The sequence below is a fragment of the Saccostrea cucullata genome, unplaced genomic scaffold, assembly GCF_032062105.1.
Source record: "Saccostrea cucullata isolate Sc308-1 unplaced genomic scaffold, CSIRO_AGI_Scuc_v1 ctg774, whole genome shotgun sequence".
NCBI lineage: Eukaryota > Metazoa > Mollusca > Bivalvia > Ostreida > Ostreidae > Saccostrea > Saccostrea cuccullata.
The window spans coordinates 141,549-246,387 of NW_026929681.1; the positions used below are offsets into that span (position 1 = coordinate 141,549).

Genomic DNA, 104,839 nt, shown 5'->3' on the forward strand with positions numbered 1-104,839 from the left:
CTGAGTCCTCGACTACCTGGTTAATATTTCGACCGTTCATTTAAAAAATACCTTAAAATATTTTGCAAATAACCCATCATAGTTCACAGTGACACATCTATTTTATGAATGAAGATGCATTTTTCATATACTAGTATATACTCGATTCTTATTATATCGCGGGTTCCATTGTATCGCGATATACTAGTATTCAAAAAAATGAGATACATAGCTCACATCAATTTTGTGGATAAGACTGTCTGATTGTCGTCTGAATGTAAATTTTTGTGATGATTAAAAAAAATTGGAACATGAGTCGGACAATTAATAAAACGTAATTTTACAGTTTATCATTCCCATTATTATATTTAGACCACTGAATTTTAATATCTATAGTAAAATCAATAATAAAGTTCATGTTTTAAAAGTCATTAGTTTGTATAATTGAAAAAAGTTAATTGGAATTACCTTTTTTTATGCAAAAATTTTTAAGTATTGCGATATAATGAGACACCAGTATACAAATTATTGTCGTTAATAATAGGCGAAATGTATTTTTTTACTTGAACATTACATTTTAGAAGAGACTTTATCACCCAAAATATAACAGAGGTTTTTTTTTTAAAACAATTCTGAAAAACCTCTGAAAATATCTTGTAATTAAATATACAAGAAGACAATCGGTGGATATTCCCTACGTGAAATTTATCAACTATTTTTGATTTTGCAACTTAAATTCATACCTATTTTAATTTATAGTATTTAGTATTTACAAATAAAATGTATACCAACTGAACAGAAATCGGCCAATATTACCAATGCATGAATACGGCGTCAGCTAGTCAGTCACTCGGTTCGACCTATGGAAATCACTCAATCTTTTACCATTTAAAAATCATGACCACTGTCCATATAAAAATTATAAGGATAAGTATTATGGAGAACAAGAATATATCCGTAGAAACTAGTTTAAAAATTTCAAAAGTTTAAATAATCGGTCGAAATTACACCACATTACCCTAAAGCGTATCTGTCATACATGTATAAAACGTATAAAAACAAACGTTGCAATATTTAATTTTTCAATATTCAGAATTTCTTTGTGTATTATTGTGCTTCGTTTATATCATACTGCTGAAAACGAAACTGCACGTTAAGCGAGTATGTTTCATATTTTGTTTCGATGGTAGCGGTGGACATAAATGTGTAGGTCAGTGAATGGAATCTAAAAGAAAACACTTTATTGAGTAACATAAGAGTTACATACAAATATCAAGTTGACTAGCATCTTTGCTAAAATAACAATGATTCGAAACGATTTCTAAGATACACAAAGGACGGAGATACACAAACATTCTTCTTTCTCAAGAGTAAAAGTTAAATAAAAATTATTGAATGTTTTATTATTGATTATTAATTTTTGGAACATTATTTTTAATCTGATCCGAAATTTCCAAAAATAACTAGAATATTGTAAGTTACAAACTAAATTCATATCTTATAGGCTTCTGTGTAAAGGAAGTAAGCATCAAGGGGAAATAGTAGATGGCGGAAGTCAATGCTGCTGTATCGCTATGGCATACCTGTGCTCGGACATACCGAACACATCGGCCGATGTTGATCATATTTTAGATCTGGGGACATCACTTTATCGACGACGTTGTCATCATGGAGGTTATATGCTCATTCAAGAGCTAGAGGGAGAAATGGAGATCAGAGGAAGAAAGTTGCTGGTATCTTTGGGAAACCCTAAGTACGGCACTATTATGCAGAAACAAGACAATAATGATGCGCTTGCTTTTACGTTAGAAACAGCTCTAGAACAAATTTTACGCGAATCAAGCACATTCTTTTTAACCATCGGAAATGCACCAGGGTCAACTATCGGGGTGAAACATCAGATGACAAATTTTACAGTTCTCGATTCACATAGCAGAGATGACAAAGGAATGTGTTGCCCAAATGGAAAAGCCGTCGTAATTAAGCTTGAACATATTTCCAACTTCATTAAATATATCCGTGAGATGGCCCAGTCTTTGTCTGCAAATGACATGCAGTTCGAAATAACAGCTGCATTCTTCCATAACACGTCCAATGACTCTTCAGCACAAACACGAGCAGCAACATCAACAAATCTACATGTTGATGATCCACCTACGAATCTACATGTTGATGATTCACCAACAAATGTACATGTTGATGATCCACCTACAAATCTACATGTTGATGATCCACCAACAAATCTACATGTTGATGATCCACCTACAAATCTACATGTTGATGATCCACCTACAAATCTACATGTTGATGATCCACCTACAAATCTACATGTTGATGATCCATCTACAAATCTACATGTTGATGATCCATCAACAAATGATCCATCAAGAAATATGCATGTTGATGATCAGCCTCGGGAATTAAATGAACCAAGTCTGTCATTTCAAAATTGTTCTGCTACTGACATTTCAAGATACTTGAATGATTCAAATCTGCTGACTGATGAAATAAAGTATTCCCTCGTACAAAACAGAAAACCAGTTGCAGGTTACTTATTTCCATCGCGCATTTACAAGGATAAACGTAGACGCAGTGGCATCATTCACAGACGATGTAACATGCTGCTCTTTGATACCTTTGATTTTATTACATACTCTGAATCGAAAGACGGATTATTTTGTCTCGGTTGCGTACTTTTTCCGAACATGTCTCATAGAAGACCCAAGAAGCTAATTACAGAACCATATTTTGATTGGAAAGATGCACGTGAAGATTTAAAACAGCATGCTGTCTGTGAATATCATTTATCAGCAATGGCCCAATTACACGCTTTTATGAAAACACACACAGAACCAAGACAAAGAATCGACTTGACAATACGATCCACTGCAGCAGAAAGAATCGAAAAAAACAGAAAAATCATATGGTCAATCGTAGAGTCTCTCATATTTTGTGGCAGACAAGGCATACCTTTACGTGGTCACAGAGATGATGACACTTGCAAAGAAAAGTCTTTAAACATGGGGAATTTCAAAGAACTACTCGCTTTTCGTGCATCTTGTGGAGACAAACTGCTAGATGAACATATAAAGACATGTAAAAAGAATGCTACATACATATCCAAAACATCACAAAATGAACTACTTTTCTGCATTAAAAAGTTCATTCAAGATGAAATTGTGCAGGAGGTTCAACGTCAGCCAATAGGCCCATATTTTGGCTATCAGTGTGATGAGGTGACAGACGCCAGTAATTGGGAACAGCTCGGTGTGGTTATACGATATGTTAAACATGGGAAACCTATTGAACGGCTTATTGAATTTATAGAGTGTGAGTAGATCACTGGGATGGCCATTTGTGAATCCATTATCTCGTGTATGAATGCAGTTGGACTGGATTCGAGCTATTGTCGTTCACAAACAATGGATGGTGCTGGAAATATGGCCGGTAAACATTCTGGTTGTGCATCACGATTTAAAAGCCAGTATCCTCTAGCTGTATATCATTACTGTAGCTGTCATGATCTGAATCTCGCAAATCAGTAAAAGTTGTTCGTTGAAAGAGGTGCAAATATGCTTAGACACACTAAAGAAGCTGGGTATATTCTTTAAATATTCACCAAAGCGCACACGAAGGCTGGAAAAGGCTGTCGATGAAGTCAACGACGAGAGAACTGAAAACAAAATTGACAGGAAGAAGTTTAAAGTGTTTTCAGAGACCAGATGGGTTGAGAAACACAACACCCTGCAGACATTTCAAGATATGTATAAGCCAATTTTGCTCTGTTTAGAAGCGATTTCGTTAAGAGAAAGAAACTGGGATGCCAAGGCGGTTGTGGAAGCAAATGGTCTTCTAGCGAAATTGTCAGATCCACAATTTATTGCCTCATTTCAAACCATCCGGAATTTCTTTGGATACATGTCTGGACTCAGCAAAAAATTACAGGGAAGCACCTTGGATGTGTTGGAGGGATATAGAATGGTGGCACACGTGCGCGAAGTTATAGCAGGCTTGAGGTCGAACGATGAGGAGTATGACAGTGTATATGAAAGAATGGAGGAGATGGCTCGATTAGCAGATGGTGCCATGACTGTCCCTCGTCAATGCTCGAGGCAAACTCAAAGAAGCAACGTTCCTGCATCATCAGCAAAAGAGTACTTCAAGCGAAATACATACATTCCCTATTTGGATTCTTTAATCCAGCAGCTCGAGCTTCGGTTTTCATCCTTGGCTCAACAAAGTGCACAAGCAGTGTGTCTGGTGCCTTCAAATCTCTCTCGCCTAAACCAGGAAGTTTTGCATGCTATAGAAACCAGCTTTGGACAAGACATGCCAGACCGATCTTCATTTCCACAAGAGCTGAACTTATGGAAGCTAATGTGGAGTCGTCAAACTGATCCCCCAGACACACTTTCGGGCACACTACTGGACGACAGAACATGCCGGACAATGTTCCCGAATATCACCAAAGTCATCCATCTGTTACTTTTGACGTCTGTAACATCAAGTTCTGTGGAGCGTGCCAATTCGTCTTTACGCTTCATAAAGAGCTATTTACGCTCCACGATGGGTGGGGAGCGATTCAACGCCCTTATGCTTTTATTTATACATAGGGACATCAATATTAACATTAGTAGAGTCATTGATATTTTTGTGTCACGAAATCCAAGACGTATGCTGCTTGAAAACCCCACTGATGATTAAGGTGTCCGACCCATAATATTAGGACATAATTTTCTATCCTTAAATACCAATCTTGTTTGAAGTCGTATTATATTATTTCAATGCACTTAAGAACACTGAATGAAAAAGGATTTTCCAAGAGAAATTTTCAAAAAAAAAAAAAATACGTATACACTGATCGAAAGATGAATTTGATCATAAAAAATAGAAAAACCATTAAAAACTTTTTTTTTCACTGGACAGATTTTTCAAATTGATTTTTATTAAACAAAAGGTAAAAAGAAAATAAGGCAAGTTCCGCCATTACATACTGATTCTAAAACATGAGAATTATGTTTATATACACTGAGTACTCAGTCCATATATTCCATTGAATCTGAGGCTAATATGAGTGGCTGGGGGCCAACAAATGAACCATCGTAATTATATAACTTAATTTCTTAAATATATCTTACACTGTCAACTATCATTTGACAAAAAATAATCCATACACTTAAATTTCAAACTTTGATCATTTTTTATTTGTATCTTTGTATGGAGCTCTTCAAATGATTTCAATATAGTCTGAAAATAACCACTACCACCTATATATCATAGTATACAAAACTCATTAATAATACTATTTTTGCGCCTGGTTTTGCTCTTAAAATTCATAAAAACCCAGGAGCTTCCGGGGGCTTTGCCCCCGGGGCCCAAACCAGGGCTTCGCCCTGGACCCACTGGGGGCCTTACGGCGGCCCCCAGACCCCCTGCCTCAACATAATTATCCACGCCCCCCCTAACCCAAAATCCTGTATCCGCCCCTGTTAACTGTCCATTTACTGATATTACATACTAGTTCAAGAACAAATACTAGTATCTGTGACAAAAAATGATATGCCGTTAATTATCGCCGGTTAAGAATCTTTACCAAACCATCACTGAAAATAAAGTATTTTGATGCTCGTTCCTGATGTCCGAAATTTACGGTGACATCTGATTGTTTACAACATGAATCACGCGACTTTTCCTGAATTGCATTGAGAGAAAATAAATTCTAAATTCTGAAAAATTTATGAGTACATCGTACATACATGTATAAGGTTGTTGAAGAGAAATTTGTACCTTCAACAAATTAATTCCAAACACTTAATACTGTATACTTGATATAACATGAAAGGCAATTATAAAAGAACATACAAGCCTCGTGTCCTTTTCTACTTCTCTTTTCTTTTTCTTTTTTTTCATTTTTGGTAACATATTAAATCTTTTAATTAGTTTTTCTTTCTGATTAGTTTGGTTTATTTCTTTATTTTGAAAGGGGTCTTGGGATAATGAATTATAATGTCTATCGCTTACAGAAACGTCTAATTAATTACGAACACTGTAATTTTAGATATTTGTTTATAACAGATCTGATTAGTAGAGATAAAAATACATGTTGTATCAAAAATAAAATAAATAAATATAGTTTTGAAACCCAGTTGGATTATATAGAAAATAATTATAAATGCATCGCAAATTTAATCTAATAAAAATTTAATTTTCTGTGTTTTTAATTAGATTTCTTTAAAGTGTGTGAGAAAGAATGAAAAAGAGTGGCCCGGCTGATCTGAGGGTGTCCTCTGAGTCTACATGTTGGGTCCAACATTGCGTAACTGACTGCTAGTGATATCCGACAGGTGCCCGTCTGTATATATATTGAAGTGACACCTATTGTCTTGTTTCTCGCTACTGCATTGCGCAATTCACAGAGCTTCCATTTGTGTAGTACTTCACAGAGGTTCCGTTACCAACCAGCGCCAGTGTAGTACTTCAAAGCGCTGCCGTTTGTGTACAATATTCATATTAATATTCATGAATACGGTGCTGTGTTTGAATAAAAGTCTTCTATTAATTAAAAAATACATTGCATGTACACAATTATTTACTAAATAATTGTTTCCGATTAATTCTTCTTAATAAATAAAATAAAAAAAGAGTTCACAGTATGGCTTATCAAGTTTTTTATATATATATATATATATATATAAATCTAATGGTAGTAGTTATTTTTCAAAATGAAAGGAAGATAAAAGTCATAATTCATTTGAGTAATTCATTTTCCTGTAAACGGGTATCAATATTTTAAAAAAGGAAGGGAGTCTACTGAATCATTTGTGACAATTATTATTGCTGTACACTAACCGATCGGCAGTAGGACTTTATCACAGCGAATAAATACTGCATCGTAATTAGAACCAGTAAAAATAAATAAAAGATAGATTTGTTTTAAACGGAGTTCAAATTTATTTTCATTTAATGCATTTGATGTCTTTAAGAAAACATATGACAACGATAAATTCCTGGTACATGTGAATTAAGCGATGAACATAATTATGATTTAAGTGAACTTGCTATCAGTCTGATTGACAGACAACTGCCCCCCCCCCCCCCCAAAAAAAATGACAATTGCATTATTAGATATTATATTATAATTCTCAGTAACTACATGACTGTTATCAAATTTTAGCGCCACGTGTTTAACCAGGGACCTATATTAGTATATAGGTTCCTGGTTTAACATAGAGCTCCCCTTATTATTCTAACTACTTTCTTGTTTAAATTTATGAGTATTCAATCTTTACAGATGATTTTCTATAATCATGTGCGCGTGTGCTAAATAAATAGTCAATGAAACTTCTTTGAAATAAAACTCGGACTTAAAGCAAAATAAACCGCTATTATTTTCCGCTGTCGGTGTCCATTTTATTATGAAAGCACATAGAAATATTAAAATTTTCAGTAATCCCCATGTTCATTTTCAAATTATATGTTAATTAAACATTAAAGACATCTTTATTTGCACAACAAATACGTAATCTATAAATTTTCAGGTGTGGATCGATATTTATTAGACGGAAACTACTATTTATCATGATGTTTAACATTGGTTGGATAAATTTTGAAAAACTATACTGTATTCAAAAATACTTTTATTTCTATCATTAATTGGTTGATATCGAAGACAAATAAATCAGATATCAAATTTCTTAATAAAATATGCATAGAAAACTTAATCCTTTTGAAAATTCCAAACAAAGTACGCAAATAATTTAATTAATTAAATGAACAAGAGGCGAATTTCAGTTTTATTGTCGACGGGGGGTTTCAAGATACTTGAACTTACACATTTTGATTTGAAAAGGTTTTAAGAATAAAGAAATTTAAACATTAGATTACAATAAAATTCATAAAAAATTGCAAGTTTTTGAAAAAAAAAGCGTCAGTGTCACTCATGATTACCTCAGTAGCAACAGTATTAAACCTCAGAGCTACTCAGTACCAGCTCAGTGGCCTCAGAATGACCTCAGTACCCCTCAGTACTTCCACAGTAGCAACAGTGCTAACCTCAGTGCTCCTCTGTAGCACAACAGAATGCACAGTGAAAACCTCAGTGCTACTCAGGATCTCCCCAGTTTCTCAGTACCGGGCTCAGTACCACTCAGTACTTGCTCAGGGTTTTGTTGGATTCTCAGTGCTTTTTAGTTACAGTAGTGTTAATTAATTTAAGGGAAATTTCGCTATTAAAAGAAGTCACTTGATGCCGTGGTGGTGGTGTATGTCTTAGATACTCGTTTATCTGTTTGCCATAGTTAATAATAGTTTATCTTTATCAGCGGTTTTTGGTATTTTATCAAACTTAATTTTCTTTAAAAAGTCTAAATTTCCCGAGAAATGACTTATATGCTTCCTTAACATACCTGCAAACAAACATCGTGTATTTTATAAGGGAAAAAAATGATTCAAATATATATGCATTCACATTGTCAAGAGACTTCTGTTTTACAGATATGTTAGCCCAACTTTAGAATTTCTTTTTAACAAATAATTATACAAACACTCACTATGCATCGGTTTTGATATCTACCGCTTTGTATCCTCCAGAGTTTTATCAGAATTTAATGTGGATGTTTGTAGTCTTAACAATCTGATTAAAATCAGATCGTTTGATCCTTGTGTATCGATCTATGTGACCGGAGTAAAGGATCGGATTTTTAAAAAGATTGTGGTCTTAATTTCCAAGTTTAGTCTTCTTTCCTCTCTTGTAATCAAGGCAAAAGGAAGCATTTAGCATTGTATCAATTCTTATTATTGAATTGAAGACCCTGTTGGAAATAAATGAGTTATCCTGGCACCTACTGATCACTCAGGAATTCTTTTTTTTAAATACAATTCAGGTTGAAATTTATCGGTTTATAAATATAATTTCTGGATTGCCAATTGCAAACATTGTTTTTGGAATTTTTTCGAATTATTACATATAATTATGTGTATTTGTTTAATGTATGATGACACGATACCAAATAAATTACGATGTTAATATCTTATGGACACTTTTTGTGTATGTGAGAATTATGAAAAAAGAGACACTTTTTTCTTTTCTTTTTGAACACTTATAAAATATTCTTGTTTACTTTGATTTATGTCTAATATTTCTAAATATATATAAAACAATACAGGAGTAGACAAAAATATAGTGTCACTTATCCATGTGATCAACAAAACATAATAAGATCGATTATTGTTAGTTTTTTTAAAGTAAAATTATTTTTGTATTGTTAAAATTCCACAATGAAGGAAAACCCACCACTTAAGTATGGATCCGCTCATTAATCGGTACAAATTTTTTTGCCAGAATAAGATGGTACTAAAGAATATAATCTCTGATATTAAAAAAAAAATGGAGTATTATTCTGCATGGGTACAGAGTTATCGTAAGCCAAACCTTTCTTGGCAAGCCTTAGGAGTATTAATATCAAAATGCTGGAGAAATATACCATCAAATTTGGATTTTTTTTCTATTTGGTTTAATATCATCCTTTTTGTTCAATAAAAATATGAAATCCTCACTTTCAGGCTTTTAAAACATTTCCATGGCTTTTTTCGTCTGCGTTACCGGATTTGTTCATTTCATATGAAAGTAAAACAAGATATTTCCATTGGGACAGAAGACGTATTGTTACAGGGAAATCAAAGCAGTCATGTTACCTCAGCCAATCCGATTCTATTTTAGTAGTGATTACTTATATGAGATATGATAATAATAATAGTCTAGCCGGGAAGTCAAATACCTTGTTGACAGTTGAGAAACAGTGAACTTCACAAATGAACTCTTCCAGTTTTTTCGTCCATTATTTAAACACTAAATTGACAAGCGGATTTTCTCCCTTTTTCCTGATCTATTCTATTTTGTATTTTTTTTTTATTGATTTTTTATCTTGAATGCGGTTCGTTATCTTTATATCTTTCATTTTAAATTTAAATATGTTTAAACTAATTAATAAAATTGTTCATTGTTATGGAACTACCCGGATTTTTTGTGTAAAGTTGACTTAAAATACGAATAAAATGAGATAAAGACCTTTTTTATGAAAATGTACAATGTATTTTTTTTAATTAAAATTAATTATGAACTTCTTAGTCGTATATGATATAGTTGAGACGGTAACATGAATCTGTCTCTCTGAAGTAAAACTAATCATTTAAGATATCAGCTTACATCTACAGTATACTTATAAATATGCTTTTACGTCAGAGCCACATGTTTGTGATGGCATGTCTTTATATTATGAGTGAATTTTTATTACATGACTTTGTGAAATATTGTATGAGTATAAGATGTTCAGATCCGATCATAATCTGAAGGTAGGGCCAGTTCTCCCAGCTCTTGGTACCCGTTCTTGTCGTCTTCGTCAATTTTACTGGAGACAATGTCCATGTTAAATGATGCTGCCTTAGTCTCATTTTCTTCAATATACGCCAGGTTCTTTGTTTTTTCTTTCCCTTTCCATCTACAAGGATGTACAAAATACAAAAAAGTAATTGCTTTTTTCACACGAAACTAAGGATTACAAAATATCAATTTCATTTTATTTAAAATTGACATACAGTCATTTTTTTTCTGTATGAGGCATTAGTTAGAGAGAGAGAGAGAGAGAGAGAGAGAGAGAGAGAGAGAGAGAGAGAGAGAGAGAGAGAGAGAGAGAGAGAGAGAGAGAGAGAGAGAGAGAGAGAGAGAGAGAGAGAGAGAGAGAGAGAGAGAGAGAGAGAGAGAGAGAGAGAGAGAGAGAGAGAGAGAGAGAGAGAGAGAGAGAGAGAGAGAGAGAGAGAGAGAGAGAGAGAGAGAGAGAGAGAGAGAGAGAGAGAGAGAGAGAGAGAGAAGGAGAGAGAGAGAGATGTTTGCCCCAAATATTTATCAGAGACATCTCACCTATAGATACATATATAAGCAACCAAAATGGCATTTGTCATTAGACAAACACAGAGAGCGGCAAGAACACCATAAAATCTTGACTGGCAATCAACATCATCCTTTTTCTCTGCAACTGCATAAAGAAAATCAATTTATTTTTTTCTAATGTATAGCAAAATATCTTTTTATTGCAAAGCTGTGTTAACATTAAGTATCCTATTAAAAAGTATAAACCTTTTAAACACATAGCACCCTGCCATCCGCCAATACATCCTTCATTACAATTTCCAGTCACGTGGTTGCAGTCACGTGATGACTTGCAGAAAAGACTGCATTTTTTCTTGCAATTCTCTCCATAAAATCCTGCCTCACATACTGTCATTAAAGGATACATGTTCATTTTAACTTTGAAAAATCAAAAATGTTGACTCCTGTCTTAAAACAATGAAATGAATAATTTTGCTCATTTTAAAGTAATGCATCAAAAGGATAACACTTTCATTAAAAGGATTAAATTCTTGCGATCATAATTATTTTTTCTACATTAATTAAGAAATTTGAATTACTGTCATTGCATAAAGTTCCTTGATATCCATCCAAACATTTTCCTGGACAAGATCCATTTACATGATGACAGTTTGAGTCCTGACAGAATCCACACGAATTAGAGCAGTTTTCACCGTACTTATTTTGCTTACAAACTAAAAACAATACACTTGACTACTTTTTATTCATACATGAAAACCATCAGAAAAAAATAAAAGCACTATACCCATTGCCTATTTGTGAAGGAAGATCTTTGTACCTTGTTCACATCGAGCTCCCTCCCAGCCTGGTTGACATCCTCCCTGACATTCTCCTGTTGTTCTGTTACATTGATATGGTACACCACAGTTTACGTTACAATTCTGCTCACAGTTGAAACCAAACTTTCCGGATGAACAACCTAAAATATTTTTCTAATGCATATTAGACTCCTTTAGTGTGAACGTATTGTTAAATGACATGATAGATGATAAGAAAAAAAAATCTTGCCTAAAAACTTTGATTGAAGTCGTTAAATTGTTACCCGTTTCACAAAGATCTCCTTTAAATCCTGGGTCACATCCTTCTAGACAAGAACCATTGATGTGGTGACATTGTTTATATCCCAGACAGGCTCCACATCTCTGTCCACAGGCCTGACCATACCCACCATTGCTGCATTCTATTTAAGCCAATTAGTATACTTATTCATTTAAATGTTGTAGAAAATGTGTTGAATAATAAAAATAACTAGTTGAGATCCCATTGCAAGCAACGAGTAGTTTTTCCGTTTGATTTCTGATAAGATCTTGATTCATTTCGAATAGTTTGATTTATAAAAGAAAGTAAAACAACTTCACCATTTTAGACATTTTTTTTTCTTAATGTACAACGCCATTGAATACGTTTTATGTAAAAATAGGCGTTTAATTAAATAAACAAGTTTCAAGTGTAAATAAAATACATATTTGTATTCTGAATACACAAGAACACAGATAAATATACCAATTTCAAACAACTTCCTGTCTTTTTATTCACTTCTACTAAGACCGAAAGTACTCAAAATGACCTATTATTCCTTTCTTAGTATGAAGTATCATCTTTGATAATTTCTAGGAAAAATGCTCTAGGATGAAATAACTTCATGTTGACATAAAATGAATCTATTTGCCATGATAAGAAACATTTTGGGAAGGAAAAAATAAAATTTTGCATATTTTTTCTTTCTACTTCCGGTGCACAACGGAAGTGACGGATACAAAATTTTTCTTAGACTATGTCTCAATTGTACGAGTCACAATTTATCATTCCTGAAAGTTTCAGGACTCATTTTTCACCATTTTAGACATCTCTGGCGGACAAAATAAAACTACAAAGCAGCAAATTGGCCCTATCTCGCATCCAGATGTGACGATTGCAAAGTTTAAAAAAAAATACATATCCTGAAAATTTAATATTATACACATAGTACCACTAATAGCCCTTCATTCCTGAAAAATTCATGAAAATCTTTTGAGGTGTCCTCGAGATATCGTGTGCACAAATTCGGTAAGGAAAAAAATATTATAGGGGAAAAGAAACAACAGAATCTGTGATTTGATTTAATAAAAAGACAATTCCCACTTTTTCGACACCCTAGTTCAAACGTGTCCAATAAGTCGCAGATGCACTATAAAACCCCCTACAAACCAACATTTATAGCCCTGAATACTGATTTAAGGTCAAAATTGAAAGAGCTTCAGTTATAATATCTCAAACAAAATCTATTTATGAAAGCTTTATACACTATAATTCTATATCAACTTCGTTTGTTGATGGTGTCGGTCAGAGGTTTAAGTTTTGATATGTTGGCAATCCCACTGTACCCTAATTACCAAAACAGCTTGGTTAGTGTTTTCATTCATAAGATAATTCTAGAGGAGCAAAATAATATAGTTTATACAATATTCATTTTTGGCTTGATAGATAGAATAATATATATATAAAAGAATAAAATATAGTACCAGATCAATAATAGCAGTCTGACTTTGAAATACCTATCCTTGTGGAAACTATCATTATGAGTAATGCAAAAATGACAGCTTTGGGGATCCGGGTTAGAATAGGCCCTCAGTACCCCCTTGCTTGTCGTAAAAGGCGACTAAATGGGGTGGTCCTTCGGATGACACCGTATAAACCGAGACCCCGTGTCACAGCAGGTGTGGCACGATAAAGATCCCTCCCTGCTCAAAGGCCAAAAGTGCAGAGCATAGGCCTAAATTTGCAGCCCTTCAACGACAATGGTGACGTCTCCATATCAGTGAAATATTCCGGAGATGGACGTCTTACAGTATTCAATCAATCAAAAAATGACATATTAACAATATACTTCTTTTGCAATATAAAAATCAATACATGGTTAATAAGGTTAACGAACAAATTATCAAAATAAGCATTCTTAAAAATTAAGGTAGGTCGTGGGTTTGCTTTTGTCATCAATTTTGGTACACAATTTCGACGATTCGAGCGGCTGTTTTGTGCACATTTGATTATGATGTCAGTTACGTCACAAAGGCAACGTTGCGCTGTTTCCCATTTTATCTCTGGATATGACTTCAAGTCTGTACGAATCAAATAGATTGTGCATGTTATTGTACGTAAACCTCATATATGTTTTATAATTAAATTATAGTCTGAATTCTGATGTAATTATAAGTAATGTCTTAGGACAAATTAAATACAATACCAGATGAAAGGAATAATTTATTTTGTAAGCGTCATTAAACTGCTAAAGTCAATCAGAATAAGTCAGTTTAAAAGTTATAGTATGCAGAAAGAAAGTTATCATAAATTAAAAAAAAATGTTTAGCGAAAAACTTGGGGGGTTGTATTTTCGCACGTTTTTTGCAATTTGGGGGAAGATGCTTATTGCAGCATAACTGCCTATCAAAGCCGGGGCGAAAATATGCGTTTTATTTCAGGAAGGAATCAATCCTCAAAATTAAAAAAGCGATTACATTTAATAACATGTATTTTCCTGGGTTTTATTTTCTTATTATCGTCATCATTTTTATTATATGGTTATTATGTATTTAAATCTATTGGTGTCGCCTTTTTTTCGTTGAAAATAATAAATTGTGAACTGCAAAACCAAATGTATACAAACAGCTTGACCATAAGATCTATATGACACTGTAAAAAAAATTACAAATATTTTTTTTTCTATAAACAATTAAAACAAAAGCTCAAAGTGTGAAAGCTAAATGCAACTGCTTTGCGTATGGAAATTTGAAATTAACAAATGCTTCAGAGTTAGACCCATATACTAGCTTGAGACTACCCCCTCCCCCTTTAATTTCCCCAGTATCTGGATGTTTTATCGTCATCATTTTCGAATAAAGTGATCAAATTTATGTGTTATGCCTGAAATCCTGTTGACCATGAATTTCCTAAAAATACAGAAACTTACATTTTATCACTCGCGCTGTTGTCGCTGCAAGTTAATTCTCATGCATGCGGAATGTTTATACGGTTAACTCTGACTTGTGAGCAGAATATGAGATCACAATACTAGTGAAAAGAGTAAGTTGCTACTCTTCCTAATAGCTCTCCGCAGTTAGTTAAATGATGAATAAAATTAAAATTTGCATTTATGTCACCTTTTACATCTCTATTATTCAAAATGTCAAGATATTTATACTCGTACTGTAAACGTGAACTACGATCAACAAATGACGTTATAGACATAAATAACGCCATCAAGGCAACATTTTAGCAATATAAAAGCAAACTTTGAAATTATTAACCAAAAAATATATCGAGAAAACATATATATTTTTTTTATATCAATTGTTTTGATTTCACCTCATCTTGACATTTTGAAATTCCTGACTAATTCGCCTATGTCTTGTAAAAGTTATCTAGCCTTTTTAAAAGAAACTTTTTTTCACAAAATTGGATTAAAAAGGTCATTTTTTCCATACATTTCAATAGTAAAGCTTAAAAAAAGTACTAACAACAATATCGCGTTTAAAGTAATATTGCATTAAAACTACGTAGGCAAATTTTATAAAAATTGTAGATATGCTTAAATTCTAAGGAACATTATATAATATTAAATTTTCAGGATATGTTTTTTCGTAAGAATTTTTATGCAGTAAAACCGCGACCTACCTTAAGGATGCTGATTAATCAATATTATTTTCTTTTTGCTTTATTGACACATCTTTATCAACAGTATAATTTGATTGATTGATTGATTGATTGTATATTGTTTTTAGGTTCCTGTCAAGAATTTTTCAATCATATGGAGACGTCACCATATGCCGGTGAAAGGCTTCAAATTAAGACCTATACTCGGTACTCAGGGCTATTAAACAGTGAGGGTCCTTAACCGTGCCAGAGTTTACCGTTTTTAAGGTCATATCTGCAAGACCCGTGACTTTTACATCAAGCTGCTTTTGCTGCTCATGATGGTCTTGCTCGCGGTAATAAAATGCAGTGCGCTTGGCAAAGGAAAAGTAATTATCTATTTTTAAGTCTTAGGTTTGACGTGGCACTGCGAAGGAGAATCGGACCCGGGCCTCCCGATCACGAAGCAAACGCTTTACCACTAGGCTACCGTAAACGGTTGTACAATATGAAATTTTATTCATTTTCTTTAAGTATTTCTGTACTGGTAATAAAAAGAAAGTTTAAGCACATACGTTAAATTACAATTATTTTAATTTTTTAATCTCAAGATTTACAAGAAGCAGAGATTAAAAAACAACAACCACCACCACAAAAAAAAAAAAAAAAAATGAATATTTTTTTTGAACTTTTGAAATTTACACATTTTTGATTTGACACCCCATTACCAGCCATTCAATTACCGCGAGCAAGACCATCATGTGCAGCAAAAGCAGCTTGATGTAATAGATTATGAATCAAAAGATCTAAGCAAAAAATACTTCTTTTTAGTTAAATCCCTGTTCTATAAACAAAGACATTGACTTCTCTCTTTCCTGTCACATTGTAGTGATCCTGGACTTCCAATTAAGGACTATCATTCATTCTGAGATAAGTTATTTCAATTCTTATGTCGACATGTTATATCCTTGTCCGTTTGAAAAAAAATACATGTGCAACAGCGGTTGACACATCTGTTTCATGCTTGGAAATTTTGACATTTTAATCAGCAACCCTCCTTACTCCTGCAATATAATTTCTTGCAAAACATCTCAAATATTTCTGTGCAACAAGTCCACGTAATTTTCGAACGGCCCTCGTACATTATATATTTTAATTTTCCAGGTAGAAAGATACATTTTTATCAACTTATGTATTTTCTTTAGTTTTCATTATTATATTTAAAGTCTATTGATAAATATAAATTTGGCTTCTATATAAGTCAATGAATAAAAGGAAAAGAAGAAAACTTTTATTGGTTTTACAATTTTTACTGAAAAAAGAGAAAAAAAACTGGTTCTCTTTGACAAATTGCATAATTTCATTATCTCAATATATAGTAAAATAATTTGCACACCCTCATTCAATAATATCATCTCCATCATCTAAATTTACATGTTCCTTTAAATTATCAATGTTAATTACGTATTTTGACTATTCACAAATATTTTTGCTAAAAATAATTTATTTTTCATAAATATGTGTATGTGAAGAAGGGGGGAGGGGTGGATATATTAAAGGGGAGACATATCGGGAGAACAATTATTAATTATCATTTTATTTTTTTTATTTTGATAAAGATCATACTCGTTCCATGATTTTAAGCGTACATGTGTAATCAAGATATGATATCTTTATTTTTAGAAAATGTCCGTTAAATATATATTATGAAGTTTCAATTTCGAAACTGGTATAAATGAAATCTTAACATATACGTGTACAATAGGTTCATTATTATAGATGAGATTACACATCATAATTCACTTGTTTGTCAAAAATTTAAACTAGGATTTAGGAAAACATAAGACATTAAACATATTATTTAAAACTATATAACGCATGAAATTGATAGATATTTTGTTGTGGTTGGTTGATTGATTGTATGTAGTTTAACGTAGCTCTTGAGAATTTTTCACTCATATGGAGACGTCACCGTATCCAGGTGATGGGCTTCAAATTTTAACCTTTACTCGGAACTTAGGGCCATTGAGCAGTGAGGGTTCTTTATCGTGCCAAGGCCTGCCGTAACATCGGTTTTTAAGGTCTCATCCGAAGGACACGCAACTCTCACTTCACATGCCGAGCGCATGGTGAAGGAACAACTGCTATTTTTATCAACTTATGTCGGGCGCAGCCGAGATACGAATTTACGACCTCCCGAACACGGAGCGAGGGCTCTGCTGACTGAGCTACCGAGAAATGTATATTTTGTTTAGATGTTTTCCTAAGTTTCACTTGTTCACTATTCGATACACTGAAAATCAATTCAACACCTTTTCTTCCTCTTCAGTTTTTTTTCTGTTTATTGATTAAGAAAAATAAATGCCTTATAGCCGGTAATTTAAAAACTTGGAATTGGTCGGGACCGAAATTCCATAAGCGGAGAAATCAAGGAAATCAATTATAAATCAATGTGCAGTTGAAATTTAATATAATAAAAACAATCTTCTCCAGAATGTCATTGTATACATTTACAGTATATATGCATCGATCGACCCAAAAACAACAACGATAAATTCCATAACTACATTACTGTATTGGAATAAACAAGGCTCTGGGCTTATTCTCGGCGAGATTATATTGGGTCGCTTCACACATGAGTGCGTATAGCGTTCTCAGAAAGAGAACACCAGGTTCGCTCGAGAAGACTCAGAGCTGATGACTCCGAGCGAATGCGGAGCGAACTATTAGTGCACCAATGGCGTACATGTACCAAGAGCGGTCCCAAATCTCTGAAATAGAACCTGAATCAGACCTCGAGCGCACAAGGGATCCGCTTCGTAATCGTTCTGGTGTAAGGTTGCGTTCAATCAGTTCTGAATGTGTTATGCTTACAATAATTCATGGATTGTATTTTCAATTTGCATTATAATTAACATCGCATTGAAATATTCTTCAATTAAAATTACCGTCTGTACAAAAGGGTCCTTTCCATCCAGGTTTACAGGGAGATGTACAGTGTCCAGAGAATCTGTCACATTCATCACAATTACTACACATCTCAGAACATTTACCATACCAACCATCAGGGCATGCTAGAATAATTGAATATTAAGAATTTTTTTACAAATCAGACTTCAAAATGTTACTGAAAAAAATGCACTGATTGGAAAAACAAATCTTGCAACTTGCGATAGTCCTTACGTGTTTGACATTTATCTCCATAAACTCCGGCGTCACATCCGTTCATACAGCTTCCATTGACATGGTTACAAGTCACGCCGTCACTACAGTTACCGCATGTCTTAGAACAGCGTTCTCCATAAAACTGTTCACTACAACCTGGTTTAACATTTGTTTTTGTTATTTTGTTTTTTTAATTAAGATTCCATCATAATGAATAGTTTATATGTGTATATAACTAATATCAAGGAAGTCTTTTCTTGAAATATGCTATAGTTTTCGATTCTACAAAGTTTTTTATTAGGTCATTCATAATCTAGCACATGCAATATTTTACAATGATATTGACAGCTATAATATATGATAAGTCGCATATAAGCTATTAAAAATTTCTAACGTTTCAAAGTTGGAAAAACGTTTTCTGTAGCTCGTACAAAACAGTATTCTCAAAAATTTTCTGGACTAAATAATGAATCGTTTAAACGTCCACATTTGGCCCCCCGATAATTTACAAAAAATAAGTTTAAAGAATTTCTACATATTTTTGTCGTAATCTTTTCATCAAACATTGTAGTTTATCAATTTCATTTTCAATTTTCACTTACTTGCACTGTAATTGGGTATTTATCTGATTAATATAGCAGGGGTACGTTGTTTACATCGATTTCCCATAGACTTTAGGCCACACCACCATCTTGAAAGCCCAATTTTATATGAGCGCATTCATGTTTCAAGTTGTAGTAAATAGGGTCAATGTAAAGAGTTAAACTTGTCATTTTAATTCATGAAAGAAATTGAAACAGTCGTGCGCTCACATGTTATTTTCCAAAAAGGTGCAAAATCACGGGTACCTGTCTCTATAGTAAAGGCACCTTGTTTACAAATTTCAACCCGCTTTTGACCTCATGAATAACAAAGCATTGAACACGTGACTCAAATCTATTCACTTTCATGCTTTGAGCAGATCAATGAGACATCGCGTCCAGTGTTGTGAGCTATCGATGGTCAAATCCTTTTCAAAAAGGTAATTACTAATTAGAATTTAAAGTACCATGGGACAAAATTTCTTTAGAACGGTATATTTAAGACTTGTTCACATTTTTGATTTACTTGTTATTTCAGTCAATTTTGTTTGATTTTTTTCCGGTATTTTTCAATATATTTTAGAGGCTTGTAGCATAAAGCTTGCACTTACTGCTTATATCTCATTAATACAGAATTTGAAAAAAAAAATACCGAAGGTATATATATTATCAATTTGCATGCATGTACATGTACATCACATCAGCGTTACGTTCATTGACTCTTGGAAGATAAAAAAAAAAAAAATTACGATATTTATTTGAAAAAACACCAATTTATCATATCTTTAGAAAATAAACCGTTTGTTACAAATGCGTAATTCCTTAAAGAATCCTTACGGAAAAGAAATTGATGGGTGGGGCAATAAAGATTTATATATCGGATCAAACACATTACACATGTTTTAATTATAAATAAAGGGAAACTCCGGGTTTCATCTGACGACACTACAAATGTTATAACGTTTTAATTACATCGGCACAAAATCTACCAACAATGAAAGATTTAAATATAGATAATAGTATGTAACAATAAATCGAATGAAAAAGGGCGTAATTTTTTTTTGAAATGGTTCATTGTTTATCTCACTAGTAGCTGCAGCTCTCTGCTTGAGAAAATTCGGACAGATAAAGCAGAGAGCTACAGATCCAAGCATAGTAAAAACCTTCGATTTATGCCGACGATTTTTTGTCGCTACATAAGTTATTTATTTCGTGTAGTTTATGCTTCTATGGCTTTTAGAATGGTACCTTATTATAATTCATGTATTTTACTCTTATATTTGATACTTTGTTTACCTTTTAGCCGTCCGAAACAGTCCTGTATATAGTTTTGTAATGTCGGTTTAAAAGAGTTCCATTTCGACGTCCGTAACCACAAACAGCCATTTGTTAGCGTTGAGAGGTAAGGAAATGATCAGGAATTGAAGTTGAATGTATGATTAATTATTAAATACCATTTAAAATTATTATCATAGCCGAGGAAAGTAAAAAATACATGGAAAAGTGCCCATAGTGAGCGACAAAAAAATCGTCGGCGTAAATCGAAGGTTTTTACTATGCTTGGATCTGTAGCTCTCTGCTTTATCTGTCCGAATTTTCTCAAGCAGAGAGCTACAGTTCTGCAGCTATCTCACTAGAGGACGAGAATTTTTTTAATAATGCAATCTGGAATGTACAAAGTACACTTGTCTAACACTGAAGGTTTTTTATATCTAGCAACGATAATATTGACGTTAAACTGACGTTTAATTTTCACTTTCTTGCGAATTTATTTTTTATACACAGAGTGAAGTTTTATATCACAATTCAACCGCATTTGTTGTAGCACACCAACTTCACAAAATTATATATATGTACATGATATGAAATAATTATTCGCGGGAATGTAAAAAGCAAATGAATTATAAGCTTTAATGGATTGATTATTATCTCAATTAAAATAAAGTTTTAAGTATGAAAAAGAGTGAATCCTGCATTATGCGTTCTATTCACAAATTCCATTGTGTGTATTTATATATAAATAATTTGACGAATTTCTAATAAATAATTTCAAATATAAATCGTAATTTAAGCAGAAAAAAATTAAGCCTGACAAATTAAAAAAAGGATGCTTATATGAGTTCAGTCTCTTGCACTAAAAAAGGGGCTTTTAGGTGTCACTTTATCATAAAATGTAGTACACTTCGAACACACGCTAATGTATTCATACTAATCGCACGAATGATAGACACCACGCCTTCCCATTCAAATGCTAATACTACAATGGCCTATATATAGCGAATGGCGAAGTTTTACTGTGAAATATGCGACTTTATTTAACCGATATCATGTATATATTAAAAGGCTCTTTCCTAAAAAATCCTTAATTAGTAACTATACAGATTATACTTGAAGACTTCATCTATAAGATAACAATGTTCCTATTTAAAAGGGTAAAATTCTGCATTTAAAAAGGGGCGAGATTGCAGTGTTAAGAGGATTCATTCTTTACAAGCGTTACTATACATATTTTTACCAATACAAAACCTGTGTAAATTGAAATATTTATGAATCGTGTACTTTATTGGCGATTCATCAATGTCAAATTTCACCCTGATTTTGTCCATTCGTTTACTTAACTTTCTCTGCAAGTATATAGCCCTTTCCTTTTTTTTTGGCGGGGGGCTACAACTCCTTAAGATCTCCGTAATAGTGCAACTGCGGAAGCAATTCACTCCCGCATGGATTTCGGCTCAAATTGTCAGTAAATGACTTTTTAAAAAACATTTCTTACCTTGACTCCAAAGATATAGTTATCCTAGACATGATAAAAATAATGATAAAAATATACAGGGCAATCCATATATCAGTCTTTTTCGTGATGTTAACATCACACCTTAAATTTATCCGCCATGTTTACTGACCTTGACATATTTTATTTTGGGACAGCCAATGAGATTAAGGATCTATAGGGAGCAAATTGCTTTGGAATTGCCTTATTGCAGCCCGAGGACCGGGAAGCTCTATACATATAAGTTTAAGTGTTGGTGTATGGGGATTAGGGTGGGAGTAGTTATTCAGAATTCAAGGTTTTCTAAACATTGAAAAGATTATTCATCAGAATGTTCTTTCCCTTTATAAATTACGAAAGATATAATATATTTACTTTAAAAAAAACCGTTCACGGTAGCTCAGTCGGTAGAGCGCTCGCATCGTGAACGGGAGGTCGTGAGTTCGTATCTCGGCCGCGACTGACCTAAGTCGATAAAAAATGGGTAGCAAGTGTTCCTTCGCCATGCGCTCGGCACTTTGAAGTGAAAGTTGCGGGTCCTTCGGATGAGACCTTAAAAACCGACGCCCCGTGTCAGCAGTAGGTGTTGGCACGATAAAGATCCCTCACTGCTCAATGGCCCTGAGTGCCGAGTAAAGGTCAAAATTTGAAGCCCTTCACCGGCATACGGTGACGTCTCCATATGAGTGAAAAATTCTCAAGAGGGACGTGAAATAACATACATACAATCAATCAATACTTCCAAAAAATGAATATGTAAATATATATATATATATATATATATATATATATATATATATATATATATATATATATATATATATATATATATATATATTTTTTTCATAGTTAATACATGAAGTTGCTTATCATTTACTATCGAAAAAATGACAGATCCCTTTTTTTAGAACATCGAATTTTATTTCTCGCATAAAAACGTACTCTGCACAGTTCGTGTTTTATATTCTAAAATTGAAAAAATATACATTTTTGAAAACAAATGATGTATGTGTCCAACTTCAATTTACATTCTATGCAGCCACATTTACTTGAGGAACTGATCAAGTTTAAAAAAGTATCGTTTTTGTTTGATTTTTATCCGACTATAAGTTTTCAAAATATTCGCGACTATCGTCTCATCAATTAGACGCATACATTTTAACACATATCGAAGCGGTTTGATGATCAAGACTCTTTCATTGTTTACTTAGTATATTTCCCGGGCGACAATTGATGGTTACATCAATGTTTTCTTGTTTTAAGCTTAAATAACGCTGTTAACGGAAAAATAACAGATTTTATAATTTTATTTATCGATGTTTAATGATACTAGTCATCACAATTAATTATAAACAACGACACCTGTTTACTTTAGTTATTTTATATTTCAAGAGCAAGTCTTTGTACGTCATGCGTGAACTGTCATGGCTGTTAAAGACAACACGAAGATTTATTGAACATGGTTTTCGCATTTAACGGGCTATGTTGTCGACATGAATAAAAATCTCGTCTTATTAAAAGTAAGTTGAATGTAAAAACTATACGCATTTTTTTTCTGCCTGCAGTCGCCCGTATTTAAAAAAAATATATATATATATTTTACACCATTTCAGAGATGCTGTGGAATTGTAGCCCTCTCCGGATAAAATCAAATAAAAAATTAGAGGCTGCAGTTTTGCAGCTAACATAATTTATGACTATCCTTTTCCTTTATTCTATTTTGGAACTTTTCATGAAAAAAAAACATCTCTTTTAATAGGAAAAGGTCAACCTAATTTTTCATATTTTGTAGATACTTATTTATGTTCATTTGATTTAATTTTTTTACCATAAAGGTTTCTCAACATATCAATTTTAACTCAGATAAATACAACTTTGTTCCCCTGTGTCTTAAAACTAAAGTGAGATAAAACTACAATGGCAAGACAACCTGAATAGTGAATGTGCAAAGAAGTTCATGAGCTATAAAAAAAACTAAATGAATACATATAAAATGAAAAAGAAAACATGTAAAAAGAGAAAACAACCACCTTCTCGACAAATGGGTCCCTTCCATCCAGTGTAACAAGGTGATGTACATTGTCCAGAGAATCTGTCACACTCATCACAATTACTACAAATCTCAGAACAGTTATGTCCGTGCCAACCATCAGGGCATGCTAAAGACAAGCAATACGTTTAAAAGTAAAATCAAGATGTGTTTGCTAAACACAATATGCCCGGCGGCACACAAAATTTGAAGAAAAAAATTAGCATAAAGATCAGTCATTGCACAATATCATTGATCTTGTTTTCATTTGAAGGAACTAAAGTAGTGAAATATTCATACAAAATATGAATTCTCTATCTCCCATGGTTCAAATGTGACGGCTAAAGTTCTGAAAAGCAATTTCTAGCATGTAGGTCACTGTCAAGGACACAAGGTCTTTGACCTTGGTGTTAATAATATTTATCTCATTCTGCATTTTATCACATGCTCTTTAAAAAGGCAGGGTCTCTCAAAAATGCTTATTGGTTATTCCATGAAAGCTCTTACGAGTTTGGCATTTATCACCATAAACACCGACGTCACATCCGTTTGTACAGCTTCCGTTGACATGGTGACATGCTCTGCCCTCACTACAGTTACCACATCTCAGAGAGCAGATTTCTCCGTAGAATTGAGCACTACAAGCTTAATAATACAAGGATATATTAAGACTATGTCAGGCTTAACCTTTTTACCTTGTCAGTATCAGTTAATAGAACATCTGTTTTGACTAGTTATTGTCCTCATTTTGTAAAGTCCAAATATTTTTATATTTCTATGAAACAGCAAAATTACCATTCATTAACAAACGGCATTTTGATTTGAAAATAGCACAAAGACAAACAAAAGTTGTATCTTTTATTGTAATTTGAACTAATTATTGTACGTATTTATTCTCTGTACATTAAAAATGTTTTACTTTGTTTTACAGCACATTGTAATTATGACGTTTAACATTTCTTATCGGCCTTCCCTTTTCACAAGAGTTTTTTTTTTTCTTTAAGACCACTTTTTCTTAAGAAAAAAATATAAAGGGAACGTGTCGTACATTATAATCAGATCAATTAAGTAGACACGAATTCGCTAACTTTATGGACAAATTGCCACAAGAGATTGATTTTAAAGCTTACGTAATTCACATTGAGATTCCTTATATCCGGGTTTACACCACTCACATACGCCTGTTTCTATGTGACAATAACAACAGTTGTCAGGACAGGAGAGAGAACAATCTGGTCCATACACGCCTGTTTCGTTACAACCTAAAAATGTTAATTTTACTTTAAAGAAATGTTTTAATTACAATTTTATGAAATGGAAAATGTTATTTCTTACAACATCGTAAAATTAACTAGTTATGAGTGGAGATAATAGTAGCCTTAAAAACAAGATGTGAAATACTGACGCTCCTTATGAAGGAGTTTACAAAAGGTGATACCTCTGAAATTCAGGTCAAACTTCGAAGAAAGAAAATGTAATCAATAAATTTACCTTTGAAATCTGAAAGCCATACCTCTAATCTGGACCGTAAGGGAGCATCATAAAACCATTATTGTCATGATTAAAGATTTTGAAATGTTAGAAAATTCCAAGGTCATAAAGGTAAAAAAAAAAAACCTTAATGTACCTAGGATAAGTTCCTTTCATAAAAATACATATGTGATCTATTTAAGATATAACACTTTTTTAAATTATAGCCTATGTTAATTTAAACAAAAGGCCCAGGGGCCACATCGCTCACCTTTGCAATTTGCCAGGAGAAAGCACATATCAGATCGGAATTAAAAGTTTACTGAGTCGGGGGGGGGGGGCTTGAATTTTAACCCCCAGGGGTTTATGGTTTGAACAAACTAGAATCTACACTACCTGAGGATGATTCAATATAAATATCACTAAGCATGGATTTGAAGTACGTGAAAAGTGGATTTTAAAAGGTTTCCCTATATATTCTTATGTAAAACTTTGATTGTTCATTTTGGCCCCATCCTATCCCCGGGGGTCATGCTTTGAACAAACTTAAATTTACACAACCTGAGGATAATTTCACATGAGTTTCATCTTTCCTCTCTCAATGGTTCTTGAGTAGAAGATTTTTATAGATTTTTCCTATATATTCCTATGTAAAACTTTGATCGGCCATTTTGACCCTGCCCTAGCCCCGGGGATCATGATTTGAACAAACTTGAAATTACACTACCTGAGGATGATTCCACGTGAGTTTCATCTTTCCTGGCCCAGCGGTTCTTGAGAAGAAGATTTTTAAAGAATTTTCCTATATATTCCTATGTAAAACTTTGATCGACCATTTTGGCCCTTCCTTTCCCCAGGGGGTCATGATTTTTACAAACTTGAATCTACACTACCTGAGGATGATTCCACATGAGATTCATCTTTCCTGGCCCAATGGTTCTTGAGAAGATTTTTTTTTAAAAATGCCATTATTTTTTCTCTTATTCATAATTATCTCCCCTTGGAAAAGGGCTTGGCCCTTCATTTGAACAAACTTGAATTCCCTTTACCCAAGGATACTTTGTAGCAAGTTTGGTTGAAATTGGCCCAGTGGTTCTTGAGAAGAAGATGAAAATGTGAAAAGTTTACAACGACGCCAAGAACGACAACGACGAGGACAACAACAACAGACAACGGAAAAATTTTGATAAGAAAAGCTCACTTGAGCCTTTGGCTCAGGTGAGCTAAATATATATTTTTAGGTCAAGGGTTTATTGTTTGTTAAGGAAGGAATGGAAAAGACTTTAGAAGTAAGAAGCATTTTTAAATTGTTGGTGTGGACAAAAAGATAAAGAGACAAATAGAGGAACGGACAGTGCAAACACTATATACACCAAAATTCCCCTTCATGGGAGCCCTTATCATAAACAAAAAAAATAATTTTTCAAAAACATCCTTAACTTCATTTGAAAGACTATAAAAAAAAATGAAGTTAGGTATTGAATTTTTGTTTAAAAAATAAAAGAAAACGAAAAATGAAAAGCCTGCATCTCATTTTTTGAAATATGCTGAAGATGACCTAATGAAAATACTAACGTTAACAAAAATTTACTTTAGTTAAGTATACGTACATGAAACTATGTGATAACTTTGACACTATTAAAACTTTTATATACTATGGTGATATCTTTCACACTTTGATTTATAAAGAGACAAACATGAAGACTTTTATTTACCATAGTAATCACTATGGAAAAATTCTTTAATTTGATTTACTATGGTGATAACTTTGACTCTATAGTTATCATTTGAAACCTAGAATTGATTATAGGGATAACTTTGCCACTTTGATTTTATTAGGTTAAACATAGTTAACAATAGTATTTCTATTAAGGTATTTCCTCTGAAATATATATCGAACAAATGAACATACCATATACTTCAACTTCACAAAGTTCGTTGAATGCATATTTGCTAAATTCCGCAGCACGTTCTGCATCCTGTGGTCTGATGTTGTAGTAGATGAGATATTGACCGTGAACAGGACAAGTAATGTTGGCAATTGACGGTATTGTTGCCCTGGTGTAATTTGTATCATGAAAACAAAGATGACCATCAAATATGTTTGTCGTATTAGATACATAAACATAAAATCCTAAAAATCTAGCAGTGTAGCCATTCGAAGCATCTGAAACAAAATTCAAAATACTGACTACATGCAGAAAAAAAAAGTGGGGGCCTAAAGAATAAAAAAAAACAGTAAACCCTAAAGAAAGTTAATAAATGAAATGCACAGTATTAAAATATTTGACTGAGATTGAAATATATTCAAAAATCAAAGAGTGCTTTATAATATAAAAACACGATCAATCATGTCTACGTAATCCCTGTTGAGATTCTGCTAGGCTAGATATTTGGACTGACGCCGTCGCAGAATCCCTGGACAATCATTAATAATTCATGTCTGGAGATTAAGTCCCAACTTCGGTCGACTATAGCAAGAATTATTCACCTAGACCACACTGCCGTTCGCTTCAATTAAGTCATTTAGTTGTTTATTTGACTCTCTGTCACTATTATTTCTACATAGCTTACCGTTTAGGCATGTAAATCCAAACATAAAAATATTCACTGAAATCTGCTTTCAAAATATGGCTCCCGTGACGACATTGTTTACCTCCTTCAATAAAAGAGTGTCCTATAGTCTGGTTTTACCCTATGTGATGTTCAATAGCCACAGTAGATTTGGTTAAGAGTCACATAGGGTAAAAACAGACTAAAGGAACTCTTTTATCCATAAAAGAAAAAATACGGTTCACCAACTTTTATTCCCGTGCGAGAAATTTTTGCAAAGTTTGCAAGAGACTCTTCATCGCAAATATTCCTCGCCTTGAACCGGACTTTAAAGTGAATATATCTATTAACAACATATCTAAAAAGGCTTGATCGTGAAAATCAATCGTCGCAAACTAGTTTATCCCTTTTAAATCGCAAAATAAAGTCGTCGCAAATAAAAGTTGGTTAACAACATTATGTTTCAATGTTAATTATATTTAAAATTGGTCCTCTCTGATTTTAATGAATATCTGCCACTGTTCAAATTCGCGAATCATGAGTTTTTTGCGGTCATGTGACTTGCTCTGTTGCTTAAGGTCTGTCACAAAAGCAGAGAGAATTTAATTGATATTTTTATTTCATATTTCTTTCCATAAAAGACCCCGTGGGGATCCGGGTTAGAATAGGTCCTCAGTACCCCCTTGCTTCTCGTAAAAGGCGACTAAATTGGGCGGTCCTTCGGATGAGACCGTGCAAACCGAGGCCCCGTGTCGCAGCACCCCTCCCTGCTCAATGGCCCTGAGTGCCGAGCATAGGCCCAAATTTGCAGCCCTTCACCGGCAATGGTGACGTCTCCATATCAGTGAAATATTCTGGAGAGGGACGTTAAACAGTATACAATCAATCAACTTTCCATAAAAGTTTTATTATAACAAAAACAGTGAATTTGTCTGAAATTGCCAATTCTCGGCAAAAAAAAAAGTGATTGGAAAAGACTTTTTTTCCCATAATGAGCATGGCAACCATCAAAACCAAAATCCGGGGGAGTCATTCATTCAAGGTGGATACAGTGTGGATGTTTTCTTTTTATCATATTCAAAATGTTTAAAATCTGAAGTAAACGATATATTATTAATTTTATATTCATATTATTGTCAAGCTATGCAACTATTTTAAACGGTTAATTGGAGATCATTTGTAATAAATTTATTAATTAAAAGCACTTTTCTTTTCAAATATGCTTTCACTGGGCAATAGAACATAATTTTTAAGTATCTCCCTTTCTTCACTAAAATTATCGATCAAATCATTGAATTTATTTCTAGCAAGTCTTTTCTCTTAATTTACTGTGTATAAATCATTATACGCTATTGCAAAGTAATCTAAATTCCGGAAAACAAAGTTTACAACATATAAGATACACACATTCATAATATTAAAATACTAGATGAAATCAACACAGTTTTATATTCAGAACTACGTGCTTGAAAGCCTGAATTATCATACATATGTAGAATATGAAACGTGTAAGATTGCAAGTTTGAATTTACCAACGAACAAGTCTGGACTTTTGAATAAGATTAACCCCACCCCCAACCCCAAAAGACCAATGTTTATTTTTTTTTTTTTAAATGTAACAAAACGTGTCTACTCACTCCATAGTGCATTGTCCGTCCTGTAATATATCTTTATGTCATGAATACTGTGGATTGACGTCAAGTTTACCCACCAGGTGGCGGTTCTGTATCCATTAGCTGATATAACACATTGTCCTCCATTGGCAGAGAGGTTTGTCTTCAGACCATCAACAGCATTACTGGAGTCGAATGTAGCAGCTGGATAAATTGTACTGATATACGGCTGTGATTGTTGTGTGGGTTTGTTTAAAGCTATGTTTTCTAAAAGGAATGCCATCTACATGTTACACTGCTCAGTTCAATAATATACTATCTTCGGGGTAATAAAATCATACATTCGTTTATGAGTGAGAGAGTAGGCGCTTAAGGAAACGGTTGTGGAGGAATTTGCTCAAGGATTGATGCCTAATGCTGTTTTGATTTATGGATATGCTCTTTGAAAGAAGATAATCCCCTTTCCAGTGTCCTTTTCCATTTGTTATGGTATATTAATTGTTTTAATTAACACATCTTTTAAATTAAGTCCTATTTACATTTACTCTAAATATTTTTATGAACTTTATATATACTACATCATTGTATAGTATAATGCATGGAAACAATCTTGCACTTTGTTATAACATGAAATTCCTTCAAATGGTCTTATATTTTCTTTTTTCTTCTATCATAAAAAATAATGTTTAGATTAAACTAAAATCATTAAAATAGCTGTGCAGACACGCCATTGTATACATTTAAAGACATATGATACAACCATGCATTTTTTTTTTTCTTTACATGAGACATAATATCATGTCATGTTTAGAAAAATTGATAATTCTTTGGTTTTTTCTCATGATAAAATGCATATTCATAAAAACCAGAAACTCACCATAAGCAAGAGTGTCATCATTTCTTAATACCATGAAATATATTATAATGTTAGCTAACGTCATGTCTTAGCAATGTTACACTAGACTAAATGTGGTGTTAAATAAATTCTTCCGGTTTAAAATTATGTTTTTTTTTATCATTTGAATATCCTAGTCTCAACTCAATAGATTGTCTGCTGCTAAACGTCCTAGTTATGATAAAATAATAAATAAGAGGAAGAATAACGAATCTAGGTAAACAAATTGTATAATACATAGAAAGAAGGAACGATAATTAATATTTATGTTATTGACTTCATATGAGATAAGTAAATGAATGAGCTAGAAAACATGTCCCAAATGTGCGGTTTGGGACATAAATCCAGACGGTATGCATGTAAGAAATTTCTTGCCAAAAAACATAACAAAACAATGCTGAATAAATTGTTTTTAAGACAGCCATTTTCCAAAAAAAAAAATGGATATTAACAGCAGTTGTACTCGGAAAGTTAAGCAGTTTTATATTTATGCATACGTTGTGTAAAATCATGGGGCTTTCAAAGTATAAGTGTATTACTAATGCACAATACTTAGATCAAGAGATACTTTACTGCATGTTAAAATTTGACATATAGTTACGCTTTATACAAATATGGTTACCCATTTTTGTCTCTAACAAACAATGCAATTGAAAAATCACAAAAAGGAAATGATTGCTTTTGCTTAAATGATAAATATTTAAATAGTGAGTTAGGTAAAAATAAATTTCGTCATTATGCAGGGATAAAACAAACAAATTAATGTGTGTTCTTGACTTCTGTTTTTTTTTATCAGTACGAAATCAAGGCGACTGAAGTTTGTGTTGATGAAGTATAATGAAATAACAGCAGCATTGAAAGATTAAATTTAAAAAAATCATTTATTCAAGTAAAAAGAAAACGGAGAACAAAAGACAATTACACATCATTATGGGGACAAAGGAGTCCAGAAAAAAAATATAGAACATATGAAATTCTCATTATCATTTATGACCTTTATTTATCTAGATCCATTGATTATTTTACAAATTGAGGGGAGAAAAACACCTCTAAGGCAAGTGTTCCCACGTATGCTAAATCCAAGGCCCCTTGTTTTCTGTTTTTTAACGCTTTTTTTACAGAAATTAATGCATACATTAAATTTCATAACCATCGCCCTTTTCCGCGTAAACATAATTAAAAAAAAAAAATCAAGGATCTTATATTACAAGTTAAACTGTGAACTTGTGAACTGAAATATATCTTTTTGGTAGCTTCATATTAAAGGCCGGTCGTTTTTGTTTTTATTTCCTTCAGCAGCCCCCGAAAGACACGCCTCGGTAATAAAAACGAAGGAGAAAAAAATTAAGAAACATGTTTTAGTATTTACGTGCACAAAAATAACTTTCTGTTCATCAAAAAAAAAAAATTCAAAATCGAAAACTAGTTATATAGAAATCGAAATATCGGTTTTATTTTTCTTTTTCCTTTTCATATCTATTTTGTTGATTTTGTTATAAGTTTTGTCGATATTCTTTGTATACAATTAAGAATTTTAAAAATGCATAGTCGTGTGAAAAATTAAATCATCAAAGATTATATCCCTTGCCCAGCACACCATTTCAGATTTGGATATTGTTGAAAATTTCACACCATACATTTTCACCAACTACATGTACAAAAGAAGAGCAACGTCCGAAGACTGTAAAATACGTCAACCTTGTTTGTTGAAGACTAGTAATAATGATTTTTACAAATACATTTCGCTTCATTTTTGCGTGGAAGGGGAGAGGGGGGCGGGCAATCTAATTTACTAATATACCCTCCAAAACAAGAAACCCTATTTTAATTTTTAGTGACACATCAAAAGTAAAGATTATTTAAAAGATGACTAATTAAGGACGCGGTGATCAATTGGTCAACAGTCCAAATGTAATAATGACTAGAGAATTTAAGAACTGTAACAAATTCAATGTCATTAAAGATCACTACCCGGTATTCCCCTGCGTACACCAATGATATCTTGATAATGCAATAAGATGGTAGTGTTTGTGGCGTTTCATGCTCATCCATTTTGTCCAATTTATACTCAATAGGGAAGAAATCTGGCGATTTAATTGTTCAAGAGATGCAGAAGAGGGTGCAGCAGGTTTGAAAGAATTGGCTATCAAAGAATGGATGCATTGTCAGTTTAAAATACGGCTCAGGGGTGCTGCAATATATTGAAACACTTGTGCAGTTATCGCATCGGTAGAGTACACTATTCCATCATTTGGATATGAAGCAAATCAGACCTACATGTACATGTATCTAACACTGTTTAAATACCATTACACAACTACAATCAATTCTATCAACCTCACTAAGACAGATTTTTATAAAATGTTAATTAAGAAGTCTTTGCATTCTGAATCTTACATCAGGTTTTGCATTAAACATATTGGACTAATAACTAAACCAAACTGTTCAAATTATAGTTTAGTGTCCACTAAAATTATCAATGTTGACTTTGGCTTAGCTTCGGTCAATAAACAAACTTTTTTATCCTTATCTGTGATTTGTAATGGCATGTGCAATAAGATAAAAAAAAACTGAAAGAAATAATAATTTTAGTTCTCATCTCAAGTCTGCAAGAATATCCCAAAGTCTATTGCTGACGCTTATCATTTGATAACGTCATACGTTGAGGGTTCTTTAATGTCACTTAGCTCTTGGTATTCACTTTTAATATTTTCAGTGGACATTACATCTACGTAACCAGTATTGCATTGAGGATTTTTACTCTCCTTCAAAGTTTTCTGTGCTTTCCTTACGATAATGCGACGTCTGAAAATGGAAGAAAAAATATACTCAATTAGATTATAGCTTCGGAAATATTTTTCTTCCTTTACAAAATAAATAGATTGAGAAATTTAGATTTCGAATGGTTAAATTCAGACGAATACGTGAAGTACCGTTGCAGGAACACCACCACTAACAAAACAACTATGACTGCTACACATACACAAAAAGCAGCAAGAAGACCATAAAATCGAGACGGCCAGTCATTCTCCTCTTTTTCTTGGACTGAAACAATTTAATAATCTTATTTTTTTTTTTCTATAAATTCATTGTTGATTTTTTTTTAATGATGAAAACTTCGATTTGCTTGCGAAATGCTACTTCTCTAAAACATTGAGTGTTGGCTCTATATCTCTTTGTCAGTTATCTTAAATGATGTGTTTAATTCAATATCTTTTTTTTAAATAGGCGTTCAATCTGTATCATACAATTAAAATGAATATAATGTCTCCCCTCATGCAAGATATATGTTCATGTACAACAAGCATAACATTTCATTTAGGCATAGAATTAAATGTTTAACGAAAAGAAAATAATAATAATGATAGCAAAATAATAAAATAAATAAATAATAAATGATATCAAAAGGAGAATGTTTATTCCAATTTTACAAAATAGTGACAATAAATGAATGATGTATAATTTTATTGTTATAATTACTTTGGAAGCAATCGTGTCCTTGCCAGCCTGATTTACAGCCCTCGGTACATGAACCTGTCTCGTAATGACAGTCGCGTGTTGTCTTACAAAATGCACTACATTCCTCTTTGCAGTCGGATCCAAAATAACCAAAACTACAAACTGAAAACAGAAAATCTTACATATTTGTTTAGTTAAAATAAAAATTTAACAAGTTATATTGCACCAAAACATGCTAAATATTACAATCAAATTAAATTTTTTTCTGCAATAATTTTATACTGAAAGTAGCAGAGAAAAATATCAATCAAATGTAATGGTACAAAAAATTAATTCATATATATTATATTTTTTTTCAGTTAAAATAGATATCAATTTATCACTTGTAAGAAATAAAATTAATTTATGATAAAACAACATCACGCTGATAGGAAATTATTCGACACAAAAATGCAAAATACTGGTGCATATCTAGGTGTACACGAATACACATTAATAAATGTTTACACTGGTTTATTTTTTTGTATGGAAATTCTGAAAAATTACATATTTTAATTAAATCATTTAATAATTAAAAAAAAAGTCTTTGAGAAAACAAACACATATATGCCTTATCTTTGAAAACAATGTTTATAAGTTTTAAACCATGATTAAATGTAAAACCATGTAGCCTTTATAACTATTCTTCTAATTTACATTAAATCTATCATTTTCTCTTTCTAGAATGAAGACACCTTCATTTCGTTTTCTGATTCTTACCCATCCCAAAAAAGTAGCATAAAAATTGTATAAAGTTCGCTTTGTGTTATTATTTCGTGCTTTTATGAATTAAAGCAAACCATATATGTCTACTGTCTCCGTTTAAAGAATCTTTATTAATATTGACACATGTATGTCATATCTTTTATTAATCATTTAAACGTTTTAAATCCCAATTACACATGTAGTAATGGACCTTTGTTACCTTTATTGCACTTCTCCCCTTGGTATCCTGGATTACACCCGTCCTCGCAAGAACCATTCACATGATGACACTGGCGTAGATATCGACAACTGCCACAGGTTTTCCCGCAATTAGGGCCATATTGGTTTCCGTCGCATTCTTATAAAGTTAGGAATTTATACAATATATCTAATGAGAGCAATAAAATATGTATTGATACAAAAAATCTATGAAATCATTCAATACTTAGTCAAGCTTATTAGTGTGTTCCACCATATTTAATTCGGAAATTTTAATTTCAATTATGTATATTTATATATATGTGATGAAATTATCAATCCAAATGTGTTTTTAATATTTTAAAATAAAAATTCTAAAAGCTTGGAAAACTGTAACATATAAATAATAACTGTTAAAACAGAACAAAAAACGTCTGTTAAAGTTATACATGAACTTTGTGTTTGTTTCTATCTAACAAATTCAATCAGTGTAAAATAGCACATATTTTAAGGTCTATTGTTGTTATTTTTACTGCATTGCCGACCATCATGTAGCATAGTCGGTAGAGGTCTAATTCCGTGTTTGATTCACAACCACAACTGACGTAAGTCGATTAATATTGAGAAAAAAATGTAAATTCGCAAAATGATTTAACCATTGACATGAACGCTGTTGGTCCCTCGGACGAAATTCAAAAACCAATGCACCGTGTCACGCAATGCGTATGCAAATAAAAACTCTCAATGCGAAGGGGCACTGAGTCTTGGAAAAAAAGGTCAAAATTTGGAGCCCTCCATCGGTATATAGCGCCATCCCTATGTGAATGAAAAACTCTCAAACCGAACTTAAAACACGATACAGACATCCAGTCAATAATGTCTTACATTTAAAAGGTATCAACTGCATATTTTTTACATGTCAAATATACTTTCATTACCATACCTTGATATTATATCTTTTATTCATATAGGTCATGATCGATGGAGAATATATTGCGTGTCGTCAGTATATTGAAAGGATAAAGCAAGAATAACTCCATGCACATAAGTATTGAAAGGACATTTGCTACATATATACCCATTTTTCAAAATATTAATTCACAGGACAATCTTATATCATTGTACATAATATGTTGTCTACTAAATGAAAAATAAAGTATACATGTATTTACAATTTCAAAACAATTATATGAATGGAAATATACTTTCCCGTGCACATTTAATGTGCGTCTTTGTGTGTGTCTAGAGCAGGTTACTCAACATATTTTTTTCATAATGATCAGAGATGATACAAGATTTTATACAATGAAAATATGCAGCGATATTTATTTTGAAAGATTAGTTGGTCATTTTATATTTCATACAGATACCATTTGCAGAGTCTCGAACAAAATTCAAATAAGACCTATTCGAGTACATTATTTAAATATATGTTTTACCCTTATCACATAATAGTCCTTTCCATCCTGATTTGCATCCTCCCTGGCATTCCCCTGTGGTATGGTTACATCTCCTCGGTACTGAGCAGTTCTCGCTACATGTATCTTTACAGTTTGCACCATACCTTCCAGGAGAGCATCCTTAATTCATACAAAGAGAATTAATATTTTCATCAGCTCTCTAAATAAATAAATAATTTCACGCAGCTATTGTCTCAATGCACTTGCATCTTCACTTGATGACGTTTACAGTTATACCTCTATATGAGAGGTCTTTTTTAATCATTCAAATGTAAAATACAGTTACTTTTTATTTTGTAAAGTCGGAAAAAAGGGATAATTAAGAATGATCTGATTAGAGTCATGCTTATTAATTTTTGTTATTATTATTATTATTATTATTATTATCATTGTTATTATTATAAGTAGTAGTAGTAGTAGTAGTAGTAGTAGTAGTAGTAGTAGTAGTAGTAGTAGAAGTAGTAGTAGTAGTAGTATTATTGCGTAGTCCTATTATTGTTTTTTTTTCAATATTATTAAATGTTTCTGGCCTGCACAATAGCAAATGATGAAATCGTATTCGTTTAGTTTTTTGTATGTTAAAGTTGTATAACATTGATGTGTATTATGATTTTTTTTCGGGGGTGGGGGGTGGGGGTCGTAGTGGGATGAGCATGTATGAGTATGAGTCGTTGTCGCTGCTAAATCTAACGTCAGGCAATTGGTTATTCTCATGATGTATGATAAGAATGAAATAGAAAATCAAAATCCTGAGTGAAACTACATGTAGTCTAATTACAATACCATAAGCATATTATTAAGCAGTACACTAACATTTATTTTTAAATCTTGATTCAACATAAGTGATTATTACCTTTGATGCAGAGTTGACCATAGTAACCTCTATCACATCCTTCTAGACATGTTCCATTGATGTGATGACACTGTTCGTAATCCAAACAGACGCCACAGTCCTGACGGCAGTCTTCTCCATATTTACTCATATTGCATTCTAATAAGTACATCATTACTTGGTTATTCTTATATAATTTATTAATAAAACAAGGACATTGATTCTGTTTATATAAATTGTTTTACTATTATTAAAAGACTGGTCCATGATGATATGCTTGAAATGAACTCTTTTTCACCAAAGAAAAAATATTGAAGATCATGAAGGGGAAAAGAATGAAGTTTTTAAAATGGGTATTGATATTGAGCATAATTTTTAAAATTATGAAGAAATCTCACTCTGTTCACAGTGTTCACCCTTGTAGCCTGGACTGCATTGAAAACAATTTCCTGATTGTATTTGGCAATATTGCCTGCAATTTACAGGACATAGAAGGGAACAATTTGAGCCATATCGCATTGGATTAACACAACCTATATAAAGTATAATATAGCATTGTTTAACAGTCAATAATAAACAAGCAATGCGCCTCTTTAAAAAAAACGGAAAAATTCTCTTCCCTTTTTGGTAAAAAATTCACAAATTATTTCCATATTTACAGAACCACAGTTTGAATCAGAATGAAACTGGACACAAATATAGTGACACAAATGTTTTATAAAAAGCAGATGTTATATAATAATTTGCCTCATGTCTGTGACCTCACAACGCGAAAATGACATATATACGTTGGTGAATCGTTAGAAAAAACGTTGACTCTGTCATTCTCGTGCAACGAACGGCTGAAAAGTTTAATGCTTATCTTTGAAATCGCGTTGCAGTTGTACAATAATTTGTACAAAGTTTATGAATACCCAAGACTTGCCAACAGTCCAGTCATTAATTTGATTGAATGTTTAAGTAACTAAAGGGAGATGGTAAAATTGATATTTGTTCTGTTGTCTAGTGAAAGCAAATGGAGAAGATATATGTCCTTAGTTGAGCAATAAAAGTTATAAAAGATACCAAAGCTAAAGTTAGAAAAAAAGTTGAATTTCCTAGCCGTAATATAATTATTAAATCTCTAAAATATCGTTTACTGTTGTCTTGCTATCATATCAGCTATGATAAAATAAAACATCCACACTTTATACAAATTGGATAAATGACGCTTACAAGACAAAGGACCAGGGTTGATGATGATCTCTGTGCTCATTCTTGGAAAAAAATATTCTTATCCACGGATCCTAAATCTGAAATTTGGCAATTTCTGACAGATGTATTGTTCTTGTTATACAAACAATACGCATGGTTATATACAAGACTTGGAAAAATCTTTTAGCTTTTTTGAACAGAACGCTGCTTAACATGTCACGTGATTGCCTAGATCACTATTCGTGCTTTGGCAGGAAGGTGGCAGATATCACTGCAATCGGAGTGGACTACTTGAAACACTAATAAAAATGGAACCCTAATTTCATTTTTTTATGAAAGTAACTCAATTTATTCGCAAACTTTTTGATCACCCCTTGTATATGTTCTTACCATACACCTCAACTTCACAGAAATCAGTAAATGCATACTGAGAATATCCAGTCGGATAATTAACATTTTGAAGTCTTTCATTATAGTAGATGACGTATTGGCCGTGTACAGGACAGGTTATGTTGACCACAGCTGGTATTGTGGACCTGTTGTAGATTGTGTCGTGGAAACAGAGGTGACCATCAAGTCTGTCTGTTGTGTTAGATATATAAACAGAGAATCCAAGAAATCTTGATGTGTAAGGATTTGAAGCACCTGAAAAAAATACATTTAGTTTCAGGGTTTCTAAGTAGGGCGACAACTTTATATGAGAAGAAAATTGACAAATCATATGTGATGGGGATTTTTTTCTCTATTTTTTACTAATCTGCTTTATATATGTAATTAGATATCTTAAAATGTTTGTTGAAAAAGATAATGAATTAAGGTTGTGTATAGTTTTAGAAAATATATTTGAAAGATTGTGGGGGTTTTTTTCTTTTTGGAAAGTAAGCTTTAATTTAATATTCTTTCAAGAAATTACAGTATTTTCAATCCAAGAATTATGCTAATCATATATTTTTATTTAAAAGATTTTTACTGGAACCCATCACAAAGATATTTAAAATCTTAAGACATCTATGTTTATCTGAAAATAAATTAAAATATCTTATAAAAAGAAGTTGTCCGCATGGTGAAGTTTATCTAGCGTCTGTTTGGAATCGTGAAATTAGGAGTTGATCCATATGTCGCAGGATTCGAATCCCACTGTGGATTGTGGAGAGCGGTCCTTTGTATAAAGCTATATAAACCGACGGCCCATGTCGTAGTGGATGCTGGCATGAAAAAGATCCCTCATGCTCAATGGGCCTGCGTGCTTAGTAAAAGACAACATTTGCAGGTCTCGGGTGAGTGGTGGCGTCTCCATATCAGTGAACAATTCTCGATGGAGAGGTTAAACAATATACAATCAATAAAATGGCAGAAAAATTATAATAATCTTCAAACTATAAATTTTGTCAAACACTGAGTTTCTGATTCGTCAGTATGAAAGCAAGGCTTTATTGTGAAGACTGAGAGACCAGTTGAATGCAGAGAGAGAGAGAGAGAGAGAGGACGTCAAGCTACATGTATGTATCAAGTGTGATTACAGAGGTTTTTTATTGCATCTTTCTTTTCTTGGTTATCCTTTTCTTTCATTATTTAAATTTCTTTTTGAGATACCCCATTCACATTCGAAACCATTTCTACAAATCTGCTTCAGATAATTGGAAATATTTACAGTAAAACTTATCCTAAGTTTTAGAAAAGCTCAAGACGAACGAAAACACTCAAAATATATCCTTCATTTCTTATTTTCAATTTACATGATTTTTTTTTTCTGTTAGTTTACCTTCCTTTGAAAATACTCAACTGATACACAATGCATACTCGATATGCACTTATTGTTTGAAAGGGCTGAAAACTTAGAAACTTGGATAATAAAAGAATACAAACTTTTTTGCGGCACTGTCTACTTTATAAGTATCATAATAAAAATTGCAGTGAATATAAGAATGAAACAAATTTTATGAGTTTGCAGTTTTAGTCTGACAAAAGATAACGAACGCGAGATCTAAAGATAAAAGTAATTAAAGAGGCTGGTCAATAGGAATTAAACTTTTAAATCGGACGGTCCCACGAAATAGATCATGGGAATGCAGCTGCTACTTGCTTGTTTATGAAAAAATGTATTTGGTTAGGGTGAATAAGGAACCAATAGTATTGAAGTGACCAGGGGTTAGATATTTGAATAAATTAGCTACAACAAATAATATTTAAAGATTTTGCAAAAGATTTAAATATTATTTGTTGTAGCTAATTTATTCAAATATCTGACCCCTGGTCACTTCAATACTATTGGTTCCTTATTCACCCTAACCAAATACATTTTTTCATAAACAAGCAAGTAGCAGCTGCATTCCCATGATCTATTTCGTGGGACCGTCCGATTTAAAAGTTTAATTCCTATTGATCAGCCTCTTTAATTACTTTTATCTTTAGATCTCGCGTTCGTTATCTTTTGTCAGACTAAAACTGCAAACTCATAAAATTTGTTTCATTCTTATATTCACTGCAATTTTTATTATGATATAAGTATAAAAAAATTTTGTTCATGATGTATCGACTCAGCATAAGGTCAAATGTGTTGTATCAATTGAGTCTTAAATGCTGTACAGTTGAATTGCTTTAGATTTATGTATTTTTCTTTGCGTGTGGTGTTAAAAAAACGAATAATTTGTATTTTTAGAGTATGTGATGTAATAATGTGGTTTTCCTCAATAATCTTATACAATAGAAAACATGACAAAATATGCAGGGCTTGTACAATGTTCAAATGTTACAATGTTATGTGGAAAATAATATCCAATTTGTTTAAATCTAATACATTCTACACATTAATATTTAAAGTGATCTATGTAATTAACTAACCCCATTTTTCATTTTCAGTTCTGTAATATATTAAGATGTGATGTATACTGACGACGGAAGTCAAATTTAGCCACCAGATGGCAGTTCTCTGTTTATCAGCTGATATCACACATTGTCCTCCCCATGCTCCGAGATCAGTTTTTAGTCCATCAACAGCGTTACTGGAGTGGAAAATATCATTTCCTAAGTTATATTGGTTTGATTGCCATGTCGGTTTAAACAAGGCAATATTTTCTGCAAATAAAAAAGAACATAGTCTAAGCTTATTTCTCATAATTATTGCAATTAGAAAATTAACTTCTCATCAGTTTAAGGTTTATTATGTATATTTTTCAGAGCAAGTCTTTAATAATAATAATTTATACGAGAGTTGTTGGAAAAAAATCTTAATGATAGCATTTTATACGTCGTCCGTCCGTCTTTCTGTCCGTCCGTCTATACGTCTGTAAACTTTTCACATTTTTCCAATTATCTGTTCGTCCATACGTCTGCAAACTTTTCACATTTTCTTAGTCTTCTCAAGACCTTTGGGGCCAATTTCAATCAAATTTGAATCAAAGCATCCTTTGGTGAGGGGGGGGGGGGTTAAATTCTTAAAATGAAGGGTCAAGTCTATGAGATTTTTTTTAACTGACAATTGATAAACATCAAAGGATATTAATCAGAAAATATATTTATGCATGTATCTTTTGGGTTTTTTAAAAATGTTTATCAAATTTATTATTACTTAGTGAAAATTCCAATTAAAGCCGCAGACGTGGAGAAAGTTGATTTGATTTTATAGGTAAAAAAGATAAAGAGCATAAATAACTTTCTATGTTCATACCTCAGTTTTTTTTTCTGTGGAGAACAAAATAGATCTATAGCAATTTAATGTATGGAACAGACACATGTTTGTATGTTCTAGTGATAAGGGCCAAACAAATTCAAACCAGTACATTTGTGTATGTTGATAAGTGATTTGTGAATTTTTCTTCTAGCTACTTAAAAAAATCAAGATAAGCAAAGATTGTGCTTTATACGTACATTTATAAGTAGTTAATCAACACTATGACATTAATATGCATAGAAGACAGGAACTTACCGTAGCAAAATACAAAATCCGTTGCAAATATCAGGGCAGCGATTGTTACTGCAGTCATGTCGAAAACAAATCTCCTTTACGCCTTACAAGGAAGTAAAATATACTGTTGACTAAACATACTTATTGTCGACACATTTAAGTGTCTACCGATTAAACTAATTTTAAAATCCAGCACACAATTTAAATATCCCCCAATAGAGAAATATGTGCACTGATCCGAAACTTTCGTGTTGCATTAATAATACGATTGTCCTTCATCTAACAGAAGAAAACAATAAAAAAAGAAAAAGAAACCGTTGGGTAACCAAACATAGTTCTTCTCTAGAAAAACTACTAGCTAAAACATTCGGGGGTAGTGTAAATTCCAAATTGTTTAAATAATGCGTAGGGAGGAACTGAAATTGGGAATCCAACTTTATCATTAAAATCAATATGAAAAAGGACTACTTGTCAAAAAAGGATTAAACTTATGTGCAGAACTCTGGTTAAGTAGATTCTTAATTGTGTTAATTGTGACACTTACCCCTACTATCTTGGAGAAATATATAATCGAAGTTTAACAATGATATATATAGTGACTTTCTATAAAAAGCCTTCTTTTCAATAGGCACGAAACAGAAGAGCGTAAACTTGTATGGATGCATTTTTGATTGGTGTAGATTCTTAATTGTTCAAGTCATGTTCTCAGGGAAGGGCTTGGCCAAAGAAAATAAGTTTACATTATAAGAAATATAAAACATCTTTATTTTTTTTTTATTTTTTTAAAGAAACACTTGGCAAGAAAAGCCTAAACCCAAGAGGAAGCATTCTGGTATAATATAACTTCAACGTTCAAAATAGGAAACCCAAGATTAACATTGAAAAAGGTTAAAACCCAGGATGACTTAGTTCTTGTTAATATCCATTTAATGATTAATTACATTAAAGGAAAAAGAAGATATTTGCATCTTCTTGAATAGCATGTTTATTCATATTTGCATGAAATCATACTCGGATAGTTTGGATTAAATTGTGTGCAATTCATAGCGTTGGTTAATTTGTAGGATTGGGACACACAAAACAGATTAAGGAAATTTAAGAAATACCCATCTGAAGGGGAGAAAATGCTGATGAAGGAATTAAGTGCTAACATAATTTAGGTTAGCATTCACCAGTTTGGGACCATGGACATATTGTTTAACATTGCCCTACTTAAATGTGGGTGAATTAAAAAAAATACTGTAACAAACCAAATTTAATCCCTTAAGATGCCACTATTGTGTAAGTGTAAATACTGTTCTTTATACTGTGGGGAACCCCTTGATTTTTATTTATAACTACCTGAGAGCTCGTGTTCGGGTAGTACCCAGAAAGTCACAACCGAGATAAGACCTGTTTGGCTTGTTGTGTTGAAGTAGCCGGGATGGGTACTTAAAGCTGGACACATCTCGTAAATAGGCATAGTCCGCCATATTTCCCATTCTTGAACGATCTCCCTACAACCCATATATATGGAGCATATCGCTAATCAGTTCAATGTATTTAACTGTGGAGATCCGACGAATGTAGACGTACATCTTACACTGCGTGTTACTCAATCTCGATGAAATTATCAAATTTTACGTATGTTCTCCAAAACAGGACAAAAGTATCATGAAAAAAACAGGTTAATACATTATTTAGAAACAGAAAATGCACATATAAACAAGAAATAAACGCAAAAAATCTAAGAACTCGAAAGGAGTACTACATGTCGGCCACGAGTTTCGAATGTGCAATCGGGTGAAAGGGAATTCAACGGTTTATATACCCGTCTGACTGTGCCTATTTATGAGAAGTGTTCAGCTTTAAACTACATCAGGTATTTGAAAAGGCAATTTGTAATATATGTTTTCTTGTTTCAGTCTACACGTTTAGTATGGTTGTTTTATTATATTTTTTCCCCAGGGTCTTTTTTCCTCGGGCTTTCGTTCCGTTTCGTAATTAACAGGTCTTGGGTGGGGTAATACAGCTAATTACATTAACAATCATAGTCAGTCGTCCAGGGTGAGAGGGAGAGGCTTACATTAGTTTTGCAGTTTTGCAGTTACAACCGCAAATATGAGGGATGGACACCTCGGGACCAGCAATTTAAAGTTATGTGTTGATATTGAATAAAGAATTCACCTTTTGAAAATTTATCAATTCAAGCCAAAGGTAATGCAGAAAATATTGCGCAAGCTTAAACACACTCAAATATGTGTTATTTGTGAAATTTTATTCAATTTGATTTGTGAAAGAAAAAATACGTTTTCAAGAGGAAATTCAAAACCAGAACTCAAGTCGAATATCACGTGTTTTTCTTGAGAATGTAACATTTTTTATGTGAGCCAATTTTTACTATGGGTGGCCTTAACCTAGCTGCGATCAAACAAAGTTTTCAAATTAGGAGTGAAATATTGACTGCTGTACATTTTATGTTCTGTAGAAAGTGCAATAATAACCTTGAACCCAAAATGCAATGACATAAGATAAAATCATGAATTGAAACAACTTCTTATATGGGCAGATCGAATGGAGCATTGATGTAAAAAGTATTTTTTTTTCAAATATATAGTTTGACATGACAAGAATAATAACAATGACTTTTATCAAATTTACAAAAAAAACATGTTCATCCTATATTAAGGACTGCAAACGTTACAATATAACACGTAGATATCTTATTGATTTTTTTTTGCTCAAAACTAAGCCCTATAACAGCAACATTATAACTTAGGATCCTTTAAGCATACAAAAAATATAATGTATAAAACAAAATGTACAATGTTTTTCGTCAATGTAGTATAAGAATGGTGATTGACGTTTGTAGTTAATCATTATTATTTCCAAATCCCTTACTGATGGTTTTCTATTGATTAGAGTATATGTTTTCAGAGCCTCGCTGAATGTGATCATTCACGGACTTGATGACAAGCCTATATTCCTCCTGTAAGAAAACACATGTATTGATAAATATTAAACATACCTATATAACTAAAATTGGCATGAGGTGTATTTATGTTATTTTGTTCATTTTGATAGGGAAAAAATCCAATTTTATTGTTAATTGAATAAAATAATTTCTCAAAATATCGCCAAAAATATTTCAACCACACAACACGTAAATAAAAGTTGCTGCAAGTATCGATGTAAAGAGTATTGATCCACCAGTCCTCCAGTCAAAAGTATTGATCCACCAAACATGCAAAGAAACATTTTTATGAAGAATTGACACTCTGGAGAAAACTGCTAAGGATAACAAATTGGCCTTTGTTAACATTTGAGTAATTACCTTATTATACCATTAGCCTTAATGTAATGAGATGCATTTTATATTTGTTAGGACTTACGAGACTGGAACAGAATTCAGGTCTTCGTACTTGAAGCTGTCTGACTGCTGTAAAAACATCCACGTTTGCGTCCATGTTAATTTGTTGAATAGCGTTGTGTACAGCACAAAATGCACCACAAAGGGCAGCCCCATCGCTACAGGGTAAATGATATTTTATTGAAAAAGTAAACCATTGAATTATTAAATTTCTTATCCATGCAAAAGTTTATTACATAATGACAGACCTGGATTAAAAAAGAAACTAGGTTAATAATATAGATTATGCTTTAACAAACTTGGGAAAAATTCTTCAAGCATTCTATACATATAGGTATTTCCATCCTTCTATGATGTCATAGATATTTGCAAAAAGTGTTAGCAATTTAAATGTATGTCAAGTAGAACACATTTTTTTCATAAGAATTCTTTTTAATAGGTGTATTGATAAATGTTGTTAGTAAAATAATTTTAAAAATGTGTATTTTCTTTTTTAATCAATAATTCAATCTTTATAAAATGATGACAAAGGCAATAACTCAGGTATCTTCATTCAGGCATTTTGTTTATAGCACTTCTTTTGTAAATTAGTTTCCCTGGTATTCACAATTCAAAATTATCTTATAAGTACCAAGTATATCGGAACTTTTAGTATCAGAATAATGCATTTGAACCTGTTTTTACATAATATTCATCATAATAATAACAAAAAAATGTACAATTTTTTTTTTTTCATGTTGACATATACTTTTGTTTATGTATGTCTCCTATCCTAAATAATATGGCGACCCATATATTTCTTTGCAATAACTAATAAATTTAAACTATATTAAATGAGAATAAATGCAGTTTTTGAACTTTTTACCATAACAATTATGAAGGTGGAAAAACCCATGTAATGATGATTGATCGCCATTTCTCATGTTATTATATTTTCATTTAACTATATTAAGATGCCGGTCAGCAGGATGTTATCGGTCATCCATGGCACCTGATCCCACCTTTAATGCTGTGAAGATCTGTGTTTGCTCTGGTTCTGTTTTTTATTGTGTCGTGGATTTCTGAGCTTGAATAATGTTTGTTTTCTCCATATTTCGTTTATAGAATTAATACATAACCTGCTGACAATGATGACAGGGTTTTCTGTTTCCACGCTTAGTGCAACAGAAACCAGACTTCGAAGCTGGGAAGTATCCAAATGTGTTCCAGAAGTCTTGATGCTAGACCTTGGCTCAATTATCGTCACTGTCTGAGGCTTCTTACTCTGTTAAACAAAGCTAACGTGTTAAATATTATGGTTGTTGTTTTTTCGTAGAGAGAGAGAGAGAGAGAGAGAGAGACGGCATAACCTGTGAACGTACATTTTTCTGCCGGATGTGAACAATTGAGCTGCTGACGTCAGTCTCAGTTTTTGATTGAAACTGGATGGTGAAAGGAGGCACCGAATTGGAGGAGGAGGTTTGACTTGGTAGCCACGCCTTACTCTAGAGAAAAACAAGAAATATGGATGTCATTGATAAAAAGACAACAAATGCTCTGTTTAACCACGAAGTCTCCATATGCGAATATTTTTAACGCATCTCCAATTAATTTAGAAACAACGCAACGCAGATAGTTTTTTTTCTTTAAATTGTAATTGTATTGATTTTTAAAACATAAATTATGAAGGAAAAAAATTCAAATTATAAAAGAAATAGACTTGATTAAAAAACACAATTTAGTGGTAAAAATGGAAAATTCTTTAAGACACATTATTGTAATTAAACAATAACAACATCAGCAGCAACAAACACATAATGTCATAACATATGGCTAACCAGCCTAAAATTGAGTAATTAGTTTACCTAAAATGTCTGTGAAATAAACAAAACTACCGTACATTTCCAAGAAAGCTTGAAGATGCATACCGATTCAATCTCACGCATGGGATCCATAAAAATAACAGTACTGGACTCTTGTTCACATAGCAGGCGCAGGATATCAACAGCGTCCCCTTCCGATGGATATTGCGTTACAATAAATTGTTGGTGAATGACTTAAAAAATTATTAGAAAAGGTGAACTATTTGAAAACCTTTATAATGATTTGTGATTAATGAAAACAAAGATATGATAAGACACTGTACGATGTTCCTTTATTTAATATTGACTATTTGCTGTCACAATTTTTACAAATTCACCTCACAAATTTCACTTTGTAGACTTGCTAAATATAAAAAATGTAGTATTTACTTTGCTGTAATCCGTTCGACATTTCTTACCGGTACGTATATCGCATTGATAAAACTTCCTCGATTCGTGACAGGTGTTGAAAGATAAATTATATATTTATCCACTAATTAAACAAAATAGAAAGAAAGAAATTAACCGACAATAACCAAAAGCAAATTCATTAGTTACCATTTTTAAACAGTTTATTGAAATTATGTTTTTTTTTAATCATGCACGAAATGTGAAGAGAAAATGGCATGTACACAGTTTGCAATCTAAATAGAGAAATTTAATTTATTTCTGTACAAATATGTTTCAAAACTTATTGCTAATGGTATACTCACATGGCAATACTTCCGTGGCATTTGCATCCCTACAATGCTCTTTAGCAATCTTAAAGTCGTCATCAGTGTAAATAGGCCGTATCTTCATCAAAAGCTAAGTGTCAGAACAAATAATAAAAGACTAGTATATGAATGTTTAAATTTACAATTAACTTTCATATTTTTCCCAGATAGAGATCAATAAAGAAAAACATGCAAAAAATTAGTATTTATTTAAGAAAAAAGCTAATTAAGTTTGTTAGTTGCATTGGAGAAGCATTCAAAAATTAGTACTTTTTTTAATATACAACATTTCAAGTCTTTACTCTGAATACAATAGATAGAAAAGAAGGAAAACTGGGGAAAATTTCACTAGAAGGTTTTAAAGCTTTCAATCTTATTTTTTTTTCTGTTTTGTTTTAGGCAATGAAAAATGGGTAATAAGTTTAATGATCAAAATTAGCAAGAACTGATGACAATAAAATGCGTAAATTATTCTCCTAATTTGAATGTTTAATAAATATATTGCAAACAAGAACCGTTTAAATATGATCAGCTGTTTAATCTAGGTATTAAATGTTAATATACAAGGTACTTGTGTATGCATATGTTTCACCTAATGTACATTTCTCTGCAAAACAGAGAATTTGCCATTAAAAAGATATTGCAGTGCAAACATAATTATATTAATAGCAATAAATAAATAAATAAATAAATAAATAAATAAATAAAAGATAAACATAGAAACAAACGTGTAAGAATTAATGAAATAGTGAAAAATCCTTATTTATATGTCGAAATTTTAGGAAACTATCTTTGATTCCTCTAATGTTGATTTAAAGAAAATACGAATCAATATACCCGGTATACCATGTATTATTAAATAGCAGAAAAAACTTAATTCACCGAGATTTTTGAATAAGAAAGAGGTTTTAAACTACTTCTTTTTCTTGTTTCGAGAACCCATGTTCACATACACATTTCATGATTGATCCTGTTGGATCGAAATGTTTAAGGTAACAAACAATAACCCTTATATCATTAGAATCTTTTCATTTTTTTCTTGCAATTTCTTTCTAAAATATACGAGGGTCATTCAAAAAGTTCGTAGACTTTTGTCATATCTTTTTTATTTAACGTCATATTATAACCAAATTTTGTACACATATTTAAACAACAGATTCAAATAATTTGAGCCAAAAAATTGGAAAATATCTTGATAATTATGAAAATTATCAAAGATTTAGGGCAGAAAAAATGGGGTCACGGAGCAGGGTCAAAATTGACCTGTTTTCTAATCATATACTTTATAATGTCCAGAGTCTTACCTCTAATAAATGACTCTTAAACGAAATAAAATTGAATTGTTTAAATTAAGTATTGTTCAATTACTTCAGATGCTAAAATTTAATGTAATACATTGCTTCGTTTAAAAGTTATCGATCTTAAAAGGCATATAGACTTCATGTAATAAAGCAAAAAATTATGACGTCGAAGGACGTCACGGAGCAGGAAGTACCGATTAAATTTTGTTTTGCATTCGGGAAACCTTTAAAACGAACTCTGAGAATGCTTGAAGAACTAGGAAATAAATACAAAATGTGTTATGCTTTGCTTATAGTGGGAATGACTATTTTTTTGAGTGTTAGAGACTTGGAATCGGACCATGAACGGTTTGCAAAGAAACAAATTATAGTTAAAAAATCTTGTCAAAGAGTTAGTAACGTCATAAAATGTCATGTGCGCTTCACTTTTGCGGAACTTGTGCATGCAAACAAGAGTTATGCTATAAAGAATTTGAAAAAATTAATATTTCAACTTAAGGTACTTAAACAATTGCTAGCAAACTAGGTGTAAAGGGATATAGATTCATGAATTCAGAAGAAGCAACAAACCGTGGATGAAATGAAAAGGCAAAGTAGTTTTAAGAACATTTCTCCACGTTGTTTTTGACGTCACAGTGTTATTGACCGTGCTCCGTGGTAACAAAACATGCTACTTTTAAAATTGTCTAACAGGAGTTCCATTAAATCAAATGGAATGAAACTTTACACACTGACAAAATAAATGTTTTTACATATAAAATGTGTTGATCTAAAATTTTGTTAGAATAATATGATGATGGAGGACATTGTCTACGTATTTTTTGAATGACCCTCGTATATCTTTTTCCCGCAACTCTAATTTTAATTCCATTACATTTATACTTTTTGAAGCCAAATTATATTTTCGCACTTCTTATTTTTCTATTGATTACCTGAAACTCTTTTCGTAAAATACTATGATTGGCGGGTTCGTCAATCGTCATGGTTCCAGCCCTTTTGGTAAAGTCTTCAATAGTACTGCTGTTTATTGGCGCATTAAATATTTCATTCAATGCCAGAAAAACTGTCATGTACTGTTCCTAAAGTATAAAAAAAATGATAAATTTGCATTAAAAAAAAAACAATATTTTTTCTTGTCTTTGCTAATAAATTATAATTATTTTCAAAATTCTTCCGGTTAGGAAAATGTACATGAATACTTTTCGAACAATATGATACATATATCAAAAGTAATAATAATTACAAAAATATAGAAAAAAGAATGAAATAGGAAAAATATTTATTTCCCCAAGTAGTAAAGCACCAGGTGATTTTTAAAAATTTCCCTTTTGTCTTGCATATTTTGCATATGGAATGAATAACAATTTTCTGCCTATGTAAAGTATTCGCAGGGGTGATAAGGAAGCATACAAAATATTCTACCTTGACTAAATCAGTGCTACATTATGACGTCATAGTAAGCAAGATGACGTCAATTTTAAAACACAAGTTTTCGTAATATTGGTATTTAGAGATGTTATATAACTCTAGAAAATGAATATTTACATTTGCAAATGTTTTCCTTTATATAATACTACTGAAGGCAAGCGTTTTTATAACTGTATAAATACAGCTACGGGGTCAAGAGGTCATAGATATGCGTTTGGATAAATGTTCGACGTAATCTCTTTGTGACGTCATAAAGGGTCGACGCGCGTAAATGTAAAACGGGTTGGCACATGATCAAATCTTCCATAAAGCCCTTTGGGCTTTATGGGATTTGATCACGCGACCAACCCGTTTTACATCTCAATAAAACTAAAAAAATGACACCTTATTTCTTAAATAGAAACGTGTAAACACTAACAAAAATAAAATGATTTTATTTTGTTATGCTGTATCTGTCATTTCTTTTAAAATCTACCAACGATGACGTCATATGTGTACATCAAGTAAATTGGGAATTGATCATGTCGTGTAAAGAGAATTTGGCTACGACGGCTTGTACAAAGATACGTGAAATGGAGTTTAAAAGCAAATATCATTAATATTATGTAAAATGTATATGGATTTCAGTAAATAAAACAGGTATGCTAATTTATTTACTTGGAAAGTGCTGCTAGAATCCCTAGTTAAGCATGATTTTACGAAAAATCTCGGTTGATAAGTATAAAATTCAAAACACAGGGTAAGGTTTTGTGCGAATATGTGGAATAATTATTTTAATGACAGGACAGTGGGATTCTAGCAGCACCTTTTAGGCAAAATAGATGTTTTTCAACTATATTATTTATTCAAAGAAATTAGTAAACTCCGGGGTATTGTTCTTCTGTTAGCCTTTTTATTAAGGAAAATTTCGCTATATATAGAAGTCACGTGATCCTGTAGCAGTGGTGCACGTCTTTGTTTTAGACACTCTTTTATATGTATTCAGTAGTTAATAACAATCGACATTTATCAGCGGTTTTGGTACTTTATCAAACTAAATTTTCTTTAAAAAGTCTAAATTTTCCGAGAAATGACTTATATGCTTCCTTAACATACCCGCGTTTAAAGAAACCCATGAGGCTTAATAACAAATTGATCATCAGCAAACTATTTTTTACCTAATCGATGAATCAGTATAAATACATTAAAAGAAATAAAAACGTAGGAAAATAAAATATTGTTTACATGAACAAAGAAGAAAAACAAAACAAACAAAGAAGCAATATCAGGAAGTCAATTTGCATTGTTTGTTTGAAAATAAATCATACGTAGGTTTGGACCATATTCATCCTGTTTTCTCTCATCTTCTTGACATATTCTGCTACGTTCACTTTCTTTCTTTTCTGTCCTATTCGCTTCAAAGCATCCAACGCTATATATGTCCCCGTCCTTCCTATCCCTGCGCTAGAATAATATTAGAAGTATAATAATCAAGTAATATTCGCTCATTTAATTTTGAAAAAAATATTTATTTCTTAATCCACCCGTGTTTTTTTTTTTATGTCAGAAGCATCTATCCACTATTAAATGTAAAATTTGATTGCCGAAATGTACCTGCAGTGAACAATTGTTGGGGAGTTTTTCTGATTGGTTCCTGTTCTTGTCACGTGATCAAGAAAAACAATAAGACAGAGAGGATCCGGAGTCCCGTGGTCTGGCCACGCCGTTTAATGGTACTGTGTCACCGTTCTTGATTCCTTCGACTTAAGTAAAGGATGAGATAAAATCTTTTATCATAATAGAATTGGAAAAAATCACAATAGTTGGTAGAACCTTTAAAATTGCATTTGACAAATTAAGAAAAGGAAGTAGTTTCATGTTTTATGCACCCTGTACTCATTTTTTTCTTAATAAACTTACTTCATTGTGCATAGCAGTCATCCGTCGCACGATGTAAAACGCGTACTGTTTTTCTTCTATCAATTTTACCGAAACAGCACCAAAATTAAGGCTTTTATTTGCGTCTGGCCAATACTGATTGCATTTCACCTTTTAAAAATACAATATAACACGCTATTTCGTAAACTTGATTGGACAGACCCAATTATGATCTCATTAATATGATTATATAACATTGAATTTCGTGAAGAACCCAAATATTCTGTAGAATTATATATTTATGAAAGACGCAAATTTCGCCACAAAACACACACTTTAGTTCCTTCTTTCAAATTCGTCACCATTACAATGGAGAACACATTTTCTTGCAAAATCATCGTCCAAAAATCCCCAAGTGTATTTTGCTTAGGACCTACAAAAGAATCATATAGAATAATAATTATTGAAAGAATTTCAATCAAATATACTTGTTAAATGAGGTAGTAAAATTTCAAACCGGTGTACCTTAATGGTTTTATATGAAGTTAATTTATGCTGACCTGCATATTGTCCTTATTCTCAGTATACACGTTTTTTTTATGTTTTGAAAAAGAAGAAAAGGCCTAATTACTAATTACTGTTAATAAGTTACAGGTTTAAAGCACATGTACTCTTACCTTGTGCTGCGATATACTCTCTCTCCCACTCTGCACCCTGTTTAATACGAAGAAAAACTGATCACATTTTATATATACAGGTTTGTTACTATTACTCATTGATATGCTATTTGCTTAACAAATGAAATTGAAATAAAATGGAAACAAAGGATAATAGAAAAGACAACATTCAATGAAGGAAAATATATTGTACAATTAAAATAATCACCGTTTTTACTTCACTATTCAAATATTAAGAACATGAAGATTATGTTTACCTCAATATAGTTTGCATTGATGTAGTCGGATCCTGAATTTGTTCTCAATTTTACTCTAGAATGGTCGTCTCAATGAAAAAATGAAAATAAAATCAGTAATCTTAAATTGTTTATATACACCAAAAAAAATCAAACTTCAAAATCCCTTGACTTCACATAATATGTTGGTTTGAAGACTGAATTAAAGATCAAAGAGCAGGGCTCACCTTTTGCATAAAATGGCCCAGTAGATATACTCTTTTGATTGATGAACAGTTGATGTTCAAATAAAAGCATATATATAGATCAGAGGTTGTGCTCCATATTAAGTATCAAAAATATAGTTTTATATATTTGCTATTTATGGACTTTTTCAGAATATGAGGAAACTGAAGCATATCCTTACATCGTAATGGTTTGACTAGCCAGAAAAGTACGTCATTTTCGATAGATTCGCAATCGCCAAAGATCTTAATGATATTTACTGCATTAAAACTTAGCAGTTTCAGTTTTTTTCAGAAATTCATAGGGCCAAATAAGGCAATAAGTGAACCTTGTTTTTTTTCAGAAAAATAATAATAATAATAAATAAAGAAAAAAAATAGAAAAAGAAAACCCGTTCCCACAGAGTTACACCACATAGTTTAAAGCTGATGAATTTGATTTTTATTTTTTACAACAGACCAGATCCATATGACAATCAAACAAGATCAGTAAATAAGAAATTTACTGTATTGAAAAGTTTTACATATTTCTAATTTTGGACTTTGAGGTACTGCAATCCTCATATTCTGAATCTGAATCTCAGGCATTGACTAATTGAAAATGCTAATAACAGACGTCCCTGAATTCTCAAAGTTTTTACCCACGATAATTCTTTAATCTTCATTTTTAAAGTTAATCATATTACATTGGGAAAATATGTAATTCTCAAATAAATTTTCAGCAAATGCAAATTAGAACATCAACTAATAATTTTTCAATTCAAATTTGATCAAAAACACATTTTAAAAATAAAATTCATAGGTATCCAGGCTTTTGAAGAAATTGTTATTTTCTGTAAATAAAAGGTACTTTCGTTTCCTTCATTTATTCTTCGATCAATTTACAATGCATAGTGTATAAAGATTTCCTTTCGTTAAAACACTCCATAAATCATATTTAATTTCGTATCATGATAATAAGAATTGGCATTTTGGATTATATTAAAAGAACCTCAACTTCTTGAAATATGTAATCTTAGTATAAAATTCTGGGTAAAAATTTCGACTTCTTATAAAACATTTCTAGGAACATTGAGAGGCATAAAACAAAAATTGTTGCATGAAAAGATTTAATTTTTAATCTTCATTTGAATATCATTTGTGTAGTATCAAAGATTTTAGAGAAAAGTGTCTGTTGTCAACTTAAGGAATTTTTACATAACAATAACATGTTGTATGAGTTTCAATCTGGGTTTCGGAGTAAATATTCTACTGATACATGGCTTATACATTTGTTGGACCATATTAGGGACAATAACTCTAAGGGATTATTCACAGGAATGATAATGTTAGACCTACAAAAAGCGTTTGATACAGTGGACCATGAAATATTATGTAATAAATTAGACATTATGGGAATTGATAATCAATGGTTTAAGTCATATCTGACTGACAGGTCTCAGGTGGTGGGTTGCAGAGGTGTTGTATCTAAGTCAAAGAAAATTACTTGTGGGGTTCCCCAAGGGAGCATTTTAGGCCCTTTATTGTTTTTATGCTATGTTAATGATATGTCCATCAGTATAGATACAGATTGTAAACTCATTCTTTATGCTGATGATAGCGCTATTTTATACTCACATAGAGACCCTAATGTTATCTCTAACAAACTTGGGAAGGTGCTAGAGAAGTGTTCCGAGTGGTTAATAGATAATAAGTTATCTCTCCATCTTGGAAAAACAGAGTCTATCCTTTTTGGCCCAAGTCGCAAATTAAAAAATGAAGGTCAATTTGAGGTTAAATGTCACGATCATATTATCAAATCCAGTGACTCTGTTAAGTATCTAGGAATCACAATTGATAAATTTTTAAAATGTAACTTAATAGTAGATGAGATCGTGGCCAAGGTCAATTCTAGACTGAAGTTCTTATACAGGAATGGAAAATGGTTAAATAAAAGATCCAGATTAACATTAGCATCTGCACTAATTCAGTGTTATTTTGATTACTGTTCATCAGCATGGTACGAAAGCCTGTCCAAATCTTTGAAAAATAAGTTACAAGTTCTTCAAAACAAAACAGTAAGATTTATTTTAAATCTGAATCCTAGAGCCAGGATCAATTGCGATATTTTAGATTCAATAAATACACTACGTGTATCTGATCGTGTAAAACAGTTAAGACTAAATCATGTTTTTAACATCAATCATAGTCTAGCACCAAATTATCTAAATGAGAATTTTAATAGGAATAATAATGCTACTAGGGGAGCGTCCAATTTTAATTATCATGTACCCAGGGTTGGAGCATACAATGATTCAAATTTTTATTATCAAGCCATTTTAAACTGGAATTCTCTTCCATTGGAAGTAAAAACTATAGCCAATAGAGCTAGTTTTAAATCTGCTGTCAAGTTGCATCTTACACAAGAAGCTCGAAGGATGGAAGAAAGTATTTATATATAATATTTTTACAAGGGAATGAAACTTTTTAAAATAATTTGTATTAACCTGAAACTGTGATCATGTATATATATGTCAAATTATTTTATTCAGGCTAGGAAAATTATGTAATCCTCAATTTTATTTTTTATTTTTGTCTATGCTGTCTTAGTCAATTAAATTATAATCAACTTGTACCATCTTAGGACCCCATTGGAAATAAGCATGTTTTATATATTGCTTTCATGGGTTATCCTAGGCAAAGATTGATTAAAAATATGTTTATTTGTGTTGTATGTGATAAGATCTGGTTCTGAGATCTGTATAATCCTGTGATAATGATAACTGTGATAATACCTGGAGTGATATTGTTTTAATGTGATAGCTACATGTATGTGCTAGAACTTTTAAGCGATCCCTAATTAATTTTGGAATGTAATTTGTGTTATGATTTGTAATGAATTTGACTCTTTGCCTGAATAAACATAATAATAACAAGTAACAGCTTTTTAAAAAGCTTGCCTGACTAAATCAATCAATTTATCTGCATGAAGATTGATAACCCTATTGAGCAATACTTTGTGGGTTTAAAGAATATCCTAACTTTATATTTTGAGAACCTTATGTAATTGAAATCTTGATTTTACTGAACTTGTAGAAGAATCATCTCTACACTGCATACTAAAGAACTTTGTAGTTGAATGGGGGGGGGGTGTCTGCAAGTGGAGTGATCTGCCCTTGGATCTAAATTGATTTCAAGCTACATTGTAACACCTATTATAAAATCTGTTATCAAATCACGCATTGTGAACATTTTAAAAGATGGATATAATTAAAAACACATTTTGTTGCAGTGTATTTTCTCCTCTGAAGTAAACAGTAGTAATGTGTGTTCATTATTTTTTTCTTAAAAGGGGAGGGGGATATGACACTATCATATAATACAAGATATATTGAGAATGAAATAAGTAAATTCAATAGTTAGGCTTTGTAGAGAGAAATATCCAAGATTATTCACTACTTTCTTATTTATCGTGTGCATCTGAACAAAGACATATAATAGATCATACACCTGGAGACGATGTTGTTTATTATATTATTGGACTCGTCCATTTATGGAATAAACCAACCGCGGGATCGGTAAACAAATTAGAAACATCATTTCTTCAGTGTTACATCATGTAACACTGAAGAAATGATGTTTCTAATTTGTTTACCGATCCCGCGGTTGGTTTATTCCATAAATGGACGAGTCCAATAATATAATAAACAACATCGTCTCCAGATGCATGATCTATTATATGTCTTTTATGTAACTTACATGTCCATGTACCATGTATACTGATGTATACGATATGTTGTTTTAAAGAATGGTATAAAACTTGTAGATAGAATTTCTGAAGCATTAGAAGGAAGTCAAAAGGACAAACTTTATTTAATTCCATAGAAGTTAGCACACCCATTCATACAATAGAACAATCCAAGGAAAAGGCGCGAAGATAGCTTTCTAGTGACATTTGGCGCGAAAAGAGCGATTCACCCCTTTCGTAGAATATAAATGGACTGATCCAGTAGTATAGAAATGCAGAAAAAAAGATACACGGACATGTTGAAACGGCAGATCATATTGAATAATCTGTTCCATGCAAAAAGATTAAAGGAAGTAAACACTGCAGTATTTCGCATCAGTAATATCTTTCTTTTTTCTGAAAACTGTTTCTTTTAAATTGCAGGTAAAGAATTCCAATGTAAATCAGCTTGCACAAAATCTGGCTCTTTAGATATGGTCGCACATTTTCGGATCTTGGAAATATCAATCCTTATACTGCCTGACGCCGTGACGTCAGGCAATAATAATAAAGAATACTTTTTGAATTCAATTATAAATTAATGAGTCATTCTACCTGGCTGAGGATCGGAGTACCCTAATATTAAAACATTCTACTAAATATGTTGAACAACTCCTTACTAAAGACAAACATACGAGCGTAAATGTAACCAAAAATGTGGTTGCTTCCTAATGTGGTCCTTAACACATTTCTAAGCACTTACAGGGGAAAGTAGTTTTATATCTATTTTTAACCATATTATCTTCTCTCTTTCCATCGTCACACTTGTGTAATTCCCCATATGGCAATGTCTGCAATGCAATGAAAAATAATGATACATTCCATAAACGACTTCTAAATCTATATACACATTGCCAGTAACGGTTAAAATGGACTATGATCAGTGCAATTACAAATAAAATTTATTATTTTTTATATCCTTATAAGGTTTATCATTACAAATCATGTACAAATATAATAAAATATATTTACAGCATATTCTCTCTGAAACCCGTCATCTTTATCCTTTCTTTTCTCCGCTATTACCGATTCCAGTTGATTAAGAGGTATGTCTCGAATTGTTGTTTCATTTGCATAAAAGTCTCCATAAGGGTTCTCCGAGTGAATCAGTTCATCTTCATCCACATCTGCCTCATTACCCTTGCTCTTGTGCTTGAAATTGATCCCTTTCCCGCTACCTCTTTGTTTGCTTCCTTTATATTCATTTGAAGGATGAGGTTTTGAATCAGTTGAGTAATCTCTTTCACTAGTTCCTTTAATGGCTGAAATAGATTAGTAAGCTATTCAAACGTTTCAAATTTGTACTAAATATATACAAAGAAGGAATCCAGAAACCTACAGTTATTAGGTCCTTGATTTGTTCCTATTCTATCATCCTGTAGGCTGCGCCTGGAACATAAAATGTTTTTCATAATAAAATAAACAAAAGCTTAGTTCTTTTCTACAAACATCATATCACTATACATGTATTACTTTTTTATTTGTTCACTACTGCTGATTTTTGAAAGAACATAGAAAATAAGAACGAATAATATGGTGGCATATTTCTGTGCCCTACATGCAAGATAAATTATGTCAACACGGCAGATGATTATGTAAACATCAATATATCTATGGCAAAATGCAAGATAATTATTTAGACATGCAACATATTAATGACAACATGCAAGATGTTTATGTCAACATGCAAGATGTTAATGTCAACATGCGAATTATTGATATCTGCATACAAGATAATTATGTCAACATGTGACTTATATATGTACTCAGGCAAAATAATGATGTCCACATGGGACTTATTTGTCAACATGCACGATAATTATGTCAACAAGAAAGGTATATAAGCTGATATGTGATTTATTATCTTTTGTGTTGACATAACTCTCTTGTATGTAAAAATATAACTCGCATGTTGACATAAATAAGTAGCATTTTGAATTAATATATTGCATGTTTACATAGTTATCTCGCATTTTCACATAAGTATCTTGCAGGTTAATTCACATAAATAAGTTGCATGTCTTAATAATTCACTCGTATGTAAACATAAATATCTTGCATTTCTACAGAATTAGCTTGCATTTTAGCATAGTAAATCACATCTTGTTAAAATTATGTTACACCTTGCATCTACGATGTTAGATACGGTTTTAAATAAGTGATTTAACAATATTTAAACAAATTTTCATACAAGAATTTGAAACTTGCATGTGAATATAATTATCTTGCATGTAGACATGATTATCTTGCATTTTGACATAATTTTCATGCATGTTAACATAATTTATCCTGCATTTAGGGGGCAGATACATGCCACCATACGAAGGATATCTTATACATTCAACGATAGAAGATAACAGAAGAAAAACATAGGCTTGATTTGATTCAATGTATATTACACGTATTTAATGTCCCTTTTTTACTCATATGGAGGTGCCACCTCTTGACGGTGCTGCAAATGTTGTCCTGTACTCGGCACGCAGGGCGACTGAGTAGAGAGGTATCAAAATGATTTTAAATTGGATTAAAAAGTACCTTCTTAAGACCAGAATGAGAACCACTATAAGAATACAGGCAATGACGAGTCCAGAGATTCCTCCAATGACTGAACCAAATATACTACTTATAACCGTTGTTGAGCTTATCTGCAAGATGACATATATTATATATATTAAGATATTCAAATAACGTTTATCAACAGTTTTTTGACGCTAAAATCTTCCTATAATAAGTGCTTTTGAATTTTATTTATAAATAAATTATGTTCGTTTGACCTGGTGAATTTAGAACGTTTACATTTTAATTGTCGGCATCGACATGTTTTAAATACGATTCCCTTCTTGGAAAAATAAACACAATTATCAAATGCTAACCATAAACTGCTTATAAAAGTTTTGATTACTCTTAATTTGATATCTCAAATTTAGATTTTGAAATAATACCTCGAGTTTATGTTTCACAAAAATAATCCACTGAGAGAAGATAAATTAAGGAACAATTAAAATAAATATTACCTTAACCATAGGACAAAATCCACTGACAGAGTCACATGTCTTGTTAACACAGCTTGTGCTACAATTTTCCTTGCAATCAAACCCAAAAGTATCAAAACTACAACCTAAAAATCAATATAAATACATAGAGTTTAAAAGATTCTTGAATACTGATCTTCATAGATTCAATACATCCCAAAAAAAAACTATCGATGAGCTCCAGAGTTGTTATATTTTATTACATTGTGTGCGATTGTCGATTTTTAAACTTTGCATGATCTGCAGTTATATCCGACAGTTCTGCATACGGTGCTCCATTTCATATCATATTTAATGTATGCGGAGGATACTGAATAATTTTTGAGCGAAACATGGCAGACAAAATTAATAATCTAAAGCAAATATAATTTGCACATCGATATCTTTACTCATGTGAGTGATTCCCCGAGAGTCGCTAGTTTCTCCTGCATATCAAATACATGTATGAAAGAAAAATAGAGAGAATCTCTAAATTTAGGAATATTCGAAAGACCAAGTGAAACTGCGTAGGTATGCCTCCATTTTGCAGCTTGAATTCAAATGTTTGAAGATGTACATTTTTGTTTTCTACCTCAAGATTTGTCCTTAAACGACTCTTTCACTTGTTTTAAATGTGTCAAACAGCAGATACAAAAAAAACCCCTTAAGAGGATAATGATAGTACTTTGGAGGGAAAAACTATTTTCCAAAATAATAATTTATTCATCAATTAGCGTCAGAAAAATTCAAACCCTGATTGCAGTTTATTTCTTTGAATCCCTTTGCGCATCCATTCGGACAGCTTCCATTGACGTGGTTACATTTAGAACCTCGACAATTTCCACAAGGTTGACTACAGTTGATTCCATACTTATTTTTGGTACAAACTAATTTGAAAAAAGAGAACAAATTGCATAATTTTATGATCATTAAGAAAACATCAGCTTAATATTTGCAAGCAATTAGAGAAAAAAAGTTAGGTAAACATTTTCAAATTAGAATTCTCTCAAAATCAATAAAGGGGAACTAAATTTCGTTACCTATTTTACCTTTAGATCTTGGACTAGTATTTAGATTTTTTTCTGATTACATTTTATTTAATTCGGTTTTATAAGGAATTGATAATTTTTTTTTCTTAAAATGAAAACATTTCCAGTTAAAGCAATATGAGCTGCATTTTTCAGAAAATTATTTTGTTAAAATGTGCTGTTACGATTGCTTTATATGTAATTTAAACCTTTATGATGAGTTAGACTAAAAAAAAGTATTGATTTTCTTTCCAAAAAAAAAAATTCTGTGCAATGGAATGTACAGTTTTATATGAGAAATCAGTTTAGTACAGGACGACAATAACGTGATTTTGCTTCAATATAAGCATATAAAAAGGTCTTCCATCGCAAATCTGAACGACAAGAGTTGATAAATGTTCTTATTTTCTATTATCAAATTAATTAATCACAATTTTTCATCAAAAATTTCCGACATTTCAGTTGCAGCTGATATTGCTTTAACGTACTTTGAACATTTCTTTTCAATTGAATTAGATAAAGTTAAAGTAATTTTGTTAGGGTTATCTTTAAACATTTTTAACCCCACAATTTATATATCACCAATTGTGTTATATTGATTTGAAGATATAACAATCACCTTTTTAAAGAAAACAATAACTATACCTATAGTGCATTGTGGAAGCTCCCAACCAGGCTTACATCCTGCAACACAACTTCCATTTTTCCAGTTACATGTTTCGGGTATACCGCAATTAATACTGCATTTATCTTCACAGTTCTTGCCATAAGTTCCTCGTGAGCAATCTGTAGCAGAATTTCAAAACAAATTGTAATTCAGGATATATATATATATATATATATATATATATATATATATATATATATATATATATATATAAATTATATATATATATATATATATATATATATATATATATATATATATATATATATATATATATATATATATATATATATATATCTATATATATATATATATATATATATATATATATATATATATATATATATATGTTTCACTTGTACCTTGTAAAGAAAAAAAAATGTTTAGAACGAACTATCGAAATACCTTTAATGAAACAAAATAATTTTACAGAATGTGACGAAGGGTTCTATGGTTTTGATTGTAAACAAGAATGTAGCACACATTGTAAAGTCTCTGGAGCGTGTGACCACGTGATTGGTTCTTGTAAAGGTGGTTGTAAAAGTGGGTGGCAAGGTTTGGATTGTCGGGAAGGTAATATTACTTTTGGTTTAAAATACTGATTTAAATTAATCTTTTGTTGATTACAACTAACTAATACACTTTTACACCAGTCATTTTAGCAATGTTTATTTACATTTTTTTTTATTTAATACCGAAACTTAGGGTAGTGTTTGGATTAAACATCCATGGATTTGTTGAAAATAGGTTTCGATTACACTGTGAGATTTTCTAGAATATATTTTCGTCCAAAATCATATAAAATATATAATGTCCATGCTTTAATTTAATAAAAATTCTGAAATTGCTAGTTTCATTTTCTTCTACAGCTTACTTTGCCTTTGTAGTTATCAAGTCACTCAGTATTTGTCGAAATAAAAATTCTTATTAGAATATCATATAGAATTAAAATACAATGCCAATATTTTCACTTTAATATAACCCCAAACCCTAAATTTTCCAAACATTTCGATTGGTTGAATAGAACTTTTGTGCATGTACTTGTGTGATTGTCAGTTGATAATTAGATGTCACAAGATTCTCGGAAATTCTCAATCAGAAATGAACATTAAATCTCCTCTTCGTGTTAATCTAAAAATAAAACAATGTTAGCAATGTAACTTTTAAGTCATTATAATAAGTTTAATAGTAAAAGAAAAAACAACGATTTATTCACAGGTGCTCTGTATGAAAAATACTCATGGCAATTAAATATAACAGAAAAAATATTAGAGAATTTTATAATTCTTTTTTTTTTTTAACTTTACGGAATGTGACATTAGAAAGTTTGGCTTGGGTTGTGAGCAGAACTGTAGTGCATATTGTAAGATACTGGAGTATGTGATCACGTGACTGGCTCTTGTAACGGTGGTTGTAAAAGTGGATGGCAAGGGAATAGTTGTTTTGAAAGTAATTTTTTTTTTGCTTTGTTTTCTGTTTTTCTTGTCTTTAATTTTATGATGAAATGCTATAGATTTCAATAGATTTCAGTTATACTTATATACAAGATAATTATAAAATATAAATAATTATAGTTAATACCTGAATTATCGATACAATCGATATTATCTGAATTATCGAATAATAACAAATTTCATTCAGCGTTTTGTAAAGCTTTCCGACTTTTTGTGTTGAAAAATAACACAAAGAATGCCTCGAAATAAAATGTAAAACCTTAAAAGTCAAGAAACTTTTGTGAAATGTGCATACATGTACATTACCTTCTAAAGACTGTATTGCACATGCTGTAAATATTGAGAAAAAGTTTTCGGTTCAATGCAGTCCTAATGACCGAAGCATAAACGATCGTTTAAAGAAAGACATCAAGAAAAAAGATATAGCCTAGCCGGAAAATGTTAATCAAGTTTTTTTAAAGAAGAAGCTCTTTATATGAAAGTTGTTTGTTTATGACATATTATATGCGTCGACATTGAAAAGCCAAATTTATTTAAACTATTACACGGCTGGCGCGAAAAAACTGCAATAAAGAATTCCTGCATTGTTGTTGAGAGAGAGTTAATGGAACATTTGGCCAGATAAAGAAGGAATTTTCAATAAGAAGAAAGAAGATCACCTTCATATATTACATGTACGAGAGGGTTTTTTTTAGAAACCAAGGAAAATGACGAACATTCAAACATCAAACTTTAATCAATCCATGTAAGTGATATTCAAAATTAATGAATATATGTGTACACACTGCAACTTGCAGGTAGAGACAAGGAAATATTTTTACTGGGACATATTTAAATAAATATATTTTGGAGCATATCTAAGCGATCATACAAATTCATTTTTCAATATATATACTTTCATTACCTTATAAGAATAATATTTTTTTAAAAATTTATGTAGCCTGACACACTACGAACAACAGATATTCATTATACCCCCGCCTGAAAGGCGGGAGGGTATATAGTGATCCGGATTCCGTCCGTCTTTATGTCGGTCCGTTCGTCTGTTACGCTTTTTCTCTTATCCGCAACTCCTTTTATACTACTGAGTGAAATTTAATGAAACTTTCACAGAATCTTTATTACATATTGCCATTGTGCATCTCCTATTTTACTTCTTTATTCGACACGTATTTTACCTTTCCCAGAGCAAAACATGGACATTGCCATTTTTTGTTTACCTATGACGTCACATAATAGAAGCTTCTGGATAACATTTGATTGGACGAGTTATTCCTCTTTACACATTACCGTAAAACAATATATAGCAACACATCGACATTATGGGAGGCGGGTGGTATCATTTAGTGAGCTCATTGCTCACAGTACCTCTAGTTATTCATTGCATTAAACTGCATTTTGTAGAAATAATATGTGTTGTTCATAAAAAGAAATATTTTAGAAAAAATAACAAAATTTTTAAACTTTGTAAAGAAAATTGAGTAATTTACAAATTTAATAAAATGATAGAAAAAAAAGAAACGGTTGTGTAGTTGAAAAATGTCAGCATTTAAAGTTAATCTTCCTTTCTTGTCCTTTTATTAGAACTATTGGTTTCCAATTCTACCAGTGACTTGACTTAACTAACACTGCAATTTCATAAAAGAGTATTCAAGTATGCTTATACATTTTTTTTTTTAGTTTTTTGTGAATTGTCATCAATACAGGCTCCAAAAAATATTTCATTTTTAAGGAGGTATTCTTGGAATGTCTTTAATTTATTCACTGTTTCGGAGTTCCAAGACTGACTCCTCCAGTGTACATATCTTGTAGAGCTCTAAAAGTCAGCATCTGGTCTCTGTATGCTAGAGAAATGAAGTTGACATTCCCTTCTTTAGTCAGGTTCGTTTCTTAATTATTTTGTGAAAAATTATTTATTTCATTGTCAATGCTTCTTTATTGTACATGTATCAAAAAGCAAATTATGGAAAATTACATAAGTTTATTTCTAAGAATGAAAATGAACTTTCACCTATTATAAATAAACCTGTAATAAGTTCTTTTGTCATAACTGCCAGTTTATCTTATGTATAGGTAGCCTGTAAAATATATCTGAATTGAACAGAGCATTTTTTAATATGTCACTAGCAAAACATTTTTGTCATTTTTAGACAGATAGCTGAAGTTTCGAGAATGTTTAACCAAGAAATATTGCTATCGATTTATGAGTTGACTAATCATTATGGAGAGACTATGATTCAGTGTATAAAAAGGGTCAACACCTAAACATGAGTTATATTTAAAGACATGCACAGGTAACTCCATTGTACATTTATGAAGTAATGTTTTTAACAAAAAAAGTTACACAATATAAACATAAATTAAATGTAACCTCTTGAAAATTGACGGCTTTAATTTACTTTAAAAAATAAAACAAAACCTAATGTTGAAGCTTTTTTGTATTGTTTGGATTCCAATCAGTTCATATAAAGACCCTTAGGCTAGCGTTTGACCACTATAAGAAACCATCTTTTTTGTAAAGAAAAACTCTGAAAAAAGCTTCTTTAAAATACGTTCGATCTTGAGCTGTTAGGCAAATATTTGTATCGATCTCCGTTGGTAAACTTTGTAGAACGAAGATTATCATTTTTCTATCATAAATGTCATTGATCGTTGTTGTTAGCAATATACTGTGATATATTCTTAAGGATATCCGATCTTCTGCCAGGAAGGATAACTCCCAAACTTAATATTAAATTTGAAATGCATCAAAATGAAGCTTGAAAATGAAATGTTTTCTTGCAACAATTTTCATTTTAGTCATCTTCATAAGATTAAAGGGTTTTGAAAGTCTTAGAAAAGTTTTAGAAAAGTTGACATTTGTACCCTATAAAAGGGGAAAAAAAATGAAAATATAGTTTAAGAGAAAAAAAAAATTCTTGAATCCAGTCTCAGATATCAATGCTTGTAAGCATGACTTTAAATAAAAAGTGATTTGTGGTGTCTTTCAATGATAGAAAAAGTATTTTACTCTAAGTATTATAGAATATATGACGGAAATAGAGGTCAGAAAATACCATATAAGTTTAAAATTATCATGTCAATTTCTTAGAATGCCTGGATACCTATCACTTTTTAAACCTAAATATATATTAGTTGATCAATTTGCAATTAGAAGATGCATTGCTTATATTTAAGTTCGTTATTCCTATAAAAATAGTGGAGATTTGACAATTTTCCCTATATAATACGACTAATTTAATCTTTAACGTTAAAGAAATACAATGGAAAAATTTACATATCTTTGTGGATTCAGAGATACGTTTATGAGTATTTTTGATTACTAAACTGCTCATTTAACAATATGAAGATCAGACTACCTTAAATATAACATTTTTTGCAGTAACACTGGCTGAACAAGTTGAACGATTCCATTGTGGCACGAACATGGTTACTAGCTGAACATAATTTTTCTTGAGTTGAGACTTACCTGGAACCTGTGATGTCTGTTTTTTTTCATGATATGAATAACAACGACACGATATTATTTTTTTAACCAGAAAGACTTAGTTTTGGCTTTTTTGAATAAGTTATATTGGTCACTTTATTTTCACAAGCGAAAAGATCGAGATGATTAAGCATAATACAAATGAGTCCACTGGTCCTCTCCTGACAAAAAATGATAATGATTCACTACTACTTTGGGAGAAGGCATTGAAATAGCTTAATTGAGAAAAAAACTGAAAGAATTCAATATATTAAAACCATTTTGTCATCATTACGCATTAAACATGATAAATCATAAATCTAACCTACTTCCATACCTATAATGAACCAAACAATTTGTCACAAACAGCGGGCCAGATACATGAAAAACTATATGGTAGGAACTGCAGGACCTGCATTGTCAACCATATAAAATGAAACAGATGTGACTAGAAATCGGGTGCATGGCAAGCTGTGGTAAAAGAAGTTGAAAAGAACTCAACTTTGAGAAAGTAATTGATTATTCCAGCAAATATTGTCTCTATTCTGAAACCTTTACAATCTATCCTAATCGAAATTTAAATATTTTATCAAAAGCATTTGCTTTCTTTGTTGTAGTTTGCGTTCATCATTATGTTTTTATTTTGATGAGAGAAAGAGATATTTAAAAAAATAATTTAGATTATGATTCGTAGAGTGTGACTTCAATATGTTCGGGAGGATTGTAATAAGCCGTGTGGAAGTTGCCGGGGTGGAGCACAATATCATCATATCAATTGGACTTGTCTGTCTGGTTGCGACTCTGGTAACTTTGGAGATGCATGTAATGAAGGTACATCTTTAATTAAAAGAATTGATTGATTAATTGTATGTTGTTTATTTGAACTTCGTAATTGTACCTATTTGCACAGTTGTGACAACTCCAGCATTTTTCAACAACTCATAAATGTATTTCTAATCATTTATAGAGGCACAGTAAACAGTTAAAAACGATTGATAAGGGTCTTGAAAGTCTTAGAAAAGTTCTTAGAAAAGTTGACACTTGTACCCTATAAAAGGGAAAAAAAAATGAAAATATAGCTTAAGAGAAAATTTTTTTTCTTGAATCCAGTCTCAGATATCAATGCTTGTAAGCATGACTTTAAATAAAAAGTGATTTGTGGTGTCTTTCAATGATAAAAATAGTATTTTACTCTAAGTATTATAGAATATATGACGGAAATAGAGGACAGAAAATACCATATAAGTTTAAAATTATCATGTCAATTTCTTAGAATGCCTGGATACCTATCACTTTTTAAACCTAAATATATATTAGTTGATCAATTTGCAATTAGAAGATGCATTGCTTATATTTAAGTTCGTTATTCCTATAAAAATAGTGGAGATTTGACAATTTTCCCTATATAATACGACTAATTTAATCTTTAACGTTAAAGAAATACAATGGAAAAATTTACATATCTTTGTGGATTCAGAGATGCTTTTATGAGTATTTTTGATTACTAAACTGCTCATTTAACAATATGAGGATCAGACTACCTTAAACATAACATTTTTTGCAGTAACACTGGTTGAACAAGTTGAACGATTCCATTGTGGCACGAACATGGTTACTAGCTGAACATAATTTTTCTTGAGTTGAGACTTACCTGGAACCTGTGGTGTCTGTTTTTTTTTCATGATATGAATAACAACGACACGATATTATTTTTTTAACCAGAAAGACTTAGTTTTGGCTTTTTTGAATAAGTTATATTGGTCACTTTATTTTCACAAGCGAAAAGATCGAGATGATTAAGCATAATACAAATGAGTCCACTGGTCCTCTCCTGTCAAAAAATGATAATGATTCACTACTACTTTGGGAGAAGGCATTAAAATAGCTTAATTGAGAAAGAAAACTGAAAAAAGTCAATATATCAAAACCATTTTGTCATCATTACGCAATAAACATGATAAATCATAAATCTAACCTACTTCCAAACCTATAATGAACAAACAATTTGTCACAAACAGCGGGCCAGATACATGAAAAACTATATGGTAGGAACTGCAGGACCTGCATTGTCAACCATATAAAATGAAACAGATGTGACTAGAAATCGGGTGCATGGCAAGCTGTGGTAAAAGAAGTTGAAAAGAACTCAACTTTGAGAAAGTAATTGATTATTCCAGCAAATATTGTCTCTATTCTGTAACCTTTACAATCTATCCTAATCGAAATTTAAATATTTTATCAGAAGCATTTGCTTTCTTTGTTGTAGTTTGCGTTCATCATTATGTTTTTATTTTGATGAGAGAAGGAGATATTTAAAAAAATAATTTAGATTATGATTCGTAGAGTGTGACTTCAATATGTTCGGGAGGATTGTAATAAGCCGTGTGGAAGTTACCGGGATGGAGCACAATATCATCATATCAATTGCACTTGTCTGTCTGGTTGCGACTCTGGTAACTTTGGAGATGCATGTAATGAAGGTACATCTTTAATTAAAAGAATTGATTGATTAATTGTATGTTGTTTATTTGAACTTCGTAATTGTACTTATTTGCACAGTTGTGACAACTCCAGCATTTTTCAACAACTCATAAATGTATTTCTAATCATTTATAGAGGCAAAGTAAACAGTTAAAAACGATTGATAAGTACAAAGAAGGCCAGGCAAACAGTATGAAGACTACAGAAAGGAAATATGATACGATAATGCGTACATTCTTCAAACTCGGATTATCAGGAACTTAGAGTGATGGGCCAACCGCCAACAAATTAGCTTCCTCTTGGTTCTACTGGCAAAACTGTATTTTCTTGAATACTTTTTTCTTATTATTCACATTTTAAAGAAAAAAATTACATTTTGAAATTGTCTGCACTGAAATTTAGTTTGTTTGTATGATAGACGGTTTATGTTATTTTTATTTGACAACATTGTTGGTGATCTATATTGATCTAAAATTATTAGAACAAATAACACACGTGTGGTTTAGATTTTTACTAGTCAGGAAATGTGCAAAACGCCTAAACTTGTACTATGTCTATAATATTTTGCTGTGCAAAGGATTGATTGATTGTATAATGTTTAACGTTCCTTTCCAGAATTTTTTACTGATATGGAGACGTCACTATTGCCTGTGAAGGGCTGCAAATTTAGGCATATGCTAGGCACGTTTATATATTTATGAGAACATGGCTACGACAGTATGTACAAAGATACGTAAAATGGAGTTTAAAAGCAAATATCGGGAATATTATGTGAAATTCATATGAAGTTCGGATTTGAACATATGAAAAGTTCGCCTTCTAAAATACTTGGAAAGTGCTGCTTGAATCCCGAGTTAAGCATGGTTTAACGAAAATTCTGGGTTCATATGTGTAAAATAAAATACATAGGGTAAGGTTTCGAGCAGATGTGTGTTATAATTATTTTACTGACCGGACAGTGGGATTCTAGCAGCACTTTTTATGCAAAATAGATATTTTTCGACTTTATTATTTACTCAAAGAAGAAATTAAACCATGAGGTATTGTTTCTGTTAGCTTTTTTTTTTTATTAAGGAACATCTCGCTATTGATAGAAGTCAAGTAATTAATGTGAATAAAAGATACATACAAAAAGAAAAGTAATAAATCTTATTAAAAATTAGAAATGGCCGCTTAAAATGTAAAACAATATGAAAATTTCACGAAAAAAATTCCAGGCAAATCCTTTCTATTAACAAAATATTCGTGACACAGTTGAAAGCTGAATCCAGTTCTTAAAGTTGTTGATTGTCGTAAATATTTTCAATTGCAAAATCGTCAATTTTATGAAGGGTCACGTCGTCTTTCTAATGATAATAAGTCTTGTTATATCCTTCTTGCGATTTTTTAATCCTTCAAAAAAATAATAGGAAAAAAGCATTTCAGATTACATATCTCGATTTTTAAAAGCAGTATCTTTTTGAGTACTGTCTTACCTTTTCTTGATTCTGTAAGATAGGAACAGCCCAGTCAGAACGATAACAACACAAAATGGTACCAGAATACCATAAAATGTGGCCCGGTAGTTGTCTTCAACTGAAAAAAAATAATAATAGGGAAAAACAAATTTGATACTGAGATTTCGGTTATGTAAAGCAAATATTGATATACTGACCCCATAGACAAGCAGGCCCAGTCACTCCAGCTTTACAGCCAAATTTACAGACATTAGTCACGTAATGACAGTTACGTGATACTTTACAAAATGTACTGCAGACATCTCTGCAATGAATCCCGTAAAATCCAAGCTCACACACTAAAAAAATAAAATAAAAAAAAAAATAAATAAAAAAAAAAAAACACAACATTTTTTAATATAAAATTTTTGCCATATATATAATTGTGATTATTCTGTTTTTCTTTCACTTTGAATTATGTTTTTTTTTGCAACTTTTAACGAAGGGAGAAAATGAAGTTATCACAAAGAAAAGAACGCATCTTTCAAATATATTTTAAAACTGGTCAGAGTTACCTTGGTCACATTTATTTCCCCGATACCCTGAGTCACAACCATTGACGCAAGAACCATTGACGTGATGGCAAGCCTTGCTTTCGATACAATTACCACATGTCTTATCACAGGCTGTTCCATATTGATTGCCATCGCACTCTATGAAATAAAAATATATTATTTAAATAGAAATGTCGCCATTAAACAACTTATCTTCATTGTGAACCCTTCTACTCCTTAATTATTTTTTTTCTTTCTTTTAGAACCTGAATATTTGAGTTTTTTTGAGAAACGATCATTACTTTAACACTTTTGTCGACCACAAGGTAGTATCATTATGACAGCTATTGTTCATGATTGTCAAAATTGTAATTCTTTTTGGTTACATTGTTTATGCCATAAGGAAGGATATGGAGCAAACACAGACCCCCGAAAATCAGAGGTGGGATCAAGTGCCATGGAGGAGTGAGCATCCCCTGCCGACCGATCACACCCGCCGTGTGCTCGTTGTCATGATTGTTGCGGGTTCTTTTCCTAGTGGTCTCCAAATAATGAAAAACTCAAAAACGTTTTCACATTTATATAGACAACTTATTGTACATAGTATTCTTGCTCTTGTCTGTCCACACAACGGTAAGTTTCTACATCACACCATACTCCGTACACTGTGCACCATACACTGACACCATAAATAAAACGACGTACAACGGGACCTACAAAATACAACAATTGTAAACACATTAAGTTACACAGTTAAATACTCAAAGCTACATACAAGTTATTACACACATAATCCACCATACACGAAAATGGAATAATAATGGGGTCAACATCACAGCGCTGCATTACAGAACTTGTATTAAATGCTTTTACACAATAATTACATTATTCTACATGTAACTTACACTTACACACAGTAACTTCACTTACATAGTTACTTTACTGTTTAGAATCAAAATGAAACTAAATACCACAATACTAGAGCCGATACAATCAATTAACACTACTCACTATAATATTTATAGAGCATACAAACTGTACAAACGAAGGAACATTCAAACAAATAAACTAAAATTAAAACACGTTTAAATAACAAAATTATCCCAGGACTGTTCAATTAACAAAACAGAGAAGAAAAGGTAAATAAAACATGTTACTCACCTCAGAAGTCAGTGTCTGTATTTACGATATATACAATATTATAACTTGAACTTTACAAAACTTTGGCAGTAAAATTGGACAGTCAGCTCGTGCTGCTACATATTGGAAAGCCGGTTTTAAGAAGGGCGGAAGCCTAAACTCAGGTATATAAATACAGGTAATTCATGTAGCTATTTAGAATAACATTTTTGGATGTAGAGAAAATGGGGGTTGTGTCAAAAATAATAACAATTTATTAACTGAGTCAAATTATTTTGGTGTGGCTATTGACGCTTTCTATTTTAATGCTTTGACCTTGAAAAAAAAAACAGATGCGTTTGCTTATTATACATGTATCTGCCATTATACCGTATATCAGGATTCTTCCGCGTGTATTCAATTTCCGCTTTGTTCGCGACGGGTTCTGAATTGAGGAAAATAAAACAGCGTAATTTTAATACGGTTTTCTTCTTGTAGTAGAATTATTTCTTAATGCTTATATGGTAGAGGGTAGAAATAGCGGAATCGGAGGACAAGCGCAAGATACCGGTAATAGGTATTTAAGCTCTTTGTCCGTTTACTAATTGACAAGCTAGTTAATTATATGGGTTGTTGCAACCACTATTGAAATAACGACCACTATTGAAATAATTATATCAATAGTGGTTGAGATTGCATATCAATAGCAAACATAGTTCATAACCACTATTGAAATACGACCGTTATTGAAATAATTATATCAATAGTGGTTGAGGGTGCATATCAATAGCAAACATAGTTCGTAACCACTATTGAAATACCTCCACTATTGAAATAATTATATCAATAGTGGTTGAGGGTGCATATCAATAGCAGACATAGTTCATAATCACTATTGAAATACGACCACAATTGAAATAATTATATCAATAGTGGTTGAGGGTGCATATCAATAACAACATAGTTCGTAGCCACTATTGAAATACGACCACTATTGAAATATTTATATCAATAGTGGTTGAGAGTGCATTTCAATAATAAACATAGCTAGTAACCATTATTGAAATACGACCACTATTGAAATAATCATTTCAATAGTGGGTGAAAATGCATTTCAATATAAGAACCATAGGTTTCAGCAACTATTCAAATAACGTTCACTTTTGAAATACAAAAATCAATCTGCCACTGTCGATTGATTGTTGTTTTACGTCATTCGGCCATTTTCGACTCATATAGAGACGTCACCATATACCGGTGAAGGACTTCAAAGTTTGACCTTTACCCGACACTCAGGGCCATTCAGCAGTGAAGGATCTTTACCGTGCCAATGCCTGTCGTGACGAGGAACCTTGCAACTATCAAAATAATTATTTAAATCACTTTAAATCATTATTTCAATAACTATCTAAATCTTAATCTAACAACTGATGATGAAAACAAAAATATGGATGCCGGGGTTGGTGTATCTTTTTGGTCTGATTTCATTGAAAATGGTAAATTAATAATACATAGTACACCTGGTCAATAGGGCATATATGCCACTTTAAAGACAAAATTGAGATACAATATAATTAATAATATAATAAATTTCTAGAGTATAAAGAAATTATCCTTCTTAAGCTTTACATTTTTATTTTTTAATCTAAATTTATACATTTTTTACTCCCAATCCCATTTTTGTGAAATCTTGGTAAAAAATTCAAAATTACGCGGTAAAACTCTTCTTTCAATAAGACAAAAGTTGATGAAACTATTGTTCTTATATTGAATGCATTTTCACCAACTATTGATATAATTATTTCAATAGTGGTTGTATTTCAATAGTGGTTATGAACTATGTCTGCTATTGATATGCATACTCAACCACTATTGATATACTTATTTCAATAGTGGTCGTATTTCAATAGTGGTTATGAACTATGTCTGCTAATGATATGCACCCTCAAACCACTATTGATATAATTATTTCAATAGTGGTCGTATTTCAATAGTGGTTACGAACTATGTTTGCTATTGATATGTACCCTCAACCACTATTGATATAATTATTTCAATAGTGGTCGTATTTCAATAGTGGTTACGAACTATGTTTGCTATTGATATGCATCCTCAACCACAATTGATATAATTATTTCAATAGTGGTCGTTATTTCAATAGTGGTTGCAACAATGGGTCATGTTCCTTGCGAGAAGCTATTAAAGTAATTATACCTGAGCTGCAAGTCAGTTTAGAACAGTAAATGACCTATGATTGTTTAAATTTTTAAAAAATAATATCTGTGGATTTGAGAGTTAGTACGCAACACAGGTGTGTACTCAGCTGAGCGGGTCTACTGAAATTGAAGAGGTGAAAGTCGATTGATCTATATCTCACCCGAGCTTAATGACTTTACATTTAAAATCCAGTTCCTTCTTACATGTAGGCTTAATAAACTGTTCATAATATAATCACTGGGACTTTGAAATAGTGAAAATTTAATATACTGATTTAGGTTCTGATTCGCGGAAAAAACATGACGCGGAAGAAACCTGATATACGGTATATGTTTGAAAGACAGAAAAACATGCAAGCGCACTCATGCTTCCCTTTCATTACGTACTATATTATCAAAATTTTACCCCCGAAAAATACCCCCCGACAAGAAAAAAACAAAAATGCAAGTGTGTCTTGTTTAGCCTCTACAAAAGCTTCATACTTCAAAATCAATATAATAGGCGAATTCTATATACTTTAGGGAGTTGTCGTGTAGAGCTAAATTGCAAAGGTTTTAAGGCTTCAGGAGAAATTGCTTGGTGGCGAAAGTGTTACCGACATACAGTAATAAAGTCGTAGGAAGAGACGGACAGAAGAGCAGGGTCAAAGACAGATATGATTAGAAATAAATAAAGCTGAGAAGTTTCTATAAATATTACTTTCGGACCCATCAACATTATTAGTCGCAGGGAATGTATGGATTTCTACGATCAAATATGATCCGTGAATCCCCATAAAATTTTGAAAAATTAATCTGGCACAGTCATGCGATTTAAAGTTCAAATAGTAAGTTAGGGACAAAAATTTCATCACCATTCAACTAATAGACATGCACGGTCGGTTGACAGTGATAGCATTTTTTTCTAATTACAATAACAGTTTGTCCGTAAGTTTTCACCATCCATGGACTCGATCAAAAACACATCGCTAAAAAACTCTCTGTTTCATTTTATATGAAATATCTGGTGTTAAAAAACTTGTGTTATCTCTTATAAAACCTTCATTTTTTTTTACTCTGCGCCGTATGATTGTACTCTGTGCACAAACAAGTATTACATGTATATATTTTGTAATTGTTGCCTATCAAAACAGATTAATGAAGCAGTTAAATATGATAAATAAACATTAACCTAAAGCATTGCACTCACTCAGCCAGGTGCACTCACTAAAGACAACCATTGAAAACGTTTTCTCCATTTTTTTCCGAATTCCGAACAACCTTCGTAAATAACATCAAATAATAAAAAAAATGTATATTCAGAGAGAGAGAGAGAAAGAGAGAAGAGAAAGAGGACGGGAGATTCTGAGCTTCCAGAGGTCAAATGTTGACCTAGTGGGCAAGATTACGCAAGACTATCAATTATGATTTACTCTTTTTTCTCTCAGACAATTCTAAAATACATAAAAAAACTTTTCCATATTACACTTTTTTTTTATTTTGTAACATATTACATGTTTTTTCCGCTTTTCATGATTTATAAGGTTTACACAATAAAGCAAAAACAGATATAATATTCATATTTTTTAAATATTGATAGATTAAAATACCCAAGCAAAGACATAAAAGTAATTGCATAATTCATTTATTCTATTTTCAATGATTTTTTTTTCTATATGTGTTTGTCATATATAAATTATAAACAATAAAATGATAACAGTGACTTTTGTTACATCTATAAAACATGTTCACCCCAAAAATAAGGTCTCAAAATCTTACTAAGCAACATATGCATTTATCGCTAAATCATCATCCCAAAATTTAGCTCTGTAACAAAAACATTATTATAAATCAGCTCAAATGAAAAATGATCCTTTAAGTTTTACAAGTAAACTTAATAATGTACAAAATAAAAAGGTTACAATGTTTTTCATCATTGTAGCATAAAAATGGTGATAAACATTTATATTTTTTTTCCAAGTCCCGTATTGACAGTTTTCTATTGATTAGAGTATATGTTTTCAGTGCCTCGCTGAATGTGATCGTTCACAGACTTGATGACCAGCCAATATTCTTCCTGTAAGAAAACGCATGTATTAATGAAATTCTAAACAATCCAATAAAACAAATATGGTAATGAGTTGTATGTAAATAATTCTGGTCATTTAAATAGGAAAGAAATTTCATGTTATTGTTTATTAAATATTTTTTTTTAAGTTATAGCTGTTAACATTTTAAACAAACAAAACGTAAATAAAAGTTGCTGTAAGCATCAATGTAAAACCTCATTGATCACCCCATCCTCTTAACATGCAAAGAAACATTTGTGTAAGAATTTGACACTCTAAAGAAAATTACTGAGGATAACAAATTGTCCCTTGTGAATATTTGACTTATAACCTATTTTACTGTCATCCTTAATGTTATGAAATGAATTGTACATCCATTAAGTCTTACAAGACATGAACAGAATTCGGGTCTTCTAACTTGAAGCTGTCTGACAGTTGTAAAAATATCCACGTTTGCGTCCATGTTAATTTGTTGGATGGCGTTATGTACAGCACAAAATGCACCGCAAAGGGCAGCTCCATCGCTACAAGTAAACAGTATTTTATTTCAAAAGTAGATCATTGAAATATCAAATTTCTTATCAATGCAGGTGAATATTATACAATGGCAGACCAGGGTTTAAAGAAAGTAAGAAAATGATATAGGTTATGCTTTAATACACTTTGCAAGCAAATTTCAATCTTTCCATACATTACATAAATGTAGTTGATCTCCATTTTAAACATGTCATTATAATTAACATTCAACTATATTTAAATACAGGTGGAAAAACGCTTTTCAGTCATCCATGATTCCATCCCTACTGCCTTGAGGATCTGTGTTTTCTCTGCTATTATTTGCTTTATTGTTTTCGGAGTTTTGGGCTTAATGCAGTTCGATATCTTCATATATTTCATTTGTATAATTAATGCCAAACCTGCTGACAACGATGACAGGACTCTCTGTCTCAACGCTTAGTGCAACAGAAACCAGACTTCGAAGCTGGGAAGTATCCAGAGGTGTTCCTGAAGTCTTGATGCTAGACCTTGGCTCAATTATCGTCACTGTCCGGGGCTTCCTAACCTGTTAGACAAGAATTATATGTTAAATATTGTTTTTTTTTTCCGAAGAGAGAGAGAGAAAGACACCGAGAGAGAGAACGGCCCAGCCTTTGTACGTACATTTTTCTGCCGGATGTGAACAATGGAGCTGCTGACGTCGGTCTCAGTTTTTGATTGGTAGTGGATTGTGAAAGGCGGGACTGAATTGAAGGAGGAGGTTTGACTTGGTAGCCACGCCTTACTCTAGAGATAAAACCATATATATATATATATATATATATATATATATATATATATATATATATATATATATATATATATATATATGACATACTTAGTTTACAAAAATAGACAACGAATGCTTTGGATTACCACTGAGTCTCCACGTGCGAAGAAACATTTTTTTTAATGTATCTCTAATTAATTTTGAAACAAAGCAATGCAAATAAGTTTTTTTTAACTTAATAGTATTGATTTTTAAAACAAAAATTATGAACGAAAAATGCAAAATATAAAAGAAATACACTACTTTAAATAAATGATGATCAAAAGGGAAAATACTTCGAGACACTTTCTTGTAATAAAACTATGTCAACACCAGACACAAAACATAAAATCATAATATATTGGTAAGGTTGTTCAGTGTAATGTTCGGTTATAAGTTTATCTTAGATGTCTGAGAATGAAATAAACTATCGTATATTTCCCATAAATCTTTTAGGAACATACCGATTTAATCTCACGCAGGGGGTCCATACAAATTACAGTACTGGACTCTTGTTCACAGACCAGGCGCAAGAAGTCAACAACGTCCCCTTCCGATGGATATTTTGTTACAATAAAGGCCCAACTGTTGGTGAATGACTAAGGAAATAAACGGAAAGGGGGAATCATAAAAATATCTTAAATTTTATTTGTGAAAAAATTAAATTAAAGATTTGACGAGACACTGTAACATCATTCAATTTTCAACAATTTTTTGTTAGCATGTTAGAAAGGTTCATCTCGCAAATTTCACTGTGTCCATTTGCTACTTGCAAAAAATAAATGCTCAGTATTTACTTTGCAGCAATGAGTCTTTCATTTCTTACCTGTACGTATATCGCATTGATGAAACTTCCTCGGTTCGTGACAGGTGTTGAAAGATAAACAATATATTTATCCACTAATTAAAAAAATGAGAAAAAAAAATCAATTGAACAACAATAACCAAAAAGATTCTGAATTTCCATTTTTTTTTTTTTACTATTTTGTAAATTTTGATGAATCATAGATTATCCTTTGACAGACTCGACAAAATCGGAACTAAACATTTATTTACATAAACACAGTATGAAATCTATGTAGAAAAAAAATATTTTATATCTTGACAAAAATGTTTTAAAACTACATGTATCTGTTAATGGTTTACTTACATGGCAATACTTCGGTGCCAAATGCATCACTACAATGCTCTTTAGCAATCTTAAAGTCAGCATCGGTGTAAATAGACCTAACCTTCATCAACAGCTTAGTGTAAAAAATGATAAAATTATAAGATAAATTATTATATATACAACTCGTTTTCATACTATTCGCAGAAAGAAACTAATTTCCAAAATTATGCAGAGACATTATGTTTATTTATGAAAAAAAAAAACAATTAAGCTAAAAAGTTGAATGAGAGAAGTTTGCAATAATTTCTCGTTTTTTGGTTAATATTTAACCAACATTTTTTTTTTATTGAAATAACACTTTCACATACACATGTATGGTAATTTTCTTATGGTACACAGTAACATTGGATCTACACACAATGCAAATTTATACTTATAGAATGTGAAAGGTTATTTTATTTCCTCAGATTGTGATATAAATAAAATACAAATTCTTGCTTCTAGCATCCATGTTTATATGCATAATTCATAGATCGTATTGGATGAAAATGTTTAAGGTAAAAACAATAATCCTTATTTCCTTAGAACCATTTTTTCTGAAAAATCCTAAAATAAATATTTTCCCCAGCGACTCTTATTTCAATTCCATTACATGTGAACCTTTGAAACTCAAAGGTTTTTTTGCTCTGCTACATTTTTGTTCTACTGGGTACCTGAAACTCTTTTCGTAAAGCACTTTGATTGGCGGGTTCATCCATCGTCATGGTTCCGGCTATTTTTGTAAAGTCTTCAATAATACTGCAGTTTACTGGCGCCTTAAATATTTCATTCAATGCAAGGAAAATTGTCATGTACTGCTCCTAAAATTAAAAAAAAGAGTTGCTATAAAATTGTAATTTGTAATAGAAACTACAGTATTTTACCTGTTTAACCCATTTAATTACATAGCTCATAATTACGGACTAATTCGCACTGCTCTCTGAAAAATATTTCAGCCATATTTTGGCGGTAAAGAAATATATGCTCAGTTTACTTAACGGACAACATAAAACGCGTATCATAAATAAATAAAAAAAATGTTTGATAACAAAGATTTATTTCTCAAAGTAATAATGCACCACGTGACCTGAAGTTTTCTTTATTTTCTTGCATCTTTAGCATTTCGGATAAAATAAATAACATAAGAAATTTATGCATAAACTTTTTTTTTAATTTAAAAAAAATGACATTAGGGTCAACCACAAGTTTATCATGAACAAACAATTTTAAATTGTTTAACAAATCAGAGTAAGTAAATGATAAAAATATCTCAAAAGATACATAATTATTCTTTGCAAGACCCCTCTTCCCACAAAAAAGAAAATATGTCTAAAATGTTTTTCTTTAAAGAAAACATACATATGTTTGGACCATATTCATCCTGTTTTCTCTCATCTTCTTGACATACTCTGCTACGTTTATTTTCTTTCGTTTTTGCCCAATTCTTTTCAATGCGTCCAGGGCTATATATGTCCCAGTTCTTCCAATTCCTGCACTATAATAATAATAATAATAATAAAATTGCATAAGTAAAATGAAATCAGTTATATGCTATAAATTCAATGGCAATTTTCTGATCATTACATGAAAAAATATATTTACATAATTAATATGAACTCATTAACTTTTCATATATGTAAGGTCAATTTTCTGATCTCCCATAATTGAGGGTTTTGTTTTAGAAACCTGTTTCCACTATTGAATCTAAGATTAGCACCTGCAATGTACGATTATTGGAGAGTTATTTTGATTTGATCCTGTTCTGGTCACGTGATCTAGGAAGACAACAAGACAGAGAGGTTCAGGAGTTCCGTGGTCTGGCCAGGCCGTGTAATGGAATTGTGTCACCGTTCGGGATTCCTTTGACTATTGTAAAGAATGAGATAACATCTTTTTTTAAACAGAAGATGGGACGAAAAACAAAGTAAAAAAAAATGAGAAAAAAAGTTACAAAGTAGAACCTAAAAAAAAAATTAAAAAAGTAAAAAAAAAACGAAGTCAAGTTTTATGTTTAATGCACAAATACATTCTTGAGTGTTCTTTTTTTTAAATCTTACTTCATTGTTCATAGCACTCATCCGTCGCACGATATAAAATGCATACTGTTTTTCTTCTATCAACTTTACAGAAACCGCACCGAAATCGGTTGTTTTATTTGCCTCTGGCCAATACTGGTTGCATTTCACCTTTAACAAATACAATATTGCACGTTAATATGTAAACTTGATTGGGCAAACCCAATTATGATCTCAGTTCAACGATAATATAACAAAGCATTTCATGACGAAACCAAACATTTTATGGAAATATATATTTGTGTGAGAGATGAATTTCGCTACAAAATACACACTTTAGTTCCTTCTTTTAAGTTCGTCACCATTACAATAGATGTCACATTTTCTTGCCAGATCATCGTCCAAAAATCTCCAAGTGTATTTTGCTTTGGACCTTTAAAGGAAACATATAGAATGGTTAGAAACGCAACAATTTCATTCAAATATACTTGTTTATTAAAGTAGTGAAATTTTAGAACCGGTGTTCCTCAACGGTCCTATGTGAAGTAAATTCAAGCTGACCTGCAAAATGTCCTTATTCTCAATACAAAATTTGTATTTTTTAAAATACCTATAGGTTGCTAATAAATACGAGTGTTGCAAGATATAGCCCACGTGTACCTTGTGCTGCTATGTACTCTCTCTCCCACTCTGCACCCTATTTAATACGAAGAAAATCTGAAAACTTTAATACGAAGAAAAACACGTTATATTTACATGCTTGTTACAATGATTCTTAGATTATGTTTTTGCTTAAGAAAATTAACTTGAAACAAAATTACATCAAAAGATCGATTTCATTTAATGAAAGGAAATACATGAAGGAAGGATATGGCGATATCGAACAGTATTTAATATCAAAGTCCACAAATTAATGCAATATTCCAGTAGTATTCAAGAATCAAATAGTAAGTATATGACGGTTGTGTTTACCTCAATATAGTTTGCGTTGATGTAGTCAGATCCTGAATTTGTTCTCAATTTTACTCTAGAATGATCATCTCAATAAAAAAATGAAAGTAATATTAGTTATCTAAAATCATTTATATACACAAATAGAATCTTCAAATCTTCAAACTAAAAAAAAACTATGGACTTCATATATATTGTTTTCGAAGACTCAATGACAGTTTAAATGTCCAAAATCGTTTCCACACAGTTACACCTCATAGTGTAAAGCTAAGGACTTTTAATAAAAAAAACAATGAACAGTAACCAAATCCATAGGCCATTCCAACAAGATCATTTCATAGAGAAAAAAAACTGCATTAAAAAGTTTAACTTCTTTATAATTCTGGACATGTACTAAATACGAAATTGTTCAATGTATTAAAAAAATGTTTACAACTCCTTATACTAAAGACAAAAATAAGAACGTTAAAGTAGCGACGGAAGGGTTACATCCTAAGGCAATTTATATGATTTACGCATTTCTAAGCTCTTACAGGGGAACGTAGTTTTGTATCTGTTTTTAACCATATTTTCCTCTCTTTTTCCATCATCACATTTGTATAATTCCCCGTATGGCAAAGTCTGCAATAAATCAAAAATAAATAAAACCATACCCTCCATATACGACTTCTAAATTCATTTAGACCTTACCAATTAAGATTGACATGGACTATAATAAGTGGAATTACAAATGAAATTAATAAATCGTTATATCATTATGAACTTTATCAATACAAAAAGATATAATCACAGCGTATTCTCTTTGAAACCCGTCATCTTTATCCTTTCTTTTCTCAGCTATAACCGACTCCAGTTGATTAAGAGGTGTGTCTCGAATTGTTGTTTCATTTGCATAAAAGTCTCCATAAGGGTTCTCCGAGTGAATCAGTTCATCTTCATCCACATCTGCCTCATCACCTTTGATCTTGCGCTTGAAATTGATCCCTTTCCCGCTACCTCTTTGTTTGCTTCCTCTATATTCAGTTGAGGGATGATGTTTTGAATCAATTGAATAATCTCTATCACTATTTTCTTTCACGGCTGAAATAAATTTCAAAAAATTAGTAAGCTACTCCAATCAAATTGATAATAGATAGATAAAAAAATCCAGACACCTACACTGATTAGGTCCTTGAATTGTTCTTCTTCCATCATCATGTAGGCTGCACCTGGAGCATAAAATGTTTTTCATAATAATGTAAACAAAAGCTCAGTTGTTTTCGACAAACATCATATCGCCATATTGGTTTTTTAGTCCAATACTGATGTTTTTTGTATTCAGTTCATTTTTAGAGCAAATTAATTTGATAATGTGTTTCTTTTTTAAAAAGCCAATATTTAAAAAAATAATACATTTATTAAGATTTTTTCTATTGATAATTTCTGTTAAATGGATTTGTTATTCTTCTCAAAAAAAAGATTACTTTCACTGCCTTGAAAATGTACCTGTAAAAACAATAATAAGAATCTTCTGTTATCTGATAATGTCGGGGGCTTAAATCTCTCCCCTCTCTCTCTCTCTCTCTCTCTCTCTCTCTCTCTCATTCCCTCTCTATTGCATTTGTTTGATCAATAAAAACTAATGCAGCATATTATTTATTAAGTTATGAAAATCAAATCTGTTACAAAAATTAGAATGCTTCTCTCCATCAATTTGTACGAGTATAATCACGGCCGGTAAATATCTACAGATATAATTATGGATAAACGTTTGCTAAAAAAATATCATAAAAATAAAATTTACACACACAATTAATAATATAATTTTATTATGTAATTGCATTAAAATTTTAAAATATGAATGCATTTTTGCATAACCTGAGTCCTCAACGGACCTTTAAAAAAAAAAAAATGGTAATCGTTATTCTACCCGCGGTCGCCTTGGCACAGAAATATATGTGTGGTTGTTACAACCGTGTTCACTAATTTATTTTTAAGTACAATGTAGTTGTTTCCTCTTCTACAGTCCACATTATTTTAATAGTTAAAAGAATAAACATACTTTTTTATATAAATAGAAAAATTTTATCTTTCATACGACACGCGTTCGAATACAATTACACATGTTTTGCAGAAATAAGATCGCGTCATTAAAATATTGATTTAACACATCATACGTATGTACAGAAAAAAATGATTTAATCATATTACTAATTACTTTATTAATTTATTCATTGTTTACTTATATTTAAGCATCTGATATTAGAATATAATAGAATAGTTTCAATGCAAGGAACAATCGGAGGCATTCCGAATAAATCGTTCATCTTGTGTTCACCGTTCGTTCACCGTTCAATTTGCGTTTGCGTTTGCGTTCGTTCACCGTTCACACATCGTTAACCAAGTTGAAATCACCTTTCACACATCGTTCAGTCAACGTTAGCTCTGCGTTCGTTATCGTTCGTTCATCGTTCGTTAACCGTTCAGATGGAAAAATAGAAAGTTTCAGGGACTGTTACCGATATTAATTAATTGTTTATTGTTTAATGTCCCTCTCGAGAATTTTTATTCATATGGAGACTCCAATATTACCAGTGGAGAGCTGCAAATTCTGTCCTATACTCGGCACTCAGGGCAACTGAGCAGGGAGGCATCTTTTTTGTGCCAGCACATACTGTGACACGGGACCTCAGTCTACACGGTCTCATTCGAAGGACCGGTGTCCACGTCCTACAGTCGGATTCGATCCCGTTACGTAAGGATAAACGCCATATTTCGCATACGTTCTAAACATTGCGCTTCGCGGTCAACTGTAGCCTTGATGTTTTTAAGATAAGACTTAGAACCACTTTAAGGATACAAGGAATTAAAAGTCCAGAAAGTCTGCCAATGATGGTACCCTTAGTAAATGAATGCTAATGAAAGGTGTTGTGAACTTCTGCGAAACGATTTTAAATTGAATGAAAAAATTACCTTCTGAAGACCAGAATTAGAACCACTATAAGAATACAGGCAATAACGAGTCCAGAGATTCCTCCAATGACTGAACCAAGCATGTAACTTATGAACGTCGTTGAGGTAAACTGAAAGATGTTTAATACATTTATATATTCACAAAACCTTTATCAAATTTTAACGTTTCAGCACGTTTAAGCAACAATTCTTTGAGAGAGAAAGTACCAGTTTCGGGTAAAGTATACTTCAATTGTAGGCATCAACATTTTTCATATGCTATTCAAGTCTTCAAAAAATAAATTGAGACCTTTATTACAGGTATAAGGAGAAAGGGTTGTAATAATTTTGTTTATTTAGATATTTAAAGAATTGAATCGAATAGAGAGTTTAAAATAATACCCCGAAGATGTTTTTCTCAAATTAATCCACTGAGAGAAGAAAAATTAAGGAATATTCAAATATATATTACCTTAATCTTAGGACAATACCCACTGACAGAGTCACATGTCTTGTTAACACAGCTTGTGCTACAGTTTTCCATGCAATCAAACCCAAAAGTATCAAAACTACAACCTGAAAATCAATATAAATACATGGAGTTTAAAAGTTTCTTTAATACTGATCATCATAGATAAAGCATCCCGATGCCTATCGATTATATCAAAACTTACTGCATTTTTTTCATGATTTGCGAATGTCTACTTTAACACTTTGCATGATCTGCAGTCATATCCAATAATCTGGCCTACAGTGCACCATTTTATATTACATGCATGTTTATGCAAAAGATATTAAATGATTTTTTTAGCGAAACATGGCAAACAAATTTAATTAACAATCCAAAGCAAATATAATTTGCGCAACGACACTTTTTATCCGAGAATCGCTGGTTTCTCTTGCATTATCAAAAATGAAGGAAAGATCGAGAGAATCTCTTAATTGAGGAATAATGAAAAGACTAAATGAAACACCGAAGTTATTCCTCCATTCGCACTTTGATTTCATATTTGTATGTACATCATTGTTTTCTACCTCAAGATTTGTCATTAAAAGACTCTTTCACGTAATTTTAACGTGTTAAACAAACAGCAGATGCCAAAAAAACCCTTATGGATAAGATTGATTGTACAATCCTTATTTTCAAAAAAAATGTATATATATTTTCTATATATAATATTTTTTTCATCAAATAAACAACAGAAAGGTATTCAAACCCCGATTGCAGTTCTGTTCTTTGAATCCCTTTTCGCATCCATTTGGGCATCTTCCATTGACGTGGTCGCATTTAGAAGAATTTCGACAGTTACCACAAGGCTGACTACAGTTAATTCCATACTTCTTTTTGGTACATCCTAATTAAAACGAAAACAAAAAAGGGGATCTTATGGACATAACATGCTTTTTTTTAATTTGTTACGTACAAAAATATATTCTATTCTTCCTGTTAGATTCATCTTAATGCAAAATAATAAAGCCAAGGGTTTTCAGTTTTTTTTTTTTTTTTTTTTTTTTTTTTTTTTTGCTGTTCATTTATTTTTCGTTTTACATCCTTACGAGGGTTGTCCAAAAAGTTCGTGGACATTGAGGTTTTTGTAAAAATAAATAGTTCTATATGCATCTATTATATATCAAAATATTTCTTATTAAAAACCAAGTCAGAATGGTTTGATTTTTATTGATGAAATTTAATATTTTTGTAAAAATCGGGGTCTTTAAAGATCGGAGATTGTGCGCACGGACCAGTCTGACGTTAAGATAATTTCATTATAACGTTAAACATTTGGATTTTGACTTAACACATGTTCATGGACACACACTACGTTTTTTTAAGGTGCAACGCACTTCTAAGTGCTAGCAATAATCTTTTAGTATAGATTATAGTTTATGTATTTTTTAATATTCAAAACAATGCACAAAAATTTACGAGCGTCATCTAAATAAACAGTTTGTAGACACAAACTGCACAGCCCGATCCGACGCTGCGCTACGTCATGAATAGAAATCCCCATTTTCAGTAAATTACATGTGTTTAAAAATCTCATAGTGTCTTCGAATTTGTACACACCGTTGAAAAAATCGCATATTCTATTCTGAAATTTATGCACTAAATATATTTCAATAATTTTGAGTTGTTTTAACAAATATTTTGTCTTTACGTGGCTTCAACCGTATAAAACTTCTTTTTTTTTTTTGATCGGACGCTGCCCTGTGCGGACGGCCGACCTCGCTTTTTTTGTCGAGATTTGACATATGTTTGTTAGGGTTTTTGTTTAGCATTTGTATTTGTATTGTCTATATAGTAAGCGATACTTAAGACATTATAAAATGATTATAGCCTCTTTATTTGTGTTACATAATTTTTTTTTATTAATTCTTGACTTGTCTTAAATAGAAAATAATCATTCTAATCCAAACACTTTATATAAGAGTTTATGTCATTTTAACCTTGGTCCGTGCGCACTATCAGCGACCTTTAAATACCCCGATACAAAAATATTACGTTCCATCAAAAAAAGTTAATCATTCTAATTTTTTTTAATAAGAAATATTTTTATATACAATAGATGCATATAGAACCTTTCATTTTCACAAGAAAAAGTCATTGTCCACGAACTTTTTGGACAAACCTCATATTTAATTCTTTGTTCTTTAACTTTTATTCTGAGAGTATTGCATAATTACCAGCAAGCATAGTCAAATTCCTATTGAAAATACCATAACTCCGTCAAAAAAATCATAGAAGTGGAAAATAATACAAACTTAATCTGTAATTCATCAAGATATACTCAAACACCGAACATCAGCTTAATACCGACAAGCGTTAAGGGAACAAAAACTTTTTGAAATCAAAAAAAAAGGATATCATTCCCTCAAAATGAAATGCGGAACACATTTAAATTTGACTTGTCCTTCATCAAATACACTTACACACCAAAACTCAACTCAATATCTACAAGTTTTCAGGAAAAAAACGACCGGAAAACAAAACGGGGTAGACAGACAGACGGACGGACGGACGCACGAACGGACGGATTCACAGAAAAACATATATTCCCTTCTGGTTTCATCGGTAGGTGGACTAATAAGGATAAAATAAATGTTTATTTGCATGCATAATATTTGTTAGAATACACATGTTCCTTTGAAAATTTAAAAAAGCAATACATGTATTGTAAATAAAAGAATGGAACCTGGCAATTTTGACAATGTATATGAAATGGTCTGAATTCGAACATTCACAGGATTGGTTCCAGTCACAGATCGGCATGAAGCTGTTTTTTCTCTCAACTAAATTTGTTCACCAAGTTCGATGTGTAGCTGTACATCCAGCATTAAGTTTTTTTTTTCTGATTTCTTTTAATAAATTTTTGTTTTAAAATGAAGAAAGTAAAATTAGCTGATTATGGAAATATTTTCCTTTAACGTACTGTGGACATTTTCAAAAATAAAATTCAATTACATATACCTAAGTTTATAGAATCTTTGCTAAGGTTAATATTTTCTTTTATGTTTATTACCCCAAATATAAATAGAAACATTTGTGAGGAATACATTGATTTGAAACTAGTTAAAGGCGACAAAGAACAAAACCATCACCTCTTTAGTGAAAAAATACTTTACTTGTATTGCATTGTGGAGGCTCCCAACCAGGCTTACACCCTCCAGTACAACTTCCATTTATCCAGTTACATGTATCGGGTATACCGCAATTTATACTGCATTTATCTTCACAGTTCTTACCATAAGTTCCTTGTAAACATTCTGTAGTCAAATTTTAGAACATATTTTAATGAAAGTATATTTAATTATCATTGTTCATTTATTGAGGAAATAAACGACCCTTTTCATATGCTCAAAACAAAATAGATTAACATAAGTAATGACAGAATATGAATGTCTCTGTACTGTTTTCGCAAAGTTCTCCCTTGTATCCTGCGTCGCAGCCTTGAATACAAGAACCATTGATGTGATTACATTGTTTATATCCCAGACAGGCTCCACATTTCTCTGCACAGTCCCGTCCAAACATTCCTTCATCACACGCTATTCGCAAAAAGGCAAAAATATTTATATAAGGAAAAGGGAACACACATTTTTTGTACGTATTCTTTGTAACAAAGTAATAATATTCTGTCCTCTGATAGATTGAACTGATAAATCCTAAACAAATGTTATCCAAAATAATACAATGTCATTCATGATTTTTCGTATGTTAAATTGTCCAGTAAGAAGAAATTAAAAAAAAATCAATTTAACATTATTTTAAATGTTGACATTCTATACCATCGGTACAAAATTGTCCTTTCCAGCCTACGTGACACGGAGACGTACACCGTCCTGTGAATCGGTCACATCTATCACAGTTACTGCATTTATCAGAACAGTTCTTCCCATGCCAACCAAATGGACACGCTAAATAAAGCAAATGATATAGCACATGATTTTTTTTTAAATAAACAAACTGGAACTCTTTTCATTGGAGTTAAAATACATAATAATTTATTCAAATATCGATGCAAAATACATACTGGAGTAAAATACCATAAAAAGGGAGAGGGAAAGAAAAATGTGACAAGACGATGTTATTATTTCATAGAAATAACCATAAAAGATAGAATTTCGCAAAGGAAAAAATATTTAATTAACATTTCATTTTTTTATGACGAATGCTTGTTATTTTTCCAATTTATTTCTCCTCGGATATATATGTTTTGTCTTCCAAACCTGCATCAGTTATGTTACATTTTAAATTTATTAGTATCATGAAATTCAAAATTGATTTGAAACAATATTCTCTGTGTTAAAATATCAAAATTATCTAAAGATATCAAAGAAAAAATGCATATGTTTACATTTTTGGAGTAATCATTACACAAGAGCCAAAAAACGATTAAAGTTCATCATGATCATAGTTTTCTTAAATATTTTAATTAACCTACTTGTTTTGCATTTATCTCCATAAACACCGACCCCACACCCGTCTTTACAGTTTCCGCTGATATGATGACATGCACTGCTCCCACTACAGTTTCCGCATTTTTCCTTACATGCCTCTCCGTAGGAAAAAGGACTACAAGCTGATGTTGAAAACAGAGTAAAAACCATGTTTTGCAAATCATTATATACATGCAGTGGAAGTATGTATTTACTACCTGTTACATGTAGCAATTCTTTTAATTTAAAATAAAAAAAAAATGTTCATACAGGCAATTATGTTTAGATAAAATAAAAAAAATACTTATATAACATTGAACAAGGTATGTTTATACAAGTTTAAGAGCATTTCTTCTCAATACTCAATCGATTGAATCAATCTATTAGAAACATTGATAAATGAAAACAAAATATAATGTATATTATGAGTTATGTTATTTGAACCCACCTGAATGAATGATTAAACTTGAAAAGCAACTTATGGAAAAGACAAAACAAAATAAAATACATTTAATTGCCAATATTTTTTTTCCAAAATGATATCTCTGGAATGTACTTGAAAGTATCCGACCATTTGCAATAATGATAACTGTACACTTATCGCTATGGCGACGATATATACCCGCCCTCTCATACTGTCGTCACCGTTACATATTTTTACATGTGACAGTATGTACTAAGGCGATCTCCAAAGAACAAAATGCAAAGTCACGATTCGACTTGTATTGTCTTTGGTGACATAATGTTGTATAAACATCTGAATCACTTTAATCATAATAATGTTATGAATATTACTTTTCTCTTATCTGAAATTTTTGGTTCAGTCTTGGATATCAAAACAAGAATGGTTTAAGATATGCAGTAATCAGACCTTCATCGTTATAAATATTGTATAAAATAAAAAAAAAAATCCGAAACAGATTTTTTTTCACTTACGCAATGTACATCGATGACCCTGATATCCCGGTTTACATCCTTGACAGCTTCCCGTCTCTATATGACAATAACGACAGTTTTTGTAAGGGCATTTAATGGAACAATTAGATCCATAGACACCAAGCTTTTTGCATCCTGTAAACGATGACGCAAAGTTAGTATAGGTCTTAACAAGAGATTAGATGACTACATGTACTAAAATGAAATTAAAAATATTAGAGCGCTTTGTGAATTCCCCCAATTACATATTGCACACAAACGTAGCGTGTACTTTTTCCACAAAAAATATCATTAGAATTCTTCGTATAAATAGTCTTAGTATTTACACTAACCATTAACTTCCACTTCGCACAATTCATTATGTGCCCATCCGGACAATTCATTGGAATAACTATGTGACTTCTGTGGTCTCTCATTATAATAGATCACGTATTGTCCATGTACAGGACACGTTATATTGAAGACAGCTGGTATCGTGGCTCTGCTAAAATTTGTTTCATGAAAACAAAGACGACCTCCAGGTGTACTCGTTGTGTTGGATACAAAAACAGAAAATCCTAGAAATCTTGCTGTGTAGCCATTTGATGCATCTGCCATAAAAAACAAATTTGATTAAAATGATTTAAAATGTAAACTCAACATAAAGCAAGACTTTTAAAAAAAATCGTGTACGGAGAATATATAATTCCCTGAGCAATTACTTACTCCATAGTGTATTTTCAGTCCTGTAGTAAATTCTGATATCGTGTATACTGTGGATAGTTTCCAAATCAACCCACCAATAAGCGGTTGTTTGATTATCCTTAGATATTGTGCATTGTAGTCCAGCAAAGCTGAGATTTGTCTTTTGGCCGTCAACTGCTTTATCGGATTGATATTTACCTTCCCATGAATTATATTCGTCTGATTGTTCCGTTGGTTTATGGAGAGCTAGATTTACTAAATATGAATACAAATACAGATATTTTTTTTATTTAAGAGCTTATGAACGTTAAAAGTTATCACCCTTTTCTAACTTTCTGCAGTTCTTTATTCATACAAGTATTGTGTTTTCCAATATCACATTATGTCAAACTTCGATATCTTTATGGTGTAAAAATTCATCAATTTACTGAATTACAAATGATAGTAGATCATCATTATTTTGGGTTATTTTATGAATTCGTGACAAGATTTTACAACCATATCGCAGGTATATTGAGCAACACAATCGAAAAGCTTCGTTTTTAGTAATATGTAGTTCACAAGACTATAAAAACCAGGACGGAAGATCAGAGCAATTGCTTTCATTTGTAACTTAGTTTAAAATATGATTATTTATTACGAACAAAAAGAGCTATGTGTCTCAATCAATATTTTTGATTATCTAACTTGGGTTCTTTGAATATTTTATCATAACGTCTACAATGTAAAATTTTACACATATATGTATTAGAGATAAAATAAGAACAGATAGGGTAGATCTAAATTTCCAACAGTTTTTGGGAGACTCTGTTCTTGTATGTAGAATCAGATTATTTTAAAGGATGAATCTTCTTAATTAAGTCTATATTGATGAACAATCACAAAATATAATTTTTCTTTAACTTTTTTTTTTCTTATTGAAGAGGCAGTTGGCTATGATATCACAAAGATAATTTGTTTATCGAGAGGAATGATTGTGCATGTATTTACATCTTAGACTCTGATGTTAAACTGGCAGTTTTAATTTTCCAAAAATAAGGGAGAGATAACTTTATGAGGACTATTTTTAATGACATTTAATGAATCATGTTGCCAGATTTTACAGAATTCATCGAAGAAGACCATTTTATGGTCAACTTAATCAAATTTGTTCTATCGTAGAGATGGTGTTTTCTGGTCTCTTTTACCAGTATTTTTATTGATTATTTATAATAGTTTACCTAAAACATTTATAATCAGTTCCTGTGTGAAATCCCATTGTTACAGAAATTTCAGGGGCAGGATTGTTTATTAACATTGCTTTAATATTTTCTTTCACTGAAATTATTTTCAAGGGCGATAATGGAAAGATAACTGTTATTGATGGATGCACGTTATTTTACAATCACATAAATCAATTTGATATTATGATTTAAAAAGCAACGCTTCCTTATGCTTTCTGTTGAGAATAAGATAGGTATGATGGTAAATGTCATTTTCATATACACCTCATATTTATAATTTTATTGTGAGATAAAAACTTATTGATCTTTATATTGACCATATAGAAATTGTCTTCATATCATGATAAGACATATTATTACATTTTTACAGGTGAAATACTGTAATTTATTCATTGAATAAATATTATATCCTGTCACAGTGTGAAAGGATATCAAAATGATATCCTGTCACAGTGTGACGAATATCAGAAGTGCGGGAAAACTCTCGATTTCCCTTCCCATAACGAAGATTGCTACAAAAAAAATCTTCCTTGGCCTAATATAAGATAGATGAAAATAAATAAACCATTCTGACAGCGAATCAAACTGTCAAAATTACCAAAATCCATGTTTACAGTGTTTTCATCTCACTTAGCTATGACGTCTCAACCGCTCAACTATGACGTCACGAGCCTACACTATGACTGTATTACAAAAAGACAGGATGCAAAGGAAAAATCAAAGAATTTTTTTTTTTAATGTAATAAATAGAAAATTAATTGTTTTGTAGTTGAATATGAATTTATTTCACTCGTGAGACAGGATTTTTTGATATTTTCACTCGTGCTTCGCACTCGTGAAAATATCAAAAATCCTGTCCCACTCGTGAAATAATTCCATATTCAACTACGAAACATTGAATATCCTCTACATATTCATTTCTTTAAAAGGTAAATAACGCGTTATACAACAAACAATTTTCCATTTGAATCTAATGCTATTGTTGTTTAGGAAAATCGTTTTTTTTTTTGAGAAATTAAACAAAAAATGTTGAAATTAGGAGCAGAGGGATATTTCATCTTCAGGTATATCTGCCGACCATGTATCTCTTTCCAATGTACCTTTACTATCGAGGGTAGAATAAAACTTAATCAAGTACAGAGTATTTCAATGGCTAATCCAAAAATTTCAGATATATATGGTGCAACTTATGGCCGTTAGAAGCAGGGTAGGGGTGGGGACATTCGCCCCAAATTACATACCGTTCACGGTATCTCAGTCGGTAGAGCGCTCGCTTCGTGATCGGGAGGTCCTGAGTTCGTATCTCGGCCGCGACAGACCTAAGTCGATAAAAAAAAAAATGGGTAGCAACTGCTCATTCGCCATGCGCTCGGCAGTTGAAGTGAAAGTTACGGGTCCTTCAAATAAGACCTTAAAAACCGAGGTCCCGTGTCACGACGTGCGTTGGCACGATAAAGATCACTCACTGCTCAATGTCCCTGAGTGCCGAGTACAGGTCAAAATTTAAACCTTCGCCGGCATATGGTGACGTCTCGATATGAGTGAAAAATTCTCCGGAGGAACGTTAAACAAGTTACAATCAATCAATCAATCGAACTTACGTTGGTTGAATGGAATGTTAATTTATTTTTTTTTTTTTGAAATTGCAGATTTTAATCTTTTGACGTACACAAAAGCCAAAAAAAATTTCAATAATTATTATTAAGAATCAGATATTTGTTAAGAATTTTATTTAATTCAATTCCAACAATAGTTAATTGAAACAGATAAGAATGTAATAGCTTTGGCACGTTTGTTTCTAAAACCTATTTTAGGAGATTTATTTTATTTCCAAAAACATACTTAAAACTTACTATATCCATAGATAGAACCAATTGCACAAACCAGGAACCACAACATCTTGCACATAGGCATCATGAGACAAGGTCCTTTTACTGATGAATAGCAAGTGGATCTACTGAGTAGTAAAAAGGATACAAAAGGGAATTATTTTTGTGCGACTTTAAATATGTCTCTATCTCACAAGTACAAAGCTTTATTTTTGTTATCTGAGAAAGAGGACGTTTAATGCACGCACTTAAAAGTCATCTACTAAAAATATATTTTGAAAATGTCTTTTATAGACCTTCTTGGAAAATTTTACGAAGGCCGATAGCACCCGTAGCTTCACACCTTAATTTGCTGTCTTCTGTACATGTAAAATTTAACAATTTAGCACACACACAACACAAAAACCTATGCTGGTAAATGCTCATGTATATCAATTGACAAGTTCTCCAAGTACATAATACACAGAAACTTTTGTAGCTTTATGTGCATAGAAATTATCAAATGACAAAAATGACAGCGTCTTACAAAAGTCCTCTGCTTGACATATTCATGTTGATTTTGAACTTTAACAATATCAAAAGAAAATATGAGACATTGAGGACGTGTCGGACGACAGATGAATAGAAAACCCGGCTCGTAGGAAGCGATTTCAGTTTTGGGGTTCGGAGGCACAGCCTAGATTTTCAGAGGTGGCACTATCAACCACCAAATATTCCTTGACAAGCTAAGGAAAAAAGAGGATTCTATAAATTGGCAAAATTATCTGGGGTAGCACCCCCTCCCCGTGCCCCCCTCCCAACCACCGTTTCCTACGGCCATAAAAACGCACTAGTGTTTCAGCTTAGTTAAGATTATAAAATGATTCAAGCTCATATTTGTACATTCAGTTCTTCCAAAACAATTACAGATACTGTTGGACATTTAAAACTTACTGGTACTTTAGTTATGTTTGACCTTTGAAGCCCACATATAAATGATGTAATGTACGAGGGTTGTCCAAAAAGTTCCTGGACAATGACGTTTTTGTTAAAAGAAATGGTTTTATATATATTTAATGTTTTTCAAAATATTTCTTATGAAAAATCAATTCGGAAAGATTAATTTTTATTTATGGAGCTTTACATTTTTGTAAAAATCTGGGTTTTTAAAGGTCGTGGATTATGCGCATGGGGTCTGATGTTAAGCAAATTCATTATAACGTCGAACATTTGGATACTGAATTTTTTAATACATATTCATGGACACACACTACATTTCTATTATTATGTTATGCTGCAAAGTGATAGCAATTATCTTTAATTATAAATTATAAAATATTTCATTTTTAAAATTCAAAACAATGCATTATAATTTATGAGCGTCATTAATATTACCTATTCGTATACACAGGCTGCACACTTCAGTCCGATGTTACACTAAAAATTTATAACAACGTCATGAACAGAAATATCGAATTTCATGAAATATCTTGTGTTTTCACATCCTTGTAGTATCTTCAATTTTGTACACACCGTTGAAAAATCGACTGTATCTATCTCAAATCAATAAACTAAATATACTCTAATAACTTTGAGTTTTTTGAACAAATATTTTGTTACTGACTTGTTTCAAGTTTATTAAAACATAATTTTTTGGTCGGACGCTGCCGACGTCGCTTTTTTCTGTCCAGTTTTGACACATATTCGTTAGGGTTTTTGTTCTGTTTGTCCACTGTCTATGTAGTAACAAATACGTAAGATATCATAAACTTATCATAGCCTCTTTATTTGTGTTACATATGATTTTTATTAAGCTTTGACTTGTTATACCCCCTACCCCCCGCTTGAAAAGTGGGAGGGAATATAGTAATCGATATGTCCGTCCGTCCGTCTGCTACTCTTTGGGGTACCCAACTCTTATCCGCAACTCACTGAAGAAATTTTTTTGAAACTTTTAAAGAATCATAGAATTTATTACTTATTGCCATTGTGCACCTCTAATTTCCTATTTTGATCTGAAATGTATTTTCGATTTTCCAGAGCAAAACATGGATGCTGTCATTATATTCATATGGTAGGCAGGGGGTATTATTTAGTGAGCTCATTGCTCACAATACCTCTAGTTTTCAATAAAAAATACTCATTTTAATCCAAACACTTCATTTTAAAGTTTATGGCATATCAACCTTGGTCAGTGTACACTTTCCGTGACCTTTAAAGACTTCGATTTTTACAAAACATATGAAGCTACATCAATAAAATGAAATCTATCTGACTTGTTTTTTCATAAAAGTATATTTTGATACACAAATGATAAAGAATATATATATATATAAAACCATATATTTCAATAAAAACGTCAATGTCCACTAACTTTTTGGACAACCCTCGTAACTAAATAGTACATAATACACCTATGCATAAAAGAAAATAAAAATTTTCATTAATTATGTCTAGAATACTTAGTAAAGGTAAATATAAGTAAACAGGTCAATTTCTATACCAGATGTAGAAAACTGAGCAACAATCAACTTAATAAGAGCTACAAATCTAATTTTACGAAATCAGCAGCACGGAGAATAATGAAAACTCTCAGAGTGCATTGACAGCATAGTTCATTAAAATTAATCTGTTATAGAGTACTTGTTAACTCTAAAAATCTTGATTAAGAGTGGTAGTTGGGAATATGAGGCGATTGATACAGGTCTGGACTGTTGGAAATGACCCAGCTTTATCAATGAAGCTTACGGATGACGGAATGGCTCGTCAAAGTACGTAATAAACATTAATATGTCAAGCAGAATGTGTTTTTTAAGAACGTTCGATCCTGTGCATTTGAGTCTATTTTGGTCTGGACGTTTATCTTTAAAATTCTGCATCGTTTTTAAGTTGCAACTTTGAATTTAGATTCTACATTGCAAATTAAACTATATCCATTGAAAAAAAAACCCGCAATTAAATTCCATTGAAGAAGGGTTAAGCCAGGGATTATTTTTCGTGGCGGTAGATTTTTTAGAAGAAAATTATCAATTTATCACTCGTGAACTTTATAGAGAACTGTTATACCATGCTGGTTGCACAAAAATCTGTTTTTTGCAGTGAAATGTGTTGTGCATGTTCTGAAATATACATTAAATTATTTTATATATTTATATATTTTTATTATTCATAAGGGCGAATTATGTTATTTAAAAGGTCCTTCACACCGAAGAAGAATATATTGAATGACACTGTGAGCAAGACATCACATCGTTTGCATATAATAAAAATGTATAATTGAAGAGTTTAAAGTTATTTCCTGAAAATATTTTATTATTCTTTATTTAAACTGTTAAAAGATTAAATTCTTTTTTTTTTAAACTTAGATGAGCATCAGTCTATGGCTTTTCGGTGGAATTAAATTATGTTACTATACATCTACATATGGAACTAAATCTCACGTCAAGTTCCTAATTTAACCGCTTTATGAATAACTTGCAGGCAATGGACCCCGAAAAAAAACCCAGCAAGTTTGAACTTGAACGTAACAAAACAAAAGATTGAAGAAATATGAAAGGACGGAAATATGAGAACTAACAATTTTTAGTTAAACCTTGTAAGTCTTGTTTTTTGCAATATCCTTCCTCCTTTATGTTTCCTTATGAAAACGTTTTTTTCTTTTTTTTTTACTTTTCTGGTTTTTAAACAAATAAAAAAAATACCCCTGCTTACACTCAATCAAATATAGTTTGTGAATAATATTACTACCAATCTTCCATTAATATCTTTCCTGTTACTCAAACTTAGGTTCTCAAAAGAATGTAGGAAGAATATTGAAATGAACATCAAACTTCTAAAAAAAAATACATAGAAATAGGAAAAGAAGATCATATTTTTAATTGAAAAAAAGAATAAGGCTCCTGACATTTCTCAGTAGCATAAATATTAAACAAATTGGTCCAAGTAGTTTTAATAACAAAAAAAACTTAGATCATCCTTCAGAGATAATAAATTTTTTTCTCGAAAAAAAAAACTCAAAGTTCAAAATGTTCCCTTTATTCAAAGTAAATCATAATAATTCAGTGAACTGGCAAAGGAAACCTTATTAAAGATAGAAATTTGATTTTTGTTCCTTACTCGTGAAGATATTAAGATCTGACGACATGTTTCTTAAATATTTGTTTTGTATCTCGTTGTAAATTATCAAAAACTATTTGTACATGTTATTTCCACCCTCCTGTGAAGTCATAGGTTTTTGAAAAAAAAAACTGTTATTAATTTTAAATCATACGCAACCGAACAAACTTGTTTTGAAAGAATGCGTTACAATAGGTGTAAAGACAAATATTGTCAAGTAATAGAAATAGTAAGGAATGTACATTTTCATAATTTAATAAATTTTTCTATCTTAAAAAAATTACAATGGCAATAACTCCTCAGATATCTTCATTCATACAGTTTCTTTATTGTACTTTTTATGTAAACAGTTTTCCCTGATATTCACATTTCAAAATTATCTTATAAGTGACAAGTAATTTGAAACTCTTAGCATCAGAGTTCTGCATTTGACCGAGTAGCACACAACCGATGACTATCGTCAACTAGAGGTACTGTGAGTGATGAGCTCACTAAATGATACCCCCGACTTCCATATAGTTATACATGTAATGGCGAAGTTCATGTTTTGCTGTGGCCGGGAAACCCATGATAAAAATATAAAGTGACGTTAGAATATGAAAATATTTTTCTCATGTTTCCAGTGATATTACACTTAATAATTTCCGTAAAACGGTTATTTTTTTATTAAACAGTTGCCACAACTTTTGAAGTGCCCCTCGTATGCGTCTAACGACCAAGCTAAATGATAAACTTGATGACTTTAACATTTCTAACGTCAACGCTCCCTACTCATGCAACAATATACCTTCATTACCTGCATACAGAGTATATATATATATCTCAACTGATTCGATTCGCAACAGCATGCTCTACGTATAGACAAATTCTAAAACGAGGTCAATTATTTAAAGCAAGTTGGTGAAACAAGAATATCAGTAGTCTCGTTTAAAGTCATCATTTCGTAAGTTTTATGGTCAATACAATTACCTTGTCAGCAAATACAGTTTACCATTGAGTCAAATGCTGACTGACGTTTTTCATACCATTATTTATACACTGAATTGACGGCGGATGTTTTCGTTATTTCCCAATCATGACAAGGAGCACACGGCAGGTGTGACCGGTCAGCAGAGGATGCTCACTGCTCCATGGCATCTGATCTCACCTCTGATGTTTAAGAGGTCCGTGTTTGCTCTGCTCCTATTTTGTATTGTTTCATGGATTTTGATATTGAATTCTGTTCGTTATCTCCATATCCTTCTTGGTCTTGATGCAGTTTTTTGCACCGGATTTTTTCCCTTGATCCTATGCAATGATAATAGTTAACATTTTATCAGCAGCTTCGAGAAATTGATTTTCTTCAAAAAGTCTAAATTTCCTGAGAAATTATTTGAATGCTTTCTTGCAGGTGAGGTCTAAGTATATGTGTGTCTTACCATATCCAGAACTAAATCTTATTGTTAATTTGAAAAAGCCGCATTTATGTGCTGTTGAATATTATGTTAAAATCTCAACTTAATCTAGACAAAAACGCTGACGTTGTTTTCTACTGAACACGAAAAACTGACAATAATAATGCAAACTTCCTGTTTAGTCAAGTTATTTTTCATTGTTTCAATACTATAACAATTCGTATATATATATATATACATAACTCAGCTGTCTAAAGTATTCCTTGTTCCTTTCTAGAAAAAAAATAATAGTCAAGAGAAAGAATTATTCAAACAACTTGTAAAATGGTCTTTTTGTCTATATTGAGTACATCTAAAAGCTTCAACCAATTGGTATATAATAACTTACTCGGAAACTTTGATTTACTTGTATTATCTTGAAACTCTTAGGACATTGGATTTTTTTTTATTGTCTCTATATGTTTGGTATATTAATTACTACACTTTTTTTTCTTGATGCATCGAATAATCTTAAAACTAAAATAGAGTACAATGAAGACAAAAGTAGCGATTTTTTTTCTCTTGAAAATACCTTTTTACGGTATGACAGGTAACAGGACACTTTTTTTCATAAGCTTGAATGCAGGTATTTAAAATTTGAAAATTAAATGACGTAGAATCACTGTTTCTTTTTTTTTTTTTTTTGGTCTCTTTAAAACTATCAAACGCACTGATTTTCATTCAGAGTCCATATCAAAGCTTTAAAATACACATAAGTTTTATCTTTAAAGAACATGCATTGATACTATCTGTAAGAGTATTGAAACCAAGAAAAATCATCTGACGTAACAGGACTATTATCCGACCCATTTGACTCAAACTTCTTTCAAAGTGTGTACGCGAAGAAAGGAATTTTTTATATCAAAAATCTTTTGCAGGAAGACCATGGTTACTAAAAATATAATTTTCTGTGAAATACTTTAAAAATGCAACTCCTTCTTCAGTTTTGATCTGATTTCAAAATAACGTAACATGCAAGTAGACTACACTAAGATACATAATATAGTGCATCCGTTTTTTATTTCGATGTATGGTGTTGCTAGGGTTATTAAAATAGAATTTTCTATGAAATACTTTCAAAATGCTACTCCTTCTACAGTTTTGGTCTTATTTCAATGTAACTTGACACACAAATAGACTACGCTAAGATACATTAAATAGTGCATCTGTTTTTGATTTCGATGAATGGTGATGCCATTGTTACTAAAAATTTTTTTTTTTTTGTGAAATACTTTCAAAATGCTACTCTTCTAAAGTTTTGGTCTGATTTCAAGATAACTTTGCACACACATAGACTACACTAAGATACATAAAATAGTGCATCAGTATTTGATTTCGATATGCAGTGTTGCCATGGTTACTAAAAATAGAATTTTTGTGAAATTCCTTTAAAACGCTACTCTTTCTACAATTTTGGTCTTATTTCAATATAACTTGGCACACAAGTAGACTACACTGTGATACATACTAGTAATTTAGTGCATCAGTTTTTGATTTTGGTGAACGGTGTTGCCATTGTTACTAAAAATAGAAATATCTGTGAAATTCCTTTAAAACGCTACTCCTAAGGTCTTGATCTGATGGCGATGGCTTCTTTTCTCATCCTTTGTTGTAAGTACAAACCAGTAGAGCTACAGTCTCGACAGATACTTCTGGTTTAGAACTAGGAAGACATGAAATACATGCTATGGTTCATTATACTATTTGTGCAACAAAAATTACATAATGCAGCTTAACCAATTTAGTTTTATTAAATGAATAAATGAATGCTAAGGAAATACCGAACGCATGACTTAATTAGGGAGAAAAATCTATAGTACGTAGGCTTCTTAAGCAGTTTATATTTTAAAGGCTTATTATATTGTGTAGCTTTCAAAATGTGATAATATTCCTGATGAACACTACTTAATTAAAGAGGTACTTTCGTCTAATTAACTGTTTTTAAGTATTACATTTACATATACAAAATTAGTGGTAAAGAAAAGAAAAGGCTGAATAAACATACATTAATATAAAAGCCTTTATTCTGATAAAAAAATGACTAGAATCAACGTTAACAAACACAAAGTGTTTCATAATATGTGTTACATGTATTACATGTATTTTTTACCATATTTCTTAAACAAACCATACATCATTCAGTCATCAAGTCCTGCATTTATTATCACTTTGAAAAAGTTGGAAAATTCATGATATTCTGTTGTTAAATTCTTATATAAATAGGAACTCTTCATTTGAAATTTGTCGATATCGATATCATATATCTTCAACATATTGCTTAATATGTTAAATCTATTCACATAGCCAACATTCATTCAAAAGTTGATGAAGGGGGCATATTCTGATCGAAAGAAAAGGCTGATGCTTTATAAAACTCTATCATAAAATTTGTATGGAGATAAGAGCAATATGCCTTAAATGACAAATTAATCCATAAAGTATTCGCATTTTTTTAAGATTCGAAAATGTTATTGGTGAAGTAAAGACACTAAATTGTTCAGAATTTTTTTTTAAAAAGTATCGGATTAATGTTTTTAGAAATTGATGATGGGCAATTTTAGCATTTATAGGCAATACTAAACTTTAGAACACGATAAAAAGTTATCAACAGCAAATTCTCAATAAGACAGTGACCAAAGGAAAGAGTATAATTTTTTTTTCCAGATCTTCATCTTTTAGCCTTATTTTCTGTCAATGGTCCGTTACAACAGAAATACTATCCTACGAGGGGTGATCAAAAAGTTCGCAAACTAATTGAATAACTTCCATACAAGAAACAATATTTGGTTTTAATGTTGATTATATTTTAAACATATCCTCCCCGATTTTAATGCACATCAACCACCGTTCTGCGCATGCGCGATTCACGTGATATAGGCGGTCACGTGACCCCCTCCGTAGCGTTCTGTAACAAAAGTTAAACGATTTTTCCGAGTTTTATATTTCTTTCCATGTGAGTTAATTTTTATGACAAGAACAGTTATTTTGTCAGAAATGGTCATATCTCGGCAACAGAATGGGTGGATAATAACATCCTTTCCAAACATAAGCATGGCGACCATTAAAACACAAATCTTCTATCTCAGGAGAGACCTTTATTTAAGGTGGATAGAGAATGGGTGCATCTTTTTATCATATCTAATATGTTTAAAATCTAAAGTAAACGATATCTTAGATATTTAATACTTATATCATTGTTCAAATATTCAACTATTTTTCAAAGTGCTAATTGGAGGTCTTTGAAAGCAAATTGCTTAATTAAAAATTCATATCTTTTCAAACTTGCTTTCACTGGGCAAGATGACAAGTATCATTTTTAACCATCAGCCTTCCTTCACTAAAACAATTAATCAAATCATTAGTTGAATTTATAGGAACTCATTTATCTCACTAATCTGTGTACAAATTATTATATGATACTGTAGAGGGATTTCTAAGATATTACAATAAATTGTACAGTCGTCTGATGAACGAGTTTGACTGAGACAACCATTTTTCGTCACAAGTGACCTAAATAGTGACGTCATTTTCACATTATGACGTCACAAACAAGGAGAAAAACTTTATTCAGCATATGCTATTTATAGACCTTGTGTATAGCTATGTGTGTACCGAATTTTATTCTAATCTGAAATGTTGTTTTGTAGATATAGAGATAGTTCGCGAACTTTTTGATCACCCCTCGTACATTACAGATACTGGAAGAACAAAAGTCCAAAATTCCAAAAGTACATATTGTAGTTCCAGCAAATTTAAAGATATGATGATGGATTTAAAAAAATAACAAATAAAAAAGCAACATCCTTCCGGACCTCAATTGCAAAAAAAAAAAAAAAAAAAAAAAAAAAAAAAAAAAAACGTTTTCACTGACAATCTTACTTTAGTCAGTATAGTAAATAAACAAACTTTAAACATTACGTTTATTAATGATCCATTCCTTTGTCAACTAAGGAATGGATCATTAATAAACGTAATGTTTAAAGTTTGTTTATTTACTATACTGACTAAAGTAAGATTGTCAGTGAAAACGTTTTTTTTTTTTTTTTTTTTTTTTTTGCATTTGAGGCCCAGACCTAATAATCTAACTGCTAGAAA

The 104,839-nt window shown here is 31.6% G+C and overlaps 3 protein-coding genes and 1 long non-coding RNA gene across 20 annotated transcripts; 1 reads left to right on the forward strand and 3 right to left on the reverse strand.

The window, feature by feature from the left end:
* Nucleotides 1–10,108: 10,108 nt before the first annotated feature.
* Nucleotides 10,109–30,633, reverse strand: LOC134281778 (multiple epidermal growth factor-like domains protein 10). Its single transcript, XM_062764206.1, has 12 exons — nt 30,570–30,633; nt 29,717–29,959; nt 27,439–27,717; nt 25,187–25,318; nt 24,564–24,701; nt 24,058–24,186; nt 11,946–12,083; nt 11,682–11,822; nt 11,443–11,577; nt 11,111–11,251; nt 10,895–11,009; nt 10,109–10,475 (listed from the first exon to the last, which is right to left on the reverse strand). Exons 1-12 carry the CDS (start codon nt 30,631–30,633, stop codon nt 10,307–10,309), a joined length of 1,824 nt encoding a protein of 607 aa, XP_062620190.1. The 3' UTR covers nt 10,109–10,306.
* Nucleotides 30,634–33,173: 2,540 nt separating this feature from the next.
* Nucleotides 33,174–44,495, reverse strand: LOC134281787 (cell death abnormality protein 1-like). Of its 5 annotated transcripts, none has more exons than XM_062764222.1 (10): nt 42,400–44,495; nt 41,316–41,498; nt 38,865–39,119; nt 37,679–37,813; nt 37,302–37,439; nt 36,428–36,568; nt 35,011–35,148; nt 34,068–34,208; nt 33,521–33,632; nt 33,178–33,392 (listed from the first exon to the last, which is right to left on the reverse strand). In XM_062764222.1, exons 1-10 carry the CDS (start codon nt 42,455–42,457, stop codon nt 33,230–33,232), a joined length of 1,464 nt encoding a protein of 487 aa, XP_062620206.1. In that variant the 5' UTR covers nt 42,458–44,495; the 3' UTR covers nt 33,178–33,229. The 5 variants fall into 5 exon arrangements, with proteins under 5 accessions (XP_062620209.1, XP_062620207.1, XP_062620208.1 ...); XM_062764221.1 differs by having other exon boundaries at nt 33,179–33,392; nt 41,316–41,549; XM_062764223.1 differs by lacking the exon at nt 37,302–37,439 and having other exon boundaries at nt 33,176–33,392; nt 41,316–41,549.
* Nucleotides 44,496–44,618: 123 nt separating this feature from the next.
* LOC134281784 (receptor-type tyrosine-protein phosphatase epsilon-like) lies at nt 44,619–95,334 on the reverse strand. 6 transcript variants are annotated; one of them, XM_062764214.1, is made up of 28 exons: nt 95,241–95,334; nt 92,186–92,419; nt 91,813–92,070; nt 91,481–91,615; nt 90,550–90,687; nt 89,894–90,022; nt 89,516–89,653; nt 89,231–89,371; nt 86,824–86,961; nt 86,079–86,182; nt 85,628–85,737; nt 83,834–83,883; nt 83,466–83,755; nt 83,209–83,296; nt 82,697–82,764; nt 82,385–82,421; nt 82,060–82,157; nt 81,767–81,895; nt 81,427–81,575; nt 81,069–81,204; nt 80,384–80,530; nt 79,710–79,803; nt 79,386–79,459; nt 79,024–79,158; nt 47,089–47,211; nt 46,846–46,991; nt 45,750–45,885; nt 44,619–45,346 (listed from the first exon to the last, which is right to left on the reverse strand). In XM_062764214.1, the coding sequence occupies exons 1-28, from the start codon at nt 95,302–95,304 to the stop codon at nt 45,269–45,271; spliced, it is 3,567 nt and encodes a 1,188-aa protein (XP_062620198.1). In that variant the 5' UTR covers nt 95,305–95,334; the 3' UTR covers nt 44,619–45,268. The 6 variants fall into 6 exon arrangements, with proteins under 6 accessions (XP_062620198.1, XP_062620197.1, XP_062620196.1 ...); XM_062764213.1 differs by lacking the exons at nt 46,846–46,991; nt 47,089–47,211 and adding exons at nt 78,171–78,316; nt 78,415–78,537; XM_062764212.1 differs by lacking the exons at nt 45,750–45,885; nt 46,846–46,991; nt 47,089–47,211 and adding exons at nt 77,642–77,777; nt 78,171–78,316; nt 78,415–78,537.
* LOC134281790 (uncharacterized) lies at nt 62,821–71,718 on the forward strand. Of its 8 annotated transcripts, none has more exons than XR_009995167.1 (6): nt 62,821–65,587; nt 65,746–65,814; nt 66,084–66,227; nt 68,964–69,559; nt 69,743–69,879; nt 70,016–71,718. It is a non-coding gene; the product is annotated as an uncharacterized LOC134281790 (long non-coding RNA). The 8 variants fall into 8 exon arrangements; XR_009995168.1 differs by having other exon boundaries at nt 62,821–63,928; nt 64,629–65,814; XR_009995163.1 differs by having other exon boundaries at nt 62,821–63,052; nt 63,802–65,814.
* Nucleotides 95,335–104,839: the final 9,505 nt, after the last annotated feature.

Coding starts and splice junctions, on each gene's coding strand:
- LOC134281778 (XM_062764206.1), bottom strand. CDS start 30,633: ATGACGTTAGCTAACATTATAATATATTTCATGGTATTAAGAAATGAT. Junction 24,702..25,186: donor GGAATCTCAATGTGAATTAC/GTAAGCTTTAAA, acceptor TGTATTATTAAG/CTTGTAGTGCTCAATTCTAC. Junction 11,578..11,681: donor GGGAGCTCGATGTGAACAAG/GTACAAAGATCT, acceptor TATTGTTTTTAG/TTTGTAAGCAAAATAAGTAC.
- LOC134281787 (XM_062764221.1), bottom strand. CDS start 42,457: ATGACTGCAGTAACAATCGCTGCCCTGATATTTGCAACGGATTTTGTA. Junction 41,550..42,399: donor GGATTTTGTATTTTGCTACG/GTAAGTTCCTGT, acceptor TTTTATTTGCAG/AAAATATTGCCTTGTTTAAA. Junction 35,149..36,427: donor AGGACTATTATGTGATAAGG/GTAAAACATATA, acceptor TAACTTTATAAG/AATGCGACGGAAACCAATAT.
- LOC134281784 (XM_062764214.1), bottom strand. CDS start 95,304: ATGATGCCTATGTGCAAGATGTTGTGGTTCCTGGTTTGTGCAATTGGT. Junction 90,023..90,549: donor TGGAGATAAATGCAAAACAA/GTAGGTTAATTA, acceptor TGCTTTATTTAG/CGTGTCCATTTGGTTGGCAT. Junction 82,422..82,696: donor TCAACGCAAACTATATTGAG/GTAAACACAACC, acceptor CGTATTAAATAG/GGTGCAGAGTGGGAGAGAGA.